The sequence below is a fragment of the Saccostrea echinata genome, unplaced genomic scaffold, assembly GCF_033153115.1.
Source record: "Saccostrea echinata isolate AGI-Se365-2 ecotype Australia unplaced genomic scaffold, CSIRO_AGI_Sech_v1 ptg000076l, whole genome shotgun sequence".
In the NCBI taxonomy this organism is placed as follows: domain Eukaryota; kingdom Metazoa; phylum Mollusca; class Bivalvia; order Ostreida; family Ostreidae; genus Saccostrea; species Saccostrea echinata.
In genome coordinates, this window is record NW_026889825.1 from 11,604 (window position 1) to 155,782 (window position 144,179).

A 144,179-nucleotide genomic window follows, 5' to 3' on the forward strand; every position below is an offset into this window, starting at 1 on the left:
CCATTCAATTGATATCAAAAAAAGGGGCTGACCCCTCAAATTAGGGGCTCAGAGGGGCCAAAAATCTTCAACCTATAACTCTTTTACGATCAATAATTTGTAATACATTACTGAAGCAAAGATGCTTATCTTAACGATTTACAACAATATATGATAAGATTCTGATCATATGTTACGTAATAAGGGGTCACAAGGGGCAAGAATGCTAAATCTTTGACGCTTTATATCTCGAAAAGGTGGAATATTTTGATAAGCAATACTGAACAAAAGATGGTCAGAATAATGTTCTAAACAATATGCACCCTTTCAATTTTTGTCAAACGGCCCCATTAAGGACTTGCAGGGGTGGCCCCTAAATATTTCCATTCAGCATATCTACATAACGAAAAGAAATCTCTGAATAGTTGTTGTACAAAAAGTCTAAAAATCACAAGACCTTTCATTTGATATCAAGAAAAAGGGGCTGACCCCTCAAACTAGGGGCTCAGAGGGGCCAAAAATCTTCAACCTATAACTCTTTAACGATCAATAATTTGTAATACATTACTGAAGCAAAGATGCTTATCTTAACGATTTACGACAATATATGATAAAATTCTGATCATATGTTACGTAATAAGGGGTCACAAGGGGCCAGAATGCTAAATCTTTGACGCTTTATATCTCGAAAAGGGGGAATATTTTGATAAGCAATACTGAACAAAAGATGGTCAGAATAATGTTCTAAACAATATGCGCCCTTTCAATTTTTGTCAAACGGCCCCATTAAGGACTTGGAGGGGTGGCCCCTAAATATTTCCATTAAGCATATCTCCACAACGAAAAGAAATCTCTGAATAGTTGTTGAACAAAAAGTCTTCAAAATCACAAGATCTTTCATTTGATATCAAGAAAAAGGGGCTGACCCCTCAAATTAGGGGCTCAGAGGGGCCAAAAGTCTTTCACCTATAACTCTTTAACGATCAATAATTTGTAATACATTACTGAAGCAAAGATGCTTATCTTAACGATTTACAACAATATATGATAAGATTCTGATCATATGTTACGTAATAAGGGGTCACAAGGGGCCAGAATAACAAATCTTTGACGCTTTATATCTCGAAAAGGGGGAATATTTTGAAAAGCAATACTGAACAAAATATGGTCAGAATAATGTTCTAAACAATATGCACCCTTTCAATTTCTGTCAAACGGCCCCATTAAGGACTTGGAGGGGTTGAACAAAACGTTTTCAAAATCAGAAGACCTTTCAATTGATATCAAGAAAAAGGGGCTGCCCCTCAAACTAGGGGTTCAGAGGGGCCAAAAGCAATTCATCGATAGCTCTTTGATAATGTATATAAAATCAAAGGATTGAAATCTAATTAGGGAAGTCTATATATATTATTATCTTTTAACAAAGAACATAGTCAAAATCATATCTCATCTTATCGAAAAATCGGACGGAAGACCTACTCGTTGCTCGCAACGAGATCTCATCTAGTTATTATTCTTCTTTTTTTTCTCCTTACCGATTTTGTGCAGAAGATTTCTCGGAGATGAATTGATCGATTTACTTCAAATTTTCAGAGTTTATGTCTTATCATCTGAAGTTTTTACCGGCATTTCAAAATTTGAAAAATCACTTCCGGTCGGAAGTTATCGCCCTTTTATTAAAATTCAGAGGACCTCCTTGTCTGCGATGGAACTCAAAAACGGCTTGAGCTAGAGCGCTGAAATTTTCAGTGATGATAGAGGACATGTTGCCACATTGCACCTGGGTTTGGATATTTTCCGGAAGTGCCTAGTATGGAAGCTCGGTAGGGGTCGAAATTTAGGACACGAATCATGAGTGAATTTTTGAGACATTTTGTATCATATCTTTTAAATTAAAGTTATTTTGTTAAAACATATTGAACAATATTTGTGCAGAATGGCAAGATCTGTAACATGATATCAAGAAAAAAGGGCTGACTTATCACATTAGGGGCTGATAGGGGCCGAAAGTCTTTAATCGATAACTCTTAAACAAGCAATATTTTTGTATACATTACTGAAGCAAAATTATTTATCTTAATAAACTACAACTATATATTATGATTTTTACGTCATATGTTACATAAATAAGGGCCACAAGGGGCCAGAATGCTTAATCTTTGAAGCTTTATATCTCGAAAAGGGGAAACATTTTGAAAATCAATATTGAACAAAAGTTGTTTAGAATGATGATCTGAACAATGTGCATCCTTTGAATTTTTCCTAAACAGCCCCTAAAAGGACTGAAAGGGACGGCCCCTAAATATTTCAAGTCTACATATCTCGAAAACGAAACGAAACTTCTGAATAGTTGTTGAACAAAAAGTCTTCAGAATTATAAGACCTTTCAAGTGATATCAAGAAAAAGGGGCTGACCCCTGAAATTAGGGGCTCAGAGGGGCCAAAAGTCTTTCATCTATAACTCCTTAACGTTAAATATTTTGATATTAATTATTGAAGCAAACATGTTCATCTTCACAATCTGCAACTATATATCTTAAAATTTTCTTCAAATATTACGTCATTAGGGGCCATAAGGGGCCAGAATGCTTAATCTTTGAAGCTTTATATCTCGAAAAGGGGAAACATTTTGAAAAGCAATATTGAACAAAAGTTGTTTAGAATGATGATCTGAACAATGTGCATCCTTTGATTTTTTCCTAAACAGCCCCTATAAGGACTTAAAGGGACGGCCCCTAAATATTTCAAGTCTACATATCTCGAAAACGAAACGAAACTTCTGAATAGTTGTTAAACAAAAAGTCTTCAGAATTATAAGACCTTTCAAGTGATATCAAGAAAAAGGGGCTGACCCCTGAAATTAGGGGCTCAGAGGGGCCAAAAGTCTTTCATCTATAACTCCTTAACGTTAAATATTTTGATATTAATTATTGAAGTAAAAATGTTCATCTTCACAATCTGCAACTATATATCTTAAAATTGTCTTCAAATATTACATCATTAGGGGCCATAAGGGGCCAGAATGCTTAATCTTTGAAGCTTTATATCTCGAAAAGGGGAAACATTTTGAAAAGCAATATTGAACAAAAGTTGTTTAGAATGATGATCTGAACAATGTGCATCCTTTGGTTTTTTCCTAAACAGCCCCTATAAGGACTTAAAGGGACGGCCCCTAAATATTTCAAGTCTGCATATCTCGAAAACTGAATAGTTGTTGAACAAAAAGTCTTCAGAATTACAAGACTTTTCATGTGATATCAAGACCCCTCGAATTAGGGGCTCAAAGGGGCTAAAAGTCTTTCATCTATAACCCTTTTACAGTAATGTTCATCATCACGATCTGCTGCTATAAATATGTTAAAATCTTCATCAAATATTGCGTTTTTTGGTGCCATAATGATCAAAATTTTGTTAAACATAACTGAAGCAAATTGTGCGTTTTCACTATTTATATATTTATGAACAAAAATCTGAGTCAAATTCGTATCTCATCTTATCAAAAATTGGACGGAAGACCCACTCGTTGCTCGCAACGAGATCGCATCTAGTTATTATTATTTTTATTCTTTTTTCTTCTTACAAAATTTGTGCAGACGATTTCTCGGAGATGGCTCGTTCGATTTTATTCAAATTTTCACGGTAGATGCGTTGACATCTGAAGTTAATTCCGGCAAGTCTGTATAGGGATATCTACTTCCGGTCGAAAGTTATCGCCCTTTTATCAAAATTTAGAGGACCTCCTTGTCTGCGATGGAACTCAAAAACGGCTTAAGCTAGAGCGTTGAAATTTTCAGTGATGATAGAGGACATGTTGCCATTTTGCACCTGGGTTTAGATATTTTCCGGAAGTGCCTAGTATGGAAGCTCGGTAGGGGTCGAAATTTAGGACACGAATTATAAGTGAATTTTTGAGACATTTTGTATCATATCTTTTAAAGTATAATTATTTTGTAATAACATACTGAACAATATTTGTGCACAATGACAAGATCTTTAATATGATATCAAGAAAAAAGGGCTGACCTATCATATTAGGGGCCGAGAGGGGCCAAAAGTATTAAATCAATAACTCTTTAACGATCAATATTTTAGTATACATTACTGAAGCAAAAATGTTTATCTTAACAATTAACAACTATATATTATAATATTTATGTCATATGTTACATAATTAGGGGCCACAAGGGACCAGAATGCTAAATCTTTGACGGTCTATATCTTGAAAGTGAGAAATATTTTGATAAGCAACATTGAATAAAAGATGTTCAAAATAATGTTCTAAACAATATTTAACCTTTCAATTTTTGCTAAACTTCCCCATTAAGGAGTTGAAGGGCCGGCCCCTAAATATATCTTTTGCATATAGCTCGGAAACGAAAAAGAATTTTTGAATAGTTGTTGAACAAAAAGTGTTCAAAATCATGAGTGCTTTAAAGTGATATGAAGAAAAAGGGGCTGGCCCCTCAAAATAGGGGCTGAGAGGGGCCGAAAGTCTTTGAACAATAACTCTTTAACGATCAATATTTTGCAATGCATTACTGAAGCAAAAATGTTTATCTCAACAAATTACAACTATATATTATGATATTCCAATCACATGTTACATAATTATGGGCCATAAGGGGCCAGAATGCTAAATCTCTGACGCTTTATATCTCAAAAGTGGGAAATATTTTGATAAGCAATATTGAACAAAAGATGTTCAAAATAATGTTCTAAACAATATTTAACCTTTCATTTTTTGTTAAACGTCCCCATTAAGGAGTTGAAGGGCCGGCCCCTAAATACTTCCTTTGCAAATATCTCAGAAACAAAAAAGAATTTCTGAGTAGTTGTTGAACAAAAAGTATTCAAAATCATGAGAGCTTTAAAGTGATATGAAGAAAAAGGGGCTGGCCCCTCAAAATAGGGGCTGAGAGGGGCCGAAAGTCTTTGAACAATTACTCTTTAACGATCAATATTTTGTAATGCATTACTGAAGCAAAAATGTTCATCTCAACAATTCACAACTATATTTTATGATATTCACATCATATTTACAAAATTAGGGGCCATAAGGGGCCAGAATGCTAAATCTTTGACGCTTTATATTTAAAAAGTGGGAAATATTTTGATAAGCAATATTGAACAAAAGTTATTCAAAATAATGTTCTAAACAATATGCAACCTTTTGATTTTTTCTAAACGTCCCCATTAAGGAGTTGAAGGGCCGGCCCCTAAATATATCCTTCGGATATATCTCGGAAACGAAAAAGAATTTTTGAATAATTCTTGAACAAAAAGTGTTCAAAATCATGAGAGCTTTAAGGTGATATCAAGGAAAAGGGTCTGACCCATTAAATAAGGGGCTGAGAGTATACAATCAATAACTCTTTAATGATCAATATTTTGTAATATATTACTGAAGCAAAATAGTACTTCTTCACACACTTTATCTAAATAACATGATGTTGATATCATATATTACGCAGTAAGGGGTCTTAAGGGGGCCAGATTGCATAATCTATGGCGCAATATATCTCGAAAAGGAAGAATATTTTGATAAACAGTATTGAAGAAAAGACGATCAAAATAATATTCTGAACAATATGCACTCTTTCAATTTTTGCTAGACGTCCCAACTTAGGACTTGAAGGGCCGGCCTTTAATATTTCTTTTGCATATACCCCGAAAACAAAAAAAGAATTTCTGAATAGTTGTTGAACAAAAAGTGTTCAAAATCATGAGTGCTTTAAGATGATATCAAGAAAAAGGGGCTGACCTCTCACATTAGAGGCCAAGAAGGGGTGAAAGTCTTTAATCTATATTCCTTTAATGATCAATATTTTGTAAAACATTATTAAAGCAAAATTGTTCGTCTTAACAATTTATTTATATCATTATATTTGAACGAAAATCTCAGTCAAATTCTTATCTCATCTCATCAAAAATCGGACGGAAGACCCACTCGTTGCTCGCAACGAGATCTCATCTAGTTATTATTATTTTTCTTCCAACCGATTTTGTGCACGCGATTTCTCAGAAACGGCTTGGCCGATTTACATCAAACTTTCAGATGTGAAAGATAGTCAACTGATCTTGATAGGTTTTTTTGTTTTTTGATGACGTCACTTCCGGTCGTGAGATATGGACGATTTTCTGATTTTCAGAGAGTAGGCTTGTCCTGGGGTGTTCTCCTGAACGAATAGAGATAAAGGGATAAGATTTTCAGTGAAGATAGAGGAAAGATTGTAGATGTGCCATTTCGCATCTATATGTGTCCAGCTCAAAAGGCGCTGAAGCTCGCCTGGGCTCGAAAAATAGGCTCACAAGCATCTCGCAAAATTTGACACGTTTTCTTTTATATCTTTTTACCTGTAAATATTTTGTTAAAACATATATAACAAAAGATGCACAAAATGACAAGACGTTTCATCTGATATCAAGAAAAAAGGGCTGATCCCTTAAATTAGGGGCTCAGAGGGGCCAAAAGTCTTTCATATATAACTTTTGAACGATCAAAGTTTTGTTTTAAATTACTGAAGCAAAAATGTTCATCTTAACGATTTGCAACTATATGTTTTAAAATTTTTATCATATATCACGTAATAAGGGGCCAGAAGGGGCCAGAATGCTAAATCTTTGACGCTTTCTATCTCGAAAAGAGAGAATATTTTGATAAGCAATACTGAACAAAAGATGGTCAGAATATTGGTTTAAACTATATGCAACATTTTAATTTTTGTAAAACTGCCCCATTAAGGACTTGAGGGGCTGGCCCCTAAATATTTCAATTCAGCATATCTCGAAAACGAAAATAAATTTCTGAATAGTTGTTGAACAAAAAATCTTCAAAATGACAAGACCTTTCATTTGATATCAAGAAAAAAGGGCTGGTCCCTCAAATTAGGGGCTCAGAGGGGCCAAAACACTTTCAAGTATAACTCTTGAACGATTAATATTTTGTTATTAATTACTGAAGCAAAAATGTTTATCTTAACGATTTGCAACTATATGTTTTAAAATTTTGATCATATGTTACGTAATAAGGGACCAAAAGGGGCCAGAATGCTAAATCATCGATGCTTTTTATCTCATAAAGGGGGAATATTTTGGTAAGCAATAGTGAACAAAAGATGTTAAGAATAATGTTCTAAACAATATGCAACCTTTCAAATTTTGCAAAACAGCCCCATTAAGGACTTGAGGGGCTGGCCCCTAAATATTTCAATTCAGCATATCTCGAAAACGAAAATAAATTTCTGAATAGTTGTTGAACGAAAAGTCTTCAAAATGACAAGACCTTTCATTTGATATTAAGAAAAAAAGGGCTGATCCCTCAAATTAGGGGCTCAGAGGGGCCAAAAGTCTTTTATGTATAACTCTTGATCGATCAATATTTTTTTATCAATTACTGAAGCAAAAATGCTCATCTTAACGATTTGCAACTATATGTTTTAAAATTTTGATCATATGTTACGTAATAAGGGACCAAAAGGGGCCAGAAGGCTAAATATTTGGCACTTTATATTTCAAAAAGGGGAAATATTTTGAAAAGCAATATTGAACAAAAATTGTTCAAAAAAATGTTCTAAACAATATCCAATCTTTCATTTTTTGCAGAACAGCCCCATTAAGGACTTGAAGGGCTGGCCCCTAAATATTTCAATTCAGCATATCTCGAAAACGAAAATAAATTTCTGAATAGGTGTTGAACAAAAAGTCTTCAAAATCATAAGACCTTTCATTTGATATCAAGAAAAAAGGGCTGATCCCTCAAATTAGGGGCTCAGAGGGGCCAAAAGTCTTTTATGTATAACTCTTGATCGATCAATATTTTGTTATCAATTACTGAAGCAAAAATGCTTATCTTAACGATTTGCAACTATATATTATAAAATTAAGATCATATGTTGCGTCATAAGGGGCCAAAAGGGGCAAGAATGCTATATATTTGACTCTTTACATCTTAACAAGAAGAGATATTTTATAAGCAATTTTGAACAAAAGATGTTCAGAATAATGTTCTGAACAATATTCATTCTTTCAATTTTTGCAAAACGGACCCATTAAGGGCTTGAAGGGTTGGCCCCTAAATATTTCTATTCGACATATCTCGAAAACGAGAAGAAACTTTTGAATAGTTGTTGAACAAAAAATGTTTAAAATCACAAGTCTTTTCATTTGATATCAAGAAAAAGGGGCTGACCTTTCAAATTAGGGGCTTAGATGGGCCAAACGACAAAATGTAATTCTTCAATGATCAAGAATTTGTTATAAATTACTGAAGCTAAAATGCTTAACGTAACAATATGCAACTATATGGTGTAGAATTTTGATTCTCTATTGCGAAATTAGGGGCCATAAGTGGCCAGAATGTTAAATCTCTTACGCTTCATATCTCGAAATGGGGAAACAATTTGAAAAGCAATATTGAACAAAAGATGTTCAAGATTATGTTATATAACTAAAAAGAATGAAATCTAAGGAGGGAAATCTTTATATCATTATGTAATCAAAATCACATCTCAACTCATCGAAAAATCGGACGGAAGACCTACTCGTTGCTCGCAACGAGATCTCATCTAGTTATTATTATTATTTTTCTTACCGATTTTGTGCACGCGAGTTCTCGGAAATGGCTGGGTCGATTTTAACCAAACTTTCAGATCTGATAGATATTCATCTGATCCTTGTCGGAAATTTTCGTCGTTGATGATGTCACTTCCGGTCGTGAGATATGGACGATTTTTTGATTTTCAGAGGGTCGGCTTGTCCTGGCAATCACTCCTAAACGACTCAAGATATTGAGCTGAGATTTTCAGTGAAGGTAGAAGAAGGATTGTAGATGTGCTTTTTTGCGTCTATATCTTCCCGGCGCAAAAGGCGCCGAAGCTCGCCTGGGCTCGAAAAATAGGCTCAAAAGCATCTCGCAAAATTTGACACGTTTTCTTTTATATCTTTATACCTGTAAATATTTTGTTAAAACATATATAACAAAAGTTGTGCAGAATGATAAGAGCTTTCATTTAATATCAAGAAAAAAGGGCTGTTTTCTCCTATTAAGGGCTCAAAGGGGCCAAAAGTCTTTTATCCATAACTCTTTAACGGTCAATATTTTGTTATGAATTACTGAAGCAAAAATGTTTATCTTAACAATTTAAAACTCCCTTTTATAAAATTGGAATCATATATTACGTAATAAGGGGCCATAAGGGGCCAGAACAATAAATCTTTGATGCTTTATATCTTGGAAAGGGAAAATATTTTGATAAGCAATATTGAACAAAATTTGTTCAGAATAATGTTCTTAACAAAATGCACCCTTTCATTTTTTGCAAAACGATCCCAGTAAGGACTTGAAGGGCTGGCCCCTCAATATTTCTTTTCTACATATCTCGGAAACGAAAAGAAACTTCTGAATAGTGGTTGAACAAAAAGTCTTCATAATAATAAGGCCTTTCTTTTGATATCAAGAAAAAGGGACTGACCTCTCAAATTAGGGGATCAAAGGGGCCAGAAGTCTTTTATCTATAACTCTTTAATGATTAATATTTTGTCATTAAGTACTGAAGCAATAATGGTCAACTTAACAATTTGTAACTATATATTATGAAATTTTCATCATGTATTGCATAATAAGGGGCCAAAAGGGGCCAGAATGATAGGTCTTTGATGCTTCATATCTCGGAAAGGGGAAATATTTTGGTAAGAAATATTGTACAAAATATCTTCAGAATAATGTTCCAAACAATATGCACCCTTTCAATTTTTGCAAAACGATCCCATAAAGGACTTGAAGGGTTGGCCCCTAAATATTTCTATTCTGCATATCTCGAAAACGAGAAGAAACTTCTGAATAGTTGTTGAACAAAAAATGTTTAAAATCACAAGTCTTCATTTGATATCAAGAAAAAGGGGCTGATCCTTCAAATTAAGGGCTCAGAGGGGCCAAAAGACTACTATATAAATCTTAAATGATCAAGAAATTGTTATCAATTACTGAAGGAAAAAATGCTTAACGTAACAAATTGCAACAATATGTTGTAAAATTTTGATTCTCTATTGTGTAAAAAGGGCCAAAATGCTAAATACTTTACACTTCGTATCTTGAAAAGGGGAAATATTTTAAAAATCAATATTGAACGAAAGATTTTCAAGATTATGTTATATAAATCAAAAGAATGAAATCTAAGGAGGGAAATCTTTATATCAATATCTTTCAACGAAAACTTAATCAAAATCACATCTCATCTCATCGCAAAATCGGACGGAAGACCTACTCGTTGCTCGCAACGAGATCTCATCTAGTTATTATTATTATTATTCTTACCGATTTTGTGCACGCGAGTTCTCGAAAATGTCTTGGCTGATTTTCATGAAACTTTCAGATCTGATAGGTATTGATCTGAACCTTATTGGAAATTTTTTTCGTTGATGACGTCACTTTCCATCTCGAGATATTTAGGATATTCTGATTTTTAGAGTGTCGGCTTGTCCTGGAAACTCCTCCGAAACGACTTAAGATATTGATTCAAGATTTTCAGTGAAGGTAGGGGAAGGTTTGTAGATTTGCAGGCAGGTGTCCAAATCTCTCTAGCGCAAAAGGCGTCGAAGCTCGGTAGGGCTCAAAAAATGTCTCAGAAACATCTCACAAAATTTCAAACCTTTTCTTTCATATCTTCACACCTGTTAAGAATTTGTTAAAACATATAGAAGAAAGGTTGTGCAGAATGTTACGACCTTTCATTTGATATCAAGAAAAAGGGGCTGATCCCTCAAATTAGGGGCTCAGAGGGGCCAAAAGTCTTTCATCTATAACTCTTTAACGATCAATAATTTGTAATACATTACTGAAGCAAAGATGCTTATCTTAACGATTTACAACAATATATGATAAGATTCTGATCATATGTTACGTAATAAGGGGTCACAAGAGGCCAGAATGCTAAATCTTTGATGCTTTATATCTCGAAAAGGGGGAATATTTTGATAAGCAATACTGAACAAAAGATGGTCAGAATAATGTTCTAAACAATATGCACCCTTTCAATTTTTGTCAAACAGCCCCATTAAGGACTTGGAGGGCTGGCCAATAAATAATTCAATTCAGCATATCTCCATACCGAAAAGAAATCTCTGAATAGTTGTTGAACAAAAAGTCTTTAAAATCACAAGATCTTTCAATTGGTATCAAGAAAAAGGGGCTGACCCCTCAAATTAGGGGCTCAGAGGGGCCAAAATTCTTTCATCTATAACTCTTTAACGATCAATAATTTGTAATACATTACTGAAGCAAAGATGCTTATCTTAACGATTTACAACAATATATGATAAGATTCTGATCATATGTTACGTAATAAGGGGTCACAAGGGGCCAGAATGCTAAGTCTTTGACGCTTTATATCTCGAAAAGGGAGAATATTTTGATAAGCAATACTGAACAAAAGATGGTCAGAATAATGTTCTAAACAATATGCACCCTTTCAATTTTTGTCAAACAGCCCCATTAAGGACTTAGAGGGGTGGCCCCTAAATATTTCCATTCAGCATATCTCCACAACGAAAAGAAATCTCTGAATAGTTGTTGAACAAAAAGTCTTCAAAATCACAAGATCTTTCAATTGGTATCAAGAAAAAGGGGCTGACCCCTCAAATTAGGGGCTGAGAGGGGCCAAAATTCTTTCATCTATAACTCTTTAACGATCAATAATTTGTAATACATTACTGAAGCAAAGATGCTTATCTTAACGATTTACAACAATATATGATAAGATTCTGATCATATGTTACGTAATAAGGGGTCACAAGGGGCCAGAATGCTAAATCTTTGATGCTTTATATCTCGAAAAGGGAGAATATTTTGATAAGCAATACTGAACAAAAGATGGTCAGAATAATGTTCTAAATAATATGCACCCTTTCAATTCTTATTAAACGGCCCCATTAAGGACTTGGAGGGTTGGCCCCTAAATATTTCCATTCAGCATATCTCCACAACGAAAAGAAATCTCTGAATAGTTGTTGAACAAAGTCTTCAAAATCACAAGATCTTTCAATTGGTATCAAGAAAAAGGGGCTGATCCCTCAAATTAGGGGCTGAGAGGGGCCAAAAGTCTTTCATCTATAACTCTTTAACGATCAATAATTTGTAATATATTACTGAAGCAAAGATGCTTATCTTAACGATTTACAACAATATATGATAAGATTCTGATCATATGTTACGTAATAAGGGGTCACAAGGGGCCAGAATGCTAAGTCTTTGACGCTTTATATCTCGAAAAGGGAGAATATTTTGATAAGCAATACTGAACAAAAGATGGTCAGAATAATGTTCTAAACAATATGCACCCTTTCAATTTTTGTCAAACAGCCCCATTAAGGACTTAGAGGGGTGGCCCCTAAATATTTCCATTCAGTATATCTCCACAACGAAAAGAAATCTCTGAATAGTTGTTGAACAAAAAGTCTTCAAAATCACAAGATCTTTCAATTGGTATCAAGAAAAAGGGGCTGACCCCTCAAATTAGGGGCTCAGAGGGGCCAAAATTCTTTCATTTATAACTCTTTAACGATCAATAATTTGTAATATATTACTGAAGCAAAGATGCTTATCTTAACGATTTACAACAATATATGATAAGATTCTGATCATATGTTACGTAATAAGGGGTCACAAGGGGCCAGAATGCTAAGTCTTTGACGCTTTATATCTCGAAAAGGGAGAATATTTTGATAAGCAATACTGAACAAAAGATGGTCAGAATAATGTTCTGAACAATATGCACCCTTTCAATTTTTGTCAAACAGCCCCATTAAGGACTTAGAGGGGTGGCCCCTAAATATTTCCATTCAGTATATCTCCACAACGAAAAGAAATCTCTGAATAGTTGTTGAACAAAAAGTCTTTAAAATTACAAGACTTCTCATTTGATATCAAGAAAAAAGGGCTGATCCCCTAAATTAGGGGCTGAGAGGGGCCAAAAGTCTTTTATGTATAACTCTTGAACGATCAATATTTTGTAATACATTACTGAAGCAAAGATGCTTATCTTAACGATTTACAACAATATATGATAAGATTCTGATCATATGTTACGTAATAAGGGGTCACAAGGGGCCAGAATGCTAAATCTTTGATGCTTTATATCTCGAAAAGGGGGAATATTTTGATAAGCAATACTGAACAAAAGATGGTCAGAATAATGTTCTAAATAATATGCTCCCTTTCAATTCTTATTAAACGGCCCCATTAAGGACTTGGAGGGTTGGCCCCTAAATATTTCCATTCAGCATATCTCCACAACGAAAAGAAATCTCTGAATAGTTGTTGAACAAAAAGTCTTTAAAATCACAAGATCTTTCAATTGGTATCAAGAAAAAGGGGCTGACCCCTCAAATTAGGGGCTCAGAGGGGCCAAAATTCTTTCATTTATAACTCTTTAACGATCAATAATTTGTAATACATTACTGAAGCAAAGATGCTTATCTTAACGATTTACAACAATATATGATAAGATTCTGATCATATGTTACGTAATAAGGGGTCACAAGGGGCCAGAATGCTAAGTCTTTGACGCTTTATATCTCGAAAAGGGGGATTATTTTGATAACCAATGCTGTACAAAAGATGGTCAGAATAATGTTCTAAACAATATGCACCCTTTCAATTTTTGTCAAACAGCCCCATTAAGGACTTGGAGGGCTGGCCAATAAATATTTCAATTCAGCATATCTCCATACCGAAAAGAAATCTCTGAATAGTTGTTGAACAAAAAGTCTTCAAAATCACAAGACCTTTCATTTGATATCAAGGAAAAGGGGCTGACCCTTCAAATTAGGGGCTCAGAGGGGCCAAAAGCCTGTCATATATAGTTCTTTGATAATGTTATATAAATCAAAAAAATGAAATCTAATTAGGGAAGTCTATATATTATTATCTTTTAACAAAGATCATAGTCAAAATCATATCTCATCTTATCGAAAAATCGGACGGAAGACCTACTCGTTGCTCGCAACGAGATCTCATCTAGTTAAGGTCTTCCGTCTCCAACGGAAGACCTTATTGTTTTCGTTCGGTTTCTTTTTCCCTATTATTATTATTATTATTATTATTATTATTCTTTTTTTTTCTTACCGATTTTGTGCACGCGAGTTCTCGGAAACGACTCGGTCGATTTTCATGAAACTTTCAGATCTGATAGATATTGATCTGAACCTTATTGGAAATTTTTTATATTGATGACGTCACTTCCGGTCGTGAGATATAGACAATTATCTGATTTTCAGAGGGTCGGCTTGTCCTGGTAATCACTCCAAAACGAATAAAGATATTGAGTTGAGATTTTCAGTGAAGGTAGAGGAGGGATTGTAGATATGCTTTTTTGCGTCCATATCTTTCCAGCGCAAAAGGCGCCAAAGCTCGCCTGGGCTCGAAAAATAGGCTCACAAGCATCTCGCAAAATTTGACAAGTTTTCTATCATATCTTTATACCTGTAAATATTTTGTTAAAACATATATAACAAAAGTTGTGCAGAATGATAAGTGCTTTCATTTGATATCAAGATAAAGGGGCTGACCCCTCAAGTAAGGGGCTCAGAGGGGCCAAAAGTCTTTCATCTATAACTTTTTAACGATCAATATTTTGTTATACATTACTGAAGCAAAAATGTTTATCTTAACAATTTACAACAATATATGATAAGATTCTGATCATATGTTACGTAATAAGGGGTCACAAGGGGCCAGAATGCTAAATCTTTGACGCTTTATATCTCGAAAAGGGGGAATATTTTGATAACAATACTGAACAAAAGATGGTCAGAATAATGTTCTAAACAATATGCACCCTTTCAATTTTTGTCAATCGGCCCCATTAAGGACTTGGAGGGGTGGCCCCTAAATATTTCCATTCAGCATATCTCCACAACGAAAAGAAATCTCTGTATAGTTGTTGAACAAAAAGTCTTCAAATTCTCGAGACCTTTCATTTGATATCAAGAACAGGGGGCTGACCCTTCAAATTAGGGGCTCAGAGGGGCCAAAAGTCTTTCATCTATAACTCTTTAACGATCAATAATCTGTAACACATCACTGAAGCAAAGATGTTTATCTTAACGTTTTACAACAATATATGATAAGATTCTGATCATATGTTACGTAATAAGGGGTCACAAGGGGCCAGAATGCTAAATCTTTGACGCTTTATATCTCGAAAAGGGGGAATATTTTGATATGCAATGCTGAACAAAAGATGGTCAGAATAATGTTCTAAACAATGTGCACCCTTTCAGTTTTTGTCAAACGGCCCCATTAAGGACTTGGAGGGGTGGCCCCTAAATATTTCCATTCAGCATATCTCCACAACGAAAAGAAATATCTGTATAGTTGTTGAACAAAAAGTCTTCAAATTCTCGAGACCTTTCATTTGATATCAAGAACAGGGGGCTGACCCTTCAAATTAGGGGCTCAGAGGGGCCAAAAGCAATTCATCGATAGCTCTTTGATAATGTATATAAAATCAAAGGATTGAAATCTAATTAGGGAAGTCTATATATATTATTATCTTTTAACAAAGATCATGGTCAAAATCATATCTCATCTTATCGAAAAATCGGACGGAAGACCTACTCGTTGCTCGCAACGAGATCTCATCTAGTTATTATTAGGGTCTTCCGTCTTCAGCGGAAGACCCTTCTATTATTCTTAGGTTTCTTTTTTACCTTTATTATTATTATTAGGGTCTTCCGTCTTCTGCGGAAGACCCTTCTATTATTCTATTGTTGATTTTTCACTTTTCTTCTTATTATTATTATTATTATTCTTTTTTTTTTCCTTACCGATTTTGTGCAGAAGATTTCTCGGAGATCGCTCGATCGATTTGCTTCAAATTTTCAGGGTTAATGCGTTGCTATCTGAAGTTTATAACAACGCTTCAGTTTTTGAGAAATCACTTCCGGTCGGAAGTTATCGCCCTTTGATCGATTTTTTGATAGACCTTGTGTCTGCACAAAAACTCAAGAACGACAAATGCTAGAGTGCTGAAACTTTCAGTGGTGATAGAGGACATGTTCTAGTTGTGCACCTTGGTTTTCAAATTTTCCGGAAGTGCGAAGTATGGAAGCTCGGTAGGGGTCAAAATTTAGGAGGTGATTTATGAGTGAATTTTAGAGACATTTCTTATAATAACATTTTAAATAAAAGTATTTTGTTAAAACATATTGAACAAAAAGTCTTTAAAATCACAAGACCTTTTATTTGATATCAAGAAAAAGGGGCTGACCCCTCAAATTAGGGGCTCAGAGTGGCCAAAAGTCTTTCATCTATAACTCTTTAATGATCAATATTTTGTTATAAATTACTGAAGCAAAAATGTTTATCTTAACGCTTTGCAACTATATATTATAAAATTTTGATCATATGTTACGTAATAAGGGGCCATAAGGGGCCAGAATGCTAAATCTTTGACACTTTATATCTCGAAAAGGGGAAATATTTTGATAAGCAATATTGAACAAAAGATGTTCAGAATAATCTTTTAAAGAATGTACACGCTTTTAATTTTCGCAAGACATCCCCATTAAGGACTTGGAGGGCTGGCCCCTAAATATTGTTATTCTATATATCTCTTAAACGAAAGAAAATTTCTGAATAGTTGTTGAACAAAAAGTCTTCAAAATCACAAGACCTTTCATTTGATATCAAGAAAAAGGGGCCGACCCCTCAAATTAGGGGCCTGGAAGGGCCAAAAATCTTTCATCTATAACTCTTTAATGATCAATATTTTGTTATAAATTACTGAAGCAAAAATGTTTATCTTAACATTCCGCACACTATATTTTATAAAATTTTGATCATATGTTACGTAATAAGGGGCCATAAGGGGCCAGAATGCTAAATCTTTGACACTTTATATCTCGAAAAGGAGAAATATTTTGATAAGCAATATTGAACAAAAGATGTTTAGAATAATGTTCTAAACAATATACACTCTTTTAATTTTTGCAAGACATCCCCATTAAGGACTTGGAGGGCTGGCCCCTAAATATTGTTATTCTATATATCTCTTAAACGAAAGGAAATTTCTGAATAGTTGTTGAACAAAAAGTCTTCAAAATCACAAGACCTTTCATTTGATATCAAGAAAAAGGGGCCGACCCCTCAAATTAGGGGCCTTTAAGGGCCAAAAATCTTTCATCTATAACTCTTTAATGATCAATATTTTGTGATAAATTACTGAAGCAAAAATGTTTATCTTAACATTCCGCACACTATATATTATAAAATTTTGATCATATGTTACGTAATAAGGGGCCATAAGGGGCCAGAATGCTAAATCTTTGACACTTTATATCTCGAAAAGGAGAAATATTTTGATAAGCAATATTGAACAAAAGATGTTCAGAATAATGTTCTAAACAATATACACCCTTTTAATTTTTGCAAGACATCCCCATTAAGGACTTGGAGGGCTGGCCCCTAAATATTGTTATTCTATATATCTCTTAAACGAAAGGAAATTTCTGAATAGTTGTTGAATAAAAAGTCCTCAAAATCACAAGACCTTTCATTTGATATCAAGAAAAAGGGGCTGACCCCTCAAACTAGGGGCTCAGAAGGGCCAAAAGTCTTTTATCTATAACTCTTTAATGATCAATATTTTGTTATAAATTACTGAAGCAAAAATGTTCATCTTAACATTCTGCAAGTATATATTATAAAATTTTGATTTAATGTTACGTAATAAGGGGCCATAAGGGGCCAGAATGCTAAATCTTTGACACTTTGTATCTCAAAAAGGAGAAATATTTTGATAAGCAATATTGAACAAAAGATGTTCAGAGTAATGTTCTAAACAATATACACCCTTTTAATTTTTGCAAGACATCCCCATTAAGGACTTGGAGGGCTGGCCCCTGAATATTGTTATTCTATATATCTCTTAAACGAAAGGAAATTTCTGAATAGTTGTTGAACAAAAAGTCCTCAAAATCACAAGACCTTTTATTTGATATCAAGAAAAAGGGGCTGGCCCCTCAAATTAGGGGCTCAGAAGGGCCAAAGGCTTTTAACTATAACTTTTTAATGATCAATATTTTGCTATAAATTACTGAAGCAAAAATGTTCATATTAATATTTTGCAGCTATATATTGTAAAGTTTGGATCATATGTTACGTAATAAGGGACCTTAATGGGCCAGAATGCTAAATCTTTGACACTTTATGTCTCGAAAAGGGGAAATATTTTGATAAGCAATATTGAACAAAAGATGATCAGAATAATGTTTTTAACAATATGCATCCTTTAATTTTTTATAGACGAATATCTCAGTCAAGATCTTGACGAATCTTATCCAAAATCAGACGGAAGACCCACTCGTTGCTCGCAACGAGAACCATCTAGTTATTATTATTATTATTCTTTTTTCTCCTTACAAAATTTGTGCAGAGGATTTCTCGGAGATGGCTCGTTCGATTTCATTCAAATTTTCAAGGTAGATGCATTGACATCTGAAGTTAATTCCGGCAAGTCTGTTAGGGGATATTTACTTCCGGTCGAGAGTTATCGCCCTTTTATTAAAATTCAGAGCACCTCCTTGTCTGCGATGGAACACAAAAACGGCTTAAGCTAGAGCGCTGAAAATTTCAGTGATGATAGAGGACATGTTGCCATATTGCACCTGGGTTAAGAAATTTTCCGGAAGTGCCTAGTATGGAAGCTCGGTAGGGGTCGAAATTTAGGATACGAATCATGAGTGAATTTTTGAGACATTTTGTATCATATCTTTTAAAGTATAATTATTTTGTTAAAACATGTTGAACAATATTTGTGCAGAATAAAAAGATCTGTAACATGATATCAAGAAAAAAGGGCTGACTCATCACATTAGGGGCCAATAGGGGCCGAAAGTCTTTAATCGATAACTCTTAAACAAGCAATATTTTTGTATACATTACTGAAGCAAAATTATTTATCTTAACAAACTACAACTATATATTATGAATTTTACGTCATATGTTACATAAATAAGGGCCACAAGGGGCCAGAATGCTTAATCTTTGAAGCTTTATATCTCGAAAAGGGGAAACATTTTGAAAAGTAATATTGAACAAAAGTTGCTTAGAATGATGATCTGAACAATGTGCATCCTTTGAATTTTTCCTAAACAGCCCCTATAAGGACTTAAAGGGACGGCCCCTAAATATTTCAAGTCTACATATCTCGAAAACGAAACGAAACTTCTGAATAGTTGTTGAACAAAAAGTCTTCAGAATTACAAGACCTTTCAAGTGATATCAAGAAAAAGGGGCTAACCCCTCAAATTAGGGGCTCAGAGGGGCCAAAAGTCTTTCATCTATAACTCCTTAATGTTAAATATTTTGATATTAATTATTGAAGCAAAAATGTTCATCTTCACAATCTGCAACTTTATATCATAAAATTTTCTTCAAATATTACGTAATTAGGGGCCACAAGGGGCCAGAATGCTTAATCTTTGAAGCTTTATATCTCGAAAAGGGGAAACATTTTGAACAGCAATATTGAACAAAAGTTGTTTAGAATGATGATCTGAACAATGTGCATCCTTTGAATTTTTCCTAATCAGCCCCTATAAGGACTTCAAGGGACGGCCCCTAAATATTTCAAGTCTACATATCTCGAAAACGAAACGAAACTTCTGAATAGTTGTTGAACAAAAAGTCTTCAGAATTACAAGACCTTTCAAGTGATATCAAGAAAAAGGGGCTGACCCCTCAAATTAGGGGCTTAGAGGGGCCAAAAGTCTTTCATCTATAACTCCTTAACGTTAATATTTTGATATTAAATATTGAAGCAAAAATGTTCATCTTTACAATCTGCAACTATATATCTTAAAATTTTCTTCAAATATTACGTAATTAGGGGCCATAAGGGGCCAGAATGCTTAATCTTTGAAGCTTTATATCTCGAAAAGGGGAAACATTTTGAAAAGCAATATTGAACAAAAGTTGTTTAGAATAATGATCTCAACAATGTGCATCCTTTGTATTTTCCCTAAACAGCCCCTATAAGGACTTAAAGGGATGGCCCTAAATATTTCAATTCTGCATATCTCGAAAACTGAATAGTTGTTGAACGAAAATTCTTCAGAATTACAAGACCTTTCATGTGATATCAAGACCCCTCAAATTAGGGGCTCAGAGGGGCTAAAAGTCTTTCATCTATAACCCTTTTACAGTAATGTTCATCTTCACGATCTGCTACTATAAATATTTTAAAATCTTCATCAAATATTGCGTTTTCTGGTGCAATAATGATCAAAATTTTGTTAAACATAACTGAAGCAAATTGTACGTTTTCACTATTCATATATTTATGAACGAAAATCTCAGTCAAATTCGTATCTCATCTTATCAAAAATCGGACGGAAGACCCACTCGTTGCTCGCAACGAGATCGCATCTAGTTATTATTCTTTTTTTTTTCCTTACCGATTTTGTGCAGAAGATTTCTCGGAGATCGCTCGATCGATTTGCTTCAAATTTTCAGGGTTAATGCGTTGCTATCTGAAGTTTATAACAACGCTTCAGTTTTTTAGAAATCACTTCCGGTCGGAAGTTATCGCCCTTTGATCGATTTTTTGATAGACCTTGTGTCTGCACAAAAACTCAAGAACGACAAATGCTAGAGTGCTGAAACTTTCAGTGGTGATAGAGGACATGTTCTAGTTGTGCACCTTGGTTTTCAAATTTTCCGGAAGTGCGAAGTATGGAAGCTCGGTAGGGGTCAAAATTTAGGAGGTGATTTATGAGTGAATTTTAGAGACATTTCTTATAATAACATTTTAAATAAAAGTATTTTGTTAAAACATATTGAACAAAAAGTCTTTAAAATCACAAGACCTTTTATTTGATATCAAGAAAAAGGGGCTGACCCCTCAAATTAGGGGCTCAGAGTGGCCAAAAGTCTTTCATCTATAACTCTTTAATGATCAATATTTTGTTATAAATTACTGAAGCAAAAATGTTTATCTTAACGCTTTGCAACTATATATTATAAAATTTTGATCATATGTTACGTAATAAGGGGCCATAAGGGGCCAGAATGCTAAATCTTTGACACTTTATATCTCGAAAAGAGGAAATATTTTGATAAGCAATATTGAACAAAAGATGTTTAGAATAATGTTCTTAACAATATACACTCTTTTAATTTTTGCAAGACATCCCCATTAAGGACTTGGAGGGCTGGCCCCTAAATATTGTTATTCTAGATATCTTTTAAACTAAAGAAAATTTCTGAATAGTTGTTGAACAAAAAGTCTTCAAAATCACAAACCGTTCATTTGATATCAAGAAAAAGGGGAAGACCCCTCAAATTAGGGGCTCAGAGGGGCCAAAAGTCTTTCATCTTTAATTTTTATGATCAATATTTTGTGATAAATTACTGAAGCAAAAATGTTCATCTTAACATTCTATAACTATATATTATAAAACTTTGATCATATGTTCAAAATAATGGGCCAAAATGGGCCAGATTGCCAAATCTTTGACACCTCGAACAAGGGGAAATATTTTGATAAACAATATTGAACAAAAGATGTTCAGAATAATGTTTTAAACAATATGCATCCTTTCACTTTTTATAGACGAATATCTCAGTCAAGGTCTTGACTAATCTTATCCAAAATCAGACGGAAGACCCACTCGTTGCTCGCAACGAGAACCATCTAGTTATTATTATTATTATTCTTATTATTATTTTTTTGACTTTCTAATTTTGTGCACGCGATTTCTCGGAGACTATTGGGTGGATTGGCATGAAATTTGCAGGGAAAACGTGTCGAAGGCTGAATTTATTTTATCCGAGAGTAAATTCCATTAATCACATCCGGTGCCAAGTTATGGACCATTTCCTGATTTTAAAATGAAATTTTGTCCAGAGATAATCTCAAGAACGGCTAAAGATATCAATGTGAAACTTTTAGGAATTATAGATCATGATAAATTCTAGCCGGGACGTGACTTTTCGTTCGTCGTCGGTACTTCCGGTCGTTACTGGATGCGAATTTAAAAATTCGAATTTTCTAACTTTTTTGTTCTTCAATATTTTTCTTTTATATTAGTAGGGTTAATAGATGCCTTTCCAAAAAGGCTTAATATATAATTTGTTTAAAAATTGATAAATCCAAACTCTAGATATTCGCATTTTAAAATTTGAAGCGGGTCCAAAATGGCGGCTGTCTTCGCAAACTCCGACGAGCAGGTCGGCACTCGGAGATCCTCGGTTGGATCGTTCCTCGCACACTAACTTCGGACGTCAATGGTGTTCTACCATGTTGCTGATACAGTCATGTGATCTTATATGAAATTCCTCCAAATGTTATACCTTTGAAGTTAGTTTCAAGCATGCCCAACACTATGTTTTGCTTTCAAAGACTACTTACATGATGCTGTGATCCAAGGAAGAATTAGACAAGAGAAAAAAATGTTTGAAGAACGTTATGCAAAGTAAAATAGAAAATGAGTTACAAGGCAGTTTCCGGCGGAGAAATGTAATCGATATGATGCATATTTCTCCACCAATCACTTCCGAGGTTTGTATGGAGCGTAGCGGAGTCAGTCGAGGATTGCCGATTGGCAGGTTGGAGTTTACGGAGACATCCGAGCGTCTTGTTGAACGAAACTACCATAAGGATCAATGAAATATGAATGAATTGTTGGATCTTTCAGGTTATGAAATGGATAATCTGTCATTGAAAACATAAATAATCTGACCTCCAAATGCAATAAAATGAGTAATTTGCACGGTACATACAATAATATATATGAGAATGGAGACCATTCAATAGAACATACATTTCAAAGAAAAGGCGCGAAGATTTACTCGTGACGTAATGTATCGTGACTCTTCGTTCATAGTAGAAAAATGTTTTGTTGTAGAAGTGCAGAAAAAGATTAGACGGATACGTTTGTATAAAATACAGGTAATATGGAATTGCATGGAATAAAAAAGTTGAATACACAAAGAATAAAGGAAGTAAACAGTATCATCAGTTCATCAGTAATAGATTATTTGTTATTGTTTAAACTCAAGTAACAAATTCCGATGTGAATCTGCTTGCACAAAATTTGGCTAGCTAGCTCTCATTTTATAATTCCGCATTATATAAAAAAAACTTTTAACCTCCCTGACGCTCGTTACTTCAGGCAATGATACAAAATAAACATTGATGATGGCTGGTAAAATTGCGCTGGTGTAGTGTCTTCCATATTGAATATTCACGAAGGCGATCTGGGTTTAATCCCGAATTTGTTTGCTTAAATTTACGTTTTCAACTTTATAAATGATGTTGAGTGTTTTTGTTTTGTTTTGTTTTGTTTTTGTTAGAGATGATAGAACATGATTTCTAGATTGGCGAAGGGACCTTTTCATGCGTCGTCGTTAGTTCGGGTCGCTTCCGGAAGTGAATTTAAAAAATCAAATTTTTCAACTTCAATATTTTTCTGTATTATTTGTAGGGTTAAGAGAGCCTCCTTTCAAAATACTAAATATATAATTTGTTTTCGAATTGATAAATCCAAACTCTTGATATTTGTCAATTTCACTTTGAAGTGGGAGTTGAAATGGCGTAATGATTAGCACATTGGATTCTCACGCTGACGACCAGGGTTAAATCTCCAGAGTGTCACTTTTTCAGCTTGAATTTACATTTTTATTTTCAAAATCGGACGGAAGACCTCTCATTGCTCGCAATGAGTTTCTAGTTATTATTATTATTATTATTTTTCTTCCTGGGTACTTTTTTGTCCGTGAGTGATCTCCGAAACTACACATCCGATTGAGGTGAAACCTTTTTAGGGTTACTAGGCATGTTATGTAGATTTGCGGAACGAAGGTCATTTTGCGCGCGCGTGCGCGTGCAATGCTTAAAATGACCAATATACTTGAAATAGCTGTAACTTTTATATTTTTTGATGAAATGCTTTGATACTCAGAATATAAGGATATATTAAAAGTATGAACAAGATGACATGGTCAACATGCACATGCATGCACGTACGCGCACGCGCAAAGCGTCAAATGACCAATTTACTTGATATAGTTGTAACTTTGAAACTTTTTGATGAAATGCTTTGATACTCAAAATATTTGTATGTATTTAAAGTGTAGACAAGGCGACATGATCAACATGCACATGCATGCATATGCATGCACGTGCGCGCGCGTGCAATGTGTTAAATGACCAATTTACTTAATATAGCCGTACTTTTTATATTTTTTGATGAAAAGCTTTGATATTAAAAATATACAGATATATTAAAAGTGAAGACAAGATGATGTGGCCATCATGCACATGCATGCACATGCGCGCGCGTGCAATGTGTTTAATGACCAATATACTTAATATAGCCGTAACTTTTATATTTTTTTATGAAAAGCTTTGATACTAAGAATAAACAGACATATCATAAGTGTAGACAAAATGGCATGGTCATTATGAACATGCATACAGGTGCGCATGCGCGCAATGCTAAGATGACCAATATACTTGATATAGCCTGAACTTATATATTTTTTTATGAAATGTTTTGATACTGAGAATATAAAGATGCATTTATAGTACAGACGGAATGATGTTGTCAACCTGCACATGCATGCACGTGCGCGCGCGTGAAATGCGTTAAATGACCAATATATTTAATTGCCTTATTTAATGAAGCTTACAGGAAATAAGACACCAAAAGGGAGTTGGGGAGCGTTTGGGGAACATCTGTAACGGTCCCCGTTACAATTAATACTAGTTTTTTTTTGTTGTTGACAAAATTGTGTTCATGTTAATTACTTCTAGCTTATTTCTTTTGGTCACATTGTTATACATCCCACGTCTTCCGATCTATAAGAAAAATAATTTTATTCCCTATGAATTTCATTGCATCGACGTCCGTTAAGAGCTTTATGTGGTAAGCAAAATCAGAACTAATGTCTACATTGTGATGGTAAATTTGTTCGATTGGAAAATGTGTTTCTTAAAAAAATAAATAAATAAATAAAAATAAGGGAATCCCTTCTCTCTGTCGCCTTTCTTACAAATTTTCTATTATTAAGCTACAAGTCATGATACTTGACTAAAAGGTTGTTTTTTTAAGTACTACTTGACATATAACGGACGTGTGATATTGATCTTTTAAAGTGAAGCAAAATAAATGATAAATATTTTAAAAAATCAAAAAGAGACCAGGCAGAGTTGCAACCGCGATGTCTCCGATTAAGTGTTTATTCCTGGATTCCAATTTACATTTAGTACCATCTTGAAACAGGTATTAATTTTCCTTATTGGACCAGCTTAAAAAAATTGTTTGTTTGCCCTCTCCCGACCGACTAAAAAAGCTCCGACTCAAAACATTTTTAACCTGCAGGAAACGATGATTTTTCTGTCTTTTTATTCCTGAATTTTCTCATTCCGTCAATATGCATGTTAGAAAAGCCCCGACTCAAAACATTTTTTTTACCTGCAGGAAACGATGATTTTTCTGTCTTTTTATTCCTGAATTTTCTCATTCCGTCAATATGCATGTTGAAATTTTTTAAAAACTTACCCCCACCTACCTACCGGCCTAATTCCTTTACCTTGAGTCGGGAGAGGGCAAACATCAAACATTATTTTAAAAGATGGCCTTGTAATTATTGTTACATAAATTACTCATGCATCACATGCTGGTGTACTTTTTTCTTTCAGTTTTGATTTGTTATTCAAACCGTTTTTCCCCATTCACCAGTTTTCCCGGACTTCCCGTGTGATCTTTCTGAGAGCTTGGTAAAAGTGAAGAATACAATGCCAATTTCTGCTTTTTTTCAAAAATCGTTTTAGCAAGTCTTAGATTTGGAAAAAAAGAGTAAATGGTAACTTTAATTGTATGAATCACACTGTTTTCAATGTAATTCTTTCTGTTTTTTTTTTTTTTTTACAAGTTTTACATCTTTGGTAATACCCTGAACCTTGAATTGTATCCTAATAAATTAGATTTAATTAATTATAGACTTTTATTATCACATGCAATGACAAAAACAGTCAATATAATTTTCCCCATTTTATTTTTTTACATAAAAGCAGTCTCAAGAAGTGCAATAATAAACAGGAGTACAAAAAACAAAGCAAAGCAAATAAGAAAAAGCAATCATAACTTTAACTCTGTTACATGTAGTAATAGTACAATGTAATGAGCTATTGACTTCTCACATTACAGTAACCTGGTTGAAGGAAATTTTAAAATCTCACATTGAAAGGATTATTTTCCTAGTTAGGAATACTAAAAAACTATCAATTTTAATAATTTAGAAGAATCCCTGCTTTTTTAAGGTCCAATGTAAAAATTGATAGATTAACGGTGTGGTTGTTGTGATTTGAATTTTCTAAATGAGAGTAACACGTATGGTATATATAGCACTATACAAGTTGCTCTAAGTTTTGTGCATCGTTTACATACTTATCATCAAAATTTACAATTGGATATAACCTTGATTCTCTCTTTTAGTCAATGTCTATAACTTCCAGTCAATGTCTATAACTTCTAGTCAATGTCTATAACTTCAAATTTGTTCCGATTTAAACTTTGTTCAGGCTTATTTACATTTACTTAATAAATCACAACAATAGCTGAAGGACAGATGCTACAAACATTTTTTTCACCAAAATTTATGTAAAATAACAACTAAATCTATTTTATAAAAGTAAAATGAATACGTTTAGCCGCGTAAAGTTTCAATTTTCATCAAAAGTTTTTCAATAACGTCCTATATAGTATAATCGTTGATAAATTTATGAGTAGTGGCAAAAAGAAGAAATTTGAACATCATAAAATTCTATAATTTCCTCATATTTTCCAAGATTTGATGCATCATGTATAACCAAAATACGTCTAAACTATATACAAATCCAGGCATCCAATTTTTTGTTTATAGCATGTGTTCTTGATTTTAGGTATGTCACTCGTCAGTTTTTAAGAAAAGTTCAGTCAGAAACTCTAACTCAAAACTAATTATTACAATTCAATTTTTATAACATATCTGAATTAATCAATGCAAATTATACAACATTCAATTTAAAAACTGCACACAAAGTCATAAAGAAGCAAGATTTTTGGGGGACTATTTCTTGCGGTCGAAGGATATTTAGAAGAAAATACTTCAATATCTACACATTTGTTAAATTTAATCTCTTGGAACTTTATCCCCAAATATTTTTACTTGGAGATTATTTTCCGTTATAATATGCTATGAATATTAAATATAGGTTTCAATTTATACTTTAAGAACACATTTTACACATTCCTTCAACAAACTTTGGCAAGTAATGAAGATATATTTTTTTTAAAAAGTCAACTAGTTGTTATGTGGTAAATTTTGTATTTGCTGCCCACCGGTAAATTCAAAATTTACATGATAAAATGCCGAAGTTCAAAAAGCGTTATGCATATACATGTACATAAGAATAGTCTATTTAAAAATTTAAAAAAAGAAACTGTCGACCAGCAACCCAAAAACTATTTAAAAAGACATTTTTTAACCAAATCACAAACAAAACACATGTCATTTTGATTTCTTTAAAAAAATATGTTCGTATACGTGTATGCCTGCATACTAATTGTATATTTAAAAATGTATATACATTTAATAATTGAAGAGCCCTAACTGTAAACAAATAAATTTAATAAATTGGATATATAGATGTGATAGTTCATACATGTATGTTTTCTTGTAAATAATTGATACATGTACGAAGTAGATACAATTTTTATCAAATCCTAAAGGAAAAAAAAACAAATAAAGATGTAACTTAAATCCAGATGAATAAATTTCTACTAAATACAATAGAAATACTGCTTATCAATGAGTTCAGCTTGTTGTACAAAACCAAAATTAAATGAAAATAGCACTCATATAAAATGCAATCTTAGATATATCTCAAAACTTTTCTCTACGTTAGATTATTTTCTCTCCTCTGTCATGTTTTTACAGTACTTCTTACAATCTCCTGAAATGTGATGAAAAAACTTTGAACTTTTTAATTAGCTTCTTTCTCGCTCAGCATCAAACCTCTGCTTAGCAATAACTGCATTTGCCCAAAGCACTCTTGTATTCTCTTTATCATTCTGCTCTGCATTTGTATTTCTTTCTCTTTTCCCTCCAATAACCTTATTTTCTCTCTCTCCTTTTCTTCCAGCATTCTATCCTTATCTTTCAGCTTTCTATCCTTATCTTTCAGCATTCTATCCTTATCTTTCAGCATTCTATCCTTTTCCTCCAGCATTCTATCCTTATCTTTAATAATTTGATCTTTCTCATGCAGCTGGATATTTTTTCGTTGCAATTCTTCGTTTCCTTCCTCAATTTGCATATCTTTAATTGCTACTTCTTGTTCCAATTTGACTGAAAATAATATATAATTATATAAAGCATCACTTGTTTTAAATGACTTTTGTGCGTACGTATATTTACACTTCATTCCGTTCAAACATCAGTCCGGAATCAAACTCCAATGGAATATGATAGTTGAAACCAAAATGTCTAATGTAGCGCGTTTATTTATACATCCTTTTATACATGTATATACACATGTATAAAATTCTATTTTGCAATACTGAATACCTCTAGAGGCATTGTCAAAAATCATGGTAGCAGAACGAAATGCTTTGATCTGTAACTCATCAACATAGACAATAAGCTTATATACGCAAGCGTCTAGAAAAAAGTCAAGAAAATCAAGAGACAGACTTACTGACAGACAGACAGACAGGCAGGCGGAAAAAATACCTCCTCAGGTTTAACTTATGAAATTACATGGATATCAAGTCTACGAACAATCTGCCGCCCCTTTATAAGCAGATCTATTTTTATATTCATATGAAGCAGAATTTATTCAAAAACTTTTACATGAAAAGAGGAAGTCTCCTGCTGTGGTCATCAGTTCGACATTTAGATATATCGATGACGTTATTTATTCTTATTTGTATAAGATCTACTTTAAATATAATCAGTTGTTCCTTGCCAAAAAATTACTCAACTTATCCATGAATTTCTTTGAAATTTACATTTGAAAGCCTCGGTTTATACAGTCTCCTCCAAAGGAACTGTTCCACAATGCGATTCGAACCCGTGATGTGATGATCTACTCCTTACACTACGACTCTCGAGCAAACGTTCTAACCACTGCGTCACGCGGACAAAACCCTTATTTATGTAACAATATGCCAATATCACCTGCCTATAAAGTTCGTCTCCCAGTTCATTCAATACGCAAGAGCATGCTCTACATATTAACAATTTTTTAAAATGAGGCAAGCTATTGACAAATAAGTTGATGATACAAGAATATCAAGAGTCCCGTTTAAAATCAACAATTTGTAAATTCTATGGTTGATTCAGTGACCTTGTTAGCAAGTACAATCTATCGTTAAGTCGAAAGTTGACTGACGTTTTCATACAAATTGAATTGGTATGATTGATTGATTCATTTGATTGTATGTTGTTTTACCTCCAATTCGAGAATTTTTAACTCATAGAGAGACGTCACCATATACTGGTGAAGGGCTTCAAATTTTGACCTTTACTCGGCACTCAGATCAGGGCCATTGAGCAGTGAGGGATCTTTATCGTGCCAAAAAAATTCTAAAACAAGGCAAACTTTTGACAGAGAAGTTGATGTTACAATGGTAGCTACAATCTCGTTTGAAGTAAATATTTTGTAAATTCTATGGCCGATACAATGACCTTGTTTGCAAATACAGTCTCTCGTTAGGCCGAATGTTGACCGACGTCTTTCATGTAAATTGTTGGGCCATTATTTTCATACTAAACTGACTACCGATTTTTTCCCATTTATTCGAACATGACAAAGAGCACAGGACGGGTAAGACCGGTCGACAGGGGATGCTTACGACACCAGGGCATCTGATCTCACCTCTGATGTTTGTAGAGGTCCGTATTTGCGCTGCTCTCTATTTGCATTGTTTCAGTGGACTTTTGAGCAGAATTACTTTTCTTATTTTTATATTTCATTCAAGTGAATTAAACATATAGTAATTAATCATTTAGACACTACCAAGTCGTTTAGGCACAAGATTTGAATACATACATTTTAATAGAAATTGCAATTTGTAACTGATTAACGTGTTACTCGGTCGGAAAGATGGTTATCGGTTGGAAACTCTGTAATCGGTTAGTCTTATAAAAATTAAAATATGTATAAATTTGAATGCAATTTCCTTAAATTTCAATAAAAATCTCTAAAAGTTGAAAAGTTAGCATTTTTAACCTAAATGTTTAAGCTGATTTAGGGATATTAAAGGCTATCCGGGTTGAGATTGTGAATTAGTCAGTTTGTGAAGTGTTAATTTTTGTTTAACACCCTGTGTAGCCCGCGTGGCGCAGTGGTTAGAGCATTTGTTCTAGGGTCACATAGTAAGGAGTTGATCCTTACGTCACGAGTTCGAATCCCACTGTGGGACGTGGAGACCGGTCCTTCGAAAGAGACTGAATAAACCGAGGTCCCGTGTTGCAGTAGTTGTTGGCACGAATAAGATTCCTCACTGCTCAATAGCCCTGATTGCCGAATATAAGTCTAAATGTGCAGCCCTCCAGCGGCAAGTGATGGCGTCTTCGTATGAGTGAAAAATTCTCGAGAGGGACTTTAAACAGCAAACCCCTCCCCCCTCAAAAAATTAACACCATGTCGTTACCCAGCCTGAAGTGTATTTCTTTGATTAAATCACATCTGAGTCCTATGTACTGATTATAATGTGTATAGAACCCCGATTATCCTTTGCGATTATGTATTAAATTATATTTTAAAGAAAAAGTCCACTTTAATGGTTCTAGTTAAAGTTCATTAATTATGACTTTTTATCCGTTAAACGCGTGATATAAGCGAAATTGATCTTCTATTATTAGTATCTCATAAAAATATGCTACGATGAAGCTACTTATATCTTTAAATGTTTTTTTCCGTTATCATAGCATACAAAAAAGGAACACGGAAGAATTTAATTAAATAGGAATAAGGAAGGAAGTATTTACCTATATTACCTTTCAGAGTGTTGAACAAATCTTCGAATTCTTCTGGCGAGGGTCGATATCCTGTAAATTTACGAAGCAATGAATTAAAAAAACGATTGCCTTAAAGCTATCACTTATCTAAGCCATTCTTCCATTCTGTGACAAATCATTTCTTTAACTATACATGTATACATGTAGTATGATTATTTAACAAGGAAAGGCATATGGTCTGGGTAATATCCCACTTAGAATAGTCACTGTTTTTAAACGAGAAAAAAAACCCACCCACGCTTTAACTTGCAATGCAAAGATAAAAACCACACTATGCTTTCATTACTTTTAATTCCACAACATCTCGAAAAAGGTGAGAGATATTTATACGATATTCTGAGATCTAATTAAAAAAAACATGAAATATGTAATTTCAAAGTCTGATGGTAAAATCCACCTAAACATAGAACTGTATTGACCCAAATTTTATAGAACGGAGCATTCTGACCAGGCCTTTTGTGACTTAAAATTCATTTAAATGAGAAGAAAAACAAACCTTTAAATTCAAATATTTAAACATTTAAATCTGACCAATAGGTACCTGTATAAAATAAATAAAGAAAAATGTAATTTCTATCCCTACAAACAGCAATACTAAACATTTTCACCTTCTTTTAATAATAAAAACCTCGTTTAAAGTCAACATTTCGTAGATTCTATGTTCGTTATAATGATCCTATTAACAACTACAATCTTTCTTTGGGTCGTACATGTATTTTGACTGGCATTTTTCATACCAAATGTTAGGCCTTTGTTTTTAGACTAAATTTGACTACGGAATATTCCTTCTGTCTGATCCACACATAGGGCTCATGGCGGGTGTCACCTGTCGAAAGGGAATGCTTACTCATCCTAGGCACCTGATCCTACCTCTGGAATTTCCGGGGAATCATGATTTGTATTCTTTGTAGGTGTTTTGAGGTTGATCACTGTTCGTTATCTTCCCCCTTTTCAGATACATTAATTAGTAAACATGTATTGCCCATGATTACTCTGCAATTTAAACACTTTAGAAACAAAATAAATAAGTGAAATGGTAGAATCACCAATTACTGAACGTTTGAAAGGGATCTTTAGAATATGAACAGGATTTATAGCACACTGATAATTATGTAATTGGACCAATGGACGGTTGTTTAGACAATTTCTTTTATCAATGCATTGACAATATACGCATATACATATATGTAAGATCGCTTTTGAATACCGGAAGAAAAGGGCTTCTTATCTATAATGTGAAATTCTCCTGAATTATCAGGTTTATATACATAATTATCTGAGAATTCAATCCAAAATACCTCTTTTGTCCTCGCACTCCTTCACTATTCTGTCCAAGTTCTCTTGTGGGTGTCCATTCCTCTCAGACAAGATTTGTTGAAGCTCCTCCATCGAATAATCAACAGGAAGACCATTTGGGTTCAGCCGCCCTTTCTTTCTCATTATCTCAATATGTTGTATTGCACCAAACAGTTTCGTTGCTTTCCTGTGACTTTCTTCCCCTGTAGGTTTAACATGAATCAAAATTAAAACCTAGAGAATATAACTGAATGGCATTAGGAAATAGTTCTCTTTAGACGAAAAAATCTGTAAACTGTAATTGATGGAACAGCACTTTTTTTCAAATGTTTGAGATTTTTTTATTTTAAAATTATCACTTTCATATGACATACGCATGCAACCTTGAACCTTATTTTGATTTATTTGATAATTTATGAAAGATATATAAAATTGCTAATATCTGCACTATAAACAGTTGCAGATAAACATGTAAGGTTATGATATCTAATAATTTTTAAAGTAAATTTTTACTTGTACTTTAAATATAAGAAAGTTTTGTGAATATGATTACAAACCTTCCAAAATCCTGTAAATGTATTTGATAGCTGTCATCATATCTGATGCAGACAGAGGGGTTTTATACCATTCCATATACTTCCTTTGAACAATTCTCACATAGTCCTTGTCGATTTCCCTGGGGATAAAACCCCTCATCTCCTCCTGTACGCTTGACATTGTTATGAAACTTTTGGCTGAAAGGAAAACAAAAATACTTACAGTGTTGTCCCTAAGAATTGAAATAGGAGGAGACATTAAGAAAGTAGAAGGGGGTCTGAGATTCCTCCCCTAACAAGGGGTTGAAGGGGATACTAGACTAGTATACTAGACTAGACATTATAGGCGGGGAAATTCCTCGGTCCCCGGGACTTATTGACAACCCTGTACTTATATAACAGGTAATACAAAAGACTACATTGCTTGCAAAGATAAGTAATGGATATATGCCGAATACTGTTCTATATGTAAAATTATCAGACTGTTTGAGGCCCGTTAGGGCCGAAAACAGTCTGAAAATTTTACATATAGAATTATATGAGGCATATCTTACTTAAAACATTGCTAATAAATGTCCAAAAGTTACCTGGAGGAGTCCGATAATTACACAATAGGAGTTCAGGCATCAATAGTTTTCTACCTGAAACCATCTAATAAGTAGACAAAAGAAAAGAGAAAGTTTTTTTTTCTTTAGACAGTAAAATCAGTGAGTGAACTCTTTTGTTTCATTCATTTCATTCATTCAATGGCAATCGTTTGGCTCAGCAGGAACTATGGACAGTGGTCAGGTGATGAAGGATTTTTTTTATGATTCGGAATATTTTTTTTATTAAGTGCATTTGACATTGATACAGATACAGTGTTGGATGATATCTTCAAAATGCATTTAAAGTAAAAATGCGGATTTTTATCTAAAATTTTGATTGGATGATATAATGAAAATCTTGGGTTTTAAAAGTGCGGTCATTGACGAACAAACCTCGTTAAATGAAGAGATTCGCAGACTGGTTCTTTATCAGAAATGAATTTAAATTGGCTTATTCACAGTGCTGTATCGAAAATGCTTTGCAAAAAAACGAATGGAAAGTGTTACATTTGAGGAAGGTTAAAATAACCTCTTTAAAACAAACATACCGAGCACGCTAAATGTTGCTGGATCTATGCAAGTTCCTAATGATTTTCAAGAATTATAATTGATACATGATAGAAAGTTAAATAATATCTACTTACATGCAGTTCCAGATCTTGTCTACATCACATATACTACACAGGTCAAAATGCGGAAAAAATATAACACACAACTAGCGGAAGTTTGACGAAACCAGTTTAATTTTCATCGGATCTAAAAAAAAAAAAAAAGGCTTCCCGTTTATTTAAGTAGTTAAATTGTTTTATCATGCGAATATATATATATATATATATATATATATATATATATATATATATATATATATATATATATATATATATATATATATATATATATATATATATATACAAGATACAAGATTTTATTATTCCATTTTGGACCCCCGGATATGTTGTACATGTATATGTTATAACAATATATAGTCAAGTAACTGGAAAGATACATATACGCATAACAAAGAACAGAAGAGATGATATATTGCGATACATGTACATGTACATGTATACACATCCCCAAATATATTTAAATTTAAATTTTTCAGTTAAGGTAGATTATCAAGGAATCTAGCAAGTGATCTTAGGATTTCAGGGTCTTCATTAGTCATGAGCCAAAGAAATTGATTATAATATGATAGAGACTGAAAATTTTTACATTTATTATTACAAATATTTACGAGTTCAAGTCTTTGTACACTAAAATGAGGACATACAAGGAGAAAATGAACTTCATCCTGAATCTCCTTGTGATCACAAAGGGGACAAATTCGTTCATCTTTAGGTATTTTTTGATATCGTCCAATTTCAATTTTAAACCTGTGAGCTGATATTCGTAACCTTGTTATGACTGATCCATGTTGCTTGTTTGTTAAAATATCTAGATAGGGTTCAAAAACAAAATTTAGTCTTTAGGCAGGTGAAGGTAGATAATTTGTCATCTTTATGTACATTCCTGTCTTTTCCCATGTAATTTTATAGAAGTTAAGTAATATTCTTTTCAAGTTTGTTTTAAACTGTGGGAATGACATACCTAAAACATCACTAAGTTTAATATCAATATGGTTAAGTAAGAAGTTAATACAAGAATACCATGAAGTAACTCCATTTTGGTGTAGTGTTTTGGAACATTTAAAACCTCACTAAGTAAGGGAAAATCACCATCTAGATTCTCTAATCTATGCCAATATAACAACATATTTTTAATGACATCAAAGTGTACATTCCATCGTCCTAGCTCAGATCTTACAGCAAAGTTGCCGCTTTTACCATGAACCATTAGTAAATGTTTGTAAAATTTAAGATGCAAACTTTCGCCTTCTAAACTTTGGTATATTTTATCTAATGTTATATTTGGATTTCTTTTAAATTTGGAAGCTGATGGATAAAAAAAAACAAAACAACCCATAACTCTGAACCTTACAGGATAATGGGTTTAATAGTGTGGTCAAATACATTTAAAGCAGTTTTAACTGATGGATTAAATGTGAGAAAGTCATTTTGAAGTTTGAAATAGGTTTTTTTGGCTTTGTTACAACAATCATTTTTAGCGCTAGTTAGTGTTCCAGATGCATTAACTGTCAGACCCAAATACTTGTACTTTTTAACACATTTGATATTGTTGTTATTCAGATGGAGAGAATTTTGATGTGCTTGCCAGATGAATTGAAGACTATAATTTTTGTTTTCTGTGTATTAACTTTGAGACACCAGTCCTTGCAGTATGTATTTAGTATATTGAGTTTTTCTTGTATACCTTCAGCAGTGGGGGGAGAAAATTAAAATGTCATCAGCATACATGAGACAATGAATTGATGTAGATGAGCAAGCATTAAAGATTTTCAGTAAGACTGGTATAAGAAACATTTGACCAAGTTTAAGCATTTCATTACAGATCCTGTCGGGCCCGGCTGCCTTACCATTTTTGAAGTGGTTTATCCAGTCATTATTAGAGATTGATGTATCAATTGAGCCTCTGTCTCTATTTCTTAATTCCCATGTTTGTTTCCAATATATATATATATATATATATATATATATATATATATATATATATATATATATATATATATATATATATATATATATATATATATATATTTGGATCAGTAGAACCTAAAGTATTTAGCTTGTTAATAATATTACAATGGTATGTTCTAAATTTTTGTTTTCGTAGTTTGTTATAAATTCTATACGCTCTATAATACTGATTCTTAGCATAAATATTTCTAGGGTTGTGACCAAATAAAGTTCCCTTCCTTACTAATTTTGAACGCATATGTATCAACTCATTATCAAACCATTTATTTTTATGTTTAGCGGGGCCTTTATTAATTTTACATGTTTTATTTTTAGGTAAATTTGGTTTTAATGACATAATGGCCGCAGCTTCCCGGGAATCTTTTAATATCTATAGACTCTATGTCATTGATGCTCATGGAGTTATCAAAATTGCCTTTTATTTTTTGGGATTGTAATGCTTCTATAAATTCAATAGCAGTCTTGTCCCCACTTAAAGGATGAATGGGTTTTGTATTGATTATTATCTATACTATTTTTTTCTATTAGTAGAACCATATTGAGAAAAATATTCCATGACAACATACAGTAGCAGTCGGATAATGTGGAAATAAAATCTGATACTTCAAAAAACAAAATATGTTGTACAGTTTCTTCATCAGTTAAAAGATAATCAACAACACTAGTACCATGATAATTATGGCAAGTGAAATTTCCAAAGATGTCACAAAAACATCTTCATCAACATAATTCAAATTTAATTTCAAGTATTTGTTTTTATTACACTGTAAATAATTTACAAATCTTTTTAATATTCATAGGAAGTTCAAACTTTTCAATTGCCAGTAAAATAAAACATGTACAATATGCACTTTTTGTGTAACTATTGATGTCATAAAGATTATTTGGATCTTAAATTATAACAAAAATTAAATGCATGCATTAACAAACTGGACATTATGTACAATTTGCTCTTCTAAAAGTAGAATGCCTGTCTTCTATTCCTTTTGGTGAAATGGATTCGTCATGGTCAGCTCAAGCTAGATAAACAGTCATTAGATAGGGACTGTTTTTTTTTTTGTTTTTTTTTTTTTTATTTATCTATTTATTTATCGGTTGACATTTGAAACGTTTTTTGATTTTGCTTACCGTGAACTCATGAATTGGGTTATTACCCTTTTATTACATAGCGCAATTTGAAATGGTCTGAAGGTTTTGTGCGCTTTAAAGTTAAAGAAAAAAAAACTATATCCCTTATCTCTTCTCCAGGATCAATAAATGTAACAATCGTATACCGTATAACTTAGGTAGCTATTAAATGCATTCCTCAAGGGTGTATTCTGGTGATTCTGCTGAGTATCAGCCATTTTGTCGGAACTTCTCTGGTTTTATCCACCAAAATGTGCATGTAAAATATTTTTGTCCACTAACCACCAATTATCAATCACATTTTGATTCTTTGAAGTTTTGATAATCTTCTAAAATATTATGAAGAAAAGATTAATTCCAGATCAGTTTTTCAGAGAAAGATTTTTTTCATTCATTGTCCATGAAAAAAATCTAGGAAGTCTGGTTTTCTGCCATTTTTTCACTGCCTTGTATCTCAAAAATATGTTCACAAACTCATATTATTCTCTTTCGTGTTTATTTTTTCAAATAATGAATACATCGGATTAAAGTACCAAAACTTACATTTTTTAATTAATACTAGTTATCTCAGCAAAATATATCCTTAAGTATAAAAATACAGTCTCTAATAGCTGTCTAAATAGACTCAACAGAATTATAGCAGGAGGAGGTCGCTATATCCCCTAGAAGTGAGATAGAAATTCCCAGCCATATTCCTAGTCGTGACTCGCATTCCAAGACACTGGCGGATTTAGAGGAAGCCCGGGAGTGGGGGGGGGGGGCTTTTATGACAAAAAATATACATATTAAGATTAAAAAATCAAATATTTTTGTTATTAGATATTGCATTTATTATATATCCCCAGACCATTGGTAGTCTTGAAACTAGTTTACATAGGCTGTATCAAATTAGCAGTGCTACGTATCCTTTTTTTTAAAGTAGACACAATGAATTGCAGTCATCCAAACAACGCTTGATTATAATGTATTGATCTTCAAATTGGCCGACATTCATTTTTAGAGCCCCCTTTCTTTAATTGAATTAAAAGTATTTTTTCTTTAAAAGGTTTTCAATTTAGCATTACTTTAATAATAATAACGCAGGTAAAATGAATGAATTCCTTTTAAACCTTTTGTAATTGCAGTAATGACATCGACCTGACCAATGGAATTAAGTTGTCTAAATTTTAATACACCCGAATCTTTCCTCACGATTGAGACCACTGTTATTTTCACGCCGCTGTTAATGTAACCAAAACATAAATCGATCGCACGGGATTAATTGCAGATTTTGAGCGAACCCTCTGCTCAGCGGAAGAGTTTTAAAAAAGTTTCCGGTCATTGTTCAAATGCGGATAATTTACGTAAATTTCTTTTGGATAATTAACCAGTAAAGATGTTAATTTTGGATTACTAGCGGATTATTTAGAAATGGATGACACATTAAGTGTCGGTGATACGGTGTGTTTGTACTCGGCGGAAAGTTTTGGTTTCATATTCTCCACTCAGTCCAGGTGAGATTAAAACAACCTTTAGTTTTCTGTAATTATACTTTTTTTACTTTCAGATAAATTATCCACATTAATAACAAGAAAACGGACTTTTTTTGTTTGCTTACGATATGATACGGAAAAAAGTTGTATGATATAAGTAACATGTAAAGCTTTCTATTTCTACAAGAGAACTTTGGTGTGTACAATTTGTACCGTTCGACCAATTCCTTATAAAGATTATCAAAACATCTCTGGCTTATGTCCTTCAATGCCGCGATGTCTTCTTGTTCTGGCATTTAACTTTACACAATCTTCTCCTGTGTTTACTGTTGAATGTTTGAATTAGAGGTTATGAAGAAATTCCAGTTAACATTTAAGAGCGTTTTAAATCTTCCTCTACACACTCTTTCCATACACAATAACTTTCTTAACGTACAGTCACTTGCTTTAAAGTATGCAAAGTCTGTATATCTTGGGTTCGTATAAATGTGTAACCTTTTCAAACTTTGAGAATTTAACCTATTCCATTTACAAAGCAAATAGATATAATACACTGTTTGCCTGATAGGAATAATCATGTTTGTGTTCTCTTTGGGAGAAAAAAAACCCTTCTGAAATAATTTCAGAAAATTTATTTTATAAATATAAAATTTTCATGTATGAGTTTTTATTCTTAAATTAGGATAAATGTTAATAAATATCTTAAACTGCAATCATTTTTGGAGCAGATGAACCAGTTTTTTTTAAATATATGATATTATACCAGTATTGTGTGAGAACGCTTAATCCCAATTTCAAGTAAGACAAGTCACAGTAAACTTATAAATGATTGCCAGAAACATTACCCGTTTAAGTTTATTTAATCCCTCCAGTTTTAATCTCATTCTGAAAACGTACGTCATGTAACAATTTCTTTTATTCTAAACACCATATAATTTTCAATGCTGTAAAATAAACAGTTTATCATAATCGTACCCAGCTGATTTTTGTATATATCTTTTAAAATACCTCTGAACACTCGGAAATCCCCCTCCCCTTCCAGTATGTTGGGCGTCATACACGCGACTGGGATTGGCTGTGCAGATGCAGTCCAAATCTTAAAAAACAAACCAAAATCGGGGGGTGGGTGGGTGCTTTTTTGGTACGCATACACTCTTACATGGAGATTACTTTCTATACTGACATATTGTTTGAACTACACTTTGGTTACAGGAAGTGGGATTGATGAGCCCCCAAGAATCAGTCCTAAATAATCTGTTTTTATTAACCTCAAGTATACGCCAACTCTCCCCGGCACATGATTGGCATTCAAATATTAAACTGTCCTCTGCCACTTCCAAGAATACATCAATTTCCAGAAGTACGTAATTCAGTCTGATTCTTTTTATCTCAGAATTCAGTTCATTGCAGTACTAAATATTTACTTCTAGTAGTTGGTGAAAAAAAATAGGAAAATTAACGTTTAGAATAAATAATCATTTTTTTTTTATGAAAAAAAAGGCGTTTTGTATACCGTCAAAACCTTAATAAAGTTTAAAAAGATCGTATATTTTCCTCAATATTCAACTTTTGAGACTTATGCGATACCCTGAAGGTAACTATTGACGTGTTTGTTGAGCTATCAAAACTTCTAAGGTATCAGAATGCTTTTTGTTGGATATTTTAAATAATATCTAGCGATTTTAAATGGACCTTTTATTCATGTTTATGTAAAAGAATAAAAAAGAACCTAAATGTACTGGTTTATTTGGTAATTGAATGACCTTGAATTAAACTCATTTAAAGAGCATTTAATTGGATCGCCAAAGCTATTTTTTCGTTTTTTATGAAGAAAAAAATGAGTAAATGAAGGCAATGTTAAATGAAATACAACTTGAAAATTATCATTCAGTAATATTTAATGTCACCCATTTTGTAACTCTTCAGATTAAACCGCGGAACTCAATAAAATTTTGAAAGATAAGTGTTTGGAAATCAAATATATTTTAAGTCCACTTGTTAGTTTTCTTATTTTAAACGCCCCAAGTTCAAGAAATTCAATTGAAGGATTTGCTGAAGCAAGCTTCTATCTTCAGCACAGAATTTTGATAGATTAGAAAAATTCAAGTTTAGCCTTTTCTGACAGAGGGGTTATTTAAATACATGTATATAATCTTAAAAGTAATTGACTCATATTTTCGTTTTATTTTTCCTGTAGCTCAGTACACAATGAAGTTGCCGTAGGCTCACGACAAGACAGGCATCGACCCGACGTACAGGATCAACAGGGTAGGTGTACACACACACACACAGAGAGAGAGAGAGAGAGAGAGAGAGAGAGAGAGAGCCGAACCATATACACAAGATCAAACGCGATATTATCATTTCGCATAATTAGTCTAAGTAAATAAAAGAATAGCTATAAAGAACTTAGTTAAAAAGAATGCTAGCTTATCCTAGATTATAAGAAAGTGAAAATTATGTATTCATACATCTTAATTATTCAGTTGTTCAAGTCTGCTCTTGAGGAATGATTTTTTTAACGTTGACGAGTCAAAGTTTTCCTATAGTCTTTCCTTTAATTCCCTAACATAAATATGTATGACAGAGTTTAAATATCATATTTGAAACAGAGTAATGAAGAAAATAAATTACTGTATGTTACTCTGAAAAAACATGTTTGGACACTAAATTGCATTATAAACTGTTAAAAACCATTTCCCCCTGGCCCAAGATTTACTGCAAAATATTATACATGACCAAGTCGAATTTGTAATGAAGATGTCATGAAATTGAAGCGCTAAATGAGGGTGAAGAACGTATGGACGAAACCTGAATTCGTTTAAAAAAAACATTGGAAGCAAATTTACTCCAATTATTGAAATAAATGAACGTTGGAAGATGTAGAAAAGAACCAAGAATGTCTCAATTTTTTCCCTCACAGAATAATGCAAAAATTAACGATTTACACCTACTACTTTGTCATTCTTCAAAACTGGTTTTGATCGCAGGGATGTCAGAATTCTCTCTATTTCCGAATTGCTCAATTTTCTTTATTTTTAGGCAGTTTTATATATTAGGTGCATATCCCTGTGGGAAATATAGACAAAAGCTCATCTACCATTAAAGAACTTCGGTAAATAAGGTTTAATAAGCGCTGTCACTTCGTTGAAAAGTTACTATTTTTTTTCAAAGTTTTAATGTACAACTTTTTTATCCAAAGCAGTGCATGTAATAGTGAAAAATAAAACCATTTTTACTGAAAAATTGTCGCCTTAGTTATTTGGTAAAAAAAAGAATGAAAAATTCCTCAGAAACTTACAGGATGTAACCAGAAACTTACAGGATGTAACCAAACGATAAAAAATCTAGCAATTTATTTAGACACTTCAGCCACTTAACATGCGATTCATACTTGTAACAAGGTCGCTTCAAGTCTTGTTTTTGACGTGCATGACTCGCGAATAGCCACTTAATATCAAGAGTGACATGACTGCTTTTATTGAAATACATACATTGAAGTACTTTTGATGAATAGTGAGTATTCCCTCCACTTAATCCATGTTTTTGATATACTTTTTATGTATACTACAGCTGTATCAGATGTAATTGCATATAAAAATTCAAAACTAACCTGCGCTCTTTTTTCTATAATATAAACGTATCTAACATTTTATGAAAATATATCAAAATTGTTTTTTGAAAATCTCAAAAGTTTTCTCATTCAAAACCTTGTAGTTATCTTTGTGTATTCTGTGAATGAAAATCAAGTTTGAACCACTACACTTCTAAATTTTACGAGCTAATTTTCTTATTTTATGTCAGATAAATTTGTCTTGTTCGTATCATAAGGTTGTTTAAACTGGGAAAAAGACGTCTTTCGCCAATTATTACCAAATTAAAGAAACAAATTTAAGCAAATAAAATGGTTGTTTTCTGGGAGATCTTCTTATAAAGAGTAAAGACTCGACCTTATGGTTCATCCCTGCAAGAGTTTTCTGCCTTCACAATATTTGCTAAGATACGCACTGCCTCATTATTATCTATTTATATCTTTTGTTTTTCAGTGATTTCATTCAATCTGGAGGTTGCTAATCGCTACAAACTCAACAAGCAACTAAGAAAGTTACAGGCAAAATTAGCAGAAGATCCAGAAAATATATCCCTCAGAAACACAGTCTCCAGGGCAAAGGTATAATACATGTATATCTACATCAAATAATTTTCTAATTTGTTTTTACAACATTATTGTCAAATCGGCATACAGAAAAGGGAAAAACGAAAAAGCTAGAATTAGTTTTGCAAAATAAACGAAGTACAGATGTGAATAACATACAGTTGAGGAAATATGATAGTTTTTTTTTTTTTTTCATTTTTCTGGGACTCTCGTAAGCGTCATGAACTAGGATCAACTCTAATTTTGAGACCAGCATTACCATAAATGTCTGTTTTTAAGATTCTTTTGAGTGTTAGAAAAACAGAGTTGTTAAGAGAGAAGAAGGAGTCATCATGCCTTGTTCTTTGCAGATAGATATTTGTTGTCATAACAAAAACTCAATTTTTCAAATTTTCATGATACGAGATTTCAAAATAAAATGTATATCTTTCGACCAAAAATGTTCATCTAGGCATTCAACAGTTAAACGTGTAATACTATTGAAAACAATCTGCAATAGAACATCTGCTTATTTGCCATTTGATTTCAAGTTGAGAAATGTTTCAAAGGGAACAATTTTAATAATGAGTCTGACAGCTATGAAATAAAAATAGGTTAAGTTCGTGTTTTATGCCCTGTTTCCAGATTTGTGTGGTTTGAAGATTTTTTTTTTAGATCACTGTTCGTTATCTTCACCTTTTTCATTAAGGTTAATAAAAGATTGTTGTTTCAAAACCACAGCCTTTTTAATTCTGTGACAAAAATATGTGTGAAAAACTGCGATTAGGAAACTTCCATTAATAAAAATAAGGATATGAAGCTTATAGAACAAACTGTCCTATCAGTTGTTTTCTATTTTCATCATCAGGAATAAAGTGTATATTGCTTATAACGGGGCGCAGTTAGTACTCACGGAGATTCCAGCAATTTTTTGAGAGACCTGGTCCTCAAAGATTACATAGATATTATCAATAGGAAACTCAAGCATTTTTTTGATAACAGCCTTTGAGTTCTTGTTTGTAGAATCAGAATACACATATATCTTTAACAAAAAAAAAGTTTGCAGATGACCAATGACAACTTATGCAAATTACGAATTCCATTTTTATTGAAAAAACAGTTGTCTATGATAACAAAATGCTGGTCTTTAATTTATAAGGAGGAATAGTTGTTTGTTTGTGCTTTACGTCCCTCTCGAGAATTTTTCACTCATATGGGGACGCCACCACTTGCCGGTGGAGGACTGCAAATTTATACCTGTACTCGGCACTGAGGGTCATTGAGCAGTGAGGGATCTTTTTCGTGCCAACACCTACTGCGACACGGGACCTCGGTTTATACGGTCTCATCCGAAGGACCGGCCTCCACGTCCGACAGTGTATTCAAACCGTAAAGATCAGATCCTTACTCCGCGACTCTAGAGCAGACGCTCTAACCACTGTGCCACGCGGGCGACGAGAATTTTGAAAAGTCGTATGATGTTATTCATTTTGTTAACAAAAAATTCTGAACGTTTCTTATAGTTTTTACTGTTAAGTATCAAATGGTGAACACCACTTATCCAGTACTGAGTATTTTGATGCACAGTACCCCTGAAACTTCTTCGCTGCTAGCTGTTAAATTTTGAGGAGTAATGAAAGAGGCTTGTTAAAATATTCATTAGAATCCGCTTTACTTCTTAGTATGAAAACTAAAAAAATGTATAAACGTCTGCCCTCTGTAAAAAATATTTCTTGACATGCTACGAATTTTATGCTTTTTATTCAGTGGTTTCACTTTAAAAGTTAATGCGTATGGTTGGTTATCCAGATACAATATTGCATTAAAGTTAAATGGCAAATTTCCATCAAAGCAAGATCAACCGTAATCCCTAGATATCATTATATAGAGTATTGAGGTCATCACGTGAGATATGCATATTTTGAGTTTAAATTAAATGCTTTAAGCCATTAAGTATGACCCAAGGTCATGTTATCAAACGCATGTTAATACCGGGCAGTGTATTGTGACCAAATGCAGTCTGTAGTTGATTACGGTAAAAATCAAAGTAACCGATTTAAATCGAATGTTTGAATTCAGAACAAATCTTTGTCTACAGTAGTGTCTGTACACGCGAACTGAAATACTGTTTAAAAATAAAAATTATCAATTTTCTTTCATGTTCTTTCGGAAACACAGAAAATGCTTATTTTTATTATTTATTATTTTAAGAATACGTAATTCAGGAAGGATTTTTTTCATTCAAATTTAATTTTTTGAGTTGACAAAGAATGAATGTCTGATTTTCTTTCAAAAAAATATTTTATCAGAAAAAGGGATCATGTGTGCAAATAATGTAAAGGTTTTTAAAAAAATGGCGTGTACTTTCAAATTGCATACTTCCATTTGCAATAAAGTGTTGCAATTTATTTGAAGGTTAATTCATTATATTCTTAACGATTCTTATAATGCATATCAATTTAAATTAAGTTTTTTTCATATACAATGTATGTAGATAATTATTGCGCATGCCATACATTTATAAGAAGATAAAAAACATGTACCCAATCGATGTTGTAAAATTTTGATATAAAAACTTGACAAAATAAAACATCCTTTATATTCATTCAGATGTATTTCTTTAAAAGATATAAATTAAATACAACTTACATTTTACCTAAAAACTTTTATTGTTTTTTCTCTGCTTTGTTGAAAATATATTTGTTTTCAAGATGTTTACACAGCCTTCTCTCCTTCCTCAAATAGTTTGTTTATTGATGTCATCTGCACAATTGTAGTTCGTGGATTGAAATTAAAGAAACAACTAAATGATTTTTGAGGAGACTCACTGGTCCAAAATTATCTCACAGATTTACCTAAAAATGTGAAATAGGATTTTACATCCATACATTATTAATTAGTAAATGAAAACAACATATATGATAAAAATATATCATATGTAAAGCGTTTTCCTATATTTTTATGCAGTGCTGTCCTTTTCAGGAGCTTTGAATAGTAAAAATTGGCCATGATCATCCAGTCCTCTTAAAGCAAAGTGTTTAATGCTATTTCTTAAGCAGATGTATAATTCTTTGTATTATTTTTAAATAAGTTTTTTTTATTTACTGTTGATGTTGTGTATTATCAAAGGAATGTATTTTCCCTTTATGTGTTGAATATATTTTCCCCTCAAAGTAAAAAGTAAACAATGTAATGGAATTTTTCAAAGCTCGCTGCTGAGGCTGAAAATGACGACAACATTTTGGAACAAAAGAGACAACAAGGAAAGAAGGTTCTTTATGGCCAGATCATACAGGTAAATAATCAGAAAACTAGAAGTTATGCTATACACAATTAAGAGTTTTTCATTATGCTGCACTTACGTATTGAAAGCATGAATAGAGAGTCAATGAAATTTATGGGTAAATTAGTCTGCACATCAGGTAAATTTTGAACAAAAAAAAACTTATATGCATTTTTAACAAATATATTTATATTTGTATTTTGTAATGTTATGTAAATACAATGAGTTCTAATTAATCACTTAAAACGACGTTCTTTTTCAGCTACGGCATCTCTTTACAAATAAATACATCCATGTCAGTACAACAAAAACATCGGACACAGAAACAAACAACATGGCGGTATGTCTTATTACATGTAAATAAAGATACAGATTCAAAGTTTCAATCAAAGGAGAATATCATTATCTATGATAATAAAATTGGCTCCAAACAGGAACTTCGTTTTGGTGGAAAGTTGAAAATGAATGCCGTATTTAACGTCATCACGAATTATTATGACGCATTCCAATTGAAATATTTTTTTTATCATAGGTGGAACTGAAGGAAGAGAATTCCAAGCATGCGCTGTTCCGTTTAATGCCGAGATATAAAGTCAAAGCAGAAGGAGATGTGGTAAGGGGTTTTTTAAGACATAATATTCATATGCTTATCTGCATTTTTTTCATACAAGAAAAGTATAGATTACAAATTAAAATTAGGACATTGCCATTGAGATTGAGAAATAGTTAAGTTATTTCAAACGGCACTGTATGATTTCCATCCCTGTGCTCTAGACAAATAATATTGCAAATATGCATGTCCTTCATTCTGTTCTTCTGTCATTCCGGAATACAACAGATATACAAACTTCTTTTGATTTGATATATATGCGTACGAATATTGAGCTAAATGCTCGTTTGGATGATTTAAATATCGCTTGGAGTTTCCAACGAAGTTGAACTTCATTATATTATCTAACTTAGTATTTAGTATGATCCAGAATTCTTAAAGTTCGACAAAATTTGCAATTTAGGGAGTATTTGCCGCTAAATGCATAAAACTTAATTTGTTGTGAAGTTATCTGATAATGAGTTACATTTCGAAGAACAAAGACCATTTAGATGGAATAGAATGTTAAACATTCGACCACTATTTTTCTCGTATCAAAATTAATGGAGTTCACAATATTGTCTCAAGTATACTTTTTTAAATTGCCATATCAATATGAGTTTTCCTATTGTGTGATATGATTGTGTCATATTCTTTAGGTCCAAGTTGATGATCAAGTTGTTCTGGAGAGTGTGAAGTCTCCAGACTCGTACCTACACGTCAGCAAATCCTTCCTCGGTCAGTTGTCCGTCTATAGCAAAAGGTAAAAGTACCATCTTCCTCTATGAATTGTTTAGTTCAGAAACATTTAACCTCGAGGTATTGGTTTAGGGCTCTGTTTATTTTATTCTCACACAAGACAGATACTTCAAATTTAGTCAAGAAATGAAAACAAAGTGCTGAGGCTGGCAAGATCGAGTTCGAAAGTTTTTAAAAGCAGCATAAATGTAAAAGTTAAAGTATAATTTGTTTTACGTTTTTATCACGCCGCCATTATTTGTTCAAATTCCCTCCCATCGATAAATTCATGCAAACCATCGACTTTTGTCTATATCTCAAAAGTAGAACACACGGTAAAGCACTGTTATTATGTATAAATGTATATGCTTTACAATTTACTTCATAAACTGCAATCTTTTTCAATCATGGACACTTTAAATGATGAATATTGTTTGGCATTCACCAGAATTTGATATACACGAGAAAAATATCAATATTGATCGAGGTTTTGCTTCGGTCAAATTTTTTATTTTTTCTGGTGAATAACAAATCATATTCACCATCAAAGGGTCCATAATGGTATATTATTGTATTCATAATACTGCTTGAGATTGATTTATCAATATAGTCATTTTGTCTTTCAAATTCCATACTTGTTTTAATGAATATTATCACAGATAAAATAGCCTGTTGACCATACGCATTGTACGAAAAATACATAATAATGAAGCCATAAATAAATAACAGACGCCTATAAGCAAAATAAAAAAAAATAACAATAAATATTATTTGATGTAGAATTAAAGGAAGTAAAATTGGTTGCTAGTTAGTGATCGTAATATCTGTTTTATACTGTTAATCTCTTTAAATATCATTTCAGTCATGAACTAAATGTTTCGGTTCAGCAGTCTGGCTTCACGATCTGCCGGAAGTATAAACCTTCATCAGGGGACAGCACTAAAATAAAATTTGGGGATCTGATTCGCTTCTACCACAAGGAAATGGAGGCCTATTTAGTGGCATCGGGGCTGTTTGATGATGAACTTTTAGAAGATGGTAATCAATGAAACAAACACGTAGAGACACCATCATAAAAGGAAAACCGATTATCCATGATATACAATAAGACTTTGGTTTTCCAACTGAATTAATTTCTCTTCCTTTAATTATGACACCCGATTATACAATTTTAATAAACTCCATCCAAATTTAAACAAAAATCTATCAAATAATAGAACCTTGTAACTTGTATTTTTCTTGAAGATAAATGTTCCACTTACGTACAACCTTGTCGATCGTTATTAAAGCTCATTTCTGAACAGATTTCATCCACACTCTAGTTCGGCTGAAGTAACACTTTCTACTTCATTAATTAGTTCACATGAGGCTAAGACCAATGGATCAGACAATTCCTAAAACCTTATTCCCAAGCTCCTCCGCAATCACATATTGGCAGATAGAACGACAGGAGGGACCTGTTTCTGGTAGGTTACATAAGAGAAACCCTTAAAACACTCGAATGTAGCATGAACTTATTCCAGTATTTATAATATAAGTAAAATCTCTCTCTTTTCAATGAAAAGGTAAAGAATTAGGTTCTATGATATACATGTAAATATGTAAATATAAACATATAACGGTTATTATATTTGTAGGAGGCGTTTTGAAATGGGAACAGCAGTGTAAAATCATTCATATGTGCACAAGAAAATACTTGACAGTCAAGGACGGTCATGTGACCTTAACCAGTGACCATCTAGATCCCACTACTGTGTTCAGGCTACATCCTGTCATAAGGGTACGATGTAGAATTGACTACATGAATGTTTGTGGTTGTTAAGAAGAATTTTTGGAGAGATGGAAAAGTGAAAGGGATGGGCCTTGAAATCTCAATTAATCTGTCGAAGTCATTAATAAAACAGATAAATAGAATTAATTTTAATTAAACCTGAAATAGTGCAAAAATTTTTCGAGACAATAACTTACGTTTAGATTCCTTGTCTTCACCTTTTTTCTTTCCTTAATTATTTCAGAATTAACACAATTTGAACTTAATAGTGTATTTTTATAAGCTTGATAACGTAAACATTGGATCCCTCCTCTTGATAAGGAGACGTGTATTATTCGTTTTGCTAATTTATTCTGGGCTTTTAATGTAATAGAAATTCTTTTTTTGCCTGTCTTACGCAAATGTTCCAGTCTTAAAGGAAATTTTTGAGACCATATATATCCCCTGTTTTATTGTTATACAGGAAAATGACGACATACCCCCAGACAGTTATTGTCGAATCGAACACGTGGTAACAGGACGCTGGCTTCACGGAGGAACAGGTGAGATAAAGAAAGCTATAGCTGGCAAAAGATAGTAAAGGCTATTATAAGTAATGTGCCAGTTGTCTTATCATGCTTTGTACAAAACTTTTTTATTAACTGTTTTAAATCAAACCAATAAAGAAACACTATATAGAAAGGTATTTGATTTTTTAATATTGTCAAAGACTTAAAGAGTACAAAGAATATATTCATGAATTTGATTTTTTATAATTTATCAAATTATGATCCGTCCTGCATTTAAGCACATATGAAAATAAATGATAGCAAAGACAATTATTAACCATAGATATTTAAAAAAAACAAACAAATATAGCTTAACTTTAAGTCTATAAAACAAGCCTACTGATTAATACAGTTTACCGATCAGACATGAAAGTATGACCGATTAAATTGTCTGTTATGAAATAAAAATACATTAACGTTACATGAAACAGAAGAATACAAGAAAAAGCAGAAAGATGGAGATGATAACACACAATCTATGTCATCATTAAAGTGGAGCACAGCGGAACTGAAAGAGGTATGACAATTGATAGTATTAAAAACGAGCATGATTTTTTTTTCTGTGTGCGATTTCATTATGAGGACGTTCATAAGACCTTTATTTCAAATGTAAGTATTTATCAATACAAATTCATGTCAATTAACAATGCCATCCAATGTTTGATTTGGTTAAATATATTTAAAAAATGGATTAACTACTTTCTCTAGAATTATAACCATCTTCAGATCACTTTGTTTCACATATGTAACATTTAAAAGAAAAAGCTTGAAAATTGTTTTTTATGTTATTTCATTTGTGGAAAAACTTTAACAAGAACCAACTTTTGATTATACAAGTTTTTCCCCAAAGATGCAGTGCCATTGATTCACATTTTTTTCATCTGCCTGCTTAGATTAATACGATAGAAGAGATGCAATATGATGACGCCTTCACCATACAGAAAGTGGATGAGGAATTTGTCAGCATCTTCAACTACATGGCTGGAATGGTCCCATTTATACAGAAACTTATAGTTGATGTGAATAATATATACAATAGCAAATACTGAATATATATTTTCATATACAAAAATACCAAAAGAAGAATTCTAAATTTTATTCTATTAAACTACTTGAAACAAATTCACATAGACATGTGTTTTAAATTATTATCAATTTTGTTGAAATACACTTATAATACATGTACACTTAAAATCTACATTTTTTGGAGTAGACATGTTTTTAATTAAGCTATGATTAACTCTTGTTCTAAAATCTACTTTTCTCTCACTTTATCAAATTACATGAAATTTGATATATTTTGTTGATTGACAGTCTTTTATGATGCCTTTTGATTCATTTTCAGAAAAAGGCAGGACTAAAACTAAACGCAAAGATGGCCCATGATGCTGAATGTGTTAGTAAATCTATTTTCATCAGAGCTATTCAGTGGAAACCTGCATATACACAATTTTCACTTCATAAACATGTTTTTTAGGCGTTACAAGAATTAAGTGCCTTTATGGTAGTCAACGGGTATCCAATCAAGAGGAGACAAAAGTTACTGAGAAACCTAAGAGTGAGTGTGTTTTTATGATCTTACTTGTTTTTTTTTTTAAATTCAAACATTTCTTTTAAAAATACATTATTAAGAAATTATGTCATAACTTCTCTCTTGATATTAGAAATATTCGTCTAGTACTAGTATATCAAATGAAATTTGGTCGTGTGACTAATTACATCTATCCATTTTAATAAAAAATTCACAAGATTATTTCAAACGTGTTTAATTCAAGGAAACTTTAGCGAAGCTAAATATAATATTCATTGACATCTTTTATCCTATTTATTTCAATTCAAATCATAGTCCAAAAAACAATGTTTAGATCAGATAAGATGTATTTGATGAGTTTTATTTATTGATTTACTTTCTAGATTGTAGAACTGCTTGTGAGACTCTTGCAAATACCATTTAGGGGCTCAGCTGATCAAATGTAAGTTTTTTTTTTTCGTGCACAAGAGTCAGAAAGTTTTCAGTTTACTCATTCATTTAATCCTCTGATCATATTTAAGCTACATTGAAAATTGTACAACATGACTGGGTTAAAGCAAGTCATTACTTGAAAAATCCATCAGAAGTCTATTACTTTCCATTTCAGAGTTTCTGAAATGATAGATATCTATCTCCCTATGTTTATAACTTTAATATTTATTACCGACATTCTTTTATTCTAGTCACATGACAAAGCTGTTCGTTGAGTCGTATCGTGTAATGTATGTGTATCTTATGGGAGACAGCAGAAAGAACGAACTTTACATCGCCAAATACATCGACTTCTTCCAGTCGCAGTTTGAACTCAGAGAGGTATGTAAATGTCAATGATTTTTTTTATGCTACGTGAATTGTTCCTTCAGCTACGTGCATTAATCTATCTGCTTAGTATGAAACTTTTAAAATATATCAGGAAGTTTAAGTTGGTAAATATATACATATATGAACATGATCGTTGGATCTTTTCAGGGTCAAATTGGTTTGAACGCTGTGCACATGGTCATGGAACTTATCCGTGACAACAGAAAAATTGTTGATAGAATTTCTAAGGATCACATCGACAAATTTGTTGACCTCTTACAAAGAGACAAGGTTGGTTGTGTTCGATTTTAGAGACTTGTTATCAGCAGTGGATTCCAAAATCTTTCAAAAACATCATGCATCTCTGTATATCTCTAGATGTAGATTTTTTTTTCTAAAACTTACAATGTAGATTAAAATGTGAATGAAAATTGTTTTGCGTTAAATGTATGCGATTTATCAGCCAATAAGAAATCATTTATATGTGTTTGTTTTCCCAGAATCACAGATATTTAGACTTGCTTGGTGTACTTTGTGTATGTGACGGCGTGTCTATTGCTGTCAATCAAAAGTACATTACTGAGGCGTGGCTAATGAGAGGCAGCAAGGTATGTTAAAATTGTTTGAAAAGAGGGTGATTGTTTCTAAATATTTTGTTCCTCTATAAACTTCAGAAGGTAGAAGCAATTGGTGAAGTGTAGAAATAAGCAATATGAAAATTTGATGGAAAATTTAGAATTTTCCCGGTTTCGTTAGGTTTTTTTCTAGACATTCATTAGTTATAAAAAAGGTTAAATTTAAATATAATTAAAATTGTGAAATTAAGGTTTGATAATCTCTGCAAAACTGAGTGCCAGTGAAAATCCCGTCATGTTGATTGGATTTGCATATTGTGTTTCTCTCTGTCTTACACAAACGGCGTCTATTTGCAAAAGACAAATTGTCCACTATTTCTTATATTTCATCATTGATATTAAAGTACCCTCTTTTCTTGACAGAATTGTGTTTATTACACCGACCTTGGACAAAAGATAGGAAAAGAGAATGGCGTGGTTTATGTTTCCACAACACAAGGAAGAACGTGGACTGAGTTGTCTAACTTTGCTGACAGTAACTCCAGCGAATCCTACCTTTTCCTGGAGCATCAACTAGAACTGTTTGGATATCTTTGTCACGTACATATGAATTTCTTCTCCAAAACCACAGTTTCTTTTTTAAAACAGTAACAATTTCTTTTACGTCATTTAAATATAAATTGATTATTCTGCTTTAAAATCTTTTTGGGGGCGGTCATTCTTTGGACATCATAAAAATATTCGTAAAAATTAAAAAAAATGGTTTCAAAGCAAAAGGACTATAAAAGGCTTACTGTTTTTTTTAATACATGGTAATTCTATTTATGTACTTACTAAAATTTAAAGCTGAATTTTACCTTACCTATTAAGGGTCAGAATGAATTTTCAATCAAAGTCATAACCCAAGAGTTGAACTATCTGACCTGGGAGGAGGCGTTTACATGTTTGAGTGACACACGTCTTCCAGACAAACTTAGATCGCAGTACTGTGACCTTATCATTAGTAAGTGGAAGCTATTATATTAAGGCTCTTTCTTGATGCAGGCACAGTTAAGCGAATAAACCCTTCATCATATCCAACAAGAATTAATGAAAAAAGTTATTACTATATTTTTTTCATTGTTAACTAGTTTTTTTTTGGTCAAAAATTTACTTTATTAAGTCACCTGAGTCACTCAGGTGACCTATTGCTATCTCTTTTCGTCCGTCGTCGTGCGTCGTCCGTCGTTCGTCGGTCGTAAACTTTTGAACATTTTCAGCTTCTTCTCTGGAACCAGAAAACCAATTTCAACCAATTTTGGCATAGAGCATCTATGAGTTAAGGGGAACAAAAATTGTGAAATTCGTGGCCCCTGCCCCCCTGGGGCCTGAGGGGTGGGGCCAAAACCATCAAAATTAATGCAATCTTTAAAAATCTTCTTCTTTACTCCTGGACATCAAGCAGTCAAACTGTTGGCATGATTGTAATAAGCATTGAGCCCTCTACCAAAATTGTGAAATTCATGGCCCAGGGTCAGGGGTTCTGGTGGTAGGGCGGGGCTATATAGATCATGTTGTGAAAGTGCATTATTTCTTTGAAAATCTTCTTCTCTACTCCTGGGTATTATTGAAACAAAATGAATACCTAGTTATGATAACAAGGGTGACTCTACCAAAATTTTGAAATTCATGATCCCAGGGTCAGGGGTTCTGGTGCTAGGGCGGGGCTATATAGATCATATAGTGAAAGTGCATTATTTCTTTGAAAATCTTCTTCTCTACAACTGGGTATTATTGAAACAAATTAAATACATAGTTATGATAAGCAAGGGTGACTTTACCAAAATTGTGAAATTCATGACCTCATGGTAAGGGGTTCTGGTGGTAGGGCGGGGCTATATAGATCATATAGTGAAAGTGCATTATTTCTTTGAAAATCTTCTTCTCTACAACTGGGTATTATTGAAACAAATTAAATACATAGTTATGATAAGCAAGGGTGACTTTACCAAAATTGTGAAATTCATGACCTCATGGTAAGGGGTTCTGGTGGTAGGGCGGGGCTATATAGATCATATAGTGAAAGTGCATTATTTCTTTGAAAATCTTCTTCTCTACTCCTGGTTATTATATAAACAAATACATGATTATGATAAGCAAGGGTGACTCTACCAAAATTGTGAATTTCATGACCCCTGGAACAGAGGTTCTGATGTTAGGGCGGGGCTCTATTTATTATATAGTGAAAATGCTTTAAAAATCTTCTCTGCACCTGGGCATATCAAAGGCAAGAAGAGTAAAAGTTTCAATAAGGAAGGGTATTTTTACCAGATTTTTGAACATGATCAGGACCATTTGGTCAAGTGTTCTGGTCCAGGCCAGAGCTCTATTAATTTGTATTCTACTGAGATTAGTTATTCCCCTTTGCCATTTATGCGTGATAACTAATCACTGTAAATAATGTACTTGAAAGGTTAATAGAATAAGAGAATTATTGAAGAATTTTTATTGTATAATACAAAAAGTACTTTCATAGTTTTAATGATCAGGTAGACTTGTAAGTAATAGATAAATAAAAATGAGACAAAAATAACTTGTCTTATTAAATGTTCATCAAAGACCAAGAGAGGCCAATGTAACAATGCAACAATGTCAACAAGGAATTAAAAGAGTACAGAAGCACTGATAGTTTGTTTTTATACTGTCTGGTGAGAGTGATAAATGGGGAACAGATTAGAACCTAATTTATGAACTGTTAATGAATACTAGATTATTACTATTAGATTACTACTGCTAGATTACTACTATTATTTTGTTGATCCTGATCACCCTATTTTTCTTGCTTTTGGGCAACAAAGCTTCACCTTTCAGTTCGTTTCATATTCTATGGATACCCTAAATTGTTGTATTATACTCAGGTGATCGTTAAGGCCCTTGGGCCTCTTGTTCAATTCATAGTCATTCATTTCATTTTATTGATATTTTAAAACATTTCAGCTATGTTTGTGGATATTGGCGATAATCATTCTGTAGTGGATCGAGTCAAACTGTCCTACATATATGATGACATCGACTCAGTTGAGGTACAAATTAATCAAAATATATTCATAATATGTTCTGAAATGTTCTTTTTTTTTAAACATTTTAGAAATGGCAAGGGAAATTTTATATTTTATGATTGGTTTACTTCAGAACTATTCTAAAGATATAACGGTAAATAATCAAGATCCTATATTTAGTTTATGTAGATTTTAACAACATCATCAAAAAAATCTTTTAAAATTTGTTCTCTGTAGAGTAGCAGATTGATAAGAAATACGGTACCAGAACACTGACTTTATTCTACGAGTTTTTCTTTTTATTATGTTAATATTGCACAAAATTTACTTTCTTTATAACTTGAATCTGGTTTGAGTGAATATACTTACCTCACAATTACTCTTTTACCTTGTATCTCTTCACATTCAATTTCACTTTAATAAACCTGTTTATAATTATTATAATTAAATCTGATGATAGCCATTTAATTAAAGTTAAAGGTTAAGATAAATGTCTTTTTCTTATAATTTAAAAAGAACTATCTAACATAGTTTTTTTGTCTTTACATATCTAAAGAAAAGCACGTTTCCCCTCAATATTTCTTTATCAGGATCGAGTTGACAATACACAGTCTAAGACGTACAAATATTTTCCTATGCTAAGCGAGTGGATTTCCAACTTCCTGACTAGTAATGGCGATATGACGGCATCGACCATTGGCAACAATTTGCTTGTCAAACAGGTTAGGGTTTCCAAGAGAACCATAATAGAAAATGAAAAGAAAATAACAGATCATGGAGGATTGAAATAAAAATGAATTGTCCTTCATTTTTACCATATTTACAGCATTCTTATGCAAAAAGTAGGCTTAAAAAGCTAGAGCTTTAGATAAAAATGTCTCAATAATTTTACACGATAATAATGACAAATAGTCCAGAAACATTTGTTTTGCAACTGGTATTGAATTCATATTAGGTTCTAAGATTGGTTGACCACTTAGTATCATTTGGGTTCTACTACAAACCGGAGGATATCAAAAAGTTGCTGGAGCCACTCATGTCCCTGATTGACGGCAGAAACGACAAACCGTATCCGAATGTCACGGGTAATACTACCCTTTATTCAAATCACTTTAAAATTTATTTAATTATCTTTTTTCGTGGGAAACTTTTTTATTACATTTATGTAAGAGAACGGAAAAAAAAATATTGTGAATTCTACTAAAAATGATATTTACATTTTATCAATATACTAAATAAATTCTTAAAAATTTATTACTAAAATATAAAATTTGATTATTATATCAATACAAACTTTTAATTAACGTCTATCATAAACCACGGCAGGAAAAGACGCAGACGACGTTCTGAAAGCCTTTAGAACAAAAGAAAGATTTGAAAGAAGTGAAGAAACCTCAGCTATTGTGGAAGCCAAGTGCCAGTAAGCCATGGTTCTTAATTATTAGTTGTTTATTATTGTTTTTACCGTCAAGTTTTTTGCTAGAAAGAAAAAAGTCCTTATATTGAATTCAACGATGTGAAAATTTCCTCTCTATTTCAAAAGAAAATATTCCATCCATATATCTTTCCTAATTTAGAATATTTAGCGCCCTACTTCATAAGTTTTGAAAATCCTTTTTTCATTTTTTACTATTTACATCTTTCTTTACATTATTTTCTATTTTGTAGGGCTTTAGACACACTCGATTTGTTCTTCAACTACATTTTCAACCTTCGAATGGAGGTCTGTACTTTTTTTCCTTGATTCAGAATTTTTTTTTTACATGAAAATTACATCTTCAGTTTTTCTTTTTCATTTGAAGATGCAGATATTTATAGTTTTCTTCTGATAAGACTACTGCATCAATGTATGATTTAAGAGATTACTGTATTACAGAAATATATCCCACTGCAAAACCACTTCAATGATTTTGTTTATCTTTAACTAATGAATGATTTCAGAGATTTATGAGTATGTTCAAAGTTACACACACGCAAGCGAATAATCCGAGCAGCTCACCACCTGAACTGGGTCCCCTTCTATCCGAAAATTTCGACTTACATTCTCAGCACAGGTAAGCGAATAATGCAAGTACAATTACTCATGACTTCTTTGAATTGATTGCATAATGACAGTTATGTTGTTTAGGAAAATTTCAGAGATTCGACCAATTTATGTAAACAAACAATATATTATCACAAAAGGTGTATTGTAGATCAATGTTACATTGTTCATCTAAACAACAAATAAAGTTAAATGATATTGTAAGAAAACTTGTTACCCCTGTCATTGCTGGTTTTGCCAATTTTTCTATCAGAACAATTTCCCCATTAGTTGTCAAAATTTAAATGTCTAGTTTCGGCCAAGAAAACATATTCTTTTAGGTACTTCACTGATGAACTTTATTTTCTTTTGAGTTTTGAGGAGGTCTGAGTTATGTAGTTCTTTTAAATATAATCATGTCCAACCTATTCAGTGTTTGCAAGTCCGCCCTGAAAAAGTTGAGAGATATATTTGAGCAGACATCCTTTCTGAAGAATTATGAAGTGGTAGACATCCTTAAGGTAGGCCTTTAAGCTGCACCAAAATGTTAAAAACAACATGTATTTATAACACTGGAGAGAGAGAGAGAGAGAGAGAGAAGGGGGGAGAACAATTTTGCATTGGTACTTGAATCAATTGACTTTTGGTCCACAGACTTAAAATATAGGAAACGACGATTATTAAATATTGATCTTAATATTCAATAAATAATGATGAATTAAAAAAATGTGTATCGGGAACAGAAAATAAACTTAAAGAGATTACCTAGTATCATAAATCTTTTTTATCTTGAAAGGAAATGCAAGTGTGTTTTTTCCCGAAAATATTAATTTGCAATTATAATTATCGCGGTCTTTTACTGTTAATCTTCGAAATAACATACCAACTAAAAAGCAAATTTCAATTGTTGAAGTACATACCTGCTATGAAATGCTTTTTTAGGACCTGTCCTTCTACCACTATGACGAAATGATCAGGATGTCCATGCATCTCTTAAACAGATACTTCTCATCTCACCACCAGCTTTTCACAAATACTGTTCAAGCTCAGGTATTTTAATAAATTTAAATCCAAATTTCCTAACATTTTAGATATATGCTGTGTTTTGTATTATTTGTATACACATATGCAGTTTCCTTTTCAATCGACGTCAATATGCAAACTTATGATAAAGACACAATTTCATATTCAAACATGCTTTGAATTTGCGAAACCAATTTTCCCTTACAGAATAAATTTTAGATACACTTAAAGTATTTTGTGTCCACCATGTTTGTTCATGAGGAAAATACATGTTAATATGTTTATGTCTACAAGAAATGGGTACAACTTGTCATGAAATATTTTGCAAAGGCATTGTGAGTAACTATGTTCCCTTTTTCAATGTCAGGTACTCATAACTGACAAATCTGAGGCTGTGATGGAAACCTTGGAGACCTTACTCCCTAGCCTAAGGCGACTGTCGTCTGCTAAACTAGACAACCAGCAGGCAGAAGAGCTCGTCGCCATGTTAGACAAACTCATATCGTAAGCATTCATATTGAAAATTAGTAAAATATGGATATGACTGTATTTGTATCATGCAAATTACTAGTATGTGCAACTTTGCTTTATAATAGGAAGTCATCAGTCACAAATCATATCAAAAAACTTTTTCTCCAGGGTAGGGGGGGGGAAGGAATATTGCAAAACAATGAGGAAATGTTTTTTTTTAAAATGCAAGTTTCCAAATTAATTTACATTTTTCAAAATTTAATGCAATCACACTATCAATAAAATGTTTCAAAACGTACTTACTTTGTTTTTAATGCTTTTTAAGACTGTGCCATTTAGAAAAGGAACCAGAGGAAGCACATGGAATGAACCAGAGCATCTTATATAATCACGGTAATTGTTCAGGATACTGTTCATAATAGCTTCCTGCATATTTATTCAATGTCTGTGATATAATGCTTTCAAATGTGTTCAAAACACACCTTATTTTTAAATCTCAGTCCGGGTGATTTGACCCTATCATATTATGCATAACGTTAAAGAAAAATATACATAAAACCAGACAAAATTGCATCTAATGTTATTATAAAATTTATTAATAATTGCAGGTTTAATTGAAGATATGTTCATCATTCTTCAGCAGGACATTGACGTTCGCCTTCTGGTTTGAATCTTTAATATTTTTCATCCTTTATACACATTTCATTACATTTCGTAGATTGAATTTCATACGAACATTTACAGTGTTTGAGACTTTTTTCAATGGAGTTCAAATAGCACACAAATGAATGATGAAATTTGAAATTTAATAAAATAATTTGCATACAATGGATATCTTCTTATCATTTACAAAATAATATTCAATCCTTCTAACTGCACATGAAATACAAGTAAAATTTTGACAACAAAGTTTGACAAAAATTATTTATTCTTTGCTGATAATTTAATAATAGGATCAGTACACAGGGCAGAAAAAGGTTCTTCAGCGGGCATTTACATTGTTGAAATTGATGGCTAGAGACAACAAACTCGTTCAAGGTCGTCTGTTTGACCGACTAGACATGCTTCTGTCGAAACGAGGCGCAGAGGCAGAATTGGCAGAATGCATCACAGAGGTAATGGATTTTACAGCAATGATATGAATATTCTTTTTCTTAGAAGAAACTTTCCATTTACTTAACATATTGTAGTTAAATAGAAAAATACAATGTAAACGGTTGACATGTTACTTTAAATTATACAACATAAATTTGCATATCAGTAGAATGTAAAATGATCAATGAATGATGACAATATTATGTTTTTACAATACATTGTATCTATATTATTTCTAAAGAAGAAACTTACACAAACTTTTGAAGGTTTTCACTGGAAATTCCAACACGTGTATGAAGATCCACTCCTATCAGGTTCACAAGATTATGACACTAGTATCAATCCATAAAGAAGATGTTCCACAGTTTCTTGATTTGCTGAATGCCATTGTGAAAGTGGAAGAACTTGATCTTCCATTAAAAAGAAACCAAAGTTTTGTTATGCAGTATTTCATGCAATACAGATCCGATATTGCGCAAGTGATTGATCAAGATGAAGGGGCAAGGTAAATAAATGAATATGTAACCTCTTAAATTTTAGATACATGCACTGGGTTTTTTTTTAATGCAAATATTTTTGGGTTTACTGTAAAACTTGTCTGATCCTGATGTTGTGTATTTCGAAATCTTGTTTACTTCGATATAAGCTTTAAGTCCCTGACAACATTTCCAATTGATTAAAATGTTGTCTAATTCGACCAATTTCTATGGAGCCAGTGGTGTCCGGAGTAGAAAAGTTTTACTGTTTTCCTTTACTGTTTCTTTTTTGCCAGGTAAGCTTCAAACGTTTATTAGTTTTTTTTCTTTTGTTTAAGACTGCAAGTTTTAACGAATACAGGACGCCCAGAACTACAGTACTTGATTTCTATGGTGGATGTCTTAGCTACATGTGCCGAGGTAAGGCTGCACAACAAGAAAATTTACAAAAAGGAATGATCAGTTAATTTCACAAACCAGCAATCCATTTTAAGGCATCACATTTTCTGGAACTGGTTTAAGTGTCATATCGCTTATTTTACAAAATATAAACCATGGTGTCTTATCCCCTGCAACTCAATTTATTCAAAGTTTGCAATTTGACACCATTGTTAGCATGATCAGAGAATATATATATATATATATGTAAATCGATAAAAAAGTCATTACAAGGTCATTTCAATATTAAGAAGGAAGGATTCAAGTTTCATATTTTTCATTTACATATCTTAATGCAGCCTCTTTTACTTCACTTGAATTTTTATAAACTTTTTTTCCGCCAACAGGGTGAAAACAGGCACATCGAATCAATTTGTCAGACAATCTTCAGTATCAGAGATCTTCTAAAAATACTGACAAATCAGATTATTAGTAACAACTTCAAACTTCCATTTCTCCGCTTTCTTCTCTGGGTTTACCTGAACACTGCAGGTGGGATGATAGAGAGTGGAGCTGGTGACATGCCCCATGATAGGTAAGCAGCTACATAATGATACATGCCCCACGATAGACAAGCAGCTACATAATGACACATGCCCCTACATAGGTAATTAAAATCATAATGATACATGACTCACAATAGGTAAGCGGAACCACAATGATAAAGGCCCCACATTGGATATTACCGCCATAATGATACATTAAAGGGAAAGGAAGTGTAGAAGAATACATTTAAAATATTGTTGTGGTATCATTTCTTTATTCCTGAAAATAAACTGTTTATATCAATTAATGAAACCATAGAACTAGTAAAGAAGGAATTGCTTTGAAAGTTATAATACTAAATTCACTCGGTTAAAAACACCTACCTGTTCCAAAAAACATGTCTTATTGCGTTGAGTGATGATCAATATTTACCCTCTCAATTTTGAGAATATCCCTTGCATATGTACTTAAGTCAGTGCATTATACTAAAGAAACACTAGGCAAAAATGTAGTAGCTGCAAAAAAAGTATCTGCAAACATTCGTACATAAATTCAAAGATACAGAAATCTATGCCCATAATCTAAGATTTTGCTATAATCAGAACGGAAAAAAAAAAACATGACAATACGAGGATTGTCCCAGAAAAAATCGAACTTTTTAAATATTTCATAAATTACCTGACCAAAATTATTCATATTTGGCATAGTATTGGGAAATGATATTTTTGTCATTTTGGCTAAATAATATAAGGTTCCAATGCCATGTGCATTAATGAACAACATTTAAGGGGTGTTAAATAGCGGTGGTCGGCGAACGGCAATTTCTTCTTTTCAAAAATAGCATTGACCGAAATGTTTTCTTTATTACCAGGCTATACAGAAATATAATGTGACAAAAATCTTATCCCTAGAAACTTTATTATCTAGAGTGCTCGTGTGTCAAAAAAAATCAATACTCTGACATCATAAATAACAAAATTATGACGTTATATACACAAACACTATTAATTAGATGAAATTTATAGTTCGTGTGTTCTAGAATGCATGAACTGATTTTGATTGTTGAATGATTTTCCTCTTCCTTCAGCTTAATGTGGCAGTACCTTTCTGAGATAACAACGGATCTAGACAGTGTAACAAAGTATGCGAAAGATAACACAGAAAACACCAAAATGCTTCTAAAAGCACCACCACCAAAAAGGTAATCACTCAATTGCAAAATAACTTTATTTTTTGACAACCTCTTAGAAGTTTAGTTCAACAGTTCTGATAACGGAAAAAATAGTGACTTGTACATTCAAAACTATATACAGTATAGTAAGAGCCTGATCTGAAATTTATGTAAGCACCTAATTGATAAAGTACTTATCTATCACATTTTATATTCTGCAATGCTTAAAGGATATCATATACAATGTAAGTGGTATTATTTATTTACATATTATGTGAAATTAATGATGTGTTTTAAATTATCGATTATGTTCAATGGAGAATAAACTTACCAAAAACTAAACAAAACAAAACAAAAGCAAAAAGAATTTATAAAGCATGCGTTTTGCTAAGGTTTGAAATGTTCACTAAATATAACTGTTATTTAAAAGTAAACTTTCGTTCATACATTTCAGAGAGAATTTGCAACTACATGTACAAGTTTTCGCAATTTATAGATAGTAGTTCTATGTTTTTGTACTTTTTAACTGTTCAAAATTCTCATAAGAATACGAAAATTTCTAATTTCAATAATAATAAAAAAAACCCAATGTATTTTAAGATTGAAGTATAGTACATATACCTATAAAAATCGAAAATGCAAAATTTTACTACTGCACATTAATATTAGAATGATATTGTTCCCATACTTAAAAGTTTTAATATCAAAAAATATTTTCAAAATGATTTTTTGTTACCTTATAATTTTACTATGTATACTATCTTTATGTATTCTCTTTGACAGTAACACCACAGGGAGTAAGGAAGAAGAGACACAGGGAACGCTTCACTATATATTTGATGGAATCATGCCATTTCTTCAGGTAAATCATTCCTCCAGATAAAATTACTTATAGGGAATCTACCATTTATTAGGGAAACAATTCATCTACCTTTGTGAAAGTCTGAATAATGATTTATATGCAATAGTACTGGTCGACATCATGGGATTTCAGGGGTTTAAATAGGGTTTACCTCAGACGTAAAGGAAACTATCATTTGAGATGGAATTTACAGGATATTGTTAAGGACTTAAAATATACAAAATGGGAAAGGTACGGAAGACTGAAGCATTTAATTATGTGTCTCTATTATCCAATTTTTAAATATTTTTGAATATTTTTAATATTCCAAACAACCAAAATGAATTCGAATTACCATATTTATATTGGATTCCGAAACTTCATAAAAATCCTTACAAACAAAGATACATAGCGGGTTCCAGTAAATGTTCAACCAAGCCTCTATCTTTACTCCTCACTAAGATATTAACAGTGGTGAAGGAGAAACTTCAAGAGTACTGTGCAACAATATATTCGAGAAGTGGTGTAAATCAGATGTGGATACTTAAAAATTCCAAGGAACTTTTGGAAAATTTGAAATCACAAGATTTTACCAAAATCAACAGCTTAAAAACTTACGACTTTTCAACTTTATACACAACCATTCCCCACGATAAATTAAAGTCTAGGCTTTTTGATATCATTGATAGCTGCTTTTTCAATAAAAATGGAACTCATAAATATACTTACCTTGTCATTGGTCATTTGCAAAATTATTTTGTTAAAAAACATTCTGATTGTACACACAAGTACTCTGAAGTTGACATTAAAAAGATGCTTGAGTTTCTGATTGACAATATCTATGTGGTTTTTGGAGACCAGGTCTTCCAACAATCTATTGGAATTGCTATGGGTACCAATTGCGCCCCGTTATTAGCAGACCTTTTTTTTGTATTCATATGAAGCAGAATTTGTCCAAAATCTTGCACGTGAAAAGAAGAAAACACTTGCTGTGGCCTTCAACTCGACATTTAGATATATCGACGACGTATTGTCAATTAACAATGGCTATTTTCATTCTTATGTCGATACAATATATCCTAGTGAACTTGAGATAAAAGATACCACAGAGTCTGACATATCTGTTTCATATTTGGATATTTTACTTGAAAAAGACGTTAATGGTAATCTAACAACCAAGCTTTATGATAAACGTGATGACTTTAACTTTTCAATCGTCAACTTCCCTCACTTATGCAGCAATATACCTTCATCACCTGCATACGGGGTATATATCTCTCAGTTGATTCTATACGCAAGAGCATGCTCTACGTATGTACAATTTCTAAAACGAGGTAAATTATTGACAAATAAGTTGATGAAACAAGAATATCAGCTGTCTCGTTTAAAATCATCATTTCGTAAGTTCTATGGTCGATACAATGACCTTGTCAGCAAATACAATTTATCATTGAGTCAAATGCTGACTGACATTTTTCATACTAATTGTTAGGCCATTATTTACACACTGAATTGTCGACGGATTTTTCCGTTATTTCCTGATCATGACAAGGAGCACACGGCGGGTGTGACCGGTCGGCAGGGGATGCTCACTCTCCATGGCACCTGATCCCACCTCTGATGTTTGGAGGTCCGTGTTTGCTCTGCTCCTATTTTGTATTGTATAATGGACTTTTGAGCTTGAATATTGTTCGTTACCTCCATATATTTCATACATGTATTTCCCTCATTGATTTTTTAGATTTTCTGTCGCTCATTTTATCAGCCTGATTCGTCATTGTTTCCTGATGAGCCAGAAAAAATGGATAAACTTGCAAATTCATTTAAGGTAGAGCATAATGACAATATCACAATTTAAAAGATTACAAAACTACTCTCTCTCTCTCTCTCTGTATATATATATATATATATATATATATATATATATATATATATATATATAATATATATATATATATATATATATATATATATATATATATATATATATATATATATATTCAAACAGAGTTTTAAGGATGATGCAGATCTTTACCTTTAGATTTTGCTCTTTTCTTTTTTGAATCATACTTTCAAAATAAAACACACACACATACACACATGGTTAAACCAGAAGAAGATAATCATGTTCAATTTTGCCTGATTTTAAAATGATTTGCAGGAATTCATGGAGGTAGTTGCTCCGTTGATATGCGTAGAGAGACAGATGAAGAACTTGGTTTCCTGTATGACGTCACTATTGTCAGCGTCTACTCTTCCTGTCAAAGTAATAAATCGGCTAAAAAAATTAAAATACTACGCATATAAATATAATGTTTTTCTTAAAAGTTTTATGCAATTGAAAGACAGTAAAGTATCCGACTAACAGACGTTCAATATTTTGATAAGCATTACCTTTTTTATATACTGTAAAAGTGGTTATTTACGCGTGGGGGAAATTTACACTACTTACGCGGTAAGCTTAGAACCGCGTAAAATACCCCCGCGTATGGTCACAAAATTTCTAAGTTCTGGAATAATTCTAGACTTTTTCTAATACTGATATACCGGTCGAACCTGTCATGTATTAAACGTGGTATTGAACGCACGCGAGTAGATAAATACATCACAAACAGTGATGAAAATGTTTCTGTTTTTTTTTTTAATTAAATTGTGCAATGAAAATGCATTTTCGTATTAAATATCTTAAAGCAACGTCACGCAAGTAGAGCTTCAAAACGTAATTCTCATTTTCATTTCCTTTGTATGATTGTAGGAGTACGTCCCTCTTAATTTCAAATAATTAGTTCAAAATGTTACACAAATTCACAATCACTATTCAAACATATCTATTGAATTAACTATTCAAACATACCTATTGAATTAATTGTCAACACCCGCCACCCAGATACAGGTAAGTAGATCCCACTTTGAAGTTGGAGCTTGCGTAAATAATTACAATGAAGCGTACACCGGTTGTTCACACTTCACCGCTTTTGACTGTGCAGATCGCCGTTATATTTAGCAATCCAAGGAACATGCACATATCGATGACCAGTATAAATTCTTTTTGTTTTGTTTTATTTGTTTAATTTCTAATTTATTTTTTCTTATTCATTAGTATAAACTTCTTGACCTTTTCAAAGGGGGACAACTCGATATTAGTAAACGATGACCGCGTAAATTTTTCTCGGTAACTCGTGCGACCGCGTATATTACACCCACGCGTAATGTTTGACAGTCACAAACGCGTACTTAACAACCAGTGTAAATAACCACTTTTACAGTATATACAGTTGTATTCCTAAATCGATACTAGGAAAAATCAAACAACAACCTTATAGAGAATTTTTCCTTTATTTTAGATCATGGAAGAATTCAATGAGAAATATGGACAAACAATGGGTTCACATGATATTCGGAGTGATGCAAGAAAGGTATCACAACACGTATACAACACGTATTCATTTAGCAAAACATACCTTTTTTTCATTTGAAGCAATTTTTATTGGAATCCAATGTCACATAAAACTTTGCATTTATGCAATGGTCTTAGATTATGAATCTAAATAAATGTTAAAGACCCTCTCAACTAAATACATGCTTCATACATGTATATCAAAACCAAAGAGTTTCCTTGATAAATTGTAATTTAAAACAATTTTGTTTTTTTTACTTTAGAATTTATATTAAGAAATATAAAAATGACGACTATTCTCTCCCTAATATTTTACCAGTCTTATGAATCTTACTACGAAATGGAAGAAGAGATTAATAGACAGCTAAATGTGTTTTCGGTAAACATGAGGATTGCTTATGGAGGTCCAAATACAATAGAGGCTCAGATTGACTACCATTCAAATGCAGGTCAGTATAGAATTCACTTTTTTAATTAGATAATTTCGACATTGTCAGTTTACTATGTAGTATATGGATGAAATCGACACCTATGACCAATTAAATGTACTGAAGAAGAATGCTTTTCGACTAAATATAATACTGCTACATTTATTATTTACTTTGTACATGAGAAATTTTAAAAATAGAATTTATAGAAAACACTTTCTCTTCTACAGTTTATTCTGAGGTTGGCGGAGATGAGGAGTTACCATTGGGTCAAGAGTTTCAGGATCATCTCAAATGTTTCATGGATCCTAGCAATAAAGATCCGATCCAACGATATCGGATGAGCGAAAAACTCATCAGGCAGTTAAAGTACGATTTTCTACATATCGAGCGAAGTATATATTAATTTTATGACATAGAAATAAAAGAATTAAACCTTACAAGAAATATGCCAAAACATTATTTGTATGATATATATTGCGAATAAGATCTCTTATCTTTATTTATGAAAAACAAATTACCAATATAATGCTTCTAGCATTTTTCCCGTATAAATTAATGAAGTTCCGCTGTTTAAAAATCATGAGAATAATTTCATTTGATAAATTACGAGTACTTTATGATTAACCTTTTCATTTTAGTGTCAGAACGTTAATCCTGGTACTTAAAAGTAAATAGTCATGTTTACAAATACAAGACTTTTTAATCAACAGAATATCAAATCAGTTAACACATCTAAGCGAAAAAGAGAAGTTGGAACAAGAACAGCTCGATGTTAAATGTTTGCAGCTTCTGCGAGCCATGATTTATAATGAAGTGGTCAAGCTTCCAGATGACTGGGAGGCTGAAGTATCCGCCCATCGAAAGTGAGTCTTACTGGAAGGTTTATAAAATTGTAATTTTTGATATTTTGTAAAAGGAGAGAAAGTAGATATGGTGGGAGAGAGATGAATTATAAGCTTAGTAATGTTCATATTTGTTTTCAAGTGTGTGTTGAAACTAGTGTTTATTGACTTGTACACAATACATAACTCTTAAACATTTTAAACACTTAATAGGTTCTAAAAGACTCAAAACAAAAAACTCGTATTTCATGAGATCAGAAGAGAATAAGAGAAATGTTTGAGTGATTGATAAAAAATGCATTAAAAATATATCTTTTAAGTAAACGTATTTACTTTTTTTTTCTTTTTCTTTTGAATGTGATTAAAGGACTAAAGAGTGCAGAGCTCAAAAGTTATAAAATTTTATTTTACAAAAATGAATTGCTTGTTGCAATTTATTTTAAGAGTTGATCCTTTTTTAAGTTGCAATGCAAATGACTTTAATGTAATGAAACAAATGAACATATTATTTTTGATACGTCTTTGTTTTTGTTTTGCAGAAAACTGAAGGCTATTTCTGACGTCCAAGATGCTCTGAATCATTTCGATGTTGTTATCAGCGTCATGGAACACCTGAATCGTCCCCAGGATAATGTGGTCCGGGAAACACTGTCTTTTATATGCATGCTGCTCTATAATGGAAACGAAAATGTGCAGGTAGAAATTATATAAATTTTGAAAAATGATGAAATAAATAAATAATAATAATAATAGATCGGTTGCTGTTTTAAAGAGAGACACCAATCATCTGAAGAGAAATACATATATATATATTTAATGTCAATTTTTGTAACTGAGAAAAAAAAGTAAAAGTAAAAAAATTTCTTATTAAGAACAGATTAAAAAAAACGTTATACACATTTTATTTAATCAAATTTTTATCATTATAGACTAAACTTTATGAGTATTTCACGGGTACAAGAGAGGAGTCGTTTTTCTTTACCTTAAAAGCTCGTATGCAGATGTCTGCCATTGCAACACGAGAGAAGTAATTTTTATTTTTGTTAGTTTTAAATAATAAGTCTTTTATTTCATTTATTGAATAATTAAACCTAGACAATGTATAGACATCTTGGGTATGACCAACATTTTATTGTGACAGGCGACTATTACATGCGATGTACCAGTCTAAGGTTGACGAAGCCGTCCAACAGGCTAAAGCATTACAGAAAGCAATGGCGTCCGGCAAAATGGCACAATTGGTGATTTTTATGATCAAACTTTCTTTAGCTCTGATTTTATAACCTTCATTTCAGAAAGAAAATGTATAAAAATTAGTCTTTCGTAACAATGAAAAACGTGAAGATAGCAAATTTTAATGAATCTCATAAATCCTTTCATCATTATAACGTAAATAGTTATGATAAGGTGATAAACCCTAAAATGAAAAATATTTTGATATTTCAGGAAATATTGAAGGCCAATAGAATAGGGTCAATGATGTCCATGGCAAAACGATCCATGGCACAACTCCGTCCAGGAAGTAATTTGGTAGGATTTTTATGAGTCATTTCAATGATAAAATAACAGTATTACTACCTTTTCTTCTTTTTCTTTCGTTATATATTAATATGAATCGTCTGAGAGCTGCAAGCTTCTAAAAATGCTGTAAATGGCATTATTATTTATTTCCACAGCCTGCTTTACCTGGGTCTCCAAGACCAGCATCGCGATTTGGCTCCAAAGCGAAACTTGGAGGAGGTTTTAGTCGAGAGAACACAATGATGGGCAATCATTTTCTACAGCCTCCTACCCTTACTGTTAATGGCGTCCAGAAATCCACACTTCAAATGAATGGCAGTGCAAATGGTTTTTCCAACCCCAAATCGAAGGTTGCACCAATGGAAAATCCTCCAGAAATTCAGATCGAGGTATGAGTTAAAGTTAGCATTTTATAAAATTAACTAATACTTAAGTGTTAATACGTATTTACGATTTTTAACAGTTTCTTATACTAGACCTTTCAGAAAGAATAAAGGAAGAATGCATTAAGGAATTAGTCAAAAATGACTTTTTCATGTTGCCTGGAAGATGGAAATATATTTGAGTGTTCTATAAGCACAGGAGAATATGTAAATTTATATGAAGAATACATATAAATACACGCACGCAAATAAGGTATAGCATATATATATATATATATATATATATATATATATATATATATATATATAAAATATGTTGTAATATGTTGTAAATTGTAGAAAGTAGATGAAGAAGAATTAAAAGAGCTGATGGGAGCAGCTATGAGTATGACAGGAGATTTCACGTTCAGGGATGATGGTTACATAGAACTTGTACTTCGTATGCTGGGACTAATGTGCGATAACCAGCACTTTGAACTTCAGGTAAAAAGGAGACAAACAACTAGAAATGAATTTTAAATTGCTATCTCAGATTTTATTCGTGGGGGTCAATGTTCATGGGTAACAAAATGTTCATTTGTTCGTGGGCCGTAAATAAGCGGATAAATCGTTTTTTAAGCAGATTCAATGGACATATACGTTGACCAAAAATTGTTCGTTGATGTGTAATTTCATGGATAAAGGTGACCCAAGAAATCCACGAACATTGGTCCCCATAGAATAATTAATGATTCCACAGTGAATATTGTGTTTTAATAAATTGTTGACTGTAGAATTACATACGAGAGCAATATGATAACATCAAGTCGGTAAACCTGGTGGCAGAAACAACCAAGTTCCTAAACATTCTATACTCCAACATCAACGACAGGACCATGCCGTTAGTGGTGCAGCTCTTTGACACATTGGTAGAATTCACATCGGTAAATATGTGTATTCTTTATCAATAAATGGCTAGCTTAAATCAAAATGATAGGTAATTTGAATTTAAGATATGAAAAAAGAAGATCGCATCAAAATGAGTAACAGAGTATGGAGGATATCTTTCTCATACATAGCGTTTTTTTTTTATCAGGGCAATAAGAAAAACCAGTCGGTAGTGTTTGAAAACAAGGTTTGTGATTACATCAACCACATACTTAGGACGGGCCATTTTCCGGGCTGTGGACTCAAGGAGGTAACTGCAAACAAATTTAGTACTAAATTTATTCATTTCTTTTTTTCACGAAAGGTTATTCAATAATTATTGTTTCAGGAGTATATCCTGAAAAGGTCTATAGCAGTGCTGATACGATCTTTGACAGAAGAAAATACCCCGGATGTAGATGAAGAAATCATGGCAAAGGTGAGGAAGTGTATGAGTATAAAAGTTTTTTTTTCATGGTAGGTGTAAATGAATATTTAGGAAAACAATACAAAGTTGAAATGATATAACTCTCGAACCATACTTATCTGTTTAGAGTGTTTTAAATAACGAAACTCGGCATGAACTGAGCACAACACAGGTAAGAGTTGTCACCCTTTGAACTTCCTTTGCAATTGTTCATTGGAAACACTGAAGGGCCTTTTCCGATTTTATTGTTCCCGGAAAATGTCGAGCAATGTTTCGATTGAACGTCTCTAAAAGGTCACTATGGTCGGTGTCATGGGTGAAAAACTATTAAAATTTATAATTTTATATTGATTGGATTTTACTTTAAGAAATTATTGTGTAGAAAGTAAATAAAAAGAAATTCATAGGTTTGTTTGTCAGCAAGGTTTTTGAAATTTTCCTATACTCTAATAAATTCATAGACCATAGGATCTTCGTATTACTTGTATTAGTGTGTGCCCTATATAGTGATAACATTTGCTTTTAATGCTAATAAAGCAACTGTTTTGTCTGTCCAAATCTCCTCTCGGTGTATTCGTTATATCTGTATTTTATTCAACAGTACAAGACTAAGGTAACAGGCTTACATGCTGTAAGCTTTTTTGCAAATTGTTTTATTATTGCTTTTTATTATCATTATATTATTGTTGACGTGTTTTTTTTTACTGTTAAAGTATTATCAGGTGGTGCAAACATATATTTTAAGAAATATTGTCTATATGTAGCTTTTTAAAAAAGTTAAATATAAATAAAGGATGTGAATAACCCTGTAAATTCAAAATTCTATAATAAAAAATCGAAGATTTTTTCATTAAATCAAATACAAATGCATGTTTAACATAAAACTACGTTTTTAAAATAATGTGCTATTGTTATGAAATCTATACGCACAGGAAGTAATGGAGTACCTCGATGAGGACCATTGCGTCAACACGATGACTGAAGCCTACTCTCAAATCATGGTAATAATATTTGTTTGCAATGTTTCATCTATTTTTGAACATATACCTTTCTTTTTTAGTTCTTTTTTTATGAAAAGAAATGATAAGCTTGATTATTTTGCTCATTCTTTTCTGTCATAGAGTATGAGTAAATCTCGTTCATCTAAGGTATAAAAATGTGTTTTCTGTTGAGTCTTTTTTTCATTTCCCCCATCGATTGCACTACACAACATGTGTGTCTTCATACCTTTGAGACTTTGGTACATGTAAAACGTGCATGATTCCTCTTTGAAAAAATATTATTTTCATTTTAGAATATTTTTAAAAAGGAAATGAAAAAAAAAAAAAATCACGAGTTGCTTTCATATGCACATATATTTTTATTTTCCAAATTGTACGTTGCTTATGAATAAATCATTTTAAAAAATCGTAAATATTTAAATTAAGGATGCGAGAGAACTGCATTCAGCCAAGTACATGAACATACTAATTTTCCTTTTGGGATTTTTCAATTTTTTGCACAGTACAGCTTTAAGATGTGAATCACATTCTATACTCCTGCTAAAAATACTTGTTTATCACACCTTAATTAGACGAATATTTAACAAATTATTTGTTTGATTTTTTACTAATAGAATATTTTGCAATTACTCTGTAACATATTTGATAAAGAACTTTCCCCTGATTTATTATAAGATGTGATATTTGATAATTAATACAGGACTGGACTTGGTTACATAATTATCAATATCAACTTATTCAGTTATTGATTCTTGAGCTCCTTAAAAAGCATATTTTTTATTAAAATGATTTCAGGGTGATCGCAGAGAGTTTGAAGAACTGTATGATTTGATTGAGAGTACTGGCTTCGCCTACTTTCATATACTGTGTCGTGAAATGGATATGGACCCGAGTTTAGGGAGGGACAGTATGTATTATCTTATTCTAGTCAATATGATATTATACTAGTCAATATAATCAATAACAGATTGTGTACTGAGTATGTTATCTACTTAATAGTAATACGTCACAATGGGAAATATGATTGCTGAAAGGTTTTTTTTTTCAAGCAAAAAATCCATTCTATATATTTTTGTCTCTTACTCTTCAATCATATTTTTAATTTATTTTATTTTTTTATTTTTCAACCATTTAAGTTGATTTTTTAAGGTGTCTCAATTCTAAAGAGAGATGTGATGTTTCACGATTCTCTTAAATTCCTTATTTAGAATACTTTATATCTATTTGTCTTACCTTACTAACAGACTTGGTTAAGACAGACATGCAGCGAGCTGCTTGGGATTACTATGCAGCTAGTAGTTTGTCCATTGAGATTTTGAAAGACGATGCCTTGCAGAAAGTTTATTTCCGGGTCAAAGATAAAGTAAGCGGATAGATTTTTTTTGGACCTTTATAAATAAGATATTTGCCTTAATTTGAATTTGTAAGTAATTGAAGGTTACTTGTACATTTCCTTCATTATATGAGGTGCTTAGTTAATATTGAAATTTAGAAATAAAATTTTCAATACTGTTGTTGTATGGTTACTGATAATCTTTTGAAATTTATAATGAGCACATTATGAGAAATTATATGTTTATTATAAGTTTCTATATCATGTTCATTCCTTGTAAAGTTTATTGCACCTTTTCGTAATTTAAAGTCTTTACTTCACAATTTAATTAATTTTGATATGAAGATATAACTCTGTGTCGTATATATATATTTATTACATTTTCAACAGTGAAATACTGTGATTTATTTATTGAATAAAAGTGATATTCTCTCACAGTGTGAAAGGATACCAAAGTGATATTCTCTCAGTATGAAAGGATATCAAAGTCAGTAAAAAATAATTTCTGGCCTATTATAAGATAGATATAATAACTAAACCGTCTTAATTGAGACTATAATTGCCAATTTCTTCCCAAATATGTTGCTAAATTCATGTCACAATGTTCTAAACCTCACAATTGCTGAGCTATAATGTCTCAACCGCTCAACTATGACGTCACAGCCTATGACACTGTGTTAAGAAAAGACAGAGGCAGAGGGAAAATCAACGAAATAGTAATAAACAGAAAACTCAATGTTGTGTAGTTGAATATAGACTTTATTTCACTCTTGAGACAGAATTTTATTTTATATTTTCACTCTTGCTTCGCACTCGTGAAAATATTAAAAAAATCCTGTCCCTCTAGTGAAATAAATTCCATATCCAGCTACAAAACATAGAATATCCTCTATTTCTTATTTTAAATCTAGAACTACTCTTTAAAAAAAAAAAAATAAAAGATGGATGATAAATAACAATTTTAACAAGGGTTTTGGTACAAAGAACATTGATTTTAAATCACAGGTTATGAGTATTGTTACTGTTTTATGTTAACTATACTTTTGCAATATAAATACATTCTCCGTCTTATCAATATATCCAATTTAAAATCTAGAACTACTCTTTGACAGAAGGTACTCTTTAATTTCAAATCCAAAAGGTTTTTATTGAAAATAACATTGATTTTGAATCTGACGTTATCATTATTGATAATAAAACTGCTTTATGCAAATAGCACATATACATTTAAAATAATTCTCATTGCTTCAGAACGTGTTAAGAGAAGAGATCAAAGAAAAGTTTAAATACGAGGTTGACAGAACCTCCCCAAGTAACAAAATTAGAGATTTCATGGATTGGGCCAGTGATATCATCCAGGACATCAAATATCAACGAAAGATCCACTCCAACATTGTCGGAAGGATATTACTTAAAATGTGGTCAGTGTAAATAAAAGCTAGAGATTTTTCAGATTAAAATGAGGAAAGTGACGATTGTTTTAATTTAATGTCACATTTTTTCATTTTCTAAAAAATTATACCATGATATTTAAACTTTCCATCTTCCATACCTGTAGTTGTTAATTCTAGGCTTCCCATGAACTATATCGTGCTCTTTTTGAGTTTCATCATTAGCTGCGTCATCATGGTGACATGGAGAGACCCCAAAAACGCGGATGGAACCTCGAACACGGGGAGGTAACTCTTTACATTCCATTGAATGACAATTATATTTTGACGGAAAAGGAAATCTTAACTTCAATTTCTCTTGTTTTTTAGCATAGTCCCTGAGTTCACCATAGATAGCAGTACATACTATCTGTTTTTGTATGTGTGCGGAGGAATACACAACTTTCTTAGCTTAAGTATGTTGGTGACATTTTTAATTTCTAACCAGCCAACGTTCCCTCCATACAATTGGCTCAAAAAGAAATTGTGAGTACTTTAAACTTTGTGTCTAATATAAAATTGAATTAGGGAAGCAGCCCTCTTGAGTATGATTAAAGATAATGAAATAAAACACGCTTTATGCAAATCCTATTTTGTGATTTCCCCATCTATTTCAGGTCGTCTAATCGTGAAGATGGCGACGATGATGACGTCAGATCGTGGCATGAAAAGAAATCGGACCAATCACATCTAGAATTTGAAATTTACAACATATACACAATTTATTATTTTGTAAGAAAAATATTAACTTGTCACTTTAATTATATAATCATCTTTTCGATCCATGAAAGAACTAGCTACACATCATTTAACAATTACTTATGGGAAAATTTGAAATATAATGCATATTTCTTTTTTAGAGTATGTAACTGAAATTAATATAACTATCAATAAATCAAATAACTGTACTTCCTTTTTTAAATAAGTAAATGTACTTGCTGTTAATTTCTTTGTTGAGAAGAGATTAAGATATACTTACTCCATTATTTTTGGAAAATATGTATCTAAATATTTTCTTTCAAAGATAACATTTTTAGTTCCTTTTCACCGCATCAAATAATAATTTGCACTAATTCTCTACTTTCAGCTGTTTTTCGTGTGCTCCGTTCTAGGTACAGTTTATTATGGGTATTTCTTTTCCTTCCACTTGCTCCATTTAGCTGAATTAAATCAGCTCCTAAAGAGGGTCCGACAGGCAGTTACCACCAATGGTGAGCAATTATATTTATGATATGTAATGCTAAGTACATTCTGCTTGCATGATATCTTTGTGTCCGAGAAAAAGTTTCCAGAAAATCGGTTAATATCTGGTTCTAGTTTATTTTATGCATTTTTAATTTATCCTTTATTCTTCCATTTTCGATTTGTTCAAATATGATACCCTTGAAAACCCAGTAACTTTTTTAAATTGGCATTTTTCCAAGTACTTAGAAGCTCTGGTTTCATACACCAAGAACAGTGTTTGTTATAATTTACTTAAGATGAAATAATTTAATGTATTTCAGGTAAATCTTTGTTAATGGTTGCCCTCCTTGGCTTGGCTATTTTTTTCTGCTACTCCTTGGTGGCCTTTGCTGTGTTGCGGGAGTCATTCTTCCAAGAATCAGCCGGACGACATTGTCGAACTGTTTACCAGTGTTTTATCACTATGATTCATCATGGCTTTGTTGACACACCTTATACGGTTTATATTTGTTGTATTCTTTTTTTATCGTAATGAACAATTATACGAAATCACAATATAACTTAGGAATCTTTGTAAGAAACAAATGCATAAACTCAGCGAAGTGCACTACTGCAAATATACATGTTATATATGAAATTGATAATGAAGAAGGAAATGCCTTGAGTAGGCAATTTATTTATGTATTAAATTTGCTAAATTAACTTTTATTTGACCTTTTTCAGACCTTTGAAGGTATTATGACCTCTGACTATACTGACGTCATCAAAGTGACGATATTTGATGTCACATTCTTCATTCTTATCACCACTATTGGGCTGAATATTATCTTTGGTATCATAGTGGACACGTTCTCACAGCTTCGAGATGCCAAGGTATGACCATCTCTCTCTCTCTCTTTTTATACAAACACACACCAGGTTATATAATAGCAATTTTGTAACAAATTCTAACGACCCTACCAGGCGATTGTTTGACTTTAACACCAGAAGTCAGTCATCGTTATTTTTATGATAATTCATCTTTTTTTCAGTGGGAAATTGACAAAGATATGATGAATAACTGCTTCATTTGCAGCAGAGAATCCTATGATTTTGAGAGACATGGCGGGGTGAGAATGACGATTAAACTCATACTATGAAAGTTTAAATATTTTAAAACTAAAATACTATAAGTAAAATACTTACAATGGTTATAGATTATTTTTAAAAACGACATTATAAAGAATGTGTTTTGAAAACTTGCAAGCTCTAAGAATAGTTTGTTAGTGCGTCACATTTTGTAGTTGCTATACCATATAATAGCAGCATCAAAGAAAAAGCATAAAAAAGGGAAGATTTTTATAGCTGTTGTATTTTATAATTATGTTGTTGTTTAATCGTTGTTATTGCTATCTTTGTAAAACTGCTTTGAAGTTTATTGAACATATATCTTGACAACTTGCGTAAATGTTCGAAACCCAAACCTTGCTTTACTTCAGATAAAAATAATCATGGTCCCTCGATAGCAATGCCTGAGAATCATGTTATTCTGTGCTGTACAAAGAAATGGTTCCGTTGTTAACAAATATTTCCTTTTTCTATACGATGTTTTTTTTTTTACCAATGTTTATGAAAGAATTTTGATTCGTTCTAAACAGAAACTAAAATGTTCCGTTACGTATCGTTTAAGATATCCGACCCATAATAGCCTCAGAATCGATGAATGTGCAGTAATGCATAATAGATAAGTGTGGGCTGAATTCTTAGTTATTCAGACATATTTTTATATGTTTTATTATCAGTAAGTAAGAGCAGAATGTTCCCTTATTAATGACCTTGTCCTGTCCTTTGTCTCTCCCTTTGCTTTCGATCGATAAAAATCAATTCTGAAAAAATCTATCTGGTAAAAATTTAGTCTTCAATCAATACAACTTTCCATCACAGCATTTATCAATATTTTTCATTTTCATAAACATTGATTGTCCCCATAGACCTTAGTAATACCTACATTGATTACATGTAATTACTCCTTAGGTAATTATATTTTTGAAAATTTCTCTTGGTATACTTTCTTCTACTCTAAAATGCTTTGAATTAATAATAGAATATTTTACACATGATGGATATTTAAGGTTAGAAAATAAGGTCCTAATATGGGTAGGATACCTTAAAATGATAAGACTTCCCTTGTACAATATCAAATTACTTTGTTTGTTTATTTATTCAATCGTTTCTGTGATTTGTTTGATCAACATGAAAATGAAAAAAAAATTGTAAATTATTTCTTATATAACTGTGCTTGATTTATTCGGATAGTGGAGATAGATTTTATCTAAGAAAAGGGATAAATGGTACCTTTTTGGAAGCCCAACATTTTTCCCATTGTACTAAAGTGAATGTAAAACAGAATTTTTACGGAATGATTTCAGGGTTTTGAGAAACACGTGAAAACAGAGCACCACCAGTGGTCCTACCTGTTTTTCTTCATCCACCTGACAGAAACACGTCCTAACGATTTCTCCGCTCTGGAGTTGTTTGTTTACAACCAGCTAGAGAGACATATTTATGATTTCTTCCCCCTGAATCGAGCCCTCAGTCTACAAAACGAAGAGGACTCTAATGAACGAAAAGTAGAGATTTTACGTATTCAAGTGGAGTACATGGTCAACAAAATGAAGGAAGAGGTGGGGATAGTTTATGTTTTTATTGTTGAATTTAAAACAAATGCAACGATAAAACATGATAAAAATTATTAAAGTGGCCAACTTAAGACATTTGAAGAAAGAGAATAATTGTATCTTGTACATTACTGGATAAAGCGCGTGCAGGCATGACTCAGATCGGTATTGTCATTCCTACAGCAACCATATGATCAAGTTAAACAAAATATAACAAGAAATTATTAAAAAAATTATTAAATGCACTATATGACTTTTTTCTGTAAACATTTAGATCTTGGTTAGGAAGAGGGAATTTGTGCAACCCCCCCCCCCCCTTTTAAAACATAAATTCTACAACATTTTTTTATGTTCAAATTTCAGGCAGCTGAAAAGGAAAGACAAAAAGAGAAGCAGCGCCAGCTGGCCTGGGAGGCGGAGCATAAGGCTCCTGTGACCAATAAAATGTCTCCAAAGTCTTCTAAAAATACTATCCACAAGTAATCAATGAAAAGATCATTCACAAGTTACCAATAAAAAGAACATTCTCAAGTAGCCAATAAAAAGAAGTTCTTAAGTAACCAAGGAAAAGACTTTTTTTAATATGGGTAAACGTTCAACATTTAAATTACACAAGAAGAGGAAAGGAAACAGAATTTTGAAACTAAAAAGTGCTTCCTTTGAAATATGCATGCATGACGTTTACATACACAGAGCGTCAAATGGAAATATATCTCGGGCGCTAATTTGAGTAAACACTGGGTATTATACATGTATTAATGTTATCTGGTTTTATTTGTTCTATAAGAACACATTGCTTTATAAGAACACATTTGTTGTTATTTTATTTTGTTATTTCTTATTTTGTCTGCATAATCCCACGACAGAAAAGTTGAATTAACTTACTTTTGGTATCACTTTAATTCATTGTGTTTCAGCTTGCATTTTAACAAATTACAATAACTTAGTTTTTTAAGCTCATCTGAGTCAAGACATTAATTAGTTTTTCTGATAGAGATCATTTCCGGTGTCCGTCTGCCTATCTTTTTGCATCCTTTGTAAACTTTCACATTTTCAGCTTCTTCCCGATAAATAACGAAACATTTCAACCAAAATTGCTTCAAAGTTTCGTTGGGTGAAGGGAATTGAAGTTTGTTCAGATAAAAAGCCGTGCCCTCTTTCAAAAGAGAGAAAATGCATTCATTTAAATCATCTTCTTAAGAACCATTGGTCTAGAGAAGACTCGGGTGTTTTCTATTGTGTAGAATGAAGTTCAAATTATCATAGGGGCAGAAATAAGCCATAATAGGGTGTTAAATATAAATACAGAAAAAAAAAACATGAAAAGTTTCCTATAAGAACATCACAGCCGTTATTACTAGGAGATGCTAGTAAGCAGATTCCTCATGTAGTTTACCTTTCCTTTTTTTCCAAATTATGACCCCTGTGCAATAATTTGAAACAATTGGGGTAAAAAAAAAATTGGCAAAAAATATAGACATTTACAAGAACAAGAAGTTAACATCAAGCCTGGATATACTATAAATTCAAATTGTTGAAATCATACATGGACATTCATATGGTTACCACAGAAAAGGGTTTAATTTATCTAAATGTACAAATTCAATTTTTCAGGAAAAGAGTGGTGCATAATAAAAGTGCTGTGGCTCAAGGCTCAAGGGCCTCTTGTTTAATTTCTTTTTATAATCAACATTTGCAGAAGAAATTATGCAAAGTAATTGCAAGTAATTGCATAAATATATGGCGAAACAAAATTATGTGGCCTGTAAAGGAGAATATTTTCACTCCTTGATAGGCGTTTCACCAAATTGATTAATATTTTGCGTCAGAGGGAAACATGATAGACAAAATAAAGGTTAAACACAGTTGTCAGTGGTTTTGTTGTTTTTCTTCGTAATAACTGGGTACGTTTGATGTGTTATTGTACAGTACATCTATCATGGAGGTTGATGCAAATCGGTAACCGCTGAGTTTGAAGTTGTTACAGACTCCGTCAAATTACACGTACATGTGTATTTGGAAATACCTCCGTAATGAATTGCTTCATGTGTGGTCTGGCGGTCAGATAGTTTAAGAAAGGTATAAAAAAAAATACTACTAAGAGAAAAAGTTAATGCTTGAAACTTTCTGTCACGTTAAACATATTCATTGTAAACTTATAAAATTATAGAGCATAAATTCAGTAAGGTGGATTTAACCTCTACGTTCAAGAACTTGATTTATTCTTTCTTAGAACCAGATGCAATAACCTTCACAAGAAGTCCAACACTGTTGAAGAGACTGCTGGCTATGTACATGTCTTCATTATCACCAGTTATCAATACACCCAGGGATCTAACGGATCTTCTACTCTCATTCATGCTCCCTCTTTTTGTTCCCCTCAACTTCTCAGGTCGCTTTCCTTCTTTCTTACAATGATAAGTCCAACCTGATAATGATGCCGATCCCTTGCATTTGGGGCGAAGAAGCGAGTGGCTAAACAAGACGGACGTTCATATACAATCGGATTGCCACTAGCTTTCTTGCACCCAGAGATACACTGTACAAACTGTCCTCCCTTCATCTGCATGTATATTTGCCTAAAACTAGTCTACTGTTGCTGTATTTCTTTTATATCTGTTTTCAGTACACCTCTGCACTGCACTTTGAAACTGTTAATATATGATTGGTTAACGTTTAGTGCATTCAGAAAGTGTCGCAAGTGTCGAGCAGTTAAAGTGGCGAAATCAGCAAAGGGTTTCTGAGGAGCGTAGTGGGCCTTGACTTGAACTTGCAAAATGGTGCAGAAACTCTATTTTGACCAATGGATGTGTCATGACCTTGACATTTTATCTTTTGAGTAGGTTTAAGGTAGGGGCAGATAATATTTTGTGCAATGGTAATAACTTTTCAACAGAAACACGAGAATCTACTTTGATACATTACATTATTACGAGAAAAGAAGAAAACACTTATTGTGGCCTTCAACTCGACATTTATGTATATCGACGACGTATTGTCAATTAACAATGGTTATTTCCATTCTTATGTAGACACGATATTTGGATATTTTTTTTTAGAAAAAGACGTTAATGGTAATCTAACAAGAAACCTTTATGATAAACGTGATGACTTGAACTTTTAAATCGTCAGCTTCCCTTACCTATGCAGCAATATATCCTTATCACCTGCATACAGAGTTTATATCTCTCAGTTGATTGGTTACACCAGAGCATGCTCTACGTATGAACAATTTCTAAAACGAGGTAAGTTATTGACAAACAAGTTGATGAAACAAGAATATCAGCAGACAGCAGTCTCGTTTGAAGTCATCATTTCGTAAGTTCTATGGTCGATATAATGACCTAGTCAGCAAATACAATCTATCATTAAATCAAATGCTGACTGACTTTTTTCATACTAATTGTTAGGCCATTATTTACACACTGAATTGTCGACGGATTTTTCCGTTATTTCCCGATCATGACAAGGAGCACATGGCGGGTGTGACCGGTCGGCAGGGGATGCTCACTCCTCTATGGCACCTGATCCGACCTCTGATGTCTTAGAGGTCCGTGTTTGCTCAGCTCCTATCTTGTAATGTTTAATGGACTTTTGAACTCGAATACTGTTCGTTATCTCCACATATTTCATACACAGAATTCCAATGACCTGAAAATATGTTTTTGTAAAATTTCAATGTTATTTAGAAAAGTTCAAAGTTAATGGCGAGAAGAAATGTAAAGTTTGTGGTAGTGCCATAATTTTCCAGAAAAGTAACATTGGAAGCTAAGAGTTCTCACCAAATTACTTATGACCTAAAGGTTTTCCGTTGTCTGTATCTAATATTAGAAGGTTATGTTCAATGTCAAGTGCAGAAAGACTTTTCAGTTGTACCTTATTACATATTAGACTAAAACTGAGAGTGTGTTATAACGCCGAGTTTGGGTAAGTTGGATAACTACTAAATTAATTGTAAAAAATAAAAGTGTGAAGTTTCTAATGATGATAAATTGATAACCCATACCTTACATAACCGTTTATTATCTGAAAATGTGTTCTGAATCTGATTCACAGTGAATTTATCAATATGAAAGTTAATGGAGGTTTCTGGAAGAAAGGGAGTGGAGGAGCATGCTTAACTTTGTGAGCTCGTTTACAGTTTCTCTAGTTTTACTTCTAAATACTATTTAATATCTACAGTGTATTTCAAGAAATTCATTAATTATCATTACATTTACTGTGTATATATTTTAAGGAGATATTATGTAAAACTGTCTAGTATCCGCTCCTTTTGCATATAAAATAACATATGTTGGACACCTAAAAAAGTCCTCGCAATATTGCGATCAAAGTGCTTTATGTCAAAATAAACACATAATTAAGTGTCATATTTTTGTCCAACACGTAGGCGTCGTCATAAAATATAAAATGTGATATAATATTCAAGATGAAATCTTACCCAATGCAATCCCGCAATACAGGTAAATAAATTAATTATCATAATTAATTGTTTTACTTGCAACATGTATGTAAACAATATTGAAAAATGGTATACAGTATGAAACCTGCGAAAAAGCTCGTTTTTTGCGTCACAATTCATTTAACACGTGTGAAAAAGAATATTAATTAAAGTTCAACACACGATCTTGCGGTGTTGATGGACGAGAGAGACATTAATTAATCGCAAGGTAAAACAACAAAAACGGCACAGGTAGTGCTGGGTCATTGAAGCGGAACCATTAAGGCTGGACAGAAACACACGCCAATGAACGTAATACCTTGCAATTTATGCAAAGTGAGAATCACGAAATTTCAAAACGACAGTCGTAAGAAAGAAGCGTTGACCTGGGTTCTTCATATTAATTCAAAGTCGTATAGTGAAATTAACAAGGTTTTTCTCTCTGTGGGACCTTTTTTTGAATTATAGTATATGTTTCTTATGAAAGGATTATATTCTATGTGGATTTATCGGTGAATATTGAACATAGTTTGATCTTGTTAGGGTTTTTATTAATAATCTGTGTCAGATGCTGATAGACACTGAATGAAATAAATTTTACATTCTCTTATAAGTTGATGGATATCCAGTACTTCACGCTTTTCTTCGATGGTTGACTTCTGAATTGGAGTTTTAATTAACGATAAAAATGGGGACGCCTAATTGGGCGACCTATTTTGATGGAATCGAACCCGACTACCCAGGGAGACCAAGGGAGGATAAGCATTATGGATACTGCCCTCAGCAAACACAGGACACTCGAAAACGAAAGCAAGGAATGGTATTTCCAGAAGACACATTTAAACTGCAAGACCTAGAAAACATTCAAACAGCGACTGGAAGAATATCAACCTCCGGTTCTTGGAGAAGTACTTCCGGTTCCCGCCCGCCTTGTTCTCATCCTACGAGTCCCAGCTATACTTCATCCTCTATTGTCAGTGACGTTCAGTACGTGCCCCCAGTGTCTGCGAACCAGGGTAGGGCTTTACCCCCGATACCCGTGGAAGCGGATGGTTGTGTACACTCTGGGAGTGTTCGATCCTGTAGTGATCGTTCACAACCAAAATCTCCATTACATTTAAAACTGTCTCCAAATTACAGTAACCGGGAATTGCCGCTTATTCCCGTAGAACATAGAAAGGTGAGAGATTCCAATACGAATGTTTTAGAATTTATATATCACTGAAAGTCATATCTATCAGATATATTCATATATGTGATACTGTTAATATAAAGGTTAAAGTTATTGAAAAATGTATTCTATGTTCTTTGAATCAGGCTCCACTTTTGTCTTATACATTCCTTTAGTAAAAGTGAAACTGCGACCAAAAGTGAGTTTATCTAAGCTTAATGGCTCTGGAGCCTGGTCCTTGAATAAAAGGGGTAAGGTAAGGGGGGTGGGTGTTTCTCGCTAACTACCGACAGGAATATCAAGGCAGACCTCCTGAAGTGGGCCTACTAAGATATAACTGCGTTTGTCCGTTTGAATTATATTTTTCGGGAAATAATATAATTACTTTTATTCATCAATCATACTTTAGTTATTTGCATTTTTTCATTTCAAAAATGGCGTCCAACACTATATTCCAGCACATTATTTATGGGAAGAAAATATTGGGATCAGAGGTTCAATGAATTTAATTGGGTTCTAATTACCTTCAATTAACAGGTTATGCATTACATTATTTTGTTTTAATAAAATATGTGAAGATTTTTTTTTACAGACGTTTATCGTCATTAGTGTCTAGGATTTTTTTGCAAAAAGTACAGATATGCGGTTAATCGTATCATGTTTGGGAGTAATCTTGAATATCCCATAATGAAATGAAGGGAATATAACTGAAATTTATGGTAATTATTAAAAAAGTATTTTATTTTCAATTTTAGAAAAAAATTATAAAAAGAGGGAGAAGAACAGAGACATTAGAGGAGAGAGAGAGAGAGAGAGAGAGAGAGAGAGAGAGAGATCTACAATTATTAAACACGAAAAACAAAAACGAGGATGAAATCCATATCCCTTGAATGGTTTCACCCATAGGTCATTAACCTTTGACATGATGTATCTTAAATTAAATTTGAAAAGTTCAGTACGCCAATAAAATGGATGTTAAAAAGTATACTGCTTTTGCATGGACATTTTTATGACCATTTCAATGCTTTTTCTTCTTCACTAGAAGAAGAGCTGTGAAAAATATAATTTATTATGGTTTAACAAAATCAGAAATTGGTATGAATAATTAATCACTTGGTTATGAATTGCAAATGAATTTTTTGAGTTCATAAAACATGTATTGTATCTTTTGTTTCCAAATGCTTTCAAACTGTATTCAAGCCACGTACATTAGGAACGAACTAATAACCCACCCCAACCCAGCCCACTCCCCCCCCCCCCAAAAAAAAAAAAAAATCATGGTATATGGTATAAACCTGTTGAGTACTTTATATTTTTAGTTAGAGAAAAGGCATCTCAATGCTGTTTTGAATCTTTGAATCTCGTATGTTTATCAAGTGTAATGCTTTAGGTATTCTGTTTGTTTTGCTTTTTTAAAAAATAAAATTGGCACCTGTTTTCCTTTCAATTCATTACCCAAATATATGTAGAAGCAAAAAAAAAAAAAAAAAAAAATTCTCATTTTAAAGTCTGTCATGGGAAATCTTTCAATTAAATGATAACTAAATATAGGTAAATAGTTAAGTGCTGCTCACTAACCTTACTTGGGTCAATGTTACAGGTAAAAAAAAAAAAAAAAAGAAAAGACAAATGCATTTCTTTTAAAGGGAGAAAGCGCAAAGTCGATTTTTCTTCATGACTTTTCAGCCTTGTGTCAAATTGTAGATTTACAAAAAAATTAATCATGTATTGATTATAAAATTTTCAATAGGGCAAAACTGCGTATTGTAAATGTGTATTTAAAACCAACAAAGTAAAGAAGTAGGTACGGTTTTGGCTTTGGCTTATTTTTGAATGTGTTAATCAGTAAAGAACGTATCATAGGGGAGGACCTTTCAGTTTCTGGAAACAGAGAAAGCCTAAACAATTAACGGTTTTAGAGAATTCCACTGAAAATTGATGTCTTTTGCAACTTTTTAAGAAAATATATGGAAATGCACAAGTTTATACGTCACAGTTGGTACTTAGTAGGTCATGATTGTAATATAAAATTCTTACTTCATGGCCTTTGAACAGTTCAAAAAGCATTTCTCAAAACAATTTTAAAATTTTGAAAAACCACAGGACCGGATTTTTATTGAAACCATCCCTTCTTCTTCATATTGTAAATCGGAAACTTTGAACTTGGGAAGCAAAATATGGCTCTTCACGTACAGATATTGTTATTGTCGGCATCCATCTGCATCCCATCAGAAAAAGCAAAGAGAAAAGTGTCTATATTCCTATAAAAAAAATCGTAATTTTGAGGTCACGTTGACGGCAGTTTTATCTGTCATTTCCTTAATACTGTTATCTTTACGATATAAAAAAGACAAGCGTTAATTTGTAAAAAATATTCACTATCCAATGACGCACTGTATATGAAATTATAATTTTCTGTCTTTCCTGATAATTGTTTTATTTCTACCTGGTACATGTAAACCTTGTCTTGTTTATTGCTTCTCAGGTTTGGTTACTTGTAACACTGTTTGACCTGTGTACTCAAATAATAGATAAATGGGGATAATTTGGCTTTGATTTCCATGACAACATTTTTAGAATATCTGGATCGATGTATAGACTTGTCTTACATGTAATTTAGGCAAAAAAAAAAAAAAACAAAAAAAAAAAAAAAAAACAAAAACAAAAAAACTCCTTATATTCCAAATGCATTAAAGCTCAATTAAGTATCTAGTTTTAAATTTGTTGGAATCGAGATTGAAAATCTCTTTTGCCTTTGCTGATGATGTTCAAAAATACTTCACTATGGTGGTAAAATGAGATATCTTCTGTCCTGTCTTGGAGATTACGTATTACACATGTATAGGTGTTTCATCAAGGAGAACTTTAATGATCCTGTTACATTTGAATTTGTGCGCAGTGAATTTCAAAAATGACTATTGGCACATAAACATGAAGTAGATAGTGAAAATCTAGTATTTTTTTTAAAAATATTTACAGCAAAACTAAGTAAAATATTTCATCGATATTATTTTTGCATCCATCCTTCTCTTACTCTCGAGCCCAGTGGATAAAGGAATGTCATTTCTTAATGTCCTTCAGCGATAAACATGAATACTTTAAAAAATTACAATTATTATAGTTCTTTTATATAGAATGATATCATATTTATAAGTTTAATTAGAATTCTCTCTTTAATTATTTGCATTTTAATGGAACTTTTTTTAAAAGCCCAATAAAGTATACACTGCCTATTTTTTTCTTACGCATGTATTCATCCAAACTTAATTACGTATGTATATAATACAGAAAAGTTAAAACAGCTGTTTATCATACACAAGCAACATTCAAATAATTAAATGTTTTAGCTTTATAGTTCTTTTATTGCGTTTATTCTGTTATATGAAAATAACAAACAGAAAACAGGAAATAAATAGAGGATATTCAATGTTTTGTATATGAATATGGAATTTATTTCACGAGTGGGACACGATTTTTTGGTATTTTCACGGGTGAGTGCGAAGCACGAGTGAAAATATCAAAAAATCTTGTCTCACGAGTGAAACAAATTCCAAATTCATCTACAAAACATTGAATTTTCTGTTTATTACATTTTCTTTGATTTTCCCTTTGCCTCTGTCTTTTCTTAACACAGTGCCACAGGCTTGACGTCATAGTTGAGCGGTTGAGACGTCATAGCTTAGCAGTTGAGTGATTGAAAACATTACATAGCATGTATTTTAGCAACATATTTGGGAAGGAATTTGCAGTTTTAGCTCTATCAAATTGCTTAGTTACTATCTCTATCTTATGACAGGCCAGAAATTATTTTTTATTTACTGTGATATCCTTTCACACTGTGAGAGAATATCATTTTGGTATCCTTTTACACTGTGGGAGAATATCACTTTTATTCAATAAATAAATCACAGTATTTCACTGTTGAAAATGTAATAAAATGATTTATAAAGCAATGTAGTAAACACTGCTGAAAGGAAAGCCACCGATAGGCCTACTATTGATGAATTTGCATTCATTTTTGATACATACATTCAAATCATTTTTATCATTCGTGGGCTGAGAATTTAGAACACATTTCTTATCACTTACAATGTAGGATGACATCGCCATCCAAAGACTGATATACACGACATTGAAATTAATATCATCACATATTGTGGCTGTCCTATTATAAAATGTTAACATGGTGGTTTATAAATGATACAGTTATATCATTCATGGATACAAAGTAACTAACGATTATTAGATTGTATCATTTGAGGATTTTTATCACTGGTGGACACTTTAGAGAGTTTGACCCAAGAGAATTTCAAACTCAAAAAACAGTCAAACAGTATTGAACAAGACCATACTTAATCAAGCACAAGATATTTTGGCTAATAAAAAAATGCGTCATTTAATTCACAACTCCGGGAATGTTTGAAGTACGTTTTAAGGAAAGTGAGAAACTCCTCCATCAATCGGCAATATGTCAAAACGAATGTCAACATTTCATTTCTTTATGACCCACCTTCATCTTCGCCATTTTGTTTCTCTCTGTGTGGTGAAAGAACAACGTGGGTTTTTACGCTGGGTCTAATAATTGAGAAAATATTGTTTTTTTGTACGGACAAAAAGTGAGCTGAATAGCAGTAAATAACAATGGATTTGTTTAAATAGAAGAATAGTAGCCAACATGTATGACGCTAACAGGAATATACACTCATACAAACAGGTAAGATGAAAAGGGATTTTACAATTTAGCCCGAAGTGTAAAAAATTCAAACTGTAGAAAATTTTCTTGCCAAGTAACTATTGCCCTTGATCAGAGAGAGAGAGAGAGAGAGAGAGAGAGAGAGAGAGAGAGAGAGAGAGAGAGAATTTGACACAGCTTGTACAGTAAAACTTGTTTAATCCGAACACCATTGGTTCCATATAAATTGGCTGGATTAGATAACATTCCTGATTAGACAACATTTCAAACAATTGAAAGTTCTAAAAGGGACTAAATGTAATCCTCCTATTAGGCAAGATTTCGATATATACAACATACGAATAAGACAAGTTTCACTGTATATCCGTATCTATAATTGCAGTTGGAACTAATTTGAACCTTTCAAGGAAGAATAGATAATAGTTGAAGCTACATTTGATATGAGAATCTTTCACATACAAAATGTTAAAATACTACCTTCGTGCACGGTTAACAAAAGAAACAAGCAGTCTGAGAGTATTGCATTAGCAATACTAGTCCCCTACCGGCAAGTGTAATCTGGTTCCCGTTAAGAATTGAAAATGCCATAATTCCGTCAAAAATCAATGAAGCGGTACGAAATGCAAACTTGATCTATAACTAATCAAGGTAAAGTCACATACCAAAAATCAGTGGCTCAATATCTGAAAGCATTTAGAAGAAAATTGTGGAAAACCCTTAAAAATTGAAAAGGCCGTAATTCCTTCAAAAATCATTGAAGCGGAACGATTAGACTTGCGGAATCAAATCAGATTACACTTGCCGGTAGGGGACTAGTATTGGTAATGCAATTCTCTCAGAATGCTTGTTGTATTTATCAATGATTTATTAGTCCCCTACCAGTGAAACCGGAGGGGACTATAGGTTTCCTCTGAGTCTGTCCGTCTGTCTGTCTGTCTGTCCCTCCGTCTGTCCGTCAGTCTGTCCCACTTGGTTTTCCGCACTTTTTTCCTAAACGCTTGCAGATATTGAGCTGATTTTTAATATGTGAGTGTATCTTGATGAGTTACAGACCAAGTTTGCATTTCGTTCCGCTTCATTGATTTTTGACGGAATTACAGCCTTTTCAATTTTTAGGGGTTTTCCGCAATTTTCTTCTAAACGCTTTCAGATATTGAGCTGATTTTTGGTATGTGACTTTACCTTGATTAGTTATAGATCAAGTTTGCATTTCGCCCCGCTTCATTGATTTTTGACGGAATTATGGCATTTTCAATTTTTAACGGGAACCAGATTACACTTGCCGGTAGGGGACTAGTATTGCTAATGCAATAATTTCAGAATGCTTGTTTATGGTATTCATGAATTAGCACATTGATATCCTCACAAAAGCCGCTAATTTAAAAAGCCTGCTTTTTAAATGAAAGTAAGATATGTTTGGGAAAAAAATCTTTTAATTTTTAGTAGATATGTATGATTTATATTGACTTGATTTACTCCTTTAAAAAGCCACAAATGTCCATTTTACTATTAAAGGGCGGTATATTTGTTCATTTTCTGGTGTGGAACAATGACAAAGTATTTTTTTCTATATCAAACGTATCATTCAACTTGATTTACAATCTTGGAATAATTAATGTGCAAGATTTTTAACCTGTAAGATAAAATCTCATAAATTATCATCATTAGCATTTTCTTGCATGTATTTGCCCGACACCATTATCTAAATATTATTTTCACGTTTTTGTGAAAGAATTTATAGAAACAATGTATCATGTTCTTACATGTAATTTCTTCATTTGATAATCAGTGTAATTTATTTTCATTTAGAATATACACAACGAGTCAAAATCTAAACGGAAAAGGCAACATGGAGAGAAAAGTACGAGACGATCCCGCAAAAAACCCGGGGACCATGATCCAGAAACAGCAGTGGTATTAACTGTATCTATAAGGAATGGAAAACATACAAAGAACGTGCATCATTCCAAAATGTTAAATAACAATATTGATGACGGTTTTACTTCGACGTTCCACGTCAAAAAGCCCTTGGAAAGTACCCTAAGTCGAGAACGTGCTGCGAAGGAAGCTGACAAAATTACGGTTCCTCTGCGTTCCAGTGTGCGCATGAGTCGGAAGCGGTGTCTCGTTCCCATGGTTATCATTACAATTTTAATTTTGGCAGGGTTATTATCTGCTGTTGCCTTCATCTTACTAAGACCATTACAAGAAGGTGAGTGCAACATATAATTAATTAATTGATCAATGACTTCCGATTTCAAATACATGAATATTTATCATACATTGTAACATTTTTGAAAATATTCTAGAAAGTCTCACAGCTCGAATTCGAGACTTCTATGTATTTTTTAACCTTACATTTTAAGTGTTTTATGCCCTATTCACAGATTTGTTCCTTTGTAGATATTTTGAGATCGATCACTGTTCGTTATCTTCACGTTTTTTTCATTTAAGGTTTTCAGCTCAGTAGCCTCATGTTGCCTGGTCCAGTAGGCTATGTTTATATTTAGCAACTTTTTGTTCAGTTAGTGTGATTCTTATAAACTTTTTCTTCTATATTTGGCCACTCGCGACATAGCTGTCCATCACTGATAGTTTATTCGACTTACAAATGTCAAGGTCCTTCCGGGACTTTAAGTTATGTGGACGCGACGGGAACCGTGTGCCGCACTAATGAAGACCGATGAAAAAGCTGTAAAACAAACATTTACAAACAAGTTAACGATTTGTTTTTGCTTTGCCCTGAATGACCAAATCCCATCCATGTCAGTTATACATTCGTCTATAAAGAAATATAGTTATAGCATCTCAAACAAAACTTTGGCATTTGTGTGCATGCATTTTCTAATGTTCTTTCATTTAGTATCTAGCATATTTGACAGGCATGTTTTAAAATTAGCGTGTCAGATGGAGATTACATGCCATAGATAGGGACAAATCGTTCTCCGGTAAAAATTATCTCTAAATAATTGATCGTTGTGCAGAAGATCTTGATGTTTGAATTTTTTTCTTCAAGCTTTCATTTGATCTATACCGTATGTTTCATAACATGTCACGGTTTAAACGAAGAAAAAAAAAACAATAAAAAGATTTTTAGAATGTACCTTTTCTGAATCTCACCTGCCTTATACATTGTATAATGAACTTGAGTTGATATGATACATGTACGTCCCTTTAAAAATATCATTTGTATTAGTTTTTCATACTGAAAACGCTGAATAAAAAAATGTACATTTTAATTTGGTAGAACCTTTTTCTCTTAATAATTTTTTGGTTGAAGAGATTGTGAAGAAAAATCTTACATTATTTTTTTTCTCGAATTCAAAACAGGGATATTGCCCTCAAAGTTCACTAAGAAATTAGAATTGATAATTTTACCTATTGACAAAATTAGTCTAACAATTTACATAGGATCGATCACTCTTTCATAAAGAAAGTGTAAGCTGAAGATTAAAAGTGGCTACTTTTTGGAATAACTGTCAGATCATTGTAATGAACTATGATTTGAAAAGGATACAAAAAGAACTTGGTCACATGACTAAAGGCTTTGTTAATACAGATACAAAATATTATCAAAATCATCAATGACTGTAATTCTTGTACAAGTTGTACTTTAACGTCTAATCAAAAATATTATATTTTATTTTAACGTTCGTGTATTTCAATGTTGAAAAAAATGAAATAGATTGATCCTCTCCTCTGTTTCCCTACGCAATTGAACAAGTCAGTGACGTCAAATATGTAGTGGCATGTCCGTAGGAACCGGGGGAGGGGGGTGCCCCCAATAATTTTGCCGATGTATAGATTACTATAGAAAACATAGCTACTATATGTTTGTGCCAACCCTCAATAAAAACGTCTGATGACTTTTTTTTAGCTTGTCAAGGAATTTTGGTAGTTGATACCCCCCCCCCCCCTCCACACAAACACTTAAAATGAATGGTTGTGCCAACCCAAAACTGAAATTACTTCCTACGGGCCTGACAGTTACTTGGTATCTGTTTGTGATGCAAGTGTTCATACTTGCTCAAGTATAAAAGGCGTTATTTTCAAATTTTCGAAGAAGGTCACGGATTTGTTCAGTAATTTGAATTTCATATTAAAGAAGTGAATTTTCATCAATTTTAAGACATGTAAAATTACAATGTACAAAGCAGTAGTCAACTTTTCTTGCAGTTCTGAAGACTAGATTAAAATGCTTTTAAATTCTGATGAAATTTATCTCCAATGAGAAATGTTAAGAAGATTTTTTTTCTTCAAATCATTACAATTGTACCATTCGCTTAAAATTATTGCTATTGTGGACTTGTGTAGACCCACATCATTCAGTTTTCTGAAACTTTGAAATTGATCGAGTGAATAGTTAAACAAAACAAAATTGAATGATTTCGATGGAGAACTTGTATTTTGAGTTAACATCATTAACTCTTCACTACGAAGCACAATATCGATTGAAGCGTTTTTAATATTTCCAGTTCAAAACAATGTTATTTATGAAGGAAATGAACACATACATTGTATCTAAGTTTAAAAATGAATTGAAAATAAAAATTCAGTTTGATGCGTTTCATACAAGTTTTACTGAATGTTTTAAAAAGTCAAATAATGAAATTGAATAAAAGACTAAAACAACTATTACTTCTGCTAGACATTAATAACATTCATTTGTAAATTTCTTTTTAGAAACGTTAAATGACAAGTTTAATTGTAATAAATTTTTGATCATTTTGTAAAACGGGACACATTAGGGAGGGTGTGTCGCCATGGTTGTCTAAATAAATTATGCGTGTTCTCGCGAGAAATCGTGAGGAAATTTTCAATAAGAATTCAGAAGGCCGACCACTTCCTTGTGCCGAAGACAACATATAAATGTTTGAGATTAATGAAATTTAACAATGTAAAGACAATAATGGTTACCCTAACAACAAGTAAAGCTAAAATACTAGATTGCGATTATATTTTTTAAGCACTAAGATTTTACCCTCACAAGACTCCAACTTTTTTTCATAGTGCATAGTGTAATGTTCCAATTCTGATTGAATAATTCATGAAATGAAATTCTTTACATGGAATATCAATGCTTTTATTTCAATATTGCATTATCGATCCTTCTGTTCAAAGTAATAAAATTGTATTCATGGACTTCTGGATAGAGATTCCTGGTTTCATATAATTGCTGTTCATCAATAAAGATACCATATCTAAGGTGATATATTTAGTTGTTTCTAGAGGTTCTGAAATTGGAAAATATATGCTATATTTTAGTTTGATTGGAAGATTCGCAGAGTCTTCAGATAAGTGATTAAAGAAGATTGGCAGACAGAAAATTGCTCAAAGTTTACCAGTCATTAATAATATTCATCTCTCAAATGGCGCAGTGGTTAGCGCGTTCGCTCTAGAGTCGCGGAGTAAGGAGTGGACGTGGAGACCGGTTCTTCGGATGAGACCATATAAACCGAGGTCCCGTGTCTTAGTAGGTCCTGGCACGAAAAAGATCCCTCTCTACTCAATGGCCCTGAATGTCGAGTATAGGTCAAAATTTGCAGCTCTCCACCGGCAAGTGGTGGCGACTCCATTGAATGAAAAATTCTCGAGAGGGACGTTAAACAATAAATAAACAAACAAACAAATAACCGCATGCATATCTTGTTATATATAACAGATATTGGAACGAAAATTTTTTGCCGAAAATAACACAATTTTACTGTATATCTCACCAAATGATGAACGATCGTTAACTATGTGTTTTCTACTTACTGATAATCTGGAATATTATTTCTCCAATTGGTATCAGAATTTAATTTTCTCAGATACATGTATTTCAGAAGCTTTGAAATATTATGTAATATTATGACTTTGATAATCCATTTGCGAATGAACATAAAATTTCAATATTTTGACCTATCATTTTGGTAAAATCATTAACCTTTAAGTCTTCATTTACAAAAAAAGTGTGGTATGCCACAGGTAAGCGTAAGTTGGATTGGGCTTCACGAAAATATTGTTCTGAGTATCTTGTATATTATAACGAGGCTAATTCCAGTTATGTTAATGACCAAAAAATGTTACACTAATTGTCTACACAGTTACAGGGTAACAAGCTCAGTGTGATCTAATTAAGTAGTGGACAGTGTCATAGTGACACGACACATTTATCGAACAACTATGCCCTTGTTAACTGGACATGACGCATTTCATGTACGATATCTGTTTTTTTTTTGTCCTACAAACCTTTTAATGTCCTGAATACCTCAATTAACCTTAACATTTTGCTAGAAAATTTATCAGTGCCAGAAATGTAAAACATTTCTGCTGTCGACATTATAAAAAATCTTTTATTAAAACAAGGAAAACATTGCCAAAGATGGGAAAATATGTTTAGGCTTCAATATAAGATCTACCACACTATTTCATAGCAAAGATAGATCAAACATGTATATTTATTCAAATGTCGTATATGCAAGATGAATGCAATGTATAATAAATAAACAGCTAACATGGCATATCTACATTCAGATACAGTATAAAATTCTGATATGCTTTATTTACGTAAGAGTTAATTGAAACCGGTACCACGTCTGAAATCAAGTTTCAGAATGCAAATTATCTTTCAGATTGTTAATGGGAAGAAACATTTGACTTTGTAAATATGCATCTCATTCATGCGATACCGTATTTCTTATTTTTGTTGTCAAAGAGTCATGTTTTTGTTTTGTTTGTTTATTTGGATTTTATGGGTTTTTGTGTTCAGTAGTGTTTTGGTCATGAAAGCTCCAGCTGTAAATGTGCTTTAAGATTAATTATAATTTTGAGGAGATACGTCTGAAGAATGTTTTTTTTTTTTTTTAGATCTGAAACATATGATGGTTTTAAGCTGCTATCGAAATCCTAAGATAATATCAAGATAAATGATTTTTTGATGTATATTAATTCAGTTATTTAATTTTTTCTTGCATCAGACTCGTTATTGAGACATATTTGGTTGTGTTTTATCAGCATTATAAAATACATTTTTCATCTGATGTTAATATTCTGCAAAGTAGGAACTCAAACATATATGCTTTAATTGAACATTGAAATAAATAAATGGTGCCTCATCAAACCACAGTCTCCACCAAATTGTATCATGGTCAGAACTGATGCATCGTCATATCGCATTTATTTAATTGTTTACATGGATTTGACAAAATGTCATATGTGGTGAAAATTTGTGGCAATAAATGTATTTTTAATGGAAAAAGTTGGCCTTACGAAAAGTCTCGTTCTAATTTAAAAAAAAATTATTATTAACTGTTAATGATTTTGCAGAATAACCTTAACACGTTGCTGAAAAGTCTGTCAGTACCAGAAATGTAAAATACATGTATATATGATGCAACATTCCAAAAATATTTTATCAAAATAAGGAAACTATTGCTGTACATAGAAAAGGTGTTTCTTGACTAAAATATAAGATCTACCACACAGTTTTGCAAAAATGTTGGAGCAGACACGTATATTTAAATTTCATGTATGCAAGATGAATGCATTGTGTAATGCATCAAGAGGTAACTTGACATATCTATATTAAGATGCAGTATATATTTCTTGTACATATGTTTTATTTACTTACAACTTAAGTGTGACTACGTTTGAAATTTAATTGCAGAATTTTAATTATTTTGTTTATCCGCAGAAAAATTAGAGTGAGTCAACATGCATTTCTGAATTTGTTGTCATAAAGGTGCATGTAATCATTTGTTGTTTTTTGTTTTGTTTAGTATGTTTAAATGTTTTGGTTTTGTTTATTTATTCAGTTGTGGTTTGATCATGTAATGGTTGAATATATTTTGAATTAAGCTAAATAATGATTTTGTTGAGAAAGGTATAAAATACATTCTTGTTAATTTGCTCTCTGAAACCTATGGTGGCTTTAAGCTGCTATCGAAATCTGAGATGTCAGCAGTAACGATTTTTGATGAATTAATTCTTATATTTTATCCTGTAACTGATGACTGATTAGTATAACATATTTGTTCTCAGCATACATGTCTTCTATTGCGTCCGTAATAACTTGCAGGATGACATAATATCTGAATTCTTTTATTAAGAATTCTTGCATGTCATTATTACAAAGTAATATTTTGACATGACCTTCTTGATTGTTGAGATGATAAAATTACATTTCAAATAAACATAGACCTTTTTTTTCCCAATTGCTAAGGATTTATTTAGGTTTTCCAATTTTTCATAAACTACAAACTACTAGTAGGATTATAATGGCACTAATGTACATGTACATCTATCACTTGGTTACTTAGGAATGTGATATTTATATGAAGACATGAGGAAATGGATGTTTTAAATTTCATTATTGTTGAGGTTGTGACTTTGTAAACGTTGTCAAGGGAAACCAGAAATCTAAGAAATATGTAGTTCTGCGATAAAAAGAGGAATAAACAGTTAAAATAAGATATGCTAGTTTTGACAGTTTCAAACGTTATCCTGAAAATTTTCACAATCTTTAAGGCATGATTTTTGTCATGACCTGTTTAAAAAGTTGCATGGAAGCTGAGCTAAAAGATTTTTAGTCTTTTTTAAGTTAACATAATTATGTATTCTGTATCATGGCATACACAGAGTCGGTCAGCTTTTCCAGTCAATATATTTTGTAGAAAAATAGGTTATCTTGGTTGAGGCAAACATTGTTCTTATTTTTTGTAAGTCATTCCCCTTTAAATCAACAGAAATTGAGTTGGTTTATACAATTTTTGTGATGTTGATTAATCTCATTTGCGCTTATCAAAATCAGGTAACTTTCATTATGTATCTATTTTTAGAATCATCATCTGAAGAAAAGGACGGTTTAGGTAATATTTACGAATTTTTACTCTAAACATTAAGGGCTCCACGTCTGGATTATTATTTCTTGTTACAACTTAGTTAAAAATTGAGTCTTGAGTTATACAAAGGAAACTTATAAGAAGGAAATTATGTAGTAAAGCAAGATATTTTCTTTAAAATTAGGCAATTATTTATCCTTCGACTTAATGTAAATACCTGTTTGTTTATATCTGAATATTTGTTTCATAATTATGATATTCCTTTTGTTTTTCAGTCATGATTTTAGCAATCACGCACATGCGCATTCTCAACAAAAAATTTGTCTCAGAGATGTCCAATTCATCGAGCCCCAAGTTCCTACAGTTCAGTAGCGCTTTTGAAGATGATGTAAGTGGAATAAAATTTTAAATATGATATCATCTTTCCTCAAAATATCTTTAGTTATTGTTTCACAGATTATGTGCTGAAACATATTGTTATACAAGAGGGTACTCATTAAAATACAGTAAGTTTTGAAACTTTCTTTCAACTTCTAAGGTCATGACTTGTAAAGCATAATAACAATAAAGTCTTGAATTTTTTTCATATACTGAATAAATGACCACACATAAATACTGAGACATGATAAAACGAACAATTGACCAACGCATTGTAAAGACTACGGTTTATAAAAAGACATTGGGAGGCAATGATCGTATAGAATAGACAATTATTTATTTTTAATTAGACGTGTGGGTTTAATGTTGCCCAATGATTTTTTGGATTTTGTCTAATGATTAGATCGTCTTGTTGGAACTTAACACTGATAGACATGGGGAATATGACAAAACTTGTCGCCATAAATAAGTAAATTGACCATGTACGTAACAGGAGTTCTTTATACATATATGCATATGTGCCAGAAAGATAAAAGCAAGTGAACCACGCAAAATTTATCTGTAAATGTGATGTTCAAATTATAATATTTAAAATAACCACAACTATCATATCTGAATTACACGTAAAATTCAGTCCTACCAATACAAAAAACCTGTTCATGCTGATTATGTTTATTTTTCTCCGAATAATTCATATATCATGCAGTACAGTCTTAGGTCTTATAACATGAATAAATTATCTTGTTTAAGGAAAGATTTCAGTCTCAAAGGAACTTCATAAATACTCATCATTCCGTTATAACACATTTTTGGATGGCTTTTTGTTGTTCATAAATGAAAATATGTAATCTATAGTAAAATTTTTACAAACTATTTGGTGCTTAAACATTCAGTAAAGCAATTTATGTATAAGGGTACATGTACCTATAAAAAGACATTAAGGTTAAACATTTTATTGCACTGTTTAAGTCATGACTTCACAATCTTTAAAAAGACCGAAGAAAGTTTCGAAATGTTTTTCATATTTACACGAATGTTAAAGATATAATTTACATTCTCACTGAATAAAGGACCATATATGAATTCTGAGACATAACGAACAATTAACCAACGCATTTCTGGACCAGGTCTTATAGAACAAACTAGGAGGCAATGATCGTATAAAAGAGACAATTATTTGTTTTTAATTAGACTTGTGGGTTTTGTATTTAGCTCAATACTTTTTATTCCTGTTTTTGTCTAATGGCTAGGTCGTCTTGTTAGGGCAAAACGCTCATACACATCATATTCTATGGGTAATATATAATGAAGCTTGTCTCCATTAACAAGGAAACTGACCACATTCTTTTGATTAGTTATGGCTATACGTTGGTGAGAGAAAGTATATTTTCTTAATTTAGATGCATTATAATTCTCGTTTCTTATGAATGATTTGGGTTTCTTTAAAGTAGTCATAATGCCGATCTTTTTTCATTGAATTTAAAAAGATACCTGTATATAAGAAAAAAAAATACTTTGCTGCATTATATGTTTATGTGAATGTAGTTCCAGCCGATGTCTTGAATCACAAAACAAAGATCTTAAAACACAAAATTTATTTCTTAATGCATAATTTCCAAGGGAAATCAGTAAAAAAAATTCGACATTCTGTGAATATTTACAAAACATTCTTAGAATTTTCGGTTTGATGTGTAAATGTTTTGTTAAGTGGAATTTTCCTGACTGTAAATTTGGTTTTTCAAAAATGGGTGTTTACATTTTTAGATCAATGATGTCTTTCTCAGGAGCAACATAAGCAGATATTTTTATGGCACAAGCTTGAATGCGCTAAGGTAAGAAATCCCATTTAAGAAATACCTTTTTGCAATTTACTCAGGTGTAAAGGTGTTCATAATAATCAATCTTTGGCTTCCCCTTTAGATAATTATGACGTTTATTGGTGATTTGTGGTAATTTTTTCCTTCAGAGCAAATCACATGTTTGAAAGAGTTGCAACTATGCAATGGTACCGAATATTTGACACAACGTCATATATATTCATTTTATTTCTGATCAATATGTATAGAAGGCGTAAACGGAGTTTATATTTTTCAAAAATCAGATAAGTTTTTGACAAATAAAAAGACCGTCTTTTAATTTTGACAAAGTACTAACGAAGACACAGAATGACGTCGACTTTTCAGAAGAATGAATGTTGAATATATTGTTATAATCTTTAAACGTACATGTAGAAGACGAATTGAAAAATCAAAATATCTTTCAAACTGCAAGGATCAGACGTGTGTATACACTGCAAATCTATTATGGCTGGAGACCATTGATGATAAACTTCCATTCTTTAAGAATATACGCCTAAATTTTTGCTAGAAAATTTATTTTACTTAATCTTTATACGTATAATATCAAATGTTAGTATGTCACTTAAAGATCAAAATTTTAATGCTAGAAAATTGTGGACAATATGTTTTGAAAGCCTTTGAGTCTAAAACTTTTTGGGAAGGGTATTGAACGATGCACATTTTGCAAAAATAAAATCAATTGTATAGTGCAAAGTATCTCAGTATAATATATTGTATTTATTTCATGCGCAACCTTTTGTTTTTGATATGATAGAAAATACCTTCTTCAAATGTTAAAAAAAATTAGTTTTTTATATCAATCAATGGAGAAAAAAAAATATATTGCAGTGAAAAATCCATTAATGAAATTGATATAAAATACTGGATTCATTTCTATTACATTTTCAACAGTGAAATACTGTAATTTATTTATTGAATTTTGTCACAGTGTGAAAGAATATCAATGTGATATTCTGTCACCGTGTGAAATAACATCAGAAGTGCGTCAAAACTCTCAATTTTCCTCCAATTCACGAAGAGCGTTATAAAAATACTACCTGGCATGTTATAAAACAGAGACTAAAACTGCCGAAGTTTCTCCAAATATGTTGTTGAATTATCTGTTTGCAATATTTTCAAGCTCACAATCGCTTATTAGCTTTTACGTGTCTCAACCCGCTCAACTATGTCATCACTGCCTATGACATAGTGTTACAAAAGACAGAGGCAAAGAGAAATTAAAATCAAAGAAAATGTAATAATCAGTAAATTCAACAATTTGTGGATGAATAAGGAATTTCACTTGTGAGACAGGATATGTTTTGATATTTTCACTCTTGCTTTGCACTAGTGAAAATATATATAAAAAAAAAATCCTGTACCAATCGTGAAAATATTCCATTATGATATCCAGCAACAAAACATTGAATACCCATTGATCAAATGATGGTATCTTTGTTTCAGTTTTAGCATCAGTGGAAATTTTAAACTTATGTAAAGCAAATATATTTCATTTATTACGTGGGTGACATTGTTACCCTAGGCCTGAATTATCTATTTTTGAATAATTAGTGTACATTGTATCATATTTGGTTTACATGATACTACTTCTTGTAGATTATTAATGGATCCAAAGTTGACTTTTATGCAAATATTGTATCATCAGTGCATCTTTTAATTTTTCTTTCTTAACATATTAAGAATAAAAGTGTTTAAATGACATCACATTTATGTGTTTTTTGTCTTCAGAAATGGTAGCATTTATACGTACAGTGATCTTTCTTTCCAAGACGTTGAGCATCTACGAGATCCGTCCATTATTCAGAATGTCCTTCGGGATACCTCAGCCCCTTTTACTTACAGAAATATGAAAGCCATTCGTATTGGAGACAACATTGTTGATTACGACAGTATTCATGTAGATTTGTCATTTGTTAACGTTGACAAATTTCCCGATAAACCAAAGCTCAAAGGTGAGAGAGAGAGAGAGAGAGAGAGAGAGAGAGAGAGAGAGAGAGAGAGAGAGATTTAACTCATTATTTTATTTATTATTGAATTGTTTTAGCTCAGCTGATTTAATAGCTTAGATGAACTTTTTTGATCATAGAGTGTCCGTCGTCTGTCTGTCCATGTGTCATTTGTCGTCGTAAAGTTCAAACATTTTCATTTTGCAAATTCAACAAAACTTTCCGCAAAGCCTTGGGTTAAGGGGGCTATCTTCAAGTTATTATAATTTTTTTTTGAATTGTGGGCCTATGGGATAGGCTAGGGCGAAAGTCGGACCAGATTTTACCTAGGACACATGTACTGGAAAAAAATCTTAGAAATTCGCATTCTCCAGAACAGCAAGGCGACCATGTAAGTCATATTGATATTGAAACATAGATGCCAACGAATTGTGGATTCAGATTAGGTTATATATTGAAGCTAGAATGGAGTTTACATTTTTAAAGTAAAAATGCTGATGAAGAACAGCCAAGGTGACCTTAGATGACTGTTGTGGTCCATTTGCCTCTTGTTTTTTCCCTTTTCTATGAATATAGGAAGGTGGATACCATTTTCAAGTACAAATATCTCATTGCAATTGTAAAGGATGAAACGTTGAAAAATTATAATTATCAATTTCAAAGAGCTTTTTTTTTACAGTAGGGAGTCTGAAATAAATTATTCACACCTTTTTTTTTTAAAATGGAATTTGTTATGGCTCCTAGAATCGTGACAGCAAATATATTAGTCGTTTAATTACTTCCACGGCCTATGAATTTTTTTATTACCATAATGAGATGAGAATTTTGTCCCACTTTTTTCAGAGTTACGGCGATTTATAGAGGAAGTGCGAGAAACCAAAAATTCCGAAGAAGCCATTCAAAAAACAACAGGTCCGTATATCATTGTATTATGACATAGCTTAACATATTTTGAAAATATTATATAAACAATTAATGTTAATATAGAAATATTCATGAATTCATGGACATTCATTTTAAATTGAACCTTTGACACTATAAACAATTTCAAATAAACATGTCTTTTTGTCACAAAAAACTATTTTCACGATACCTTATTTAAATTTGATGTAAAAATGCATACCATAGACGCCAATTACATTATAAATATAATTTCTCCCATCAAGATCCTTGTTTGTTATTACTGTCTCCCTCTTAAAGATCACAGGAATTCTACTCGTAGATATTTTGATCAAGGAAAGTAGTTTGTAGACTAAATATAGCATTATTTAAACTACATTATTTATAGTTAGAAAAATGGCAAATGTTGTGGGATCATTGGTCTTAGTTTATCAGGTGCTTTAAATTTTCAATAGATAGAAATAAAACAAATAAAAATGGGTAATTGTATTAATTCTATTTTTTTTTTTTTTGATTATTAGAGAGACCTAAAAAGATACAGCATCTTATTCCAGAGTTTAGTAAGAAAAAACCACTTATCCCGATAAAGGTCAGCATGGAGTCGACATCTGTTGTCGAGAATGAAGAACCGGAAGTTATCAAGTCTGTTCCAGAAACTACAACTTTCTCAAATGATGTATCAAATAGGCTGGAAGAAGTGACAACAGCAATGCCTCTCAATAAGGGCACAACAACATTCGTGTCAAAGTCAACAACAGATGGGGCGAAATCAAGTACAGAAATTAGTGGTAAGCTGTGCTGTAGTTATGTTCCCCAAACGAAGTTGGGGAACATATTGTTTTTACTCTGTTTCTTATTATTAAGGTCTTCCGTCTCCACGGAAGACCTTATAGTGATTCTATTGTTTCTTATTATTATTATTATTATTCTTTTTTTTTTAGACAAAATTTTGTGCACGCGATTTCTCGAAAACTATTCAATGAATTTCTTTGAAATTTTCAGGGATAAAAGGTCTTTGTATGAATTTTATATAAAATTCCGTTTTTTGGTAAATTCGGTTCCAGTGCCAAGTTATGGACAATTTCCTGATTTTAAAATGAAATTTTGTCCTTGAGTGTTCTCAAGAATGGCTCAAGATATGAACTGGAGACTTGTTAGAGATGATAGAACATGATTTCTAGATTGGAGAGGGCACCTTTTCGTTCGTCGTCGGCACTTCCGGTCGCTTACGGAAGTGATCAAAGAAATCGTTAAATTTCAATTTTCTTTTTTTTAATCAATACTTACATCACATTATTGCATCACTTTTGTAGTTCTGGAATATGTTGGTCCCACCGGAAACAAAAACGTCAACTTCCGGTTATAAGAGAAAAACTACATAATTTGAGTATTTTTCTTTCCCATTAATATCTTTTGTAGATAAAGTATTTGGAATGAATTTTAAATATGTTATTCAGACAGCAAATGTCTAGAGTAACCTCAAATATCTTTCAAAAATTCACTTCCGGTCGCGTGCTTTTCTGTCCTCAAAATGAGAAGTTCGCTGAGCAAGATCTCGGAAACGGTAAGAGATTAAGACACCAGACTTATATATGCAACAGACCTTAAGATGTAGCCAAAACCATTTGGGTTCAGAGCGTCAGCCGTCACTTCCGGTCGTCACAGGAAGTGATCAAAGAAATCCAAAATTTCAACTTTTCTTTTTTTATTTAAGAATTGCATCACTTTATTGCATCTTTTTCGCAGATTCGAAAGATGTTGGTCCCACCGGAAACAAAAACGACAACTTCCGGTTATAAGAGAAAAACTGCAAAATTTCGTATTTTACTTTCCTATAAATATTCTTTATAGATAATGTATTTGAAATGAATTTTAAATATGTTATTCAGACTGCAAAGGTCTAGAGTAACCTCAAATATCTTTCAAAAATTCACTTCCGGTCGCGTGTTTTTCTGTCCTCAAAATGAGAAATTGTCTGAGCGAGATCTCAAAAACAGGTAGAAGATTAAAACACCAGACTTATATGAGCAGCAGACCTTGAGGAGTACGCAAAACCATTTTTGTTAAACGCGTCCGTCGTAACTTCCGGTCGTCACAGGAAGTGATCAAAGAAATCAAAAATTTTAACTTTTCTTTTTTAAATTAAAGTTTGCATCACTTTATTGCATCTCTTTCGCTGTTTTGAAATATGTTAGTTTCCACCGGAAACAAAAAAAGACAACATCCGGTTTTAGGTGATAAACTTCGTTATTTCGATATTTAACTTTCTCACAAATATTTCTTATCGATAAAGTACTTGAAATGTTTTTATGCATTTTGTAGATACTGCAAGTGTCTAGAGAAAAGTCAGAGATTTTTTTATAAAATTCACTTCCGGTCGCGTGTTTACCTGTCCTCAAAATTAGAATTTGTTCTCACAATATTGCTCGGCTACAGTAAACGACTGAAGTCTAAAACTTTCAGAACTGATAGTCAGTCATCAGTTTATTTGAATCGCGAGGAAATCTTGTATCGCCGTTACTTCCGGTCGTGACAGGAAGTGATGCAAAAAAGTGAATGGTTAATGGTTAGCACGTTGGATTTTCAGGATGACAGCCAGGGTTAAATCTCCAGAGTGTCTGAATTTCTTTTATCACCTTTTCAGCTTGAATTTTCGTTTTTATTTTCAAAATCGGACGGAAGACCTCTCATTGCTCGCAATGAGTTTCTAGTTATTATTATTTTTCTTCTTCTTCTTCTTCCTGGGTACTTTTTTGTCCGCGAGTGATCTCGTCAACTACTCATCCGATTGAGGTGAAACCTTTTTAGGGTTAATAGGCATGTTATGTAGATTTGCGGAATCAAGGTCATTTTGAGCGCACGTGCATGCACGTGCGTGCGCGTGCAATGCGTAAAATGACCAATATACTTGATATAGCTGTAACTTTTATATTTTTTGATGAAATGCTTTGATACTCAGAATATAAGGATATATTAAAAGTGTAAACAAGATGACATGGTCAACATGCACATGCATGCACGTGTGCGCACGCGCAAAGCGTAAAATGACAAATATACTTGATATATTTGTAACTTTTATACTTTTTGATGAGATGCTTTGATACTCAAAATTTTTATATATATTAAAAGTGTAGACAAGACGACATGGTCATCGTGCACATGCATGCATGCATGCATGCACGTGCGCGCGCGTGCAATGTGTTAAATGACCAATATACTTAATATAGCCGTAATTTTTATATTTTTTTATGAAAAACTTTGATATTAAGAATATACAGATATATTAAAAGTGTAGACAAGATGATGTGGACATCATGCTCATGAATGCACATGCGCGCGCGTGCAATGTGTTAAATGACCAATATACTTAATGTAGCCATAACTTTTATATTTTTTTATGAAAAGCTTTGATACTAAGAATAAACCGACATATTATAAGTGTAAACAAAATGGCATGGTCATTATGAACATGCATGCAGGTGCGCATGCGTGCAATGCTAAGATGACCAATATACTTGATATAGCTGGAACTTATTTATTTTTTGATGAAATGTTTTAATACTGAGAATATAAAGATGCATTAATAGTATAGATGAGATGACATGGTCATCCTGCACATGCATGCACGTGCGCGCGCGTGAAATGCAAAAAACTATCAATATACTTCATTGGCTTATTTAATGAAGCTTACAGGAAATAAGACACCAAAAGGGTGTTGGGGAGCGTTTGGGGAACATCTGTAACGGTCCCCGTTACAATTATAACTAGTTCTGTTTGTGGTGGAATCTTCAAGTAAGATTCTCACTACACAAGCATAATAATTATAACGGATTAAGAAAAGCAATTTTTTAATCTAAATATAATATTCACCCTTCCTGCTTCATTTCTTCAATTATAATGACCAAAACCACTTATTTACTAAAACAATTTTTATATCGCTTCAATTTAAACTTTAATTCTTTAGGTTTTACAACATCTTCATCAGAAACAACATCAAAAATAACAACGACAACAACAACATTGGCGTCAACAACAATATCAACTACAAGAACAAATGATCCTAGAAATGAAATTGATCAATCATCAAACAAGGAAAATGGTATGCAAACCATAAAATGTAATCTTTTCTTTAAACTAATGAAAAAAATCCCTCTATGAATAAGTCTATGGATACCATTAGTATTTACAACTTCGTATCTGTAAAGAAATACATATTGTATTAATATTTCTAGCAAGTTTATATTTACACTATTTTCTTTTTACTTTGAGTTTAAAGCAGATTGACACCTCCACAAAATGACCCTTGTCGACAAATTAGAGGCACAAAGTATTTTTAATTTTAAAAAAAAAAAATTGTACATCCCAGTGTCTGACTGGACAGTATTTTAGAACTTCCAGTGATGCATGTCTTAATAACGTGGATAATTACTGTCTTTCTTTTTCCTAACACGCGTACATTTTTTTAAACAGAATCCTTAACAACCCCTTCAACAACGAAAACTCCTATATCAACGCCATGTAAGTACTGAATTTATATTGTCAAATAAAAGTTATGTATCTGAATTTGAAGAAGTACCTATTACACTTTTTTCTGTAAGAATGTGAACGTCTATAAGTTACATGTAATATCTTAAAAAGTGATAATTTGCAAAATCAGTCTTTGATGTGTTGGCGAGGGTCTCCCGAGTTATAACTATATAAAATTGAATTGTAAAATTCTACATCTGCAGATGTGAAAGTGACAACAGAAACAGAAGCGGTCGGAACAACAGGTGACCATAATGCCACGGTCACGTGTAACTTTGGTAATCTGGAAGACTGGAAATTCCTCATCATTCGGAATATGCCATACAAGGGAAAACCCTATCTTGTTATGAATTTAACTTCTGACGAAATGATCACAATTCCTCCTGAAATCAAAGATAGACTCTATTTGAACCTGGATGTTAATAGCGTTTCCGGTACGATTCGTATCAGCTTCCTGTTGCAATGTGGAGATCTTGGAAGATACGAGTGTAAAGTACACAAGGGAGATTACTCGTTTATAGGTGGCGGCGAATTAAAATGTAAGAATTTCTTTTGATAAAAATGTTTAATTCACGTTATAACTAATTTGATGGTAATATATATACAAATATTTAACTGTTCGTAATTTTATAATCAGATATACTTGATACGTAATAATTTGTGTTTAACATTTTTTCCCGTCAAAAATCAGTCACGGCAATTTTTTTTCTTTTCAAATTAACAAAAAATGATGCAATTTTTCATGAATTTTGTGGGATGATTGCTAAATAAATCCACCCTAAAAGTGTAATTACATACCAGTTTTTAAGTGGCATTCAATTAAAATGTTTTTGAATTGTCCGATTTATGTTTTGTGCAGTGTTACCTACAAAACCCAAAGTTACCTTGCCCGTGGAAATCATTGAAGGCAAAGCATTACAAGAGCCGCTATTGTGTACAATCAATGTCGGATTTCCAGCGGTAAAATCTGAATTTGAATGGCTGTTCAAGGCGCAAGGAATGGATTCATTTCAAAGAATAGGCAGTAAGTAGTGTGCTTTAGTTTACATAGACAAAGTTGGATAGTTTATGGGAATACTATTCCAATTACGTGCTTCATGTCAACACTCGTTCTGTACGCAATTTTTTTTGAAACATATTCATACCAAAGTAACTATAGGAGAGACCTGGACAAACATACTTTGGTTACTTTTGTGATGTAATATAAAGAGGAACTTATTTGTAAAAAAAAAATATACATTGATCTCGAAACTAAGTCCTTATGTGAAACACACCTGAATATCATCTTAAAGAATAAAAAATGATAAAGAGCATTAGTTTATTATTTTTATTTAATACAAGTAGTACACAAGATAAATACCTTGTAAAAATTGTAAATTTGAGTTGCTCTCTGTTATATAGATACTGACAATAGTCCTAAGAGAAGCGGCGTATGCGGACAAATCAAGACAATACGACTCGAGCTGAAGGAGCCACCAATGGTTAATGACGTCCAAGTGAAGTGTGTGGTCAAGCGAGCAAATGCCGGACTTTCTTCCTTAGCTCTAGAGGATGTTGCAACCATTGAAATTGTTCCTAGTAAGTCATGCCTATTGTTTCTTGTTGTCAAGAACTACGACAAAATCTCGTATGTCAAATTGGTGCCTGCATTTTGATTCATGAGGATTCATATTTAGAAAAATCTTAATCAATTTTAGTTTTATTTTTGATATATATCTTTATATGTTATCTATTTTTTTTTCACCCAAACATGGTTTATATCTAGAAAGAAAAAGAAATACAGAGAAATAGTTTCACTTCTGAAGTTCAAAACATATATTTGCGCTCAAATTTTGTTTCATAAAACGTTATGAACTTTAATAATTTTAATGTAAACCTTTCCAAATGTCAGACGTCATGAAGCGACTATTTTTCTTTTTTGGAATACAATTGCTTGTCGGATTATATAATGTAAAAGTTTATGAGAAATAGAGATTTTTAGTTTGCCAAATTTATTCGCGCCCTGCTTTGCTACATTTTACAAAACGGAAAAAAAATTATTTTTAATTTAAAACTTATGACCAAGAAAGTATTTCTTAATAATTAAGCATTCAATTCCAATTTCTGAGAATTCTTTACTCTCTGTTTTTTTAAAGGAAATGAAACACGATTTCTTGTTTAATAAATCTGAGTCTCTTTACAGGCAGTCTTTGTAATGGCGTTAGTGATAATACCTTGATTAAACATCCCTACACGTGTGATAAGTACGTACAGTGTACAAACACAGACATGCAGGTCAAACAATGCCCAGACAATCTGTGCTTCGATCCGACAAGTCAAAGATGTGGACAAACAGGTACATATCTAAATTAATAATATTTTTCTGGAGGGTATTGATGTCAATATTTAAAAGCTACAAAATCTTTTGGTGATAAACTCAATTTAGGTATTAAACATTTGACTAAGCCTAGCTATTGATGAAGTATTACTTAGAACATAAACAATCTTTCCAATGCTTCCCGGTAATGTAGTCTTTAAATGTTATGCTTGTTCTGCAGATCTATTGCTCCATCTATTGTATACTTTTGAATGTCCTGAGAATATTTTTACAATGAATAATGTTCAGACGGGGACATATTGGTTCGATTATTGTAAACATATTTGAAAATTTACTACATAAACAAAAATTTTTACATTACTTTGGGTCGTATTTTGACTGTCATGTTCCATGCTAATTGTTAGGTCATTGCTTTTATACTTAATTGACTACGGAGTACTCCCTATACCTGATCAATATATAGGACTCGAGATGAGCGTGACCGGTCGACAGGGGATGCTTACTCCTCCTAGGCACCTGATCCCACCTTTGATGTTTCCAGGGGTCCGTGTTTTTGCCATGCTCATGATTCTTTTTTTTTTGTTTACTGGATTATTAAGATTGATCAATTTTCATTATCTTCAACTTTTACATGCCGTCACGGTAGCTCAGTCGGTAGAGCGCTCGCTCCGTGATCGGAAGGTCGTGTCTTCGAATTACGGCCGCGACTGTCCCAAGTCGATAAAAAATAGGTAGCAACTGTTCCTTCACCAAGCGCTCGGCACTTTGAAGTGAAAGTTACGGGTCCTTCGGATGAGACCTTAAAAACCGAGGCCCCGTGTCACGGTAGGCGTTGGCACGATAAAGAACCCTCACTGCTCAATGGCCCTGAGTGCCGAGTAAAGGTCTAAATTTGAAGCCCTTCACCGGTATTTGGTGACGTCTCTATATGTGTGAAAAATTCTTGAAGGGGACGTAAAACAACATACAATCAATCAATTAATCAATCAACTTTTACATTCTGACAGTAAGTTTAATGCAGTCATAGTGAATCCTCTGCCATAATTCAGTCTCATGTGAATATTTCGTTGAAAGCGATTATGTAGTCGATGCTATACTACAAAAAGATATTTTGTATATGACAAAAACCTTCATAAATTCATTTCAATATGTCGTTGAAGGCCTTGAAATGACATCAGCAGATGCTTACTTGAATGAAGGCGTGACCTTGCTTTCTTGTCGATTGCTTCATGTCGGTGCATGGACGTCAATATCCATCTACAAACATGCCTCTAATGGAAACAAATCAAGGATTCTCATTGCTTACAACGATTCCACCAATCCAGAAGTGGAGAAGGAAGTTAGCCATCGCTTCAGAGCTACCATCGATAAACCTTCCAAGTATGAGGTTAATATTACTTTGTGGGTCTATTCCTTGGAGTGCAAGGATGAAGGTCAATTTTCCTGCACGGCCGATGTACCATTTGCAGTTCCTGAAGCATTCGGCAGACTAAATATTAAAGGTAATTTTATCTTTAAAAGATTCCCCTTACAATTAAAAATTGAATTAAAAAAAATATGTAAGTATTTGCTCACTTGATATAACAAATGAAATGTTAAGTAATTTTAGCGCATCTTTCTGGATTGGATAAAATGGAGTCAATTGTGTCAAGGCATGGATGTGTAAATTATAATTTTAAGGAAACATTTATTGTTTTCGTTACAGCAAAACCGGATGTTCCTTCAATTACGATACCTACTGAAATAATTGACAGCCGAGAACCAAGGGAGTGGTTCAAATGTGAAGGAAACGTGGGATACCCTAAAGGGAAGATGTATTGGGAAATCAGACTAAGGGGGAATGCTGAGTTTACAAATCAGATACCATTCCAAACCAAGCGTGATCATGAAAATACAACTAACTGTAAATCGTACGTCACGAACGAATTCCGTTTCACACCAAATAAAAAACATGATGGAATGGAAGTGAGATGTGTTGTTGAAAACCAGGACACAATGCCCAGTGGCAGACGACTTTATACCACAAAGAAAATTCATGTGATTCCAGGTAAAAATTAATTATACTGCGAAATTTAAAATTTATTTATTTGTTCACAATGTTCATGGAAAATGTTTTGAATATTGACATAAGAAATTTAAAACCTCTGTAATATACTCAACTTTTACATTTTTTTTGGTGTTTTAAAAAAAGAATGTAACTGTGATATGAAAAATGTAGTAAAAATATTTAAATAAATTGAGAGCTAAGTCATAAGATTGGAAAAGCGAAAAATACTATGCTTCATACATTGTGCATTTATACATGTCACTAAGAATAATGTTTCTTTAAAAGAATATGTAAACATTAATTGATTAATAACACAATCTGTTTTCTGTATTACACGTATTCAGGATCATAAGATACAATGTATTTAATTTCAAACATCTTTTTCAGCTAACTTTTGTGCAGGCATATCACGTGACAAGCGTGCGCATCCTAACAACTGTTATCAGTATATACAGTGTCATGATGGCTACACATATGTACAAAGGTGTAGTATAGGGCTCTGTTTTAACCCGGAAACTCAAGAATGTGATATTAGACAGGAAAAGGAAGTTGACGTGATTGGTAATATTCGATAGTTTTATCTTAAAGTTTTAATCTTACAATGCTTTTTTCATCCAATATGCTTTAAATTTATGAGCATTTTCTAGCTATAACCTTACTCACATACATATTGATATAATAATGATATCCTTTTCTTTAATGTTTTGTTCCTTTTTGAACAGATCCAGAATTCCCCTGCAAACCAAACAGAAACGGAGTATATTTCCCTCATGATTCAATCTGCAACAAGTATATATGGTGTGTCCAAGGTCAAGAGGTCATACAGCACTGTCCCTTGGGGACACAGTATTTTAAGGATGGTCAATGTACTTTTGAAGAAGACAAATTTCATTGCAGTAGAAATTCTACCTCTGCTTAATAATTAAACATCCAAGGCCAAAGTGATTGAACACCGAAGCTTTTCATCACCGTCATATGTGATATGTTTCTTAGAGTCATTGCTAATTTGACATGCTTGACCAAGTGCTGATGCATATGTATGAAAGAATTTTGTGTTTGCAATCTGGAATCTGTTTTTGAAAACGCAGGAGTTGTGTATTCAAAAATAATCCTTGACAGAAGACAAGTTTTTCATTGAAATTGAATACTTTTATACACGGACATGCCGTAAATAACTCGACCTTTTATGAAAGTTGTACTGTAACAGAACACTCTGGTTTAAGAGAAGATGTGGTATTTGTTTTTTTCAGCATTTAAAAGTTTTGCTCCTAATATTGCTATAATTTTGAGAAAAAAGTGGACAGGTTAGTTGTTGTATGTGCATCGAATTTCCAGGTCTGCATAGTATTCAGATCGAATGCCAAGGTAGGATTATTCGAACAGCTGTTTTACTGCACAGATTTTAGTAATATTCATGGACACTAGAATGTGTTGCATATCATGTTACAGATCTTCTCTATCTACATATTTTTCATATAGATATCTCATGTGATATATAATTTGTAAATTGGTGCCTTAATAATCTACAAATTCTTGTTATGACACGTAATCTACAATCAAAGATGACCTTAATAGTGTTTGATTTATATGAGAGTGCTACTACTTTTTTTTTCAAAATGTTGAGAACGTGTAAAATACAGGTGCTCTTTTTATTGTGTATGATTTACTTAACTTTTCTTGTTGACATATCATTAAATGATTTGTTCATTGTAAATTTTTCATGATATACATCATAGAAATATGATCTTGAAATAAGTTATACATTTATTTTAATCTTTTATGTTGTTATACTTGTTACAAATGCAAATAAATTATTTTAAAATTACTACAAATTGATTTGATTGCTGAACCGACCATCACAACAGGCATCTAGGAAATTGTAGATTATAGAGAAGAAAAAGACTTAGACCAAATACACATAAATATTTTCTTTTTTCGGAAAAGAGAACCATAATTAATAAAATATATCTTTGATATTCAGCATCTCAAGAAGCCTATTGCGCAAACTTTTAAAGCTGACGTTTTATTGTGACGTAATAATACAAAAGTCAATAATGTTTAAAATAATGTTTAAAATTGCTATGAATATTTAAAAAAATCACTGAAAAGGCAAGAGGAAACAGTGGAATGGATTAAATGCGCCATCTTCTATCGTTTTGGAATTATTTTCGCTATATTCTTGCCTACAAGGCCTTTTTTTATTTTACTGTTTGATAACTGGTTTTTGAAGGCAATGACACCAGTCTGACAAAATTGAATTTCCAACCAAACAGGAAAACGGCTTAGATGAAATTGGAAGCAAAATATTTATTCTTGGATACCAATCTAGGATCTCCAAGGACATTTGTCAAGGATTTAAATTCTGTGAGGTTAAGCTTAACAAATTATAAAGGTCTTTTTTTTATATACCAGATTGAGATCATTTGAACCAATACAGCGTTGATGCTTATATAGAACAAATACAGACAATTTATTTGAACACCGAATGAAATAAATTCACAATACAATATGTACAGAAAGAAAAGAAATCTTTCTATGTGGAAAACACGTCTAAATAAAAAAAAAACTCCAAACATACTGGAAAGCAGTACAGAGTAAACAACTAAGACGAGAGGTCGCCCGCTTGGCACAGTGGTTAGAGCGTCTGCTCTAAAGTCGCTGAGTAAGGAGTTGATCCTTACGTTGCAAGTTCGAATCCCACTGTGGGACGTGGAGACCGGTCCTTCAGAGGAGACCGTATAAACCGAGATCCCGTGTCGCCGTAGGTGCTGGCACGAAAAAGATCCCTCACTGCTCAATGGCCCCGAGTGGCGAGTATAGGTAAAAAAAATTGCAGCACTCCTCAGGCAAGTGATGGCGTCTCCATTTGAGTGAAACATTCTCGAGAGGGACGTTAAACAAGAAACAAACTAAGAAGACAGAGAAACATTCTTCCAATTTAAACAGCATAAAAGTATAAATAATGAAGCAATAAAACATCCATATATGAAACAGATCTGGTATAATCTGTTGTGTCTTTATTTCAAGTTAACTGGGGTATATCGAGTCGACATATGAATGAAAGTATCTATTGTTAATTAATAATCCGTCGTTAATATATAAATTATGTATATGTCTAAATGTTGCGTTGAATGCCACAACAAGTGTTTTCTTCTTCTCTTGTAGAAAGTTTTGTATAAATATGCTTCAAAAGAATATTAAAACGGATCGGCTTATAAAGGAGCACAATTAGTTTCCAGCAGTATTCCAACAGGTTGTTAGAAGACCTGGTCACCAAAGACTAAATAGATAATGTCAAGGAGGAACTCCAGCATCTTTTAATACCAACTTCAGAGTACTTGTTTGTAGAGAACCAGAATGATTTTCTACAAAGTAATTTCATAGATGACCAATCACAATAAAAAGAGTTCCAATTTTATTGAGAAAACAGTTGTCTATGATGTCAAAGAGCCTACTCTTTAATTTTTCTAGAGGAATGATTATATAAACGTAGAATACGATGGAAGTTTCTGCTCCATATTAGTTCATATTTTGGTTAGGAGTAAGGATAAGGGCTGGGTTGAATATTTACTGAACACTTCAATATATCTTTGTAAGGATTTGATGAAGTTTTGGAATCCAGTATCGGTACGATCAATCAAACTCGCTTCCATTGACTGGAATGCTTAAAGTATTTACAACTGAAATGTGATATTTAAAAATTTCATCTTTTGAAAGGAATCTGTGAGTATGGGTTGGATAAACAAATGTGGAATTAAAACAGAGTTCTTCTAAATTGCAGTTTCAAAAATGAGCATTACAAAAAAGACTAAAAAACAGACTATACTGTTTCAAGCTTTGTCGGCTGGAACCAAAACATTTTTCATGTATACTGAAAGCTGAAGGATAAACAGATTGCATTTGCCCTATAATTTTCTAATTGGATTCTTTAATATATATCTAAAACGCTTTATTCATTCTGACATAGTGACAAGATCTTTTTATATATAGAAACAATGTATGAAGATAAAGGATCTAAATTATAGTAGAAGACAATCATCAAATTTTTAAAATATCAACGCCTTACGAAAGCCAAATTTACGTTTAAAAAGAAGCAATAATTATTATGGCTTCTAAATTTGACAATTGGAGCTATGGAAATTAATTGTGGAAACTCGATCAAGTCAAAAAACGGAAAAACCTACATGAACTGTAAATCCAGAAATGTCAGATGTTGTATGACATACCACGGTTGTGGTCAAATCATGAATCAGTAGTTTAGGGGATCAGCTCTTCCCAACTCTCCCTGTAACGTACATTTTGATGTATGAAGTAATGAACTACTTATATATTTTTTTCGTTTTGTAATATTATCGAAGAAAATTAAAAGTTTTTGGCGGGTCTAAAAGCAAAATTTCGTTAATAAAGTTTACCTCAGCTTAACCAAAAAAATGACTATCTACGTCAATGACTTCACATTGCGCTATATTTATTATTATCTTTTTTCGAACATCTATTGCATGAACGTTTGACTTTTTTGCTATGTTTGATAAAAACGATGATGTCAAGGTTTCAAGTTGTTTTTATTAATAATTAAAAAAAAAACCAAACCCACTGTAGAGCAATCTAAACTTTTTGTGAGGTATTCCGGCTGTACAATTTTCATTATCATAGTACGATCGCTGATTGGTCAACAAAGTAAGACTCCAATTAAACGAAACAGTAGGGAAGGAAGTAAAATTTCGTATCCTACACTTGGACGCCCAGGAAGAAGAAAAACTGATCAGAGCATTTAGGCTGGAACAAATGGGCGCAAGTATTTACATTTTACTAAATTCTATTTTAGTTATAATATAATTACATGTACTTTGTTTAATTACCAGAAAGTCTGGTGATAGAACATTTGTATGCGATCATTTCTACGTTTTTTGACTATAGTATATTACGAATTCTATTAAAATATGTATTTGTTTTCTGAATACTCTTTTTGCTAAATATAGCAAGTATTACAATCACAGAATAACTAGAATATGTGCTACATAATTTTTCTACTATATTTTGTTATTTATAATGTTTTTTTTATATTCAAGTGTTTCTTAAAAAAGATTTCACACACATGGACTCCCAATGTTTGTGTGCGCAACTTTCGTTTTGAAGTATGTTGTAAATTATGTTTCAGATACTTTCAATGACCTGACATTTGAGCAATTAAAAAAAAGCACATGGTGTACCTACCACTAGATAATTAAAACAGTGCATACTTAGTGCACTGAAGCAATCATCGTGGAGGCACTTTAAATGTTAACAATGCACTGATTCTGCACTACAATTAAGCGACGTACAATTAAATCTTATCAAGGATCATATGAAAAAAATGAACACATATTCATACATCATTTTAATATAAAAAAGTCAAGTTCATTATTTTATATAAAGCACAAACAAGCTTTGTTTAGTCTAAACACAGACTTAAAAAAGATTAGATAAAGAAAAATGAACAGCACCTCATTCACCAACACATAAAATTACTAAATAATTATCTGCAATTCAAAAAAGCACAACAATGTAGTTACATAGAAATGAAGTTAGCACCAAAGTAAGTACGAAGCTGTGGTTAGAAATCTCCATAGGTGTTGATATGCAACGTCAAAACTTTAGTAAGGCTAATTTGTCACAATGTTAACCTAAGTCAATTGTTTAATTTCTGACAAAAATGTGTAAGAAAACTAAAAACTTTGATATAATATTGTGTATATCACCCCGAATTGACCTTCTTCGTTTCTTTTTTAAAGGATACTATTCTAAATGTTTCATATAAAACTACAAATCTTCTTAGTTATTTCTATTACTTTGAATTTTTGCATGCAATTTGAAGGAATTCTGCAAATACAGGGGAAACAATAACAATATTACAATAAATATATTAATCAAATTTCTCCGACGTCGTTTTAGATGACGTAATAATTCTAATTATTATATGATTGAATATTTCCCATCTCTTTGATTAGCTGAGATCCAACAATATTAGAAAATTACTATGTTATATTGACCTGCACGTGACCTTCCAGGTCAATATAAGGAATTATTCGAGGTCAATATAAGGAATTATTTATTCTACATTGGACCAAAAATAGATAATCATATAATAAAACCGTTATTGCTGTTTTTTGAGGTCAATACGATGATTTAGACACCTGAGGAGTACAATATTCACCGAGCCCGTAATTGTATAATATTGACTGTGTCCATCAGTTTATAGCCCATGATTTCAACAAATCTACGCAAAACTAAACGGTGCCTCACAATCAATATTCATATTGTCGACTTGAGGTCTATTTCTATTCAAAACTACAAACCTAAGTTTGACCAAAATCCCTCACAAGTGGAAATGTATGAATTAACTTGCATCCACAAAACATGGGAATTTTTACTTTTTAATTCCTCTCATATTGGACTCACTTATCTAAAGACATACCTTTATATATTGCTTCTCTAAAACCCTACGTGAACCTCTGACACCCTGATGTTGACCCACTCTTTATTTTTCGTGGTCATGTTTTCAGAAACATGCAACTACATAGTACATAGTATATTTTAACAGTTAACCATAAACTTGGGCACTTTTTAACCCGCCCTTGTTTCTTATTGACAATATCTACATGTATGTAGACCAGGTTTTCAAACAATCAATTTAAATTTCTATGGGCACTAACTGTGTCCATTTATTAGAAGAAAACTGTTGGAGTGGCTTTCAACTCGACATTTAGATATACCAACGACGTTTTATCAATCAAGAATAATTACCTCCATTTATATGTCGACTCGATATATCCTAATGCAATAAAAGACACTGCAGTGTCTGCCACATCTTAGTATTATCCTAAATTAGCTGCAAATGGTGTTTATGTCTTCCAACTGATTCGATACGCAAGAGTATGCTCTGAGTGCCATCAATTATTTAACCGAGGCAAGTTACTGACAAATAAGTTGATGATACAAGTATTTCAACAACCTGGGTTAAAGTAAGCTTGTTTGCATATTCTACGGTCGTTATGATTATCTTGTTTGTAAATGCAACCTATCGTATTATGTCTGACATGTTTCATACCATTTGTTAGGTCATTGCTTATGTACTCAATTTGACTACGAAGTACTCCGTATATACCTGATCAATACAAAGGGCTCATGGCGGACGTGACCCGTCAACAGGGGATTCTTATTCCCCCTAGGCACCTGATCCCACTTTTGTTGTTTCCAGCGATCCATGTTCTTTCCCTGTTCACGATCCTTTTTTTACTGGATTTATGAGTTGATCACTATTCGTTATCTTCCCTTTTTACATCACATCATGGGTGCATTATTTGAAAAAAAAAACACACATGAAAATCTACACAAGCAGTCCGGTTTTGAAATCATTAAAGCAATAGAAATAAGTCAGAGATTGTATTTGGACTGATAAACATTGTCATCAGCTTAAATTATGAAGGTCGGCAATTGTTTGCTTTCTCTATGTTTAAAATGACTATTTTCATGTGATTGAATACAAAAATCAGTGAATATAAATAAAGCCGAAATATCGTTTTATAGTAATTCATGAAGAGTCATCAATAATGATTAGTGTTTGCCCGGGGATATAATAAGTAAAATAATACTAAGTTAAACTGGTATGATTTAAACTTCGTGTAAGTACGACAGACAAGATAATGGCTACTTACGATGAGGTTTTTTTTTTTCAGAAATAAGTTCATGGACTGATTTTGTTGAAAAAAACGAAGAGGTTTTTTTTTCAGAAATAAGTTCATGGACTGATTTTGTTGAAAAAAAAATGAAGGAAGCTTCAAGCAATTTAGTTAATTACTCCAAAAATAACAGAAAATGAAGCGAAGGCTACTATGTTGATAAACGCCGTTGGGGTAAGGAGGTGGACAGTAGTTCCAGTAGAAATTTTAGCAGATGACAATGAAAAAATTCAGCACCGCCCCAAAGCAGTCCAGAATAACTGGTGGGGTCCTCCACCGAAAACATCGACCGCAGCAAATTAACTGATTATCGGTTTGATGAAAGATTGTCTTAATCTTAGTGTTATTAATAGGGGCTTCGAGTCGACAGTACTTACCAAGGCAGGTGTAATATCAGATCGCTTATGCAAAAAAAAAAAAAAAAAAAAAAAATACATACCGTGAAATCACATATTATTTGGGTCAAAAAAGAAAATTGAAGGATTGAAGAAAAACTATTGGTTCGCTGGGACTTGATTTCATTGCTGAGGAAATGTTAAGTAGTTATGCATATGAAATTTTCGCGGTAGACATAAAATTCGTGAGTCTCTTCGTACCTCGAAATCCACTAAAAGTAAACCCCTCCTAAAATGAGTGATTTTACAGTATTACATAAATACTCAGCATACATCTGTTGCGTGAGACGCGGTTTGTTTACATTGTTGGCCGACAAAAACAAATTAATGATGATGTCAAATTCGTGTCATCTTTTCCTTATTTATCATTAAGCAAACCTATTAAAAATGGATAAAAAAGAGAAAAGTGTTATACAAATATATAATGAAGACCAACATTAATTAAGTTTCTAAATATCATGCAGGATGTATTTACACGCAGTTTTTAATTTGTATGCCCTGTAAAGTGAGGAGGACTCACTTATGACAACGTGAAATAAAAGCGGAAGTTATCGAAACTCAAGATGTAGACCATTGAAGAAATACGGAAAGTATTAAGACTGAAGATGTAGACGACGTCCGAAGTGCTTCATCTTATAAAATATTTATCCAAATACTTACGACATGTTTGATATCATGATTTTGAATTTGCATTAATGAATCTTTTTGTGTAGTAAATAAAAATGATTCACATTCCACATTTCAATCATACTAGTTTACGGGATTCATTTGATGTTAACAATTTTATTTTGTAAAATTACAGTTATAAAATTATAATTGTTTTCAATATTTTGCTCTTCTGATCATGATTTATTCTCTTCATCCTATTGTATTTAGCAATTCATGTAAAACTGTTACTACATAGGGCTACAGTGAAAAAAGGAATCAGAGCTTTAACGTTAGAGTTGACGTACAATGTAACCCTTCACCATTGACAACCAATTGCAAATACAAGAAAAGAGAAAATCTTGTCAGAAGATTTGCACAGAATGCAATACTTGTATGAGGAAACAAATATTTACGAAGAATAGAAATAACACGGTGGCCAACGGTTCAATCATTAGTGATTGTATATTTCTACTGCTTTAATGATATCAGAAGAAACACACTGGGTTGAAGTAATCGAAAATACAGAAAGAGATTGAACGATCAGAACTGAAAGCTGATAAGTACTCAGTTTAGCCCCCGAAACAAAACCTTGCACAAAATGAAAATGCTTTGCTTGTATAAAATCTTTATCAAATGAATAAAATGAATGAACATTAAGTACATGCTTACTATAATTACTTAATTGATTTAATTGTATTCAACTAAATTGTAAGCCATGTTGTGTTGACTAGATGGCATTTAGTTTCTTGTTACGAACATGGTCTAGGATTTCTGACAGCCCTCCAGTTCTAGGGTTAATGGTAATCCAATCATGATCATCACCTTGATTGTGGATTTCCGCCCTCCATTCCTCCATTGGAATTCCCATGGGTACCAACTGAGCCCAGTTGTTAATAGCAGACCTATTTTTGTATTCATGTAAATCAGAATTTATTCAAAATCTTATAATTAAGAAAAAGAAATCTCTTTTGTGACCTTCAACTCGACATTTAGATATATCGACGACGTATTATCAATTAACAATAGTTATTTCCATTCATTTGTCGACACGATATATCCCAGTGAGCTTGAAATTAAAGATACCACAGAGTCTGACACATCTGTTTCATATTTGGATATATTACATGTACTAGAAAAAGACGTTAATGTTAATCTAACAAATCTTTATGATAAAGATGATGACTTGAACTTTTCAATCGTGAAAATCAGATGTGGATACTTAAAAAATTCCAAGGAACTTTTGGAAATTTTGAAATCACCAAATTTTACCAAAACCAATAGCATAAAAACTTAGAACTGTTCAACTCTATATACAACAATTCCCCAAGATAAATTAAAGTCCAGGCTTTTTGATATCATTGTCAGCTGCTTTTTCAAAAAGAATGGAACTCGTAAATTTACTTATCTTGTCATTGGTCATTTGCAAAATTATTTTGTTAAAAACAGCTTGTACAAATTGTACATACAAGTACTCTGAAGTTGATATTAAAACAATGCTTGAGTTTCTGATTGACAATACCTACATGTATGTGATTTTTGAGACTAGGTCTTTCAACAATCTATTGGAATTTCCATGGGTACCAATTGAGCCCGTTATTAGTAGATATATTTTTCTATTCATATGAAGATGAATTTATTCAAAATTATATACTTAAGAAAAAAAAAACACTAGCTGTGGCCTTCAACTCGACATTTCGATATATTGACGAAGTATTATCAATTAACAATAGTTTCTCATTCATATGACGACACGATATATCCCAGTGAGCTTGAAATTAAAGATACCACAGAGTCTGACACATCTGTTTCATACTGGGATATTTTTCTAGAAAAAGACGTTAATGTTAATCTAACAACAAAGCTTTATGATAAACATGATGACTTTAACTTTTCATTCGTCGACATCCCTTACTTGCAGCAGTATACCCTTATCACCTGCATACGGGGTTTATATCTCTCAGTTGAATCTATACGCCAGAGCATGCTCTATGTATGAACAATTTCTAAAACGAGGTAGGTTATTGACAAACAAGTTGATGAAACAAGAATATCAACAGTCTCGTTTAAATTCATCATTGCGTGAGTTTTATGGTCGATACAATGACCTTGTCAGCAAATACAATCTATCATTAAGTCAAATGCTGACCGATGTTTCCATACTAATTGTTAGGCCATTATTTACACACTGAATTGCCGACGGTTTTTTTCCGTTATTTCCCGATCATGACAAGAAGCACACGGCGGATGTGACCGGTCGTCAGAGGATGCTCAATCCTCAATGGCACCTGATCCCACCTCTGATGTATTTGGAGGTCCGTGTTTGCTCTGCTCCCGATTGGTACTGTTTAAATGGACTTTGAGCTTGAATACTGTTCGTTATCTTCGTATTATTTCATTCTTCCTGCAAAGTCAAAGAGGCATTGTACAGGATTGAACAAGCGCCATAAAAAACTGTTTGGGAACCATACATTCCCCAACAAGACAATATCAAAAAGGGGACAACTTCAAATCTAAAATGTCTGTAATGATAGCGAAAACAATTAATCATTAGAAGTCAAAGGCAAACATAAGACTAAGATTGATCTCTATCACTCCTCAATAGCATAAGGGATAGAAGGTACCAGTGTACCAAAATTGATGTCTAAAAGGGCAAACAGTTCTTAAGATACTAAGCAGGCAATACCTTCTTATGTCTAGTGTCTATATCATTTGACTCTTGATCTTTAAGCATGTGACATAATCAACAGGGGTCATCTACTCTCTGTGGGGAACAAATGTACTTAGATTGATGTCTGTCAAAGACAGGGTTTTTAAGATATTAAGCAGCTATTATCTTTCTATGTCCAATTTGACCTTTGCCTTTGATCTTTTAATCTCAAAATCAATAGGGGTCATCTACATGTACTCCTTATATTCAAAACAAGAGAGTTTTTTGGTCTGTAGAAACGGCTGTAAAGGGTTAGGAGGTTGATGAAATATACTGGTTGATTACAGAATATGTCTAGAATTAGGGAGATAAAGGTAACTGATTGACCAATGCTGGAAAGTGGAGAAATTCTACACAGCCGTTTACAGAAAATATTGCGCCGTAAATTGCACCATATTTATATTACGGGATCTGTAGCGTTATGGTCAAAGACTAAAATATAAAACCATAACTCTAGTTCTGCAGCTAGTTTGACCCTTGGTCTTTAATCTCATACCTCATAATCTAAAAATGGTCAATGGAAACCAGACAGAATCTGGACCTGATTTACCATATCCAATCGCCCTCCGTTTATCAGTTAAAAAAATAATAATAGTTATAGTAGACAATTTTCTTTATTTTAATGTATAGAGAGTAAAACAAAAATTATAACGTATCCCAATTATTTCAGGTAATTCAGTCAATTATATGTAATTAGAAAATAAATTCATGTTAAACTGTTGTTTTTGTGCCACTGGATTATATCAATGTTATAAATTTAACGTTATGTTAACATAAATTTAACGCCTTGTTAAATTTGAGTAGAGTTCGTTTAACCGAATACTGATTATATATAAACATTAAAAATTTTATTATTTTACTTATGTTACAGAATGTTATTTTATCCTGTTTCGGCTGTTGTAAAACGAAGGTAAAAACTGCTTATCTTATTTATTTTCAGTCTAAGTTAATTCACTTTGACTGTATATACACGAAGATTGCATTTCAATCAATTCCCTAGTAAAAAATAGTTGAAAAAAAACATTGCAAATGTACGTGTAAATAAATGATAATCTTAAGTTATCAAAAACTTTATTAAGGAGAAGGATGCGAAAACAGCTGATGAGGAGCCAACAGAAACTTCCCGCCTACTTCAAGAAGAAGAAGGGAATGATACATATAACAACCAGGTGAAGGTAAAATAATATAGCTTTACAAGCAAGAATAAGGGCAAAAATGCTCACCCGTGTTACAGCCCAAATGTCTTTCAAAAATTATTTTAAAAAGTTTTTTTTTATATACACCCATGAGAAAACTGAGTTTACACTTATTGTAATCCCACTTGACCCTTAGCCCGAAAGGATCATGGCATAACCAAATTCGAATCCACTGTAGTTCTACTGTACGTAGGGTTTCTGAATACATGTATCAGTAAGTTAAATGGCCTTGCTATTCCTAGAAGAGAATATTTTAATTTTAAAGTTACATTTTGCCTCTAGTCTAGATCGGAATTTCAAAAAAAAAATATTTCGCTTTTCTTATTTTCATTTGAAAACTTATGAAAAATAAAAAAACGAAAAAACATTTTTCATTAAACAACTGCATTAAATAATGATAAGCAATTAGAGGTAGGCAGATATTGAATATGAATGAAGGTACGTTTAGTTTATTTCCTGTATTTATTTAATTTATAAATATCTATATTACCATTAAATATTTTATGCAATCCAAGAAGACATTCATGATAGTTATAAAGCTGAAATTTGATTATACACCATTTTCAATCGATATACATGTTATCTAACTCTTTAATAGGTCAAAATATCTAATGTTTCCTAAGTCTGTTTTAAACTTTATATCAAACTAAATGATTAGCTTAAGGACCTTTTGCTTACCTTAATACTTTTCAACTTTATATACAACTATTCCCCACGATAAATAATGTCCAGACATTTTGACATAGATGACAGCTGCTTTTTCAATAAAAATGGAACTCGCAAATTTACTTACCTTGATATTGGTCATTTCCAAAATTACTTTGTTAAAAATTAATCTGATTGTACACACAAGTACTCTGAAGTTGACCTTAAAAAGATGCTCGAGTTTCTGATTGACAACATCTATGTGGTTTTTGGAGACCAGGTCTTCCAACAATCTATTGGAATTCCCATGGGTACAAATTGCGCCCGTTATTAGCAGACCTATCTTTGTATTCATGTGAAGCAGAATTTGTTCAAAATCTTTTACGTGAAAAGAAGAAAACACTTGCTGTGGCCATCAACTCGACATTTAGATATATCGACGACGTATTGTCAATTAACAATGGTTATTTCCATTCTTATATGTACGTCGATACAATTATCCCGGTTAGTTTGAGATAAGAGGTATTACAGAGTCTGACAAATCTGTCTCATATTTGGATATTTTATTAGAAAAGACGTTAATGGAAATCTAACAACAAGGCTTTATGATAAGCGTGATGACTTTAACTTTTCACTCGTCAACTTCCCTTACTTTTGCAGCATTATACCCTTATCACCTGCATACGAGGTCTATATCTCTCAGTTGATTTTGATACGCAAGAGCATGCTCTACGTATGAACAATTTCTAAAACGAGGTAAATTATTTACAAACAAGTTGATTAAACAAGAATATCAGCAGTCTCGGTTAAAGTCATCATTTCTTAAGTTCTATGGTCGATACAATTACCTTGTCAGCAAATACAATCTTTCATTAAGTCAAATCCTGACTTTTTTCATACTAATTGTTAGGCCATTATACACTGATTTGTCGACGGATTTTCCGTATCTTGCCGATCATGACAAGGAGCACATGGCGGGTGTGACCGGTCGGCAGGGGATGCTCACTCCTCCATGGCACCTGATCCCACCTGTGATGACTTAGAGGTCCGTGTTTCCTCTGCTCCTATTTTGTAATGTTTAATGGACTTTTGAGCTCGAATACTATTCGTTTTCTCCACATATTACATTAATGCAATGTCTGTACGTCTACATGTTATTGAATTTTCTCCACCCCTGCTTTTTCAGTGCCTAAATGTATCCTCGTTTACGGATAAAAATAATCATAAGAAAAATTCGATGATTTGGGAGGCAATATACTTGAAAACAAATGAAGAAACCTTCTCAAAATAGAGATGGATTGACCAGAGCGTGGTTAGGGAAACTGACTAAGGCAGTAAAAAGAGAGAGTTTTGTAAAATAAACGAAATATGAATGTTACATTCTCTTTGATTTAGAATTCATGACATTTTAGATATACGGTACCCAGAGGAATGATCAACCAGAATACAGTGCGAGGGAAGTGCATGTAGTGCACGCTGCGCAACACCATATCAACACCCTGTCCCAAACAGTGAAAGAATTAAATGCTATTGCTGATAGACTCGATCAGGTGATAGAGAGAGAGAGAGAGAGAGAGAGAGAGAGAGAGAGAGAGAGAGATTAACTAAAAGTGTAAGTTTTAAACCAGGTATTAGAATTCTTAAAATAATATCTATAGGTTTATATCACCTAGCTACATGCGAGATGGATATCTAATGATTATCTATTGACTGTCTATGGAGGACTCTCTCACCTAAACCTTGTGTACATTTTTTGACTTTCCAAATTATAAAATTATTTTTTACTTTTTCCATCCATGACAATCGTCTATTCCAAGCTGTTCTTTTTGTTTTGTTGTCATGTTGACAACCTTAATGTCAAGCAAAACAGGAAAAAAGTTAATTTCTAGATAATTGTAGTTAATTTAGTTCACTTTATTAATTGTTTGTTAGGGTTTGCACTTTTATTTCGCAGTTGGCGACTAATACATGCATTCTCTGTGCCTTGTCATGTATTGTTCCATCTCTCATACTAAAAAATATCGAGGGGCTATTAAAAATGCCGAATATTTCTCTAAAATATTGCCATCAGTAAATGTTAAGAATTTGTAGGTTCTTTATCCTAAAAAAGCCTAATAGCAATAACTGTATATTGAGTCAGTTTATGGAAAGTGGTATTAATGTCTATCATTTTCATTCATTATGGTAAATTATAATCGAAACTATAAAAATTGTATTTAGGTGATCAAATCTTTAAATGCAGGAAATAAAAATTGAATGAATGAAAAGTATAATTTGTAACTAAAGTTCTATATCATATTTAACGGATGATGAAAAACGCAAAATGTTTCCTTGTAGGATATATTTTAACTAGGGATGTCAAATCGGTCGATATTTGATAATCGGTTACTCGGACGATTTTCCGATCGAGTACCCGGGTACTCGGTAAAATTGTAAAATACAAATGTGTTAATTTTATTGAGACCAGTTAAGCCCTGTTTAACCCCATCGATATTTTTTTAACGTTTTTTTATGCCTGTACACAAACATCGCGCAAAACGAAAGATTTTTTGCACTAAATTTATTTATCAAATAAACAAAAAAGACAACAATGAATACATCAATAATTAGAAATGGTTTATAGTTCTTGTTTAGGAACTTCAAGACGATTTGATCAACGCAAGAGGAAGACAGCCTGTAACGTAGATTTGCAATGATTAGACAAGCGCAAGAAATTGTTTTTAAAGAAAGAGACGGTGTCGATATCGCTAGACGTATATTATTTAATTAATCCATGTATCTTGGTTGTTTTCCCCGTATACTCTATGTTTACTTTGCACAGCTAATTTTAAACATCTTTTAAATCTTAAGTTCTTGCCTTATGGTTTTTTTTTCACTTTTGAAGTGGTAGCGGCATTTCTTTGTATCGCCGAATTCGCTACCGTATGCGAACTAAATTATTTTAGGATAATAAACCCTAATTAAACGATGTTCATCAAATACTAATCATTAAAGCCATCCAAAAAATAACGGATCACGAGGTGATACATGTAACAGCTGTTTACCAGGTGATTGGTCACGGTAATTACTGTATAAACAAGTACACAACCACAGACAATAACGGGTATTAACAGGTGTGGGGGACGCTAATTACAAGGTAAACATGGACAATTCATTTTGAAGTTGCATTTTTTTTTTTTGGATAAGTTTTGGATAAAAAAATTATACTTTTTCTTTGGAATATGAAAAAAAATATATACATCCGAGTAACCGAGTAGCGATTTTAGTATTCGATACTCGGACGTTCGATCGAGTACCCGGTTAACCGGGCACTCGTTGACATCCCTAATTTTAACCTTTACATTTTATTTTTTAGGCTTCGTCAATGTTTACGACAGAGATTCCTAAGGCAAAAAGAAAAAGAAAACGCTTTATTAAAAATTGATGTTAACATCAGGTCCTTGTTGACCTGGCTTAGTAGTATTGTTATTTACTTTTATAACTTAAAATACATATACATAGCATATTGTTCAAACAATTTTAGAAGTTTCACTATGATGTTAAGTTGTTCAGTTCTTATATTCCCAAAGAAAAATTTAATATTGTCCATGTAGAATGATGATGATCAAAACATTTTTATCAGTAGCATGAAATATGAAGATAATCAAGCTCCAAGGTCCATTGGAACAAAACAAATTTGAAGAAGAGCAAATCATACATTTACAAAAAAACTTTGTACTTTTTTCCTTTGTATTCTTAAATCAACATTTAATAAAAGTTTTAGAAGACACAAAACAACAATTATCAGAATAATAATCGTATTTATATATTTAATGTGGATATTTATGCAGAGGTTTCCAGTAGGATTTAATGCTTGTAAAATTTCTTTCGCAGGACTGTTAAGGCGTACTACGAAGAAATCAACAGAATATAAACGTGCATAAATACATACCTTTTTAAACTGAATTTATTTTTGTAAAGCTAGTATATTATCACATGACTTTAATATTAATTGAAATAACATAGTTTATCCCGCTCTGTACGGAATTTGGTTTGGTCACGTTATTTGACAGTCACGTGATAAATGCATTTAATGTGTACAGTATGTAGGTCATCAACAAATTTCAATATCGCAAGGGCATACCCTAGTTAAAATTAAAAATTTCAGTAATAAATTGTATCTATATAACTTGTAGTTTATGAAAAGTGCTGCTGCTTTAAATAGAATTCGCATTTTATTAGTTTAAATTTCAAGTTATTTGGCTCTAGTCGAAATATGTGTGACCTTCACCATGTATTTTATTTATTTATCTAGTAATGCTCTCGATTTCAGGAAAGCAGCAGCACTTTTCATGTTAAGGAATGTTTTCGTTATGCATATTTTAAAAATGGTCAAGATCTATTAAGTGTATGCCCTTGCGAAAAGGCGATTTAATGAGGCACCTCTGCATGAAACATGCACACCCAGTACACAAAAACACGGTAGAATTAATTCAATGCATTTTCTCTCTAGTTTTTAAATAATGGCACTAAACAAAGGTTTCAGATTTGTATTAATGGTCTACCTAAGATTTGCAAATAATATTCTGTTTAATAATAAAATGCGTTTTCCACTGTGGTTAAGTAACTTGATCCGCCTCTCACTGCACATAAAATGCGTCAAATTTTACAATGATGACGTCATGTCGACAAGTGCATTGCGATCAGTGACTTGTTTATATCTTGCTGTGTGGGATTTAACTAGCGACAAAAATGAATGCAGTGGCAACTTTTGATGTAGTTAATCACTCTTATGCAGCTTAAAATCGCAAATTATTTCATATTCTGTTGTTGTGAGGAATTGCTGTATTTGTGTGATGTCACAGTAGACATTTTCCGTATAAATTAGGCCCCGCCCCCTTTATGCAGCCTTAACAGAGCTGCGTTATTGTAAAAATTCCTAGACCCATGCCTTGGCCGAAGTATTTATGACGCCAGGCCAATGATGGTGTAAGTCACATGGTCAGCTTAGCGAGCCAGTTGGATTTTGATACCCGCAAGCTGACCACCGTTTACACGAGGCACGTCTGTTTTGAAGACCCACCACCATCCCTTCGATCACACCCCTCTTTTTATGATTAAAGTATTATATGAGCCACTTTGTTTTGATGTGCTATCTTTTTGCGAACGTTTTCTTATGTTTTAATTGTCTTGTTTTATACGTACTTTTTTCTAGTCATTTTTAGGTGATCAGACAATATAATATTTTTTGTAACTTACAGTCAGAGATTGTGAATCTGAATCTGTTAGATTGTTCCATTTATAACCTCATTTAGATAAATGACATAATTCATCTCTATGAAAGTGTTTTAGTTGATGTATACAATTTAGCAAAAAACTAGCTTCGGTGAGTTTGCCTAATTTGTTTTGATAGTGATATAGTTTAATGTTTTGTTGATTGTAAGTAAAATGATATATCTTTATCTTACAAATATGTTATTGATATGTTTCACGTCTACACTAATCTTGTTTGGATTTATCATTGTTACAAATGAAGTTTTTTTTTAAAATTACTTATATAATGTATAAGTCTTTGCTGCGCTGACCATCACTGTACTGCTGTACCGAAAAATGTGGTCAGGAAAGAAGAAAATCGGAATGAGAGCGTTTTGATTTTTTTTATTTCTTTTGAAAAGGTAAATGTTCACTGAAATAAAATCAATGTACATAAATAAAGAGATCTTACGTATTTACCGAGGATCAGCTTACTAATTAAGTATATGAAGTTATTCTTTTTGTAGAGGTCTTTTTTCACAGGCAAAGATTATTGAACTAAAGAATGATAGAATTATAAATTTTAATTCTATGCTCCATCAACTGAAAAGAAACTAGAAAACTGACAAGTCAGCCCTTGCAGATAGATATACATCTAAGGGCGCAGTCTAATGGATGAGATAATTCGATATAAGAAAATAAATATAAAAGAAATTCAAAATATACGAGGATTGCTCCAAAAGTAATGTCATACTGCTGTAAAATCTTAAATAATCGAATGTTATCAACAAAATTTTACATACCAATACCGATGAATTGATTGATTGATTGTATATTGTTTTACGTCCCATTCGAGAATTTTTCACTCATATAGAGACGTCACCATATACCGGTAAAGGGCTTCGATCATTTTGACCTTTATTCGGCACTCGGGGCCAATAAGCAGTGAGGGAACTTTACCGATTGAGCTTCCGTGAACGGTCCGATGAATTGAAAATGAGGGCTAAAGAGAAACGTTATAACGAAGTTGGTACATTTTTGCCTTGCAGCGATACCGGAGACCTAACAATGTAACAATGTAATTATTGTAAAATTTTATAAAGTATTGCATGATTAACTCTCCTTTAAAAAAGAATGTGAAACAGCAACTATAGTTATAAAATTAAAATATATTTCCTAACTGATAAATGAGTTTAAATGAGTTTAAACGTTGAACCAAACTGAAGTATGTATTTTGTAAAATGCCAACATTGAATAATGAATGCAGGCTTGATCTGAACTTCAGAATATATATAACTTGCAGACAGAATTAAAAATAATCATGTGACAAATAAAGATAAGCCTTTAAATTTTCTGCAGCAAAATAATATAAAAAAAGGATTCATTGTACTGCTCCCTTATATTTTTATTCTAAGCTTGCAATAAATAATACTTTCAGCAATGACAAGATGAGGTTATCATCATGTAAAAATTGATAAAAATTTTATAAAATGATCAACCTTTAGTTATTACAAACATCACTCAGCCTTGACCTGAATTTCAGAGAAAAAAAATTCACTTGCATACAGAGGTGTGAATTAATTTTTATGTGACACATAACAATTAGGCCATAAATTTTCTGCAGTAGGCAAGATAATTGATATCGGGACTCATTGCAGCTTTCACAGTTTATAATATAATGTACATGTAATAAAATTGAATGGATAAAGAGAGATAAATGAATAAATGTTCCTATAAATTAGGAATTTGTCCAACCACCCCGCTCCCAGCCGGATGAGATATGTCTGACTGCCTCTTCAACCAACTCACCAAATTTTATGGGACAAGTATAAAAAACTTATCCAACAGAAAAAAAACAGGAAATTTGCGAACGGAAGAATGAGAGATAGACAGACAGACAGAGTGATCCCTAACAAAAAAATACTGAAGTTAACTATAGTTTACTATAGTCAACTATAGTAAATCAAAGTGTCAAAGTGATAACTATAGTGTCATAGTTATCGCTATAGTAAATCAATATTTTTAAAGTTATCACTATAGTAAATCAAAGTTTTCATAGTTATCACTATATTGTCATAGTGATCACTGTTACAGTAGTAAATCAAAGTTTTCAAAGTTATCACAAAAGTAAATCAAAGTGTCAGAGTTATCACTATATATAGTTGCATGTGTAAGTATAGTTTTCATAGTGTCAAAGTTATCACTTTAGTTAACTATAGTTAACTATAGTAAACAATATTTAACTATAGTATTTTTGTTACTATCGATATATATTTTTTTTACTATCGAGCACCCGCAAATCTTTGAGGGGCTGTAATTAAGGTCTTCCGTCTCCACGGAAGACCTTATAGTGATTCTATTGTTTCTTATTAAGGTCTTCCGTCTCCACGGAAGACCTTATAGTGATTCTATTGTTTCTTCTTATTATTATTATTATTCTTTTTTTTTTAGACAAAATTTTGTGCACGCGATTTCTCGAAAACTATTCAATGAATTTCTTTGAAATTTTCAGGGATAAAAGGTCTTTGTATGAATTTTATATAAAATTCCGTTTTTTGGTAAATTCGGTTCCAGTGCCAAGTTATGGACAATTTCCTGATTTTAAAATGAAATTTTGTCCTTGAGTGTTCTCAAGAATGGCTCAAGATATGAACTGGAGACTTGTTAGAGATGATAGAACATGATTTCTAGATTGGAGAGGGCACCTTTTCGTTCGTCGTCGGCACTTCCGGTCGCTTACGGAAGTGATCAAAGAAATCGTTAAATTTCAATTTTCTTTTTTTTAATCAATACTTACATCACATTATTGCATCACTTTTGTAGTTCTGGAATATGTTGGTCCCACCGGAAACAAAAACGTCAACTTCCGGTTATAAGAGAAAAACTACATAATTTGAGTATTTTTCTTTCCCATTAATATCTTTTGTAGATAAAGTATTTGGAATGAATTTTAAATATGTTATTCAGACAGCAAATGTCTAGAGTAACCTCAAATATCTTTCAAAAATTCACTTCCGGTCGCGTGCTTTTCTGTCCTCAAAATGAGAAGTTCGCTGAGCAAGATCTCGGAAACGGTAAGAGATTAAGACACCAGACTTATATATGCAACAGACCTTAAGATGTAGCCAAAACCATTTGGGTTCAGAGCGTCAGCCGTCACTTCCGGTCGTCACAGGAAGTGATCAAAGAAATCCAAAATTTCAACTTTTCTTTTTTTATTTAAGAATTGCATCACTTTATTGCATCTTTTTCGCAGATTCGAAAGATGTTGGTCCCACCGGAAACAAAAACGACAACTTCCGGTTATAAGAGAAAAACTGCAAAATTTCGTATTTTACTTTCCTATAAATATTCTTTATAGATAATGTATTTGAAATGAATTTTAAATATGTTATTCAGACTGCAAAGGTCTAGAGTAACCTCAAATATCTTTCAAAAATTCACTTCCGGTCGCGTGTTTTTCTGTCCTCAAAATGAGAAATTGTCTGAGCGAGATCTCAAAAACAGGTAGAAGATTAAAACACCAGACTTATATGAGCAGCAGACCTTGAGGAGTACGCAAAACCATTTTTGTTAAACGCGTCCGTCGTAACTTCCGGTCGTCACAGGAAGTGATCAAAGAAATCAAAAATTTTAACTTTTCTTTTTTAAATTAAAGTTTGCATCACTTTATTGCATCTCTTTCGCTGTTTTGAAATATGTTAGTTTCCACCGGAAACAAAAAAAGACAACATCCGGTTTTAGGTGATAAACTTCGTTATTTCGATATTTAACTTTCTCACAAATATTTCTTATCGATAAAGTACTTGAAATGTTTTTATGCAATTTGTAGATACTGCAAGTGTCTAGAGAAAAGTCAGAGATTTTTTTATAAAATTCACTTCCGGTCGCGTGTTTACCTGTCCTCAAAATTAGAATTTGTTCTCACAATATTGCTCGGCTACAGTAAACGACTGAAGTCTAAAACTTTCAGAACTGATAGTCAGTCATCAGTTTATTTGAATCGCGAGGAAATCTTGTATCGCCGTTACTTCCGGTCGTGACAGGAAGTGATGCAAAAAAGTGAATGGTTAATGGTTAGCACGTTGGATTTTCAGGATGACAGCCAGGGTTAAATCTCCAGAGTGTCTGAATTTCTTTTATCACCTTTTCAGCTTGAATTTTCGTTTTTATTTTCAAAATCGGACGGAAGACCTCTCATTGCTCGCAATGAGTTTCTAGTTATTATTATTATTATTCTTTTTTTTTTAGACAAAATTTTGTGCACGCGATTTCTCGAAAACTATTCAATGAATTTCTTTGAAATTTTCAGGGATAAAAGGTCTTTGTATGAATTTTATATAAAATTCCGTTTTTTGGTAAATTCGGTTCCAGTGCCAAGTTATGGACAATTTCCTGATTTTAAAATGAAATTTTGTCCTTGAGTGTTCTCAAGAATGGCTCAAGATATGAACTGGAGACTTGTTAGAGATGATAGAACATGATTTCTAGATTGGAGAGGGCACCTTTTCGTTCGTCGTCGGCACTTCCGGTCGCTTACGGAAGTGATCAAAGAAATCGTTAAATTTCAATTTTCTTTTTTTTAATCAATACTTACATCACATTATTGCATCACTTTTGTAGTTCTGGAATATGTTGGTCCCACCGGAAACAAAAACGTCAACTTCCGGTTATAAGAGAAAAACTACATAATTTGAGTATTTTTCTTTCCCATTAATATCTTTTGTAGATAAAGTATTTGGAATGAATTTTAAATATGTTATTCAGACAGCAAATGTCTAGAGTAACCTCAAATATCTTTCAAAAATTCACTTCCGGTCGCGTGCTTTTCTGTCCTCAAAATGAGAAGTTCGCTGAGCAAGATCTCGGAAACGGTAAGAGATTAAGACACCAGACTTATATATGCAACAGACCTTAAGATGTAGCCAAAACCATTTGGGTTCAGAGCGTCAGCCGTCACTTCCGGTCGTCACAGGAAGTGATCAAAGAAATCCAAAATTTCAACTTTTCTTTTTTTATTTAAGAATTGCATCACTTTATTGCATCTTTTTCGCAGATTCGAAAGATGTTGGTCCCACCGGAAACAAAAACGACAACTTCCGGTTATAAGAGAAAAACTGCAAAATTTCGTATTTTACTTTCCTATAAATATTCTTTATAGATAATGTATTTGAAATGAATTTTAAATATGTTATTCAGACTGCAAAGGTCTAGAGTAACCTCAAATATCTTTCAAAAATTCACTTCCGGTCGCGTGTTTTTCTGTCCTCAAAATGAGAAATTGTCTGAGCGAGATCTCAAAAACAGGTAGAAGATTAAAACACCAGACTTATATGAGCAGCAGACCTTGAGGAGTACGCAAAACCATTTTTGTTAAACGCGTCCGTCGTAACTTCCGGTCGTCACAGGAAGTGATCAAAGAAATCAAAAATTTTAACTTTTCTTTTTTAAATTAAAGTTTGCATCACTTTATTGCATCTCTTTCGCTGTTTTGAAATATGTTAGTTTCCACCGGAAACAAAAAAAGACAACATCCGGTTTTAGGTGATAAACTTCGTTATTTCGATATTTAACTTTCTCACAAATATTTCTTATCGATAAAGTACTTGAAATGTTTTTATGCATTTTGTAGATACTGCAAGTGTCTAGAGAAAAGTCAGAGATTTTTTTATAAAATTCACTTCCGGTCGCGTGTTTACCTGTCCTCAAAATTAGAATTTGTTCTCACAATATTGCTCGGCTACAGTAAACGACTGAAGTCTAAAACTTTCAGAACTGATAGTCAGTCATCAGTTTATTTGAATCGCGAGGAAATCTTGTATCGCCGTTACTTCCGGTCGTGACAGGAAGTGATGCAAAAAAGTGAATGGTTAATGGTTAGCACGTTGGATTTTCAGGATGACAGCCAGGGTTAAATCTCCAGAGTGTCTGAATTTCTTTTATCACCTTTTCAGCTTGAATTTTCGTTTTTATTTTCAAAATCGGACGGAAGACCTCTCATTGCTCGCAATGAGTTTCTAGTTATTATATTTACAGTCATTGTACATATCAAATTTACTTATTGTGTTGCAATAGCCTTGATAACTTGGACATTAGTAATAGTGTGCATAAAAATATGTACATAAATGTGTTTCATAACACATAATACTTTGACATAAAATTTGATAATATGTAACAAACAGACTATATACTTACAATCCAATGTACAATATGTACATGTGTATGTAACAAAAAATTATCAAGTCAAATATAATGAGCTGCTATAGTCAATAAAACAAATTTAAGATTCAATACAACAATTTTTCTACAATATTACTTCTTACTCTACTTTAGACTGGACAAATTCGTATCAATTAGGGCTTATTTTGATCAAGATATACGTGTTTCATAAAGAAATGCATATTGCCATTCACGAACTGTAATATGTTGATTTAAGACTCATAGTCCCTTGATGTAATTTAAATTCGTTCCGTTTAAAGAAGGTATGAATACTAAATATACTAGAATTACTTTTAGCCGTTGCTTTAATAGATACAAGCATGAACCATGAATTTCAATCGAATGCTGCCTGAAATACTTCTTTTTCTACGAGAATGAAAGGGTTCTTGATAATTTGTTTTTTAAATTCCTTTCTATTTTGAGACGCCACCACATCCCGGTGGCCAAGGAGGGCTGCAAATTTAGATCTGTACTCGGAACCGACGGCGTTTGAGCAGTGAATTTCTTTTTTTGTGCCAGCACCTACTGCGACACGGGACCCCGATTCACATCATCTCATCCGAAGGACTGATTCCAGTGCAAACGCACTAACCAATGTGCCACGCAGGCGACTGAATGAGGGGGATAGGATGTAAGGTAAATTCTACTTTATATGATTCATTCACTCTTAATTTAAATTACAAATCGCAGGTATAAATCTCATCCTCTTATCCCTTATAGCAATAGAAAATTTTGGAGGTAGGCATCTAAAGGCAGCTATATTTTCATCGGACATTTTACACATTAGCTGATTTTTTCGGACGTTAAATTCATGCATGAAGAGTTACAAGTTGATATAACGTCAATGTAGTTATTCAGACTTTTTTCTTATTGAATTATCCGAATTAGATAATTTGCCACACATACATACATGTTCATATATCAAAAGTCCTATTACATCTAATACATTTAGAATACAGTAAGATTATCTTATTTGTATTTTCGCGAATTCTGGAATTTTACAAACAAAAAAATGATTGAAAAATTTTGGATATGGTTTATCATGCTCTGTGCTAAAGACGCTTCGTCCATTTAATATCTTGTACTAAATTTGTTGATCAAGAAAGGTCTCAAAAGTTGAAAAATAAAACCAATAAATAAATACGGCTCTGATAATGTGTGCTGTAATTTTTTTCAGCGAAGAGGAATCATGAGTTGGCTCTTGGAGTTCATATACAGATATTGAATCATTCAGTTCTCTACTTCTCTTTTCTTAAGAATACTGTTATTACTTTCTCCCGTCACTTAATTGAGGTTTCCATAGACGTTGTGGTTATTTGATATAGGCAAGGATTCTCCTCTTTGTTTTGGAATTCAATAGACGTTGTCAATATTTTGATATAGGTAAGGACTCTCCTCTTTTTCATGCCGGTGATTAAGTACGACATCATTTGCATCATTATTCGTTATCGAGCGTTTTGAGCCTCTTTGGACGTTTCTGTTCACTGGCAATTCAACAAATGAATGAGCAAACAGGGGGTCATCACTCTGAAAATAATTATTTAAGAAAATATTTTGACCTGTATAAATTTATTTTTTAGAAAATAAAAAAAAAATGTCATTTCAAATGGAATATATAAAATATAATTTTAGTTGCAAAATCAAAAATATCTTGATTGCTGTAGTACTTTAATCCTTCAGAAAATAAATTTCAAACATTTAAAACTTTAGATCTTAAAGGTAGAGAATAATATCGATATCAAAAATGAATCTTTTCATTTCAAATTACATATTCTGGAAAAATCTGTAAAAAATAGAACTACATGTAGAATATTTAAATAAACGATTAAAAGTACAAACATAAATTATGCTATTTTAAGAGAATAAGACAATGTGCGATTTACTGCTTGGTCGTAATTACATGTAATTAGCGATAATTAATTCGTTCAATTATGTAAATCGCACTTCACCAGAGTACACCCGATAGACCGGACGCAATTCATAGCGCTCCAGATTTCTTTGTTCACATCTGATTATAAACTTCAAATTAAACATGTAACACTGTAAATATTTAGTGTTTGGTAGTTTAGTAGTAGTGCTAGTTGTTTTTGTTTCTCTATTTCCTTTGTTTTTATGACTTCTTAACTTTTTTCTTTGACCTGAGGAAGGGACAGGTCGTCCCGAAAATTTGACAATTATTATTGTTCGTGTCGTTGGTCATTTTTAGTGCTTTATATAAATTTCCATCCGTGACCTTGTATCTGCTTAGTAGATCCGACACTTAGGATATACAGTGTTGTTGGTTTTTAGTGCTTTATATATATATATATATATATATATATATATATATATATATATATATATATATATATATATATATATATATATATATATATATATATATTGATCTCTCTCTCTCTCTCTCTCTCTCTCTCTCTCTCTCTCTCTATATATATATATATATATGCCTCTATGTTAGTCCCGTATGTAGTGTTGTTAAACAATGCAATTTCTGGACATTCTCTGATAAAATATTGAAATATATTGAGATATATTAAAAACTTTTATAAAGCATGTTTTGAGAAATGAAGATTTGATAAAAATGAACAAAAGGCACTGAAATGTGTCATACTCTTCTTCAGTTTTTGTTTTCCCATGTCGTCCTTTATGAAATATGGTTACTGCAATAGCAGTTAAGATAATGCTTAGGATAAGTCCACCAAATACAATTCCAATTGTCACACCGTCGAAGTTTTTGACTGCATATTTATAACAGAAACTTATTATCAAGTGTTTTTGACAATTCTTTGAAAAATGTAATTTATCTTAAAATACTTAATCAAATGTGAAAAAGGTGTTCCTTAGTGGAGACTATATCTTTGATTTAATATATTTTTGTCGATTTAACATTGGCCAAACATAACTGAATGTATAATACTGTAAATTTGGATACCTTTCTGCTCCAGGATAGTTGATTGAGATTTGTTCTCAGGTGACACTGAAAGAATTTAAACATTTTTAATATTGATGAAATATGAAGAAAACAAACAGTAGTCAAACTCAAAAGTCGATTGGAACAATACATTTGGAGTAGAGAAAACATGGCAATCTAAAAACATCAGAAATAGGAACAGATGCCATCGACGAGTAAGCATCCCCTGTGTACCGGTCGAATCTGCTTTGTGCTCCATGTCATGAGGGGGGTAAACGGGAAAATCCGTAGACAATTTAGTGTGAAAATATTTTTTTTTCATTCAGTGGTACGATTAATGATTTTGATATTTAATGTCACTATGTTGTCATTCCGAGTTTCCTCCATTAGTTGGGAACGTTAAGATAACAAATAATCTTATATCAAAGATTGACACATAAACAGACGATACCTATCAACATCTTGTAAATTATAAAATAAACTACTATTTATGGTATAAATATTATAAATAATCGTATGATCCTCCAAATGACATGATCCTAATTCCCGCGGATCTTGTATTGTTTTTACTACATCGATTAGCGTAATAAACTTCCTGTGCAGATCTAATTGCAGGAAAGGAGAGCGGATCGTACGTCATTTCTAGGAACGAAAAACGATATAAACAGCGGTCAGCAGGTCATCTGCAGCATTCTGCTCATTACCTCATTTGACGAGGACTGCTGAAAATGTTTGGAACATGGAAACCCAAAGCAGATGGGTAATTAATTAATTAATTGATTTACCCAATTATTTTTTTTAGTATTGGTAACTGATGCCTATTAGTTTTCATGACAATACAGTATTGAATTAAAAATCAGAATTACAGTGCAGGACACTAATTTTGTTACAGCATCAATGCTGATTTGAATGCTTCCTTTGCATGCTGATTTGAATACTTCCTTTGCTTGCTGATTTAATGCTAGTAATCCTTATCCTGATGCTGTTTTATAATTAGGTCAATGCTACCGGAAGTAGCATCATGCTACCGGAAGTAGATAATGAATTTCAGCATTGCCGTTTAAAGCAACAAAAGTGCCTTTTACAATTATTTGATCATAATATCTGACTATGTATCAATAATGTGAATACTTTAACCAATATTCTTTCTTTCTTTTTTAATTTTTTACTGAATTAAAACTCATTGATTTTCTGATGCTAGTAGGAGAATGCTGATTTTATGTAGGTCAATGCTGGTTTTATCCTTTGCTTGCTGATGCTGATCCTGGTAATGCTGTTTTTTTTAATGCTGATGCTGATGCTAGCTCGATCCTGATGCTACTAATGCTTATGCTGATGCTGGTTTATGTAACAAAATTAGTTCCCTGCACTGTAAGGAGTCTGGGCATTTTACAGATTTGCAATAAATCCTTTCACGAAATTGTGTTTTTATAAGTGTTTTTCTTGTAAGACGACTTTGCCAAAAGGACGGTTTGGGAAAACAATAGTTTGAGGACATGAGGGTCCATGCTCAATTTCTAATATAGAAACCTTTCGATAGTTTAAGGAAACAAATCTCCAAAATTGAAAAAAAAAAGTCTCACATTAAAAAAAACTTGGACAATAAAGATTTGGATTAACCAGAAAGTGTTTTATTTCTGATACCATTTTCCCCTGATTTTTTAGTTTTGAATAGGAATACATGACTGTCTACTTTTGTTTCCGCAACCCAAAGAGACCCTTTGAACAAAACAACAGGCGTTTGCTCTAATATAAAAAAACAATTGTGATATAAATTATATTTATGAGTGCAATTTTTGATTCGTTTATTGCTTTATAAGAATCAATGAGATGTGCACGTATTCATTATGCAAATTGTTTTAAAGTGACTTATAAGTAGATAAAAATGAACTTACACAGAATACATTTGGAATCATTCAATTGGGCATAACCGAGACTACAGACGCATAAACTGTTCTGGCAAACATAACCAGATGCCACGAAACACTGCTCATTTCGCTGGCATGATTCATTTAGTTTCAAACTGCCTGAAAAGACAAAAACTCATTATTAAAAGTTTCCAGATATACAAATCTTTCCTCTCATTAAAATTAGTGGAATACGATTTGATTAATTTACTGAAGCATTGAAATCTTATTTTTGGATGTCGTCGGTCCTATAACACACTTGGCCGTGCCGACAAATTGAATACCGCGAGTTAGCGCGGTATGATAATTTGTCGGCACGGCCAGGTGTGTTATAGGACCGACGACATCCAAAAATAAGAATTCAGTGCTTATATTTACATTCTTTAAATTTTCCTATATATTAATGTTATTATTTTTTGTCCGTATTTAAATTCCGCGACATTCAGAATTGGTGTGGGTAGTAAACGGAAGAGCCGATAATGACATACGTTTACTATGACAAGTATAGTTCTTGTAAATATTACAACAATGAAAAAAAAGTAATTGGCAAAATAAATTTATTTAAACAGAATTAAACAATTTTTAATATTTCTAACAATTTTTAATGTTGTGTATTTGTTAAAAGTTTAAAAAAGACAAAATGCCTTTAAATAGTTCAATGCGTAATGACAGGCTGTACAGGAGTGAAACGGTCCTCAGTCGCCATTTTGAATTTAACGAAAGTGAAACATGCAGCCGCTGAAAATTGCGTTTGTGAAGAAACCAGTCGAAGGCTGAATGTTTTGCATGTTCATGGTGAACTGTGATGGGGCGGCAGTCGATGTGGCTAGGCTTAGCTCAGATGGAGGTGACAAGGACTGGAGAGCCAGGGTTTCACGTGGTGAGTTTTCAAGTTGTGGCGATTTCAAAACACGAGGGTGAGGTAGGGCTACTGTTGTTGATGGAGACGGGAGTGAGACCGATCCATAGAAGAAAGGGAATGACTCAGAGTTTTCTTCTGGTTGGAAGAGAGACATCTGTTGTAAGATCTGAGTGAACTTTCGTTCCTGTGGTTAGACATGAACATGATGTGTCGTGCCTCAAATCCCTGGTCGTTTAGGTAAGAGATGGTTGTGGCCCTTAGACAATGTGGGGTGTACTTGCGCTCCACACCAGCAGCTATGCAAATTTCACCTAGAAACTTGCTGAAAGTGCGTTTTGAAAACCAAACGTTAGGATCTAATATTCGATCCTTAAGGTACTGATTAAAGAGACTTGTGGCATTTTTATCAGTTTTTGATATGAGTAATTTAAGTAATTTAACTGGGCAGCAATTGTTTTCATCATCTGTTGCGTACATCCGCTTCTCAGTGTGGGTATCATGTGCTTCAACCCCTCCTTGATTATTCTTTTGCAAGGTTTTATGTCTTAGTGCAACATACTCTCCAGTCTCATCAGTGGAAAATTCGAAGCTGTCAATATTCAGCTGGTGATGAAATTCCAACCCTCTTGTAACAAAATGGATGGCCAGAAAGTACCATACGGCATGACGCAATATTACAGGTGATGATGACGCCCCTTTGAGGTACTGATATATCCTTTGCAGATCATGTACTTCTATGATATCTTTGTTTGTTTGTTTGTATGTTGTTTAACGTCCCTCTCGAGAATTTTTCACTCATATGGAGACGCCACCACTTGCAGGTGGAGAGCTGCAAATTTTGTCCTATACTCGGCACTTACGGCCATTGAGCAATGAGGGATCTTTTTCGTGCCAGCACCTACTGCGACACGGGACCTCGGTTTATACGGTCTCATCCGAAGGACCGGTCTCCACGTCCCACAGTGGAATTCGAACCCGCGACGTAAGGATCAACTCCTTACGCCGCGACTCTAGAGCAAAAGCTCTAACCACTGCGCCACGCGGGCGACTTGATATCTTTGTGTTTTGTAGGCTTAGACAGCCCAAGCTGCGTCCTCTCTTTGAAGAGGCCATCCAAAATACCATTTGCAGTGCGAAATACTTTGTCCCTTACTACAGGTACATTGACGTCTCTACGAAGGTCAGCTAAGTGACGATTAATGACGGCCCTGATGTTAATGAGAGTATTCTTGTGGTACAAAGATTTGTCATCCTCATGTTTGCCCTTTGGCCTTGCCTCCACTACTGGCCTTAAAAATTACTGATAGTGCCACTTTTTACTGATAATTTCTGATATTTACTGATATTATACTGTTGGTACTGAGAATTTCTATATTTGCTGATATTTTTACTGTTGTTACTGATAATTGCTGTTGGTTCTGATAATTA

At 32.6% G+C, this 144,179-nt stretch overlaps 3 protein-coding genes across 4 annotated transcripts; 2 read left to right on the forward strand and 1 right to left on the reverse strand.

The window, feature by feature from the left end:
• Nucleotides 1–27,794: 27,794 nt before the first annotated feature.
• LOC133176563 (trichohyalin-like) lies at nucleotides 27,795–33,064 on the reverse strand. 2 transcript variants are annotated; one of them, XM_061311679.1, is made up of 4 exons: nucleotides 32,902–33,064; nucleotides 32,347–32,547; nucleotides 31,028–31,078; nucleotides 27,795–28,372 (listed from the first exon to the last, which is right to left on the reverse strand). In XM_061311679.1, the coding sequence occupies exons 1-4, from the start codon at nucleotides 33,059–33,061 to the stop codon at nucleotides 28,008–28,010; spliced, it is 777 nt and encodes a 258-aa protein (XP_061167663.1). In that variant the 5' UTR covers nucleotides 33,062–33,064; the 3' UTR covers nucleotides 27,795–28,007. The 2 variants fall into 2 exon arrangements, with proteins under 2 accessions (XP_061167663.1, XP_061167662.1); XM_061311678.1 differs by having other exon boundaries at nucleotides 31,019–31,078.
• A 5,538-nt stretch (nucleotides 33,065–38,602) lies between these two features.
• On the forward strand, nucleotides 38,603–79,895 carry LOC133176534 (inositol 1,4,5-trisphosphate receptor type 1-like). Its single transcript, XM_061311650.1, is given in 67 exon segments — nucleotides 38,603–38,685; nucleotides 40,862–40,932; nucleotides 42,711–42,835; nucleotides 46,008–46,094; nucleotides 46,345–46,422; nucleotides 46,615–46,695; nucleotides 47,331–47,434; nucleotides 48,272–48,447; nucleotides 48,768–48,875; nucleotides 49,047–49,216; nucleotides 49,644–49,722; nucleotides 50,160–50,245; nucleotides 50,622–50,747; nucleotides 51,074–51,124; nucleotides 51,206–51,286; nucleotides 51,643–51,701; nucleotides 51,943–52,072; nucleotides 52,229–52,351; nucleotides 52,561–52,666; nucleotides 53,054–53,235; nucleotides 53,506–53,638; nucleotides 55,612–55,697; nucleotides 56,264–56,395; nucleotides 56,629–56,758; nucleotides 57,000–57,093; nucleotides 57,342–57,396; nucleotides 57,615–57,744; nucleotides 58,078–58,217; nucleotides 58,639–58,746; nucleotides 59,087–59,223; nucleotides 59,516–59,583; nucleotides 59,799–59,854; nucleotides 60,144–60,305; nucleotides 60,552–60,790; nucleotides 61,100–61,181; nucleotides 61,547–61,734; nucleotides 62,773–62,886; nucleotides 63,403–63,427; nucleotides 63,638–63,718; nucleotides 65,439–65,525; nucleotides 65,859–66,011; nucleotides 67,042–67,113; nucleotides 67,414–67,543; nucleotides 67,753–67,891; nucleotides 68,236–68,388; nucleotides 68,907–69,063; nucleotides 69,297–69,394; nucleotides 69,509–69,608; nucleotides 69,814–69,897; nucleotides 70,044–70,277; nucleotides 70,611–70,754; nucleotides 71,045–71,194; nucleotides 71,347–71,448; nucleotides 71,527–71,616; nucleotides 72,537–72,605; nucleotides 73,401–73,512; nucleotides 73,850–73,968; nucleotides 75,190–75,359; nucleotides 75,510–75,617; nucleotides 75,699–75,854; nucleotides 75,986–76,100; nucleotides 76,456–76,579; nucleotides 76,874–77,052; nucleotides 77,277–77,426; nucleotides 77,585–77,662; nucleotides 78,962–79,216; nucleotides 79,574–79,895. Coding segments are annotated over 67 exon segments (7,914 nt in total). The 3' UTR covers nucleotides 79,694–79,895.
• A 4,263-nt stretch (nucleotides 79,896–84,158) lies between these two features.
• Nucleotides 84,159–114,133, forward strand: LOC133176554 (uncharacterized). The gene is made up of 18 exons (XM_061311669.1): nucleotides 84,159–84,831; nucleotides 91,325–91,727; nucleotides 98,335–98,364; nucleotides 98,613–98,725; nucleotides 100,480–100,547; nucleotides 102,303–102,526; nucleotides 103,364–103,432; nucleotides 103,942–104,208; nucleotides 107,385–107,519; nucleotides 107,891–107,938; nucleotides 108,151–108,486; nucleotides 108,807–108,971; nucleotides 109,349–109,525; nucleotides 110,130–110,282; nucleotides 111,425–111,766; nucleotides 111,970–112,311; nucleotides 112,699–112,872; nucleotides 113,034–114,133. The coding sequence occupies exons 1-18, from the start codon at nucleotides 84,340–84,342 to the stop codon at nucleotides 113,228–113,230; spliced, it is 3,735 nt and encodes a 1,244-aa protein (XP_061167653.1). The 5' UTR covers nucleotides 84,159–84,339; the 3' UTR covers nucleotides 113,231–114,133.
• Nucleotides 114,134–144,179: the final 30,046 nt, after the last annotated feature.

Coding starts and splice junctions, on each gene's coding strand:
- LOC133176563 (XM_061311678.1), bottom strand. CDS start 33,061: ATGTCAAGCGTACAGGAGGAGATGAGGGGTTTTATCCCCAGGGAAATC. Junction 32,548..32,901: donor CATTTACAGGATTTTGGAAG/GTTTGTAATCAT, acceptor TTAAACCTACAG/GGGAAGAAAGTCACAGGAAA. Junction 31,079..32,346: donor GGAGTGCGAGGACAAAAGAG/GTATTTTGGATT, acceptor GTAAATTTACAG/GATATCGACCCTCGCCAGAA.
- LOC133176554 (XM_061311669.1), top strand. CDS start 84,340: ATGGGGACGCCTAATTGGGCGACCTATTTTGATGGAATCGAACCCGAC. Junction 84,832..91,324: donor TTCCCGTAGAACATAGAAAG/GTGAGAGATTCC, acceptor ATTTTCATTTAG/AATATACACAACGAGTCAAA. Junction 100,548..102,302: donor ACAAGCTTGAATGCGCTAAG/GTAAGAAATCCC, acceptor TTTTGTCTTCAG/AAATGGTAGCATTTATACGT.